Source organism: Marmota flaviventris, chromosome 2 (assembly GCF_047511675.1).
Source record: "Marmota flaviventris isolate mMarFla1 chromosome 2, mMarFla1.hap1, whole genome shotgun sequence".
Classification (NCBI taxonomy): Eukaryota; Metazoa; Chordata; class Mammalia; order Rodentia; family Sciuridae; genus Marmota; species Marmota flaviventris.
Window position 1 is genome coordinate 89,223,366 of NC_092499.1, and position 119,507 is coordinate 89,342,872.

General features: G+C 46.6%; 5 protein-coding genes across 8 annotated transcripts; 4 read left to right on the top strand and 1 right to left on the bottom strand.

Moving 5' to 3' along the window:
• Nucleotides 1–5,370: 5,370 nt before the first annotated feature.
• Inafm2 (InaF motif containing 2) lies at nt 5,371–8,559 on the top strand. Its single transcript, XM_027925869.2, has one exon. It carries the CDS (start codon nt 5,903–5,905, stop codon nt 6,362–6,364), a length of 462 nt encoding a protein of 153 aa, XP_027781670.1. The 5' UTR covers nt 5,371–5,902; the 3' UTR covers nt 6,365–8,559.
• Nucleotides 8,560–13,465: 4,906 nt separating this feature from the next.
• On the bottom strand, nt 13,466–22,427 carry Ccdc9b (coiled-coil domain containing 9B). Of its 3 annotated transcripts, XM_027923597.2 has the most exons (11): nt 22,294–22,427; nt 21,389–21,502; nt 20,983–21,090; nt 20,261–20,410; nt 20,045–20,170; nt 19,251–19,450; nt 18,902–18,960; nt 18,304–18,357; nt 18,117–18,207; nt 17,510–17,552; nt 13,466–17,426 (listed from the first exon to the last, which is right to left on the bottom strand). In XM_027923597.2, exons 1-11 carry the CDS (start codon nt 22,303–22,305, stop codon nt 16,884–16,886), a joined length of 1,500 nt encoding a protein of 499 aa, XP_027779398.2. In that variant the 5' UTR covers nt 22,306–22,427; the 3' UTR covers nt 13,466–16,883. The 3 variants fall into 3 exon arrangements, with proteins under 3 accessions (XP_027779398.2, XP_071464189.1, XP_071464190.1); XM_071608088.1 differs by lacking the exon at nt 18,902–18,960 and having other exon boundaries at nt 19,294–19,450; XM_071608089.1 differs by lacking the exon at nt 22,294–22,427 and having other exon boundaries at nt 21,400–21,486.
• A 16,158-nt stretch (nt 22,428–38,585) lies between these two features.
• Nucleotides 38,586–51,399, top strand: Disp2 (dispatched RND transporter family member 2). The gene is made up of 8 exons (XM_027923067.2): nt 38,586–38,701; nt 44,702–45,031; nt 45,299–45,328; nt 45,498–45,621; nt 45,893–46,008; nt 46,198–46,325; nt 46,663–46,760; nt 48,154–51,399. Exons 1-8 carry the CDS (start codon nt 38,586–38,588, stop codon nt 51,397–51,399), a joined length of 4,188 nt encoding a protein of 1,395 aa, XP_027778868.2.
• Nucleotides 51,400–55,843: 4,444 nt separating this feature from the next.
• Knstrn (kinetochore localized astrin (SPAG5) binding protein) lies at nt 55,844–66,778 on the top strand. The gene is made up of 9 exons (XM_027925880.2): nt 55,844–56,052; nt 56,231–56,325; nt 59,378–59,510; nt 60,180–60,227; nt 61,000–61,105; nt 61,278–61,371; nt 62,652–62,707; nt 63,448–63,522; nt 64,934–66,778. Exons 1-9 carry the CDS (start codon nt 55,844–55,846, stop codon nt 65,063–65,065), a joined length of 948 nt encoding a protein of 315 aa, XP_027781681.2. The 3' UTR covers nt 65,066–66,778.
• A 20,550-nt stretch (nt 66,779–87,328) lies between these two features.
• Ivd (isovaleryl-CoA dehydrogenase) lies at nt 87,329–103,479 on the top strand. Of its 2 annotated transcripts, XM_027925728.3 has the most exons (13): nt 87,329–87,521; nt 89,043–89,132; nt 89,311–89,362; nt 92,599–92,768; nt 93,950–94,043; nt 94,222–94,358; nt 95,747–95,843; nt 97,519–97,612; nt 98,132–98,213; nt 98,796–98,900; nt 99,002–99,074; nt 102,887–102,924; nt 103,027–103,479. In XM_027925728.3, exons 1-12 carry the CDS (start codon nt 87,369–87,371, stop codon nt 102,907–102,909), a joined length of 1,170 nt encoding a protein of 389 aa, XP_027781529.2. In that variant the 5' UTR covers nt 87,329–87,368; the 3' UTR covers nt 102,910–102,924; nt 103,027–103,479. The 2 variants fall into 2 exon arrangements, with proteins under 2 accessions (XP_027781529.2, XP_027781528.2); XM_027925727.3 differs by lacking the exons at nt 102,887–102,924; nt 103,027–103,479 and adding an exon at nt 100,235–101,194.
• Nucleotides 103,480–119,507: the final 16,028 nt, after the last annotated feature.

Here is a 119,507-nt window from a genome sequence, read left to right on the forward strand (position 1 = left end):
CTACATTTTCTTTACTTTCAACTAGTCCCTCTGCTGATCTAAGGGACTCACTTGGTAGGGCCACTTATCTCCTAATCCCCATGCCCTTTCAAACTATACTGCAGAATGTGTCCATTTTCCATCAAAATTGCACAAGTGTACATGGAGAGAGACCCCAGTGGACGCCCTGGGTGCCAAACATAGTCTTTCCTGACCCTATTATGTAATAGCAGCCCTGTCTCTTCCAAAGAACCAGGATCAATTACCCCTGTCAGGAAGTTTTTCCTTTTCTTGCATGCTGGTCTCTTGGCACAAGGAGTCTGAGGAACAGAAAGCAGCCATACCTCAATTTTTTAAAATTTGTTCTTTTTATATGTGACAGTAGAATATATTTTAACATATCGTACATCCATGGCATATAACTTACCAATTGTGTGGTTGTACATGATATGGAGTTACACTGGTTGTGTATTCACATATGAACATAGGAAAGTTATGTCCAATTCATTCTACTGTCTTTCCCATTCCCATCACCCCATGAGGTTCTTGTTGGGTGTGGTGGTGCATGTCTAAAAGCCATTTGGGAAGTTGAGACAAGAGGAATGCAAGTTTGAGCCTAGCCTGGACAACTTATCAGTTGTCTCAAAATAAATGTTTAAAAAAAAAAAAAAAAAAAAGAACTGAGGGTATAGCTCAGTGGTAGAGTGCCCTTGGATTAAATCATCCCTAGTACTCCCTCCACACACACAGATTATTGCACCTGTGCTACTCATCCTTACTTGAACTGGTATATACTATGGCTATGATCTTTTCTTTTCTTTTCAAAGGTCACTCTATGGGGGCTTAAAGAGTGTTTGACTCACTGACATGGGATCTCACATAACAATGCATAAGACTAAGAGTTTGGGGCTGGGGCTGAAGTTCAGTGGCAAAGTGCTTGCCTAGCATGTGTGAGGTACTGGGTTCCATCCTTAGCACCACATAAAATAAACAAAATAAAGGCATGCTCTCCATCTGCATCTACAAAAAAAAAAAAAAAGACTAAGAGTCTTACTTTATAGCAAAGAGTAGGTGTATGTATGATCAGGATCTTCAGGGCCTACTGTGTACTTGACCACCAAAAGCCACAGCTGAATGGAGCTGTAATAGAACAGCCTTTCAGGGGTGCAGCTGAAGCAACTTTCAGAGATGATGTGATAACAGGCTCCAGGATGAAGTATGCATCCTAATTAATTATTATATGATGTTGTGTCCCAACATGTGGAATACTGAGGTCCAGGAAACCAGAGGTGGAAATAGAAAGGACTTCACTTACCATCACTGCCTGCGTTTCTATAGTTCCAGGCCCTCTAGGTTCAGAGAGTCTGATTCTCAGAAGGAACACTTCCACCAGGGAGCAGAACAAGAACCTCATAGTCTGTGTGCTATTTTTTAAATTTTATAACATATACATTTTTATAAAAACATGTTATCTATTAACATGTAATGAGATTATCATTTTAAATGGATTAATATTTTACAAATTTCTCTCTTATTTTGAATATGGCAAGTATTGATAGGTATAATCCCCCTAAACAAAACTCATTGTAGACCTCAATTTTTGTTTGTTTTTTAGATGGGGTCTTGCTGGCTTGCTCAGGCTAGTCTCAAACTCCAGGGCTGATGTGATACTTCCATCTCAATCTCCCAAGTTGTCTGGGACCACAGAGGTGCAACTTCATGACTGGTTCTGGAGACTTCAATTTTTTTCCACCAAATGAAGACAAATAGTAACTACCTGATAAATTGCTATGAGACCATGAAATAATTTTTTTAATTGTTGATACACCTTTATTTTATTTATTTATTCATATGTGTTGCCTCACACATGCTCTAACACTAAGCCACAACCCCAGCCCGAGACCTCAATTTTTAAGAGTGTAAAGTGATCCTAAAAGCAAGATGTTTGAGAAACCAGGTTATAGGTTGAGCAATACCATTACCAGCTGCCCATAGAGCTTGCTCCAGAGATGCTAGGCTATTAGTCATCTCCATAGTTCTACCATTCAAGACCCCCCAAAGCCACTCCAACTTGCTGCTCATTACAATAGCTATGTAAACATCCAGCTTCTATTATTTCATGGTCCTATCATTCCCACTGCTATCAGGAAGCCAGTTCTGAAAGGGCTTCTTACTGGCCCACAGAGGACAGTCCAAGGAGCTGCTCAGTGATTCTGGTATCCCTCTCATAGTCATTCCTTGTTGCTTGATACCATAGTATTCACTGGGCTCTCCTGCAGGACTTAAGTGATTTCTCACTGTACACAGAATACCCACCATAGCATGACTGCTCTCTGAGCTTTCCAAGCTCTTCTTCTATCTTCTGTCATCATGTTTCTGGCATTTCCACTGCACTTTGGTAGGCCATTGCCTTTCTCCTGTCTCCAAGGATCCTTATCAGGGTATTAAATCCTGCCTCACAGGAGTGTTCTCTCATAGAAGAAAAGTCTCCCTAACTCAACTTAATGTTCAGCCCACACTCTACATCCTCTCCTGGCTCCTGCTACTCCATGTTAGCTACTTTAGGACATAGCCTTTTTCATTCCCAGCAGGACCCTGCACATTTCCAGTAGGGTTTTGTTATAATTTGGCTCTATTTATTAGTCTTAGAAATCAAGAGAAAAAGACAAATCCTTTGATGCTTAAGGGAAAGTTCCAGGGACAGTCTCAGCTATGAGCCATCAGTAGCTGACACTGCTGGCAGCTGGGGAAATGAGTGTCTCCATGCTGAGGGTAACCTAGGTGGTGGTACCCCATAACATCCACTACAGAGACAAAGTTCAGCTGTGCTTATGAGACAGAGTAGAGCAGGGATCAAAAACCTAATGCCCTAGAATTAGAAAGACTTAAATTTTCTGTAATCTTGGGTAAGTTCCTAAGCCTTTTTGAAAAAGTTTCTTCTACCAAATGAAGACAAATAGTAACTACCTGATAAATTGCTATGAGACCATGAAACAAGGAATGCAGGTCTTGGTATAGTGCCTAGCACATTCTAAGGGATGGTTCTTGTTGCTGTTGTAATTGGTCAGAACTTTCCAAGGCCTGAAACAGTTGCCTCAGGGAGCAGACAACAAGGTACACCATCATAGATGGTCATTTAGCCAATTCTGGAGGGTGCTCTATGGGGATATTGTGGATAAGGCTCTAGGGTCCGTGTGGGTAGTCACAAAAATGGCCTTTTGGGCCCAGTCTGTCCCCAAGTTGCCTTGATTCTCTTGATTTGTGCCTATCCTTCATGGGGGAGAGGCACTTAGAGAAGCATATTCACTTTCAGTCCACTAGGGGGCCATTTAGTTGCTTGCAACAGGAATCCACTAATGGTTTCTTAATGGCTCAGGCACCAGGGAGATCAGGCTCAATTATATCTGAAAGCATTCTGAGTTCCAAGGGTAAAAGACACTATGTAAATCCAGATAATAAATAGGGCTTATTGATGACATGTTAAAGAATCTGGCACTGTTTAGTTTGGAGAAGAATAGGGTAAGAGGAATTGAATAAGAGCTTCAAGTATATTATTCTTTAGTATAGTAGAGTTACATGCTGTTTTCTTACTTTGCTGGGAACCAAGCAAGAAAAATGAAGTTTAATTTATACCCAAAATATGGTGAAGCAATATGGAGTGTATTCCAGAAAGGGGATCAAAGGAAACTTTGTATTGACTATTCCTGGAATCTTTAAAAATAATTCACCTTGGGATAGTTGTATGATCCGTTCTGCCAGGAAAGCCAGAGATCAGGGGGAAACAAGAGAGGACAACTTTCAGAGATAATTAATGTATTTTAACTTAGGAATTTTTAATTGCACAGGCTGCCTTCAAGACCACCTTAGGCTGACCTGGGAGCAGGTTGGGAAAGGAGTGGGTTATTTCCTCCTTATCAGCCCACAGAAGGCAATAAACACTTCTAGTTCCCATTGGCCTTGAAATTTCTTAGAAAGTATAAAGAAAGGTTTTTCCTTGAAATAGCACCCAGCTGTCCATTGCTAGTGGTAGAACTACCCTCCATTAGCACTCACCAAGTGGCCCAGATAGAGGCTCAGATCACCAGCACACTCAACTCTGGTAGCTGTTTGACTTCTGTGGGAGGAGGTGGTAGGGCAGTAATAATAGAGAGAAACTCAGGGGTCTGGAAGTCAAAGGCTCCTGGAGAGGATGGGAAGTGGGAAGGAAAGAGGGGACCCCACAAGGTCAGAAATCAGGTCAGACTCTCACTTGCAGGGGCTATAGTGAGGGTTCTCTACAGACCCCCTTCAGGACCACAGTCCTTTTTCACATACACACTCTCACAGACACAGTCTCCTTCATATATTCAGATATCCAGGAGGCAGTCCATACAGCCAGTTCTGGGAACACAGGAAATAGGATTCAAGGAGGAGGGAACCTGAAATTCTAGAAAGTCTCACAGAGAGGGAACAAGGATGGGGAAGGAAAAGACACAAGCAGGTGGAAGGATAGAGGGAAGCACAAAGAAAGTGGCTAATGAGAGTCCCAACTAGGAGAAGGGTTGTCAGCACTCAAGGGGTCCAAAGAACAAGCACGAACCCCACTGCCTGGCCCCTGGCCTGGAGCCAGGGAAGACAAATCTCACATTGGAAGGGGACAAGGAAAAGGGAGGACAACCACCCAGGCTCTGAGGCCAAAAGAGGATTACGGAGGGGAAAATCTGGAAGCCACACTCCATCAGTTCAGTGAAGCCCCTTGGGTTCAAATCAAGTCTGGAAGTCTAAAACCCAAAAAGCAGGACTTGGGACTTGTAGTGAACTTCAAGACTAGGGTGGCAGGAGAATCTGGAAAACAAACTCAGTCCTGGAGGCCTGGGGAAGTCTGGGCAACTTGGCTTGAGGCATCTGAGAGGACAGGGAATTGGGAAGATGCCAACAGGATCCCCAAGCCCAGTCTGACCCTAGGAGAAGGAACGCGACCAGAGGTGGCCTCAGTGAACGCTCCAGGTTCCTTGGCTGCCTATCCCAGGCGTGAATCCTGCTCTTTAGGTGTGAAGGGGCCTGGGAAACCAGTTCGGAGATACGTGGAGCCATGCGCGAGCAGAGAGCACGAAAGTGGTATGACCCGCGCGTCGCAGGAATAAACTGAGGCCTGGGGTCCCGAAACCCGGGCTGCTATTCCACCTGTCACTTCGGAGCCTGGGGCGGAGCGGGGAGGTGCTAGAGTTGACAGTTCAGCGCTCCGACCGCCCCTCCCCGCCCCTCTTCCAGTCCCTCACTCCGCCCCAAACAGCGTCGTTCCCCTTTTAAAGAGGCGCTACGGTCTTGGGTCCTCCCAGCACCAGCCCGCGCGGGGCGGCCGCGACATCGCTGCTTTAAGAACCAGCCTCCCTTAATTCTCTCTTAACTGGGCGTCCAGGCGGGGGGGGGGATCGTTGCGCCCGACCTCAGCCCGCCTCCCTGAGCAGCGTTTCCGGACCCCAGCGTCGCCCTTTTAAGAGGCAGCCCCCAGCAGCGCTCTCCCCCGCCCCTGTAGCCGGCGCGCGAGGCGGGGGAGCCGGGTTGGAGCCGAGCGCGCTGTCCGCGCGGCCACTGGAGACCGGGCGGCCGGCGGCCGGGCAGGCGGCGGTGGCGGAGCGCGCGGCGGCGGCGGATGGGGACGCGGAGCCTTGCGGTTGTGGCGGCTGTGGCTGTGGCGGCGGCGGGGAAGCAGCTGACGGGCCGGCGGCGGCGGCGGCGCTGGCGGCGGTGACTGGCCCAGGCCCCGGCGGCGGCTGCAGCGACGCGGTGGCGGGCTGCGGGCGGGCGGCGTGAGGAGCGGCGGCGGAGCGCGGAGCCGCCGGGAACCGAGGGCGCCGGGCCGCCCCCTGTCCAGTCCTCGCAGGCCGCCAGGCCCCCTCCAGCCGGGGCCGTGGAGCACCGGGGCAAAGGCCGGGGCCCCCCCATGAAGGAGCGCGACGCGGCCCCGGCCGAGCGGGGCAAGCCGGCCACCTACACCGGGGACAAGAAGGCGAAGATGGCGGCCAAGACCAACAAGAAGTGGGTCCGGCTCGCCACCGTGTTCGCCTACGTGCTCTCCGTGTCGCTGGCCGCCATCGTGCTCGCCGTCTACTACAGCCTCATCTGGCAGCCGGTGGGCGCCGGGACCTCGGGGGGAGCAGCCGGCCAGCCTCCGGGCGGCTCCAACGCCACCGGCCCGTCCGGGACTTCGGGGGCGGCGGCTGCAGGGCCCAACAATACCAGGTCGTCCCGCCGCGAGGCGCCTCGCGACGCGCCCCCGCTGCAGGCGGCGCGGCTCGCACCCCCGGACCCCACTGCTGACAGCCCCCTGGCCCGGCCGCTCGAGCGGCCGCGGGGGCCTGACGAGGATGAGGAGGAATCTGCAGCAGCGGCCGGGAGTCGTTGAACCTCTCAGCGCCGGGGGCGGTGGGGAACCATCCTCCCCAAGCCCAGAGGCTGGACTTTGCAGCAGGTCAGGGCGGAGAGCCCTCGGGAGTGACCCCTACGGGAGCGAACGCCCCCCTTCATCCAGATGATCTCCTGCTCGCCTCGGGAATGGGTGGCCCGCAGCCAATGGACCACGATTTGCCGATTCGCCGATTCGCCGGGACTCGGGGTTTGATCTTCCCAGGACCCCGTGCTGCGCCAGGGCCCTGAGCCATAAGGGGGATGGGGGAGGGTGGGGAGATCCTAGTACTGAACCCTTCTGTGCCGCTAGCTCTGGTGTATCCTACATGCAGGGTTACTCGGGCTTCCCCACACCCCTAGAAGGAGGGAGCTGTAGGGGCTCTTTTTTGATAAGCCGAAGCTCTCAAAAGGGAAGAGGGCACCAAAAGTAGTGGAGCTCAGGTACGTCGTCAACCTAGTTGCAGTGGCCAGACATGCATTTAATTTATAGATCCCTGTACATAGTTGTTGACATATGCACTAGAAACTATAATCACATAGAATTCTATGTATCCTCCCACACCCTGGGTAGCTACTGACTGATGGGGTCCTGCAAGGGCTATTTGCTGGCCCCCAAAGTGCACCTAGCCAGAAAGGCACAAATAGCTTTTTTCATCACCCACTCTTTCCCTGTTGCCCTCCTATTTCAGAAAGATAGGTTTATGGCGTTCTTACACAAGAGTATAATCATTCTTAGACCGTTGACATGACAAAAAAACCTTAGAAGTGGAAGCAGTTTAGGGAGGGTGAAGAATGTACTGATCCCCTCCTCTTTCCACCCTAGTGCCCCCACCAAAGTGGCTTCCTGTTGCAGCTCTGAGTATCTGGATGTGTGCCAGAGACAATGGAAGGGAAAGAGCAGTGCCATTGTGCTTTAATCCTGAACTTCCCCTCCCCTTCTTTTTGAAAGAACAAGTTGTTGTAAGTAGAATGTCAGGAGTTTTATTTAATTATTTATTTTTTTCCCTGCTCCTCAAGATCTTGTCTTGTTCACCTTTGCCTTCCCTCTTTCCTGAGCCTGTAGCAACAGAGCTGCTCCAAAGTTGGGACAAAATCTTGTAAAACCAGAGCTTTGATCATGTTCTCTGGTTTTGAGTTAGACTGCAGAATCAGAAAGGTAGGCTTCAAACTCAGGATTGTGCTTACTTACTGTGTTTAAGGATTGTGTTTTGATAGCCAGCTAAGAGACCAGCTATGGGAAGGTTGAATTAGTTTACCTTTCCTGATAAGCCCCATTTAAATGCAGCCTATAATTTTATAGAGGAGGTGACAAACATCCAGAGAAATGACACATGTATAGCTCTGGGGCAGCAAGAATTATACTTCCTCAATTTGGATTCCGTTTCCTTCTGCCACTTGCTTTTAGGCAATTGAGAGTGGGTAGTGACAAGATATCAAACCCCTTAGCGTTTCCTTTTTGGGAAATGAGGCACTTTAGAAAAGAAAACTTATCCACCTGAGTCCTGAAACAGTTTGTCTTTCCATTTTTCTGGCCTACACTCTAGTTAGCGCTGATCCAAGTTTACAGGACAATAGCTTTGCTTTAAGCCATGTCCTGTTGTGGGCAAGAAAATAGCAACTGAGCTGTTGCAGCCTACTGGCAGGCTGGTAACTCCCTGCTGGTAACAGCCTGGGCTTAGAGGAGGTTTCTTAGCAGCCAACTAAGACTTCAGTCATTAGGAAGCCTATGAGGCTTTTTTAAATTTTTGGTGAGAGACTGGGGTAAGAAACATAAAATGCCACTTTATAACTTCAATAATAGCCTGTAATTTATATTTACTGTGTGAATTTTTAGTCCTATATTTTAATAATTTGTAAATTGATCTCTTATTCCCAAGAACCTTTTGGACTCTCAGAAGAACATCTGGAGTCTAGTCCCCTGTCCCCCTAACCCTGCTTTCTGGACTGTTTAAATTCACTTTGGGATGGATCAGAGAGTCCAGTGAGACCACTCGTGGGTCCAGCTGGCCTCCTGACTCTTTAAAGCCTTCACTGGAATTGGGACATTTGCTCCAGCCCTAGCTGTGAACATGACCAGAGACGTTATTTATAATTCAGCCATTCAAAATATACCTGTACTCAAAAAGTCCTGTATATTTTTTAAAAGTTTTATTTTTCAGGTGAACAAAAATACATTCTAAGAACTCTGCCTAAGCCTGTGTAAATCGATCATTTTTCTTATCGACTTTGTGGGAAAGAGCGGAGGTGATCTGAGATGTGGCAGATGAGTGGTGATAAATAGGTTTAGGATAGGAGAAAAAAGCAATTGTCTTACTGTGCTCAATGCCCAATGGCTTGACCGAATTGATTCATGAAGGGTGGCAGAATCCATCTTAGTCAAGAAGCAATCATGGGGTCAGAAGAACAGTGGTATCTAGCTCAACCACCTTTTGTTAACCTTAAAAAGGATGAAAAGATTTTTCTTTAAAAGGACTCTGAGCTGATGCCTATCTGACAAAGCTAAAGGACCAGTAAGCATGGATATTAAAATTTATTGCAAACATTTTTTTGGACACAGTACTGAGATGAGGATAAGCTGCCTGATGGCATCACTGTTCTCACTGGTAAACCTCTAGCCCCTAGGTAACTCAGGCAGGAAGTGTTAACACTAGGAAAGACAAACTGATGCTGCTTCACTACTTGGTCAGAGCTTTGTCTACCGCTGAGCCCAGTGGCTGAGAGGTATAGGTTGCTTCAAAGGTAAGAATTTCCTCCCCTTAAAAGCAAACAAAAAAGACATGTGGGTGAAAAGCACAAATATAAGGGATTAGTTATGCTGCAAAATACATGGTAAGCAATTGAGCTCAGCTCATTATTAGACAATGCTACCCAGTACAAATCCGGAGTGAGAAGCCAGTGTTGGTGGGGCCCCCTGAGGCCTGTACTTCACCAGAGCTGTTGGGGGGTAGCCACTGTGCTTTTACATCACCTTGTAGTCTGCAGGGAGGCATGGAAAAAGTCCGCCCTTCCTTTATTTCCCTCTTCAGCCTACACAATGGCTTTCTGTGAGAGGGCTTGGTAAGGCAGAGCAGAAGGGGAGTGAAAGAGTTTCCAGGCTCTTTTGAGTCAGCCCCTCCTTTCTGCAGATGGTGACATGTGGTTTCTGCAGCTGCACATGGCTTCACACATTGGGCACAGAGAGCAGTAGGTACAGCAGGAGTCTACTGACAGATTAGGACAGGGCCTGGTTGGCTGGGAGCAGTGGTCAGAACAGCTTTTGTTTTGCAAGAGTTAGAAATGAGCTACAAAATCGTTCATTAGGTTTTAAGCCAAGGAAAGATCTGTGCAAACGGGGTTATTTTCCTTCTATTCCTTTGCACTAGTGCTACTAGGACCATTTCTAGGTATTTGCTTATGTGCACTTATTTCCTGGCAGCCTAAATTTGAAAGAAGAGAGAATCCTTTTTTGAAAAGGAAGTTCTAGAAGGTATAGGATCAAAGAACCCTTTGGGCAGATCTTGTGAGAGTACCTTTTTTTCCTCTATCAGTATTCAGGTGCAAAAAAAGTTTCTCTGAAGTGTTAAGTATAAGAAATATTTGTTTTCCTAGTAGCTGAAGATTTCTACATGGTATAAGACCATGGTTTTGAAAGATTTTTTGTCTACCTTGTTTTTCAGTTTTCACTGGGGAATTCTAAGTGTATTTTTTAGTTGAGTATTTATATCCTGTTTTGAAATGCTGAATGCAGAGCATCTACTTGTTCCTACATGTTTCTTTAAGGAGAACTAAAAGGTCAGGTCCCAAGTTTTAGGGCTACCACAGCTATTTAAAAGGGTAATAATTGTCCTCCCCTTCCTGTCTACAGAGAATGGAGATATTTCTGGAATTGCAATTCAGTAACAAAAGGGCCACAGTTGTACATTTTGTTTTCCTCCTCCCTTGGTGGAAGAAGGAACTATAATGGCTTTGCTCGTTTATTATTACTAGTACTTAGTTCCAAGCACAAAACAGTAGGTACTCAGAGTTTATTGAACACCTGGTTGATCACTCTGTTGGATGGTATTGGCCCTAAGGTCATTGTGGCATCCCTGGCATAATCCACTTGGGTATGTGTAACCAACCACAGCCCTGGTGCAAGAGGACCCCTGCAAATTTTAGCCTCACTGACCTCTCTGGCCTCAGTTTATTTTCAAGTCAATGGACTCAGGCTTGGGTTTCCTATACTATCCTGGTGCCAGAAGTCTACTGCTATATTCTATGTGGTGCTTAATGGACACAATATAGGCTATGTGACCTATTCATTGTTTCCTCTGTCCCAGCCCTAATGATGAGTTCTAAAAATAGCTGCTCTGTTAACAGTTTTTTGTTTGTTTGGGGTCACATCTGTTTCACTACATAGCCTGTGGTTTAAGGTTGCCAGAAAGCCTATGTTGTGCTTTTTGTTCCCTCCATAGCTAATTAAACAGAAGCTTCCCTTTGCCACATACCCAGACTCTACAAGGCTGTCCATTCTCTGTCAGAAATAGTCCTGGCTCCATGTGGTACACTGTGCATGTCAACCCCCTCTGGTCAGTGAGGAACACTCTACCCAAGCCAGATTTCCTATGCCTCATTCAGTTCTAAAAATGTTGGTTAAGGTACAAGATAGGTCAAGAAAATTACCACACAGTTTATAATCATGTTCACAAGTGTCTTCCCTTGCTAAACTGTCCTGTTTTCTTAATTTAATCTGTTTTTGCAATAGTTTTCAGTTAAATAACAATAAGATTCCAACTAATATCTATCTTAAGAGATATTTTTCATAAACCACTATTATCAAAACAAGAACTATTTATTAGTTTATACATTTGCCAAGTCAGCCACAAAAGTCCTGAAAAGAAAAAAAAAATTGGGGCTCAATAAAAGCAATCGTGTTAATTACCAAGGATTTCCTTTTAAATTTACCTTTCTCTGCTCCCTCAATGTTCATATTGATTAGTTAATGTCTCTCTGACTTGTGACCTGGAGGCCACCAGCCCTCTAAGCTCACTGCTGGTGTCCTGAGCAGTGTTTAGTCAGAGTAGCCAATCTCTTGAGCAGGCAGCTCATGGCATCACTAGGACCTGAGTGGGGAAGCAGTGTGTTCTTGGATGGGACCCCTGAACTGCAAGATAGGAAACCTGGGGACTCAACAGTGGCATTTGTCAAGACCCCTTGACTTCTCTTTTCTGCCAGCCAAAGGGAACCTCATGAGAGCAAAAGGAAGTCAGAAATGTAAAAGGGCTTTGACATCTTGGAATAAAAAAAATAGTGTATACACATGATGTAATAGTTTTCAAAGGAATGTCTGGCCCTCTGGGCAGAGGAAAATTGATGCATGGAAATAAATATGAAGGGGTATGTAGTAAACATGACACCAGTGCTGAGACCAACAACATCACCTGAGAACTTGGTAGAACCATGACACCTCAGGTCCTATCCCAGACTAACTGAATGAGCAACTCAGGAAGTAGATCCCAGCCTTCTGGTGTTTTGGATTTTATTTGTTTTGGTACTAGAGATTGAAGCCAGGGGCACTTTACCACTGAGCTGCATCCCCAACCCTTTAGATATTTTTCATTTTCAGGCAGGGTCTCACTTTTTACCCTGGCTGGTCTCAAACTTGTGATCCTCCTGCCTCAGCCTTCCAAGTCACTGGGATTATAGATATGTGCCACACTGCACCTGGCCAGTCTTCTGTTTTAAGCAGCCTTCCAGGTGTTTCTGATGCACACTGAAGTTGGAGAACTGCTAGCCCAGTCTTTTCCTCTGAGTCTGTAGCTTAGGATTAGGATATTTCTATTTTGACAGCTGTTCATCAGTATGACTTATGACCTTTTGCTTTGTTGAAGCCAGTTGCCCTGCTGGGGGAAGAGGAAATATTGTGTCCCTGGAGTTTGTAAGGAAAGGGAAAAGAGCCTACACTTTCCATTATTTTTTGACAGTTGCAGGAGAACTTGCCCTGGAGAGCTTGTTAAGAAGGAGGCAGAGTCCTCCTCCCTCTCCCTCAAAGGTACTGATGTGTTTGCCTCACCTCCTGCTCTGGGGCCTGCCGCTTTTCGAGCCAGTCCTTAAAAGGAGCAGTGGGTGCCACATTTGTCCTTTCTGTGCCAGGTCTGTGCTATTTCACTTCCCTGGCGTCAAGTGGATGCTTAATGAGCGCTGTGACGTAGGCCGAGCAGACTTGTTGAGAGAAAGCAGCTTCGCCCCATGCTTTCTGCTGGCTCCTCTCATTGCCTTTCCCAGCCCTGAGTTCACCCCTGCAGGGAGGAGTGGTCATCCATCAGCCTTTCCTCATAAACCCTGATAACTAACCCTGGTGCAGAAAGAGATGCTGGCAGAATCTGTAGACACTGATAAATGACATAAGAGACAGAAGTAAATGGTGTCTTTAGTTTTTCCTATTACCTTGCCCCCCAACCCCCACCTCCAATTTAATCTACAAAAGAAAAAAAAAAAAAAAACAGCCATGTGGAGATTTTGCCATTTCCTTATTTTTATTGTTATTGTTTTAATGGGGTCTAGTATCATCTTTCCTCCTGTTCCTGACCCTGAGGACACAGTCAGGTGTGGAGTTGACAGGTGATCTGACCTCCCAGACTTGCATCTTGTTAGATAGCTGGGAATCTCCTGCTTCCAAGGTTCCCCAATTACCTGTTCCTTGACCATAAGAAAATAAAGCCATACTGCTCCTTTGGGTGGCGAGTTTTAACTCTGTGAGGCACAGAACACACTCCCCAAGGGGGTTAGTTTCTGGGGAAAATATTAAATAAATAAAAACTGTGATATGAATTTATGAAGTTGTTCCTAATATAAACAGCAGAGGAACTACTGTAGGCCAGAGAGCTTATGTGCAGAGTTAAGTGGGGAACAGATAGAGCCAGTCCATGAGGACAAAGGACTCTGTAAAAGCAGGGACTTTTGGTGAGGCTTTTAACTCCACCAGACAACCCAGGGGATTTAAAAAAAAAAAAAAAGCTGTCCTGGAGGACTGGATAAATGTTACAAACCATGCCTCATTTGCCTGAGAATCCATTGGTTCCCAGTGAGGAGGAAGGTAAAAGAGAAAGTTAAAGGAAAGAGAGAACAAATTAGACAGAGATTACACCAAATAGCCATTTTGTTTATTCAGCAAATTCACTGCGTGTCTCCTATGTGCCAGGCCACTGCTACTTGAGTAGCTCCTGCATGCCAGGTATATTTTGCATGCTCTTATCTTTAATTTTCTCAACAATCCTTCAAGGTGGGTATTACTAGTCTCATTTTTCAGATAAGGAGACTGAGGCTTTTAGAAGTTACAATTGGCCAAGGTCACCCATCTGACAGATGTCAGGCCTAGGGTTCAGATTCAGTCTATTGCAGGGAAGGCCTGTGTTTGTTCCACTCCACCACACTGCTTGTCATCAAAACATGTACCTTTCTCAAAGTCTGGTCTATTGTGTTCCCCTTTTGTCAAAGTGAGATGGGCCCCAGACAAAAAGGCCTTGGCCTCTCCTCCTCTCCTTGTTTTGAGAACTCTCCCTGCTGGCTCCTTCTCACTTCTGTGTGTCCTCCAGCGCTATACCCCTGGGTTCCTGATAACCTTTTTTCTTTCTTGTAGTGCTGGAGGTTGAATCCATGGCCTCAAGCATGCTAAGCAAGCACTCTTATCACTGAGCCACACCCCTAGACTCTGATGGACTTTCACTTTTGAAGAGTAGTCTTGTCTGGTGGTTGGAGAGGAAAAGGGCATCCCAAACGAAGGCTCCATCAGCCAAGCCTTTAAACAAAGGAGCTAGGAAAGGATACTGTCAGCTCTCCAAGGCCTTGAGGGCTATGGCGGGCTGCCTAACTACACTTCTCTCCTGCCTAACTACACTTCCCTCCTGCTCCATAGCTGGTTCTATCCTAGAGCAGGAGGGGTAGCTGCCATAACTGTCGCTTCCTTTGTCACAAAGAAGAGAATTCCCGTTTCAGGAAAAGTTCAGTGATTTTTACCTGTACTACCTACCATCTTCTAGATGAAGATATCCTACACTAGTCTCTATTTTCTCTTACCCTTAGGACATTCTTCCTCCTAACAGCTTTCTGGACATTACCCTGTGGAGAGAATTCTGCCTCATGTCCTCATAGCCCATCTGCCCAGCTTTCTCTCCTGTTTAGGAACCTTTATAAGACTGAACCAGAGCTCTGCCCAATTTCAACATCCTCACCCCATGGTCAAACATGCTTTGGTCTATAACCTGAACTGAAGGCATATCTGTACAAGTATTGGTGCTTGGGAACAAATTGTGATTCTTAGAATTCAAATTCTCTTTCTTGAATTCTCTCTCTCTCTCTGTTGTGTTGGGGATTGAACACAGGGTTCTATGTATGTTAAACATACACTCTACCCCTGATCTACAGCCTCAGTCCAGAAATCAAATTCTTGATTGCAGTAGTTTTCAGACATCTGAAATCAAGGGCTCTGCCTAAACCTCCTCTACCCAAGTCCCATTCTCTGGGAGTCATGGGCTCCACACTCCAAAGTCATGTAATTGTGACTAGGAAAGCAAGAGGAAAACTTGAGTTTGAATACATCACCCTTGGCCCAGGTACACCCCACATGCATAGGAATGTTTCCAAGCCTTTTTAAACTTCCATTGATCAACCCCACACCAATGCTTTCACCAGCTTCATCCCATCACATTCCTGACCAGCTGCTTCTTGGTGTACCAGGGAGTTGACACTGCCCTCTAAAGCATCTTCCCAGGAGCCTCTGCTTCCCACTGTACTCTGAAGCCAGGAAGCCCCCTCCACCTGGTAAGTGTAGCATTCGTCCAATCCCTACAAAGCCAGTAACCCATTCTTAGAATCTAGAGGTGGCCTTGGCCCCCAGTCCTCAACATATTTTATAGTCCAGACCCTTGCCACTTAAAAGGTGCGGTTCAGGAGCCAACAGCAGAGGCCTCACCTGGGGCCTATGAGAGGTGCAAGCGCTCAGGTTTTCCCCAGACCTGACATTAGAATCTGCATGACTCTTCACATGAGAGTGTGAGAAGAGTTTTCTAAACAGTCAGGAAGAGATACCCCTTTCTGAGTAGGCGGGCTGGGAGTGAAGCCAAGAGCTAGTGAGGAAGCCTGAGCTAGGACCCCCCAGTTCAGGCCTCACATATAATGGTGGAGTCACTCCTGATCACAGGAGTCTCCCTAGCGCCTCAGAAGGCAATGAGAGGCCCACAACCCTCCAGAAAGGAATAACCATGTAGGGTCAGAGGGGAAGGAAGCTGAAGGGGCCACGGTGAGATCCAGGCACGAACTCAGGAATAAATGGCACGTGTCACATAAAAAAGAGAGGAACACCTGCCTCGGCCAAGCATAGATGCAATGGTTCTCTTTGGGCTCCTACCACCATTCTGCCCCCAGCACTGTCAGGCACCTACAGCCAAGAACAGCTCCCGCTGTTCAGCCTAGAGCTGCCGGATGACTGAGTTGCAGAGTCACTGTCGCCCACCGGGTAGATTACTGGTAGAGGGTGCTCAGGAAATGTTCACTGAATTGAAAGGAAGCCACAGCTTGTGCAGAGCCTGGATAATTCACCAGACGTGGGCCTCCAGGGAGGGGCAGGAATGGAGATTAAGTCAGAAAGACAAGTCCTAATGTCCGTACTTAGCTGGAATTGTGTTCTTCTGTCTTTCAAGTCTCTGTCTGAATCCATGGCCTTGGTGTGGAGAGGTGGGGGAAGAGAAAAAGAAAGAGAAGGCAGGAAAGGACCCCAAGGTGCAGGGCCAGACCCTTGCCTCCATTCAGAGTGCATGGGATGTCTGACCTGGGTGTTGAAGAGGGGCATGCCTGCTAGTGAGCTCTCCCACCTGCTGTGGGCACAGGAGGTGGTCCCCTGCCCAGCCCATTTCACTGCAGAGGGAAGACCTTTTCAGACACCTTCCTTTCTCTTCCCAGTCCAATCCCTGTCAGCTGCAAGACCTCCCTCTTTCTGGATCTCATTCTCCTTTCCAGGAGAAACAGGAGGCTGGCAAGAGATTCCCTTGGTTTGGCCATCCCAGGGGTCTGGGACTTGGGTCACCTGGGTGAAAGGCAGGGGTATGGGAAAGGGCTTGAGCCTGAGTTGGCCGTGACAGCTTTGAGGCTACCTGGACCTGAGGAGACAAAAGCCTGCAGCTGGAGAGAGCAGCCAGGTGCCAGGGGAGTCCATTGCTGGGTGCTACTAAGCTTTGCTGTCTTGCAAAGGTAGGAAAGACTTGTGGCTTGGGCAGCAGTAGGCCCAGGTCAGTGATACCAGCTTTAGACACCAGGCACCAGCTTAGGAATACACCAGGGGTTGTGCCTGTACATGAAAACTGCACAGAGATGTGTACATCCTGTGCAGGGAGGAGGCAACTCCTTGCCCTCACAAGATGGCCCTGCCACAGAGTTTGCCACACTGCTCAGTCAGACTGGCACAAGCTCACTGGCAATCAGATGCCCATCATGCAGAAGTCTCTCATCTGAGTTCTTCCCTCCTCTTCTCCCCAACCTGGCTCCCCATCTCCCATGCACTATGCTCAGCATCTTCCTGAAGGGCCAGGACCTCCTGTCCTACTCCTCACACCTGAGCCTCTTCCCCTTTGACCTGTTCCTCTGGGGGCCCTGCTTCTTGATACCAGTCTCTGTTGGGCCCCTACCTTGCTAGACTTGTCCTCTCTGGGCTCTAAAACCCCGGTTCCTTTTTGTGGCTCAGAGCAAGTCTGGACATCTAGCCCAGACTGCTGGGCATTCCATCCCAGGGACTGCTTCTCAGAGCCATCTGGCCAGGACACAGAACTCTCCTGGGCCTCAGGCCTTGGACTGAGCATACAAATGCTCTCTCCAGGCCCAGGACTGCTGGCTCCTCCTAGAGAGAGGTCAAGGGGAGCCAAGTCAGTTTCTTCTGGAGAGCAAGGGACTGAACTGGCTGTGGAGGCTGCTGTGTCCCCTTGTGGCCCCTCTGGGGATGACAGGGTTGAGCTAGTTGCAGGAATCCTTTCTAGTCGGCCTGGCTCTGTCTCGCTCTGCTTCTGTTCACGCTCCTCCTCTGCACTGGATGTCTTTCTGGGGCTCTGGCTTCCCTGAAACAAGAGAATAGCCTGGCTGGCTGGCAAACTCAGGGATCATGTCCCCAGCCCACCCCATCCAATCTCCAAGTACCCACTTCATGACTCTGCAGCTCCTCTTTATCTTCCTTCATGTCCCACCTGTAGGAACAGAGCATGTGGCAGGCCCTAAGCCTACCCTTACCCCATTTCACATCACCCCAGCCAGTGCCCATGTCCCCCCAGGGAGAAGCTAAAGCCCAGGGTTCCCAGAGAAAAATCAGACCCAGAATAAGATTCCAGAATGCTTCCCTCCCAGTTTGGCTTTGTTCCCCAACTCCAACCATTTCCCCTGAATGCTACCCACCTTGGCCCCATCCTGGGTCCCCAGCTGCTGTTTATGGCCAAGCCTGCTGTACCTTAGTTGCACACCTTGAGTTCCTATGGGGACTCCAGGCATGTCCCTGCCTGCACTGCCTGAGAAAGGCACTCCTCACTTCCCAGGGGAAGGGAGCTGCTGTAATTACTGTGGCCTCCCTGAACGCCAGGCTCTGTTCCTGCTGCCTCTGCTGCTGGTCTCTCCTGGTATCTCATTAACCTGCAGCAACAGCAGCCAGCAAGGAGGCAGGGGCCCAGGGGACAGAGCAGGCACCTGGATCCAGCCCTGTCCAAGAAGTCAGGACAAATAGATGCCTGCTTTGATTTTTGTCCCCTGCTACCTATTACCTTCGGGCTCTGCCAGTCAGCCTTTCTGTTCCTCGGGCTTTGCTGACTGTGGCTATCGCCACCGAGGGTCTGCCAAGCTGTCCACCCTGACCTGCAGGATATGGTCCACAAATTAAGGAAAGAAGAAGGCTGAGGCAGTTGGTATCTCACCAGCTGATGGGATCCTGCTTCTTCTCCCCCAACTCACCTTTTCCATCAGGTGGCAATGGTGGGGGCTGTATCTTCCAGTGGGTCCTGGGTCCTAAAGAGGGACAAAGGAAATGAGGAAAGGGTGGGGTGATTAATGATCAAAAGCAGAAACACCAATTCTTCTAGTACCAGGAAGTCACCAGTCCTGATCCAGTTGTGGGTTTTCTACTTCCCCAGAAAAGCCCCCACCTGGCCTCCTGTGCTAGTTTTGCCACTTTCTGGCTAGATGACCTGATTGGCCTTTTGGGGCCCCAGCCTCCTTGTACATAGCATGAGGGCACCAGAAACCCACAGGCTGTTTCTGCAATAGGCCAGGGGAGGACCAGTTGGACTTTCACCCAGTATAGACTGAGGCCTTGAAAGACCCCAGTGGAGGCAAGCTTCCACGAAACCTCCTCCAGGGGCCTTTTGGGGCCAGAACCAGCAAGAGCTGTGGACTCAGAGGACAGTCGAGGAGGTCTGATGGTGCAAGAGAGGAGGAAGATATCCTCCCATGCTTCCTTTCAGCTCTGAAAAGAAGTAGGAAACCAAGAAACAGAGAAAAGGAGGAGAGTGAGAAATGCCAAGGTGCAGGGGATGAGGTGGGGTTGGCTCACCCCTTCTGCCTCCCGCCCTGGCCGAGCCCTCGTCCCTAGGCTTGCTGTAGTCCTGTAGCCTGTGTAGACAGAGGAGGGAGTCAGGTTGCTGGTGGCTGGGTGGACAGAAGTTGCTTCAGGCTCCGTACTAACACAGCCTCCCCCAGCCCCAGCCCCAGAACTGAAGGCAGCAGGGAGATGATGGGCCAAAGAGAGAGGTGGGGGCACCCAGTGCCCACATAAGCCCTGAGCCCAGGGCCTTACCAGAGGGCCCAAGTAGGATCTCTCCCTCCAAGCAGCACCCACACGTAGCCCTACCCCAGATCCATTAGCATGTCAGCCCAGCAAGATTTGCAGCCCTGCCACCCACGTGGGCTTGGTCTTGTCCAGGTCCCACGGGCGGCGCCAGTCACCCTGTGCATCTCTGTGCCGGGCAAGGCGCGCCAGGTCAATCTGCTCCCGCTCCTGCTTCCACTGTGCATAGTCCCAGCCCACCTCTGGGGGCTCCCCCATTGGCCTTCTGGGAGCTAGGCCTGGGACCACGCCGGGACTCCGGGGTTCACGAGCACCCTGAAAGGAGAAGACACTCAGCCCCAGTAGTGGGGAGGGGAAGAAGCAGGAAAAAGATTGAAGTTGTCTGGAGGGTCCACTAACCCACTCTTTTCTCAAGGTTTCCACGTTCCCATGTAAAAATTAGATCTGTTCCATCTCTACTAATGTGCCGTGGCCATGATTTCCATCCACTTGTTAGATGTGAGTTTGGGGAAAGTAACTAAACCTCTCTGTGTATCATATCCTCATCTACAAAATGAGGCTAACAACAGCACCCATACACAGGGTCCTTGCAGAGGTGTGTAGAGTGGCCCAGGGTGGGAGGGACATCCAGAGGCTCTGAGCAAGAACGAGGACTAGGGGCTGCTGCCACCTAGAGGTCACGGCTGGCACATGGCCAGTCTTCCACACTCTCCCCACAGGCTGCCACCAGCCAGGCTAGATAGGGAGGGGGCTGGATCTCTGGCTTCAACTGTCTCTCCCCCAAAATCCACCCAAAGTAGAAACTGGCCACAGAAAGGATGGAGGGGCAGAAATTCTCACAGGTGCTACCTAGGTCATATCCTGCTGACGAGAGTCTGACTCAGCTTCTCTACCTTTTTGAAAATGTACCTTCCGTGAAGAATCTGAGCTGGTGGCTATCTGCATGGAGGGGCTGTGGCCCTGGCTTGCTCCAAGTGGCTGATCTGTCCCCTGGTTCCTTGCTCTGGCAGGCTTTTCACTTACGATCCGTTTGGCCTGGGGAAGGTGAAGATGGACAGCATGGCAGGGCCAGGGACAGGAGACTGCCCCTACTCTGAGGTCTAGATGCTCCCCACACCTGCTCACCTTGGCTTTATTTTCCATGGTCACGGCCAGCTCCACTCGTTCCCCCAAACAGAAAGTTTGGTCCCCATCATCTTCATCCTCAAGCATCTCATGGGCCACTCCAGGTTTGAGGGGGCTCCTTGCCCAGTTTCTGCTGACCACCCGCTTTTCCTGCAGAATTAGGTGTCCATGCCTTCAGGCCACATGAGCAGTGCTGGGCAGGACCTGGGTGCTGGGTTCTTTAGGTATTTCTTAGGCCTGAGTTCTAGCCTGGGCCCTCCCTGGAATGCCCAGAGAAGTTGGTTCTATGGGGAGTTCACATGCCAACAGCATTAGGTTATCCAGGGCCCAGGGCCACCCAAGGCTCAAGATGCCACAATGGCCCGTCATCTTTGAGCTGGGAAATCCAGAGCTCTCAGACAATGCAGCTTTGTCCTTTAGACACTGTTCCTGGCTTTCATCCCCAACTTCTCTGTCCCCCACTTCCTGCAGGGTTTTTAGACCTGGCTCTGGGGATTAGCAGAAGCCTGTGCTTAAGGCAAAGATGCAGGCTGTGGGGCTGGGAAAGGCTATAGGGAGACTTCTATTAGGTGGCCTTTTAGCTTTGACCTGGACTGCATGAGGAGTTAATGGGTGAATCCAGAATGGTAAATAGGAGACGAGGGCCAGAGGCAGTTGTCCTCCCCTGACATGGGCTGGACTTCCTTCCTTGCCATCCCGCCCTATCTCCAGGGTGAGCTTACACCAGGAATCTGGCTGATGGTGACAGTGAGGCCATCAGGTCGGAGGAGCTCTGGCGTGGTCACAGCCATACCCCCCTGCTCAGCCTGCCGACGGTCTTCCTGGATTTCCTGTGGGAGGGCCGGGGGTCAACACAGGCCACGGCCCCCCAGATGCACAGAGACACAGATGCTGACAGGCCTACATGAAGAGACACCAGGGGGACACCAGGAGGCAGAGACACCACATCACAAGTGCCCGAGATCCTGACCAAGCTTCTGAGAGGGAACATGTTCACCCCAACCCTAGTCCTGGGCCTAGAGACACATTCCAGCCTGCAGGGAGAGCCCATCATGCAGGTAGCCACCTTTTGGTCAGCCAGGGGCACCAGCCAAGTTGGTCCTCTCAGCCCTGTTGCAGCCCACTCACCTGGTACCTACGCAATAAGGCTTGATTCTTCTTGCGCAGGGCAACTATCCTGCGATCCAGCTCAGCATCCTTCTCTTCTTGCTTGCTCATCAGGGATTCAGCTCTGTGAGGTCCCTACAGAGGGCAGGGAACCCATGCTCCTGCCTGCTGGACCTACCCCACCTTTACCCCACCTTTCACATTTACCCAATCAGCCTTATTCTAACGACCTGGGAACCAGGCCCCAGACTCATAGTTCAGGCCACACAAGAGGGTTGGAGTTAGGAAGATGGTCCATAGAAGTCCCCAAGCCTCCATCCCAGTTCCTCCAGGGTACAGGTGAGGGTCTAATACTCATGACCACAGTGCCCAGCAGCAGCTGCCCCTCCCCCGGCTCTCCAGGGAGCTCACTGCCGAGCAGCGCCTGGAATAGGAGTTATAAATGGCTCTGGCAGTGGAACCTGCCGTGACTGGGAAGCTGCCAGGAGATTTGGAAGGTCGAGGGGGGAGCTGTTTGCCTTCCAATCCAAAACCACAGATAAAAAGGGTCTTCCAGCTTGGTCCTGGGCTCTCAGGCCCTGGACCCCACTCTCTGGACCTAACCCCAATCCGCAGGAAAGAACCGCTCCCACGGGCCCAGCCCTCCAGGCCTGAGCCACTGGCAAACAAGGCAAAAAGGGGTATCTATGTTTTAGTCTCAGCCAGGGAGCCCTCCAGGGCAAACCATGTCCCTGCATCGAGATCCTGGGTCCCTCCTTGCCTGGCTGTGGGGTCTCTGTTGTAGCCAGTGCCCCTGGCCAGCCCTCTACCCGCCTCAATTCAGTCCTCTTCCTCCCAGGCCCAGCTGTCCCTGGAATGTAGCTACCTGGTATCTCAGCCCTCCCCAGCCCCAAGAAGCCCCCCGCTAAAGGCAAGGTGCCACTCACAGCTGAGTGCATGGCAACAGCGAGCACCAAGAGAATTCCAGAACAGCCCCGGGGGAACCAGAGCAGGAGGGAAGCTGGAGCCACCGGAGCCGGGCCTCTGCCGGCCTCTCCCTGCCGGCTTCGCTGCTCAGCACACGAGATCATGTTGTGATTACAAAAGACTCCTCTGGGCTCCCAGCCAGGAACACTGCAGCCGCCACCCCCACCCTTCCACTCTCAGAGGGCGAGGACCAGGGCACTGGCAGCCAGCTGGTCCTGCCCAGCACCTCTCCCCGCCCTGCCCCAGTGTCCCCAGACAGACTGGCGGAGACTTCTTCCTGGTGGGTCAAGCCCACACAGGAGGCCTTGTCCCCCAAGGTCCTTCACCCAAGGTCCTATGCTTCAACAGGACCCCATCCTAGACCCCCTGTGGACAAGACAGGTAGATAGCAGAGGCCTTTGTGCCTCACATTAATAAAAGAGGCCTACGGGACACAGCCCAGTCCATCCAGCTCTGTGGTCTGAGCCCCCCCCGCCCCCCCCCCCTTTAGGGTGCCTCCCTTGGCTCTCATCACTCAAAATGATCAAGCCTCCTAGGCCAACACGTACTACACATACCTAAAATGCTACCACTAGTCATTGGTCCCTTTAGGTTGAACATTGTCTTCTCTGTATTTCCCAAAAAAGCTACTCATGGCAAACTTCGGTATGAAAAGCCAAGCCTTTCTCCAGGGCCCTTAGCCTTCCTTTCTCCATTCCTCACACTGGGTCCTTCCTGGCCTTGCTCTCTGATGCTGACCATTTCAGCCTCTCTAACTCTAAAGGAGAACAAAGGCCTTCTGAGGAAAACCTCTCCTAAATCATCCTCATACGCCTAAGCCAGTGTCTCTGCCCAGGGACCAGCCTGATGAGCAGTCCCATCCTGGGACCTCAGAGGCCCAAGGCTTGAGGTGCTGGGGAGAGGGGTGGATGCTCTCTCTGTCTTAGGAGTGCCTGGCATCTCATTCAGTATCAGTAGTTACAAGGCACTAATACCCAGGCCCTGGAGTGAGTGTCAGAAACCTCAGCATTCCCCACATTCCTGATTGACCAGGCCTCAGTTTCCCTAACCTCTCACCACAACTTGTCCCTTCTGTGACTGGATCAAAAAGCACCATTGCCTTCTTTCTCCTCCCAGATCAGCCCAGGCAGCTAGAGGCCCACCTCTCCTCCCCTGGAACCACACTTTCAGCCCACCCCCTTCTCCATCACGCTCAGCCCCTTTCCTGTTCAGGCCTTCACCCCTGGCCCCACCCCATCCCTGCAGCCCCAGAGTTCCCATCCTGCTTGCAAATGCCACTGTGCTCTCTCCTTCTTTCCTGCCGGATGTTCCCACTGAGTCAGACTCAGCTACTTTCCCAGCAACACTGACGCACCCAGACTCCTCACCCTAGTGTGTGTGTGTGTGTGTGTCACACACACACACACACACACACACAAACTTGCTGCTTCTCCCACCCTTTCTATGTTCTGCCTCACACAGGCTGAGTTCCAGCCCAGCCTCAGAAGCCTCCAGAAGCCTCAACTTCCCATTATCTGCCCCACAATGTGTTGTTGGAGCAGGGAGGCCTCCAGAGCTTGGCCTGGGAGGGAGACCTAATGCTCTCCACACTCTCTGGAATACAGGGCCCCAGAGCAGGGTTGGGGAGGAGAGATTTGGACAGAGGAGGATGCAGGCAAGGTCTTGATTCCCTGCTGCATCCATTCCCAGCTAGAGTGGGCAGGCACAGGAAGAAATCCAGTTGTCCTACTAGGAAGGGTGACCTTGCAGGGAGAGAAACCCCTACCCTAGAGGCAAAGGCTTAGTAGCCTATCAGGCTGGAGACCCATGTGTCCAGGCAAACCCACAGTCAGACAGGGACCTACTGTTGCTGGCCACGTGCTTCCAAGTGTTACTCATACAATATATCATGCCTCTGCGCATCCCCCACATTCTACCACTTTCTCTAGAACCTGCAGTTTTCCCTGTCTGCTATCCAATTGGACAGAGGTTGTCTGAGGGCAAGAATAATGTGCCAAGTCCTCAGGATCCCCAGGGCCTGGCACAGTGCCCCCTGCATGCTGCAGAGTCTCCATCAGCTCCTGCAGAGTGAACTAACCTGTACTGTCCCAAGCATTGCTGTGCATAGATTATGATGGTCTTTCTGTCCACCCAGAATGCACACAGCCCTGAGAGCCAGTGACTGTCAAAGCCTACTAAGAATGCTCTCCCTCTGTCCTGGGGAGAAGTCCACAGGAAGCAGGGAAAGGCAGAGGAAATGACCAGTGTGATGTTCCCACGAGACCAGGTCTGTTACTCTCTGCCACCACTAGGGGGAAGCAGCATTACAAAGCCTGGCTTTGGATGAGGGAAACGCATGTCCTCCCCTGTTTCTCCCCAGCACCTCTTAAGTCTCACTCACCACCCCACCTCACAACTCCATCAGACTAGAGAGGCCACACAGTTGTAGAAGTCACATTTTATTTATGATAAAATAGGCCCAGAGAGGTGAAGCCATCTGCCTGGGCCTCCATGCCTGTTTTTATTGCAGATGAGCCTGGAAGTCAGGGCTGGTGCCTCCCTGCCCAGGGCTCCTTTCCCTGATGGCCCTGCAATGCTGTTTTGGCTGAGACCCTGCTTTTTGTTCTCCCTCTCTCCGTGGGGCTGGGCCAGTCATCCCAGCATCCCAGGGCATGGCACAGGTCTCTGGATCACAGCTCTTTCCTGGTGGGTTCCCCACCTCCCAGACCACCGGCCAGCTCAGGCGACAGCCCCACCCCTGTGGCAGAGGGCATCTGGACCTGATTCATGGTGATTAGAACATAGACATAGAGCCAACCTGGAGACAAGATGGTTGTGAGACACCTTTTCTCTGAGGAGAAAAGGGAAGAAAGGCCTACTGGGGAAGAAAGACCTAACAGACCTGGGAGCACAGGTCTGGCAGGGGACAGGGCTACTCAGGCCATATTCATCCAGAATGTCTGTCCCTGTGAATAGGTGAACAATAAAATATCAGCACTCTAGTCCTTGCCCTTCTTATCCTTGTCCTAGAATGAGGCAGGCTGGCATGGAGTTCAATCCCTTCCCTCCTTACTGACACTGTCTCTTATCTCTCTGATTTTCCTCTATAAATTGGAGTGCACATTTCTCATTGAGTCATTTGGAGACAAAATGAAATAACATAATGACATCTATACCTGGAACAACGTGTGACTCATAGCCAGGCTCAAAGTCGTTTTTTTCTGGCTTCAGGTAACTTCATGGTAGCCAACCCTTAGCATTCATCAAGGGGACCCAAAGGCTGCCTCCCCCAGCCCTTGGGGCCTGAGCACACTGGGGACTTCTGGGTTATGGGGATCATTTGAGACCTTGGAGGGCAGGCCCTGAGGTACCCCCTCAGTGTCTTCTCTGTGCCTTCCTTCATGTCTTCTGCACAAATCCTGCAAGCCCAGGCTCCTGCACCCTCCATCCCTCCAGGATGTCCTCCCTGTCTACTACCTTCCTCATACTCTGTTCCCTTTCAAGTCCCAGATTCTGACTGTCATCTCTTCCAATAAGCACTGGTGCTCCTGGAAGCAGTCTCTGTGTTTCACCTGCCTCTGAACCCCTCTGGCTGTTCCAGATTCACATCTTAGTACTCAGGAACCATCTTCTTGGCTGGGGGCTAAATCCTTAGTGATCCCTAGTGTCTCTTGCCAGCTCTTGGTGGGTGGGTGAATGTTGAAGAAGAGGATGGACAAGCTGGAGAGCCCAGTTACTGCCGCAGTCTGGCTGGGCACAAAATCACGAGCCACTCACAGCCTTGTAGATTCAAACAGCAATTCTTTATTCTCAAAACCACACCAGACTGCGGCAAGTTACCACACTACCTCCTAACGGGAGGGCAAGAGGGGGGCTTAAAGTACCTTTTCTACATACCCACTCCTCTCCCTATGCCTTATTAGGGATATTCCTGTCTCAAGAAACAGTCTTGACTAGTGGTCTGTGTGTCAAACCAGGCCTGGCCCTGGGTGGGAAGACCTAGAGTGCATGAGGTACGGCTAGAGGGACCCGCCCTGGGAGGCTCCAGCTGCCAGGACAAAGTCTGGGCCCCGCCTTTCCAAGAACACACATGCCAGAGTAGGGTGGCATCTGAAGGCAGGAGACAGGTTGAACTGGGAGCCACTCCATTTTGTTCTGCAGGATACACCCAGGGCTGGACCACCATGTGCTCTCTAGCCCTTGACTCAGTGGTAAGAGGTGTACCCTGGTGTGAAACTGAACCCCTTAGGGTTTCCCTTGTTCAGGCCTCTATTATCTATGCAAAGAGAGCTCACAGTATTTTTCCAGAACCCCACATTATGACCCATCTCAGAGTTGCTACCAAAGATTAAATGCTGTGCCTGTCAGGCCTTGCCTGCCACATTCCATTAGCAGGGCACCTACCGTGTGCTTTGCATGACCTGCACAAGAGAGAACTAACTACATGGGAAGAGGCAGGGAAATGGTGGTGGCTTTTCTAAAAAGAGGACATCAGGTTAGAAAGTGTAGACCAGACTAAGGAGGTCACTGAAGGGCAGACTGACAATAAAGTAGTCCAGGGGCTCACTGACAGCTCCACAACAGGGGCTGATGAGGTCATGTGGCAGTTTAGGAAGCTGAAGCCAGAAAGGTTCAGTCAAGAATTTGTGGGGACAGGTGTGAGTGATGTTCAGACACTGTAGGGAGCTACCTGGGCCAGGCAGGGCAAGGAAGGTCCAGGGAAGGAGTGAGCAGGAGAGTGTTCAGAACCTTAGCATGGCTGTAGGTGGGCATAGAACCAAATGGCACTAAGGTCTCAGTCCTAGGGGTCATTCTGGAAGCAGGGAGCACAAAGGGCTGGGTGCATGTCCCCAGAATGCTCCTCCTTCTAGGCCTGGAGGAAGACGTGTGATAGGGGCAGGCAAGGACTAGTAAGCTAGCCTGGGACAGACAGGCTTTATCCCTGCCCTGTCACATGGACATAGGTGTGGGTCAGGTCACACCCTGTAGGAGAGAAAGGTTTGGCACAGTTTTGAGAGATGGAGAAATGGCAGAAGCCACTAGAAGATTGAGGAATGGCAGGAAGCTGAGAAGGGGGCCTTTGAAAGTGGCTGAAAGGGCGCGTTTGGGAGCTTTCTCCTGGTATAGATGCTTCTAGGCAGAAGAGGGTAATCAGGGCTGAGACAACAAAGGCCAAAATGCCAGGTCTGGGACACAGTGGTCACCCTGGTCACTGTGGAAGAGAGGAGGCAGCCTGAGAGTGGGGAGTGAAGCAGAGTGACCAGCTGTCCCAGTTTGCTTGGAACTGTCCCTGTTTTAGCTCCAAAATGCCTATGCTGGAAACACAGTTCTAGGGACACAAGGATGTTGTGGGAAAGGAGGATGTTGAGGGAGGGTGGGCCCTGGAGGGCATGTCTCAGGAGCCCATCATGAAATGCTGGTGGATATCAGAGGCCAAAGATAGTGACATATCCAGAAGGCATATGCCCGGTTCAGAGCAAGGGAAGGAATGATGGGGCCAGAGAGTCAAACAGGTCACCGGTGCTTACACAGGCCCGAATCACACCTTGCACTCACAGCTAACATTGGCAAAGCCCTCACGCCTGTGATATCATTTGATCTCTTCTAGCTCTGGTGTTATTGGCTTCTCTATGGAGATCAGGGTCAGCAACCTGTCCAGGGGTCTCTGTGGGTGCACTGTGCCCTGCTGCACCTGAATCATTAACAAGAATGCGCTGCAGCACGGTCTCCCGCCCAGACCCAGGGCAGCCACCTTTGCCCTCATGCCATCAGAAACCTGTCTACCAAACCAGGCAAAGGCACCTGGCTATTTGGCCTCTTCCCTGCTCTGCAGGACAGCTGGGGAGGCAGGGTAGTCTTGTTGGCTCTGCTGACAGGTCACAGAGAAGATCAATATCCTGCCTTTGGACCTTCACTGCATATCCTCACCCTCCCAAGACCCCCACCCACTGCCTCCACTGTCCAGGAGACCTTCAATCTCTTCCTGTCCTCCTCTCTCCTCTCCCTGATCCCAGCTCCTCACCCCTCAAATGGTTCCTCTTATTCCACCCAGTTCCCTTCTTCTCCACTCTGTGACTTTCTGGCAGGAAGGTGCCACCTCTCTCTGCCAGGGAATAAGTCCAAGCACATGCTGAGCACTTACTATCTGTAAAGCACAGTGTCAAAGGGTAGAGGGGACACACACATGGCTAAGGATCTGCTAGCCCTCAAAATTTAGGGTTGGGGAGGGGAACAAGGCCATGAATGTACACATCTGTTATAGACTGACTCTGATGTGCCCACCACTGCTCTGGCATCCTCCTCTCCTCTCTGGGGCCTCCTGGCCCTTAGGCCAAACTTCCCTGTCTTCTCTGCATGCAAGGCAGGGCTTGTCTCCTCCACCTAAGGCCTCAGTACCTCCACTGCTCACCCCTCATGACCTGGGCTAGGGCTCAAGTCCTGACTCCAGAGGTGACAAGAACTGGAGTCTGAGGTCTTGATCATCCCCCCACCACACACACCTTTTTCTTTTAGGCCCATGAGAACATAGGCCTCTCTTTTCAGCTTCCTGCCAGAGGCTGGGGGTGGGAGATCACAGTGTCAAGGTCCCTGAAGGGGAAACCAAAGAATCCCTGAAAAGGAGGGCTTGGAGCACTGGTGAGGGTTGCGTGTGGGAAGACATGAGAAGTGCCCCCCCACGCCCCAGCAGGGGCTGGGAGCCTGGAGGACACCACCACACCTTTGAAAATTTCCCCTGGGACTCTGTACCTCTCCAGCAGCCCACCAGCTGTCCCTGTCCTTGCTCCCATCAAAATAGCAATGAATTATGCCAAATGGAGTAATAGAACCCCACCTAATCATAAACCAAAGTCCTCTGCCTAGGATGTTACCAAGGCAGGCTGGAGTTTTTCAGAAGAGAGTTCCTAGAAGGGGAGATAAGTTAATGTGAAGAAGAGCCCAGGGTCTAGATTCACACAGTCCCTGACTGGAGCTAACTACACAATGACTGAGTCACCTCAAGTGTCTTACCATCTTTGAACCATATATATATATATATATATATATATATATATATATATATATATATATATCAAAGAGGAAAAGATCATATATATATATATATATATATATATATATATATATATATATATATATATATATAATCATAAACCCTCCAAGAGCTGATCTGAGATCACTGATACTATAGAAGAGCTTGGCATGCAGATACTTTCCTTCCCACCATGGAGAAAAAGAATCACTCTTTGTTCCTCTCTATCTTCCAAGTTGTTTTCTGATGAAGGTTATGGTACTTTTGATTTACAGCGCTAATTTAAGTCAAATTGACAGGCCATAAACTGCACATATTTAAAAGGTGCAGTTTGATGTTTTGCCATATGAATGCTCCTTGAAACCATCAACAGGCAAGATAATGAATATTTCTACCAACTCCAAAGTTTCTTCATGTTCCTTTCTAATGTCTCCTTCCGCTCCCTCCCCCTCTACCCTCTTCCTAGGCAAACATTTGTTTGCTGTCACTGTCAGTGAGTTTACATTTTCTAGAATTTTATAGACAAATGTATGCAATATATATTCCTCATGTCTGGTTTCTTTTGCTCAGCATTATTATTTTGAGATTTCATCATATTTTAGCCTGAATCAATAGCTTATCCTTTCCTATTATTGAACAGTATTCCATTGAATGAATGTGCCATGATTTGTTTATTCATTCCCTTAGTGATGAACATTTGAGAAGTTCTCAGTCTTCAGCCATTCCAAAAGCTTCTATGAATATTCAGTACAACTCTTTATGAGAATCTATGTTTTCATTTTCTGGGTATGTGTTACTTGTTTGTTTGTTTGTTTCAGTACTGGGGATCAAACCCAGGGCCACATACATGCTAGGCAAGCATTCTACCATTGAGCTACATCCTCAGCTTTTTTAAAAAAATTAATCTAGCTAGACATGGTGACTCATGACTGTAATCCCAGCAACTGGGAGGCTGAAGCAGGAGGATTGCAAGTTAAAGGCCAGCTTCAGCAACTTGGTGAGGCCCTAAGCAACTTAGTGAGACTTTGTCTCAAAATAAAAAATAAAAGAAAGCTGGGGATGTAGCATAAGGGCAAAGTGTCCCAGGGTCCAATCCCCAGTACAACAAACAAATAATCTAATGCACTGACATGCAGCTAGCTCATGAGGCTCTTTATAGCAAACCTGGAAACAATTACTTCTTTAACTTGCTGCTTCTGATTTCACATGGCTTCTGTCCTCTTTGATTGAAACAGGGGGCCAGCCAAGACCCTTTGCCTTGCTAAGGATGGAGTCTTTGATGTTCTCTGTTTTGTACAACATTGTGAGATAGGGAAGGGCACTTCCTTCTTCTTGCAGAAAAAGAAAATTAAATATGCAAATAAAAGAGAAAAAATAAACACAAATATAAAGCACAGAAAAGGAAACCAGCCATTACCCAGCAATAACTAACTCCAACCCCTCGTGTAACTACCAAATATTTATTGAGCATCTGCTAATGCCAGGAGAATTGCTAAAGGTTAATCCCTAGGAATACAAAGGTGACTAAGAGAGCCACCACTGTCCCTGCGTTTGAAGAGCATAGAGGCCAGTGGAAACAAGATACCTTAGAAGAAAGGATCCAGGGAGACAGGAGACCTTGTAGCAGGGGCCACTGGTCTGTCTTCCAGAGCACACTGAGCAAGGGGTTGTGGCACATAGCCAATGCCACAAGGGTCAATGGAATGGCTCCCATGAGGGGCTTGCAGAATGCAGAGAAAGCTGACTGCCTGGGTTCCAAAATCCTGGGTCCCTTCTCAATTTGTCTAGATTCCATCCTGAAAGTCTCCTTTTCTGTGTGTGACTTCTATTCCTAGGTTAATACCCTGGCTTGAGCAGCACATTTGAGAACTTGGGCTTGGGACTAAGTACCCGGGGCAAGAATTCCACCAGGCCCTCCACTCGGGTCACTATATCCCCTCGACCTGCTGGAGGGAGATACTCATCCTGTCTCGTTTGTAGGAGCTAACTGTGGAGTGTGAAGCACTCACATATGGCCTGACATTTAGTGGGAGCTCCACAAATATTTAGAGCCAGTACTGGGTGCTGAATGTCTTTGCCAGGGTTGGGAACCCCTCCCTTGGTTCTATGGCATCTCATTAACAGACCAATCTCATAATGGGTTGTCCCTCATTCTCCCCATCTGTTCCCCCCTCCCCTGCCCACACATCCTGCTTCCAGCTGCTCTTTGCCCAGAGTAGCTCATCCCTTCTCATTCACTTACCCTCTGCCCATGACTCTCTCAGTGCACCTGATCCATGCCAGCCCCTCCCTATCCAATATAAATACACTGAGCACAGACAGAGTCTCAGGCTTCCTGCTCTTGCTCTGCACTCTTGGGTAAGAACCTGGTTTTGTTTGCTGGGGTGGGGGTAGGGGTGGGGGTTCTTTGTGAGAGTGCTTCATGTGCCTGTTTGTTTGTGCTCTATCTGGGTAAATGTGTTTGATCATTGTTGTTGTACATCTGTGTGTGCTCTCTGTCTCTCATGTGTGCAACATGTGTCTGTGTGCTGTGTGGCTGCTGTTAAGCCCTCATATCTACCCGTCTGCCTTGTCCCACTCCTGGGCTGAGCTCTTGCACTTCCACTCTGTACTTGAATTTTGACTTATAGCCTCTGCCATGACTTATAGAGGGGCTTAGCTAAGAGTCAAAGGGATTGCATTAGGTCCCTTCCAGAGCTGCCAACTCAAATAGCCAGACCTGAATTTGTGAGATATATTCTAAGGACTATCTTTTCTCCTTTTTCTAACCCAGATCCTAACTGGCCCTAAGGTTTTTGTAACTTCTCCCTCCCACAAGTCCAGCTTCCTGGGTCTCTTCCAGCATCATCATTAACTAAGCAAAAGTTGAGGGAGTAAATAGAACCATGGGCAGCTCAACAGAGTCGAGGGTAGCTCAGTAGTAGAGCACTTGCTTTGCATGTGTAAGTAATCCCCACACACACACACAGTGGCTCAAAAAATGCAGGAGGCTGTCCTACAAGGGGCCAGCACTGTTATATTAGGGGTGTGTGTGTGTGTGTGTGTGTGTGACAATTTGCTCAAAATATAACAAATATTCTCAGCAACCATATGAGTATCAGAGAGCCCTGATGACAAGTATTTGATCCTTAAGTGCACTGGGTCCATCCTGGAGTTGTCCATTGTGACTTGCATGCCAGACTCAAATAAGCAGAGGCCAAACCTCAGCATTTCCATCCAGTGACAGCATAGCTTGTTGGTGAATGACAAATTGGCTCAGAACTCAAAGTTCCCACTGCCTTCCAATTCTGGAGGGAGGAAACAGAAATAAGCAGCTAGGACCCAGGAAAGCTTTTCACTCACTTGTGTTATAGGGCATGGATCATAGGATCCTCTGGGTCCCCCAAAGGTCCCTATCCACCAACCCATCCTTCCCTTCCCTGCTCTTCCAACCCCTATGCTCAGGGACCTCTAGGGACAGGAGTACTGTGACCTGGCGTATAGCAGGCACTCAACATGATCAAAGGCGATCCAAGTGGAATTGAACTAACACATCATTATGAGTCTGGGTGTGGATCTTGGGGGTTCAGGGAGGTGTAAGAGTGTGGATCCAAGGAAACAGTACATCTCTTGTCTCTCTTCTCTCTCCATGTGGATAGACCCCCTCCAAACAATCAATGCCTGTATTGACACCCAGAGTGACATCTCCACATTGAGTGCTATGCTAGGCCAGGTGGAGTAGTCTTACCCTTTCATCCTTTAGAGGGGCTTTGTGTGTGCATCCCTGAGAAGAAGGAAAGGGTTTAAGATATAGATCACCATAAACTAAAACTTTATCTGTCAAACCACAGGTATTTCTTGTGTCACTCCCTGCTCTTGCCCCATAAAGATGGATCCAGGTAAGCAACATGGGTGGGAAGCTATGGGGTGAAAGAAGGAAGGAGAGTGGTGAAGGCAGGGCCAATCAGACAGACATATCTACTGCTTGCCAAAAAAAAAAAAAAAAAGTGCGTGTGTGTGTGTGTGTGTGTGTGTAGGTGGCAGTAGGGTTCCAAAATGCAAACAAGCCCTTATATTCTGTAGAGCACTTCACAGTTTAAGAAACATGTTCACACATCCTTCATCTCACTAGATCTTCAACCTCAGGAGGAAACAGACAAGTGCTTTACACATGAGGCCAAGGGAAATTAAGGGTCTTGCTTGGGGTGAGACCACAGAACGATCAGTCTGGAGTCCAGAACACAGCTCTCAGTAGCTGTGCCACTGGCTCTCCTAAAAGGCACAAAGTAATAGTACTTTGATTCCTTCCAAAGGAGGGCTTCAGAGCACTGGAGACCATTCAGGTGACTATTGCTGAATGAGCCCACTGGACCTACAAAGTAGATTTCCTGCAGGAAAACAAGGCAGAGTTGAGCTAGAGAGATTTCCAAATAGCAGGAGGCATAAATAAGCAAAGGTCCAGATGTGAGTTATAAGGAGGAGCCAACAAATAGCTCTGAGGGGCTACGCAGAGACTGGGTGAGATAAATGAGATGTGAGGGAACTAAGGTGGGGGCCCTTGCAGAAGCAGAAGAGGATGAATCAGAGTTTGCCACAGTGGAGCATTTCTCTAATGCCAGGATGTTTGACCAAGGCGAGGGGGACAAATAGCTGACAGAGTGTGGACACGAACCCACGCTTCTTCATTGGCCCTGTGCCACCTGGGAGGACTCTGCCAGTCTGGGGCACACAGGGACTCACAATGGAACTTTGTATTGACTTTCAATATGAATCTGTGGTTGAGTGGATGAATGGAGGAATGATTGTCAGGCAAAAGACCAAGTCTGAAGAGCCTTGTTGGGGGAGGGGAACAGATCAGTGCCAGGGAGAAGACAGGGTTTTTAACTGCAGAACCAAATGACCCAAGTTGCTCCTTTTTTTTTTCCTCTTCTCCTCCCACAGGTCCAAAGGTAAGAAAGTTCCCCAATCCTCTCCCTGTTTTCTTCCCCACTACCAACTACCATGCCCTCCAGACCTTCCTTCCTAGATCCCCTTTCCAGAAATGAAAGTCAGGAGCAGGATTGGGCAGCAGTCCCATAGGGTGAGGCATTGCCGCATTCACCCAGCCCCTGCTGCTACAGCCTCCTTCCTTGGCATTCTCTCTGTTTTCCCATCTGTCTCCTCCTTTCCTCACTTCCCCTCCCTGCCCCAGCAGCCCATCCTCTCTCCTGCTGCTTCCCCACCTGTTCTACCCTGCTCTGCTTTCCTGGCTACCCCCACAGCCTTGCTGGATGGATGGCTTGCTCCCAAGCCCCAGCCACACTGCAGATCCCCCAAGACAGGCTTCTGCCAAGAAAGGAAGTTGGTCTGCCCTCACCCTCTTCTCCTACATCAGCTACCACAGCAGACCAGTTCCCTGGTGTGGATTTGTGGCCCCACCACAAAAAAAGAGCCATAGAAGGAAAAGCAGGTGGAGTAGGAAGTGGCTGTTTCCAGGCATCACTGAGCCTGGATGGAGCAGGAGCTGCTCTAACATAGTCACAGGAAAGCCCTGGAGCCTTGATCTTCCGAACTTTTACCATGCCCTAAGAAACAGAAGCCCTGGAAAGGGGCATAGCTTCACCCCTGCTCCATAGGGGCCCAGACCCTCAGTGTCTAGCATAGAAGCAAGATGGTGTCTCTCTCTCCTTCCCTGGGCCTGTGGTAAGAAACAAAGAAATTCCCTTCATCTTAGGGCCTCATAGGTAGTTGTAGTCAAGACAGAAGTTTAAACCACACTTTTTTCCAGTCGTCTTCTGGCTAAGGAGTAAAACATTTTTTATTTTTATTTATTTATTTTTAAAAATTTATATATGATACAGAATGCATTACAGTTCTTATTACACATATAGAGCACTATTTTTCATATCTCTGGTTGTATACATAGTATATTCACAGCACTTCGTGTCTTCATACCTGTACTTTGGAGGAGTAAAACTTTGACGTTATTTTTTAGTCTTCCTGATATCTTGGGCTCGCACCCTGCTCAGGGATGCCATAGGCTCACACATACACCCATTCTCATGAACACACAACCATATACTCCATGCATGCATCTATGTGCACAGCAGGCAAGTATATGCACTCACTTATATACATGTACCCAAACACAGTTATATGTATGTCAATGCAGCATACGTCCTGTTCATATACAAGGACCCACTACCTATGTAGAGAACATGCACATCTTCATCTTCCTTTCTTCTCTTGGTCTACTGCCCCTCCTCCAGCTGCTTTTCTCCTTCTCCTCAGCTCCTATCTCTCCCTAGCCCTCAGCTCCTCTACAGCCTCCCTGAGCTTCACCCTTGCTCCTAAGTACAATAAGCCTGCAGTTCTAGCTTGGAAAAGCTTCTAGAATCACTCTGCAAGGGTCCCTCAGGGAAGATGAGATAATTTTGCTTCTTAGTTACACATAAAATAAACCAAAGTCCAAGAAGTGGAATCATAGCTCAGGTCAAGAATGGAAACCAATAAATTTAGGTCCCTCCCCTCTTGTCTGCTCAGTATTCAAGGGGCTTCATCAAGGCTATCCCTACCACCCAGTCCTCCTCTACAGCTCCTTGCTAGTGCCCAGGAATCCAGAATCCCTGGGGAAGTAGAAAGAAGAGGAGTTGATTATAGGAGAGATTGGCACTGACCTCAGATTCTGACATTGGTCATTTGGCTTTCCACAGGGGCACTGCCATGGCGGCCATCCTCCAGGACCTGGTGGTCACCCACCTGGCCATGGTCCAGGGCACTGTCCTGGGGGAGGCCACCCCCCAGGACCTGGTGGGCACCCCCCTGGTCATGGTCCAGGGCACTGTCCTGGGGGAGGCCACCCCCCAGGACCTGGTGGGCACCCCCCTGGTCATGGTCCAGGGCACTGTCCTGGGGGAGGCCACCCCCCAGGACCTGGTGGGCACCCCCCTGGTCATGGTCCAGGGCACTGTCCTGGGGGAGGCCACCCCCCAGGACCTGGTGGGCACCCCCCTGGTCATGGTCCAGGGCACTGTCCTGGGGGAGGCCACCCCCCAGGACCTGGTGGGCACCCCCCTGGTCATGGTCCAGGGCACTGTCCTGGGGGAGGCCATCCCCCAGGACCTGGTGGGCACCCCCCTGGTCATGGTCCAGGGCATCCCCCTGGTCCACACCACTGAAGAAACAAGAAAAAAAGACACAAGATGAGGAACCTGAGAAGGTTGCCTTCCTGACCTGGCACTAGACATGGACCAGAATCTTCTCTTCCTAATAAACAGCCTCCTGGAGGCCAAGTTTTATTCTTTAAGAGTCTGTCTTTCTTCTCATCTGTTATGGTTTGAATACGAGTCATCTCCCAATCAACTCATGTAACAGATAAAGCAGGAATTCTCAAAGATGAAATGATTAGATTATGAGAGCTGTAACCTAATCGGTGGACTAATCCATTTGATGGGTTAATAATTTGAATGGATTACTGGGTAGTAACTGTAAGCAGTTAAGGCGTGGCTGGAGGAAGCTGGTCACTGGGAACATGCCCTTGGGGATTATACGGCTTTTCTCTGGCTCCTCTCTCTGCTTCCCAGCTGCCATGAGCTGAACAGCTTTACTCCACCACGCTCTTCTGCCATGATGTTCTGCCTCACGTCATTGAGATGGTCAACCATAGCCTGCACCTCTGAAATCATGAGCCCAAAGAAAACTTTTCCTCCTCCAAGTTGTTCTTGTTGGTATTTTGGCCACTGTGATGAAAATCTAACACAACATTCAAACTGGCACTCAAAGGGTCTAGTTGTTTCTGGGTTTCCCTGTTGTGAAAACAGAATAACCAGTCTGGTATTCTCTAGAACTTGGCTCAGTGATACCCATAGCAGGTGGTTGTATAAGGTCAACTTCCTTTGTGTTCTTTCTCAACTCTTCTCCCTACCATAAAGGGTCCTGCATGTGGCCCATCACCTCTATCCTGTCCCATACACCCAAATATTGTGGGCATTCCAGCTTGCACACCTCATTCTACACAGCTAAAGCCTTCAAAAGCTCCCTATTAACCAGGTGAATTTCTCACAATTCCCTGAAAATATACAGTTTTCCAACCTCATGAATTTTGCAGTTCTCTGTCTGGGTCAGACATCCCAGGTCAGGGATGCCCTCCCTGTCTCGTACCTCCACATTTTCAGAGCCTTCCAAGCCAGTAGAAACCCACCATCTCCAGGAAGTTTTCCCTAAGGCCTATTAGGAAGAAGGTCTTCCCTCCTCTGCACACCGCCCCTTCTCTATCACAAGCTGCAAAGAAGAGATGGCATCAATCATCTCATGGGCCTGACCACAAGGGTTCTGACTCTCTGAGCCCCATGCTTTCAGCACCAGAGCCAGGCACTGGACAGCTTGCTTGCTGTGAAACCCTTTCTGTCTATCCAAATCCCACGCCCAGGACCCTCTCCACTCCCCAGCCTCCAGGCTTTTCATATTGCTAATATCCTAGTTCTGTTACATCCCTCCAGCCAGGCCTGTCTCAGGTCCATTACCTCCAAATGTGCTCTTCTGTCTATCCCTCAGAGCTATTCCCCTATGGGTTACAGGCAAGTGCCCAGGAGTGAGTGGCTAACTGGTCCCTCCCAGGCTGAGGTGGGAAGTAGTGGTGACTGTAAGAAAAGGGAGCTGAGCATTCTGGGCGTTTCTCATTTCCCTCCCCCCTCCCCGTATTGCGCACTTCAATAACCGAGTCCAGGTTCCATAGCTGAGGGGCACAGCCCCAGGTCCAGGTCCAAACCGACAAGAAGGAAGACCCAAATTAAGCAGACCCTTAGCCCCACTGGGGAGGAAAAGAGGGAGAAGAGTGGATCCAAGAGGAATGCGGACTAGTCGCTCGACCTCTCTACCACTCAGCGTTCTGCGCCAGAATGCCGTGAAACGCGGGCGTGGAAACCTGCGTTTCAAATTGTGGGGATCTCTGCACGGGTCGCGCTCCTTAGTTCCTTATGAGAAGTCCGAGGTCCCCAGAAAGGGCCAGACCGCCGGACCCCTAAAATCACGTAGACCTGGCCTGCGTAGATGGGCCTACACCCTAGCCCCACGGCCATTCTGCTAGACAACCGCCCCCCCTTGGGTCCCCATTGCGGCGTCGCAGCTGGCAGCCTCCATCCCTGCACCCCCCACCAGCCCCGCGCCCATTGGCTGGGCTCTTTCTCGGCCCCGCCCAGCGACTGGTCTGCGGGCGCTGACGCATGCGCACCAGCCTGCCGCTGCCGCTGCTTCAGCACTAGCTCTCGGACAGCGGCGCCGCCCACGGGCATGGAAGGTGGCAGCAGCCGCAGCAGCTGCAGCAGTCGGTCTCCCAGCCCGTGTCCGAAAAAGGAGCAGAGGCCCGAAGGGGATTCCGTATCCCCGAACGGCAGCTCCTCGGACAGGTAGGGAGGAACAGCTCCTCAGATCCGGCTCGAAGATCTTCTCAGCATCTCTGCTCCAGGTATCTTCATTAGTCGCCATTTGTCGCCCCATTCATTGCCCATACCTTCCTTTTGCCCCTTCTGGGGAGGGGGGAAGGTTCGATATGCCCTCATCCTGCCAGGTAAATTTACTCGCTCTTTGACATCCCCCAGTGCCATCTCCCATCACCTTCACTGTCTGGGGGACCTGCCCCACCCACTGTCCTTACCTTTCCCCTAAAGCCACGGTTTCCCCCTTTGCCCTGGCCTCCCGAGCCCCTCCCTTTAGGCTTTGCCTCTGCGTCTTCTTCGCAGAAGGCCTCAAGTCCGCAGCAACGTCAGCCTGGGCTCCAGCTGCGTGTCAGTGTGCATGGGGGTGCGCACGTACCGTGGACAACAGGCTCGCCAAGGCTAGTTTCCTGGGGAGAGCAGACATTCGGCAGCTACGTCAGTGACTGTCTTTGTCTGTCACCGTCATTTGCTTGCCTGTTTGTCAATGTCAGTTGCTTGCCTGCCCTGCATGGTCCCCAGCTGTGCACATATCTGTTTGAGTCCTTGCCTGTAGCAGCCACTGGCGTTCACTGGAGCCGCTAAGGCTCTCAGACGCAGACTCAGGTGGTGGTCTGAATGACCACTGAAGCAGCCCCAGACTAGTGGGACAGGAAGGACCCTTTCTTGCTGAGAATCTGTCCCCAGATCTGGATGCCTCTCCTCTGCCTTCCTCCGACATATGTGTGATGGAACAGCCCAGACAGGTAGCAAGATGGCGCAATTTCTGTGCCCTGTCTGGCTCTGCTGCCCCCAGAAACTCTCCACTGACGTGGCACTGCCTCTCTCTCCTGCCTGAAATAAAAAAATAAATAAAAAAAAAATATTCTTTGGGAGCAAAAAGCAGACAGACACATTGTCTCCAGACTGCACCAGTTAAAATTCACATTCTGTATCTCAGAGGGAAGAGAAAGCCCCACAAGTGGAAACAAACATTTTTCCCTCTTAATATATCAGTCCAGAAGGCACAGAACCTTCCTCAAAAGGGTGAGACACAGGTTGGATGTGTTTCCAGGATCAGGGACCTGCCTTAGCTCTGGCCTAACCAAAAGATAAGAAAAGGCAGTGACAGGACAGAATAGGGGCCTAGAGCCAGAAGGAGCAGGAGAGACATTTGCTGTCTGGTATATTTTACCAAGGGCCAGTCAGCCCTGTCTGGTGCACTCATCTCCCCCCCCCCCCCCATAAAAATCACTTGCTCTCTTCCAGCAATTGCTGGAGACCTCTGACCCCCCTCTGCATTTCCCTGAGACCACAGATACTATGCAGGCAGAGAGACTCAGTTCAATTCAATTCAATAAATACAAATATGATGGTGCAGTGGTGCAGAGCTGTAATCCCAGCAACTCAGAAGACTGAGGCAGAAGGATCGCAATGGCCTGAGAGACCCTTTCTCAAAATGAAAAATATAAAATAAAGGGCTAGGGATAGATCTCAGGGATAAAGCACCCTGGGTTCAATCCCCAGTACTGCAAAAAAAAAAAAAAAAAGGAAGAAGAAGAAATATAAATATGTTCCTGCTGAGCTAAGTAGAACCCGGAGATGGACACATGATGACTCAGAGACACACACACAGCACACACACATAGATACGCATGCGTACACACACACACACACACACACACACACACAAACACACAGAGACAGCACAAATTTTTTTTTAAGCTTCCCACATACCAAATACTATATCTCTAGCCCCTCTCCTGATTTTTTTTTTAAGATGGGATCTTGCTTTTTTGCACAGGCTGTCATGGAACTACTGGGCTCAAGGGATCCTCCTTCTTTAGCCTCCCCAATAAATTAAATTACAGGTGTGTGCTACTTCACCCACAGTTTTGGGGGTTTTGGTTTTTTGGTTTTTTTGTTTTTGTTTTTTTGTTTTGTTTTGTTTTGGTTTTTTGCAATGCTAGGGATAGAACCCAGGGCCTTGTACATGCAACACAAGCACTCTACCACTGAGCCACTCTCCCAGCCACACCTCACAGTTTTTAACCCATTGACTATAGAAAATTTTGAAATAATTTTTTGTGTTTTTAAAATTGCATGTTTAGCTAGGTGTGGTGGCACGTGACTATAATCCCAGCAATTTGGGAGACTGAGACAGGAGAATCACAAGTTTGAGGCCAGTCCTGGCCATTTAGAGAGATCTTGTCTCAAAATAAAATAAAAAGGGTCAGAGATGTAGCTCAATGGTAAAGCATTCCTGGGTTCAATCCCCAGTACCACAAAAATTAATAATAAGCAACTTAATGAGACCTTATCTCAAAATAAAAAAATAAAAAGGGCTGGAAATGTTGCTCAGAGGTTAAGCACCCCTGGGTTCAATCCCCAGTACCTAATAATAATAATAATAATAATAAAATTACCTTTTCATTTCCTAGTGGTGTGAGCTGCTCCCTCATCTGTCCTGGCCACTCTGTGGGATCACATGGATGTCCAGGTGGCTGTGTTCCGAGGGCTTGAGAATGAGGTTAATGCACACATACCTATGTTCCTTATAGGGCGCCCAAATTGGGGCTTTGTATCTAGGGCCCTGTCAGCAAGGCCCTGATTGCTGTGATGTTGGACCTCCTAAGTGGAGTGAATATCAATATTTTCTATTCCCCTCCCTGCCTGCTTGTCTCAGTCATTTAGGGAGCTTAGGCAGGCCCCCTGCCAGGAGGTTACACATCCCAGTCAGGGTCTCAGAACTGAGAAGGTGAGAATGAAAATCCCCTGGGGATGCAAGGACAAGAGTGCTTAACTCTTATAAGATCACTATATCTCCTGAGAGCAGTGGACAGCAGGCACTGGCAGAAGAAAGACTTCATTTTGAGTGGAGTTTGACTCTTTTCATGGGGAGTCCTGAGACAATGGTGCAGCTCTACAGCACTTAGAATGTGGAGGATTTCAAATTCTGGCACAATGACAATGGTGGACACAATTGAGAAGGATATGATTGGGAGCAGCTGATCCTAGGTCCCTGGAAAAGAATAGAAGGTGTTGAAGGGAGGGAGCTGGGGCCAGAAAGACCCCAGTGGAAGCAAACTGAGGAAGGAGCCTAGATTCCCCCCTGAACAGGAACCAATTAAGAAAGGGCATAAGTTTAGGAGGTTTGACAGGAAGGGGGATTCCATTCTCCTCCAGCACCTCTAGTATGCTGGCATCCTCTAATGTAAAAATACTGACACTCTAAGTGGGGAACTGGCTCCTAGAAGAAGCCCAGTGCTTAGTGCTCTACAGGGTGTGTAGCTGAAACAAGTCCCTCACATCTATACTGCTGTCCCACTCTCCTTACCTCTTGAAAGCAGGCCCTGCTCTGGAGAGGGAAATCAAGGCTAATGGATCATCTTCATGCCTTCAGGATCCAAGCACAGAGCTGAGCACGACAAGTGCTCAAAACAAAAGGCCATAGAATTAAAAATCTTTAATTAATAAATATCCCCACTTATAACGGAGGCCATTTATCCAGCTTCTCTTTGTCCCACAGGAATTGGCCTATAGGGTCTTTTATCTGCACTGATAAAAGATTGCTGATGTAAACACTGGTTGTTTACATCATTAATTTCATGGAGTCATCCAAGTTCTTGCTTTAAAACAACTTTAGTCAAATTCTTATTCTTGCCTAGCATGGTGGCCCTTGCCTGTAATCCCAGTGGCTTGGGAGGCTGAGACAGAAGGATTGTGGGTTCAAAGCCAGCCTCAGCAACTTAGTGAGGTCCTAAGCAATTTAGTGAGACCCTATCTCTAAATAAAATATATTAAAAAAAAAGGACTGGGGGATGTGGCTCAGTGGTTAAATGCCCCTAGGTTCAATACCAGGTACAAAAAAAGAATCTTATTTTTCTAAATGCTGAGCTACTAAAAAATAAGTACTAATGATTTAAATCATGAGATCAAATTTCAATGCAGCTTTTGGATAACAAAGAAGAAAGTGTTTATAATTGCATATGAAATTCTCAAGGTGTGAGAAGTTCTGAAGTGGAAATGTATTATATGTGATGATAAAAGAGGACAAATTAAATATAAACATAGTTCTTAAAGCACGTGCTCCCTGCAATACTGAGTGTGGGAAAGGGCAAGAAAGTAAATGCATTTTCTAACATTCTAAACTCTATGCCAGGCACCTCACATGTATTATATTACACATCAAAATTGAAAGGTGGATGTTCTTATCATATCCTCAACAGTCAAGGATGCCAGTGCTCCAGGACTGATAGCATTTCCTGAAGCCACAGAGCTCAGGAAAGCAGTGGGAAATAGACCCAGGAGCCTGCCTCCACTACTCTCCCATTTTACCCTTAGCATAAGGGTCACTATCTCCCAGACTGCCCAGCAGCCAGTCATCCTGGAAGAAGAAGCAGTGCTTGCTTATTTTTTCCAATTCCTCCACTTGGCCTCCATGGGCAATGTCCACCTGCCACTGTGGCCAGGACTCTGGTTCATTGCCTCTTCAAAGTGCAGCAGGTAGGACTTGAAGCCAAGATTGGCTCAGCATAGACCTGGCTCTCCCATGGGAACCATACAAGCTCTGGCAGGCTGAGAAGCCAGGCAGGATAGGCTCTGTCAAAGTGCCAAACCCTGAACCCCCTGGGAACTATCATGGCCTTCAAGTAGTTTGTTCTTTGGCCATCTTTCCCTGTCCTAGGTCTAGCAGTACTGCCACTGGGGAGGGACTCGATCTCCCCTGAACCAAGGAATAGGGGTAAATCCATGCAGAGAACATTGCCTGATAAGTAATTTTGGAAGAAGAATCTATTACAGATTCCCTGCCTCATTCCTTAGGGGCTCCCAATTTCCTTTTCCAACTGTGCACACCCTTGCAGAGCAAACCTTCTGGTTTCTGCATGGCCCATGACAGAGTTTTCCCTTCTCACACAAACCAACATGTCCGACTATTGGCATCTCACTACTGTGAATGCCTAGAGTAAGGGCTGGGATTTATTCATCCTAGCACCACTCTTAGCAGCCAGGCACCTTCTGTGTGCAAGACACTGTTTAAGGCACTAGGGATATGGAGATGAGCCAATGCACCAGGTTCCTATTTTCCTAGCCCTCCCATTACATATGAGAGACAGGCAAGAAATACAACTCTATAATAGCCAATTGCAGTGAATGCTATGAAGAAATATCAAGCAGGGTAATAGAACAGAGAGCTGGTAAGTAGTCAAGAAAGACTTTCTGAGGAGGTAACAGTTGAACAGAGATCAGAATTTTTTAAAAAAGGATGAGGTCACACATACACATACACACACACACACACACAAACACACACACACACAGAGCCCAGGCAATTGGTGGGAGGGGCAATATAACAGAAGGAATAGAAGGTTCAAAGGCTCTAAGATGGGAACAAGAGTGCTAGGTACTCAACAGATGTCTATCAAGTGAATGAGCAGACAAGTACCATAGGAAGAATACAGGGCTACAAGTCAGAAGAAGTGGCTTCAAGTTCCAGATCTTCAACTCTCATGGAATCTGCTTTCAAATCTACAAAAGAAAATGCTTCCCTTATGGGATTTTTGTAAAGAGAAAATAAGATCATGTATATAAATTGGGCACAGTCATGTGCACTTGTGATCCCAGCTACTTAGGAGAATGAGACAGAAGGATGTAGTGTTTGAGGCCAACCTTAGCTACACAGCAGGACCTCATGTCAAAAAATACATATCATATATGTAACAGCACATTCAGTGTTGAGCACAGTGTCTGGAAGGTTGCCAACAGTGTCTTTAGAATTCATGGATGGTGAGTGAATGAGAGAACAGACCCCAAGAAGAAGCCTGGGGATACAGACTTTGAGCCTCCACCCTTCTCACTTTTCCCCAGGATTAGTAAATAAAACAACCCTGAGCTCTGTCTCCTTATCTTCCCTTAACTGAATAATTCTTACTGAGTATGAAATGACCCACTACCATCCTCTACCCCTATCTTTCCTGCCTGCTGTCTCCCCAGGTCCCAAACCAAGGCCATGGCGCCTGAGGCTAGCCCAGAGAGGAGCTGCTCCCTCCACAGCTGTCCCCTTGAGGACCCTTCCAGCTCTTCTGGACCCCCACCACCAACTTCCACTCTTCAGGCTCTAGACCCGACGGGTGCCTTAGCCCCTGGTCATTTTACCTATTCGCGGCAACCGCAAGAATATCAAGAAGGCAGTTCTCTATTAGGGCCTGGAGACCAGGCAGCTTTATGCTCCCATAGCTCCAACATCAATACTTCTCCAATCTCCTCACAGCGTGATGGGGTCTGGAAGCCACCTTCTGTGCAACAGCATGTGGTCAGCGTCAGGTAAGGAGGGGTCCAGCAGCCTGTCAGCTGCCACTGAAAGGTAGGACAGGGCTCAAAAATGGAACAGATTGCTGGGGGTCTGGATGTCCACTGCCTCTGATGGAGTAGAAGGAAAAAGTTAGAGCTTGGGGGTGGGAAAGCTCTAAAATGCCATCTTCCTTTACACCCCATCCTCTATTCTTCCACACCCTCCCCCCCCCACCTCTCTCCACACATACTCCACATAAAGACTCAGGTAAACAAGTGTCTTTTCTTCTTTTCCCACAGGCAGGAACGGACCTTCCGGATGCCAAAGAGGTAGGCCTGGGCCTCCCCCAGATTCCTAGGGGTGACCAGGCTGGTGTCCAGTTTAACCCTGCTCCATGTGCTTTCTGTTCTACCACCCCTTTTCAGTGGATTCTAAGCTCACCAGCCTCTTATTACCACACCTAACACCAACTCATGTGGTTCCTTCCCTCTTTCCCAGCTATTCCCAGCTGATTGCTGAGTGGCCAGTGGTCGTGCTGCTGGTGTGTTTAGCTGTCATCCTCCTCTGCACCCTGGCTGGACTACTGGGAAGCCAGCTGCCTGACTTCTCGAACCCTTTACTGGTGAGAGGTCAAAAGGAGGGAGGGGGCCCCAGGCCTGGCCACTGAAGCTCAGTCTGGGGCTGAGTTGACCCAGTTGGGGTAGGGAAGGAATGGTGAGCTCTTGACCTCCAGAGAGAGCTACAAATAGTATAGAGGTCATACATCTACAATCCGCACAGGCAGGCTGGCCGGCCCTCCCTGCTCCAGAAAACCAAAGGGGCAGAGCTGGGGACATCCCAGATAGAGAGCTCCTCCTCTGCCTACCCACTGTTCTCTGCCCTCCTCCCTGCAGGGCTTTGAGCCTCGGGATACAGACGTTGGGCGAAAGCTGGAGGTGTGGAAAGCACTGCAGGCCCTCACAGGCCCCAGGAACCTACTTTCCCTTTCCCCAGACCTTGATCTGAACAGGTAACAGATCCCCATTTTCCCACTGAGGGTGGGAAAGGGAGGAAGAACTTGGTCTCTAGGGAGGGAACATTGAGTGACCTCCAAAAGGCAGGTCAGAGGTGCTTGCTGGGGCTCCCTGGGGAGTGATCTCTGGCCTCCGTGAGCTTCCACTCCCAATGGTACCTAGTACAGAAATTCTCTCTACTTCAGCTTGAACTCCCACAGCACTTTGAATCCTGTACACTGGGATAAGGCTCAGGAGAGTGTGGTCCGGGCCCGGAGAATGGTGGAGCCCCCTGAGGACAGAGGGCAGGAGAACTTCTTCTGTGGCCCCCCTGGTAAGCAATAGGCGGGCCAGCCCTGGCATCCATGGTGGTCCCTGCCCTACATAGTAGAATGGGCAGACCCAGAACAAATGTGGGCAGACAGAAAGTGAAGGCAGCCAGCTGGCCACATTCAAGTCAGCTGGGAGAAGGAAGCAGATCCCAGATATTCTAAGCCAGTGGGGTCAAGCTGGGTGGGGGGTAGGGTACAGGGGCAGGATCAAATAGCCAGGCATGGGTTTCAGGCTCCTGGGAATCTTATCCTTCAGTGGCCCTGGGTGAGCATCTTCCCTTTGGTGGTGGGCCCAAAACCTGGGCCCCAAGGGCTGAGCTTCAAGTGGGTGTGTTACAGAGAAGAGCAACGCAAAGCTGGTGTTCATGTCCACCACAGTGGGCAGTCTATGGAACCTGCATGCCATCCATTCTATGTGTCGCATGGAACAGGAGCAGGTAAGCTGGCTGGGGAGGTGCCAGGGGTATTTGGGGGAACTAAGGACATGAGGGGCCTGATCCCAAGGATGAGCTAAGCCAGGACTGCCGTAGTTGAGTAGGGAAGAGCATTCCCTGTTTAGAAAATTATTCTAACCCTGCAGAGAGGCTCCAGTTTGAGGTGGGTAAGGAAGAACTGACTGCTTTTAGAAAAGCCAAACTACAGTTGCCACAAGAAAACCTGAGCAAAGCCTGGGGATTTTCAAAATTTCCTGAAAAAGCACCTTAAGCACTGTAGAGGAGACCCTGGCCTAGGGGACTGAGACTGTGAGCTTTAAGGCCTCAGCCCTCATCAACTCAAGCAGTGCCAATCCAATTATGCTAACTGGGGATCATATATGATAACATCTGTAGGAGGGTTTGCTTCTAAAAACAGTGTGAAAACCACTCAGGAGCCTATGTCCCCTGCCTCACATCAGGATATCTAGAGTACCAAAAGACAATGGTTAAGAACATATGTTCTGGAGTTAGTTTCCTGAGTTTAAGATAGTTTCCTGAGTTTAAGATGAGCTCCAAGGCTTCCTTGCTGCATGACTTAACCTCTCAGTGCCTCAGTCTCCATATATGTTGTTGTTTTCTTTTTGTGGTGCTAGGGCTCAACCCCAGGGCCTCATACCTGCTAAGCACATATTCTATTATGGAGCTACACTCTCAGCCCTCATATATGTTAAATATGGATAATAACAGTACTTCCTTCATAAGGATATTGGGACAATTAAACAAAATAGAATCTGGGAAACTATAGCATAATGACTGGCAATAGAAATTGCTCCGCAAACATGTCATCACCATGACAGTGGCAGAGTAGGATCTCTGACTCCCAGGCTGGAACTGGCTGTACTGTACCAACTGCTGTGATGTTAATTACAGGGTGGAAGAGGTAAGGAGGCATAAAAAAAGAAACAGCTCTGACCCTAAGAGGATTTAAGCAGCCCAGGGAGAGAGGTAGGGGCTAGGGTTTGGCAGTACCCCTGATGCTGGAATGTTCAGGCCCCTACTTTTTCAATTGCTTGCTTCCAGCTTCCTGGCCCCTTGGTCCTATTCCATAATGTGGATGCTACCTCCATTCCTACTCTTGGCCCAGGCAGTGCAGAGTTGGAGTGTGTGACTTATTGGGGTCCTTAGGGAAAGGCCTCTCAAGCTGAGGCCTCAGGCAGCATCCCTGAGGCTCCCCTTTGATAAAGCCAAGATGCCAGTAGCTAAAAGCAATTCTTGAGACAAGCAAATTCTGTTGGGCTGTCAAGCTATTTCTTTGTCTGCCCAGTAAACTGAAAGGTGAGAGGACTAGGACAGGGCTGGAGAAACCTGGGTCCCTGGACTGCCCCTGAGCTCTCGTCTGCTGTGTGCCCTACAGATCCGCTCCCATCCCAGCTTTGGGGCTCTATGTCAGCGTACAGCAACCAACCAGTGCTGTCCCAGCTGGTCACTGGGCAACTATCTTGCTATGCTCTCCAACCGCTCCTCCTGCCTGGACACTACCCAAGCTGATGCAGCACGCATACTGGCCCTGCTACGGGCCTGTGCCCCCTATTACCATCGTGGTATCCTGGAGCCCTCTTGTCTGGGACCTGAGCATGACAAATCCCCACACTGTGCCCAGATTCCCACCAAGTGCTCCCAGAGCAGTGCCATTTACCAGCTCCTTCACTTTCTGCTAGATAGGGATTTTCTGAGTCCCCAGACTGCTGACTACCAGGTTCCCTCCCTCAAGTATAGCCTGCTCTTCCTGCCCATCCTAAAGGGTGCCTCCATGATGGACATTTACCTAGATGGCCTAGTCAACCCCATGGATGTCTCTGACAACTATACCTCCATTACTGGCATGGACCTGGGCATCAAGCAGGAGCTGCTGAAGCACTATCTGGCCCTGGATACGGTGTACCCCTTGCTGGCCCTGGTTGCCATCTTCTTCAGCATTGCCCTCTACCTGCGCTCACTCTTCATCACGCTCATGGTTATGCTGGGGGTGCTGGGCTCCCTACTGGTGGCCTTCTTTCTATATCATGTGGCCTTCCGCATGGCCTACTTCCCTTTTGTCAATCTGGCAGCCCTCATCCTGCTTAGCGGTGTCTGCGTCAACCACACACTCATCTTCTTCGACCTATGGCGCCTCAGCAAAAGCCAGGTGCCCTCTGGGGGTCTGGCGCAGCGAGTGGGCCGCACGATGCACCACTTCGGCTACCTGCTGCTGGTCTCGGGCCTCACCACCAGCGCGGCTTTCTATGGCAGCTACCTGAGCCGCTTGCCGGCGGTGCGCTGCTTCGCCCTCTTCATGGGCACCGCTGTGCTAGTGCACATGGCGCTCACACTGGTCTGGCTGCCTGCCTCTGCGGTACTCCATGAGCGCTACCTGGCGCGCGGCTGTGTGCCTCGGGCGCAAGGCCCGAGGGGCGGTAGTGACCCCTGGCGGCTGTTGCTAGCGTTGCACCGGCGGTTCCGTGGCTTTCGGAGGGCCATTGCCATCCTCTCGCGCCTGCTCTTTCAGCGTCTGCTGCCCTGTGGCGTCATCAAGTTCCGCTACATCTGGATCTGCTGGTTCGCGGCGCTGGCTGCAGGGGGCGCCTACATTGGCGGCGTAAGTCCCCGCCTGCAGCTCCCCATTCTGCTGCCAGCTGGAGGTCAGGTGTTCAGGCCTAGTCACCCCTTCGAGCGCTTTGACGCAGAGTATCAGCAGCAGTTTCTGTTTGAACACCTGCCTCCGGAAGAGGGCGGACAATTGCCCGTGGTTTTGGTGTGGGGAATCCTGCCGGTGGACACTAGCGACCCCTTGGACCCTCGCAGCAACAGCTCATTAGTGACCGACCCTGACTTCTCAGCCAGCAGCCCAGAAGCCCAGCGCTGGCTTCTGGCACTCTGTCACCGAGTCCGCAATCAGAGCTTCTTTGGTATCCAGCCAGAGGGCTGGCCCACGCTGTGTTTCATGGAGGCCCTCCAGCACTGGGTAGAGAGCCCGGCTTGTGCCCGCCTAGGGCCTAATGTCTGCTGTGGCCAGTCAGACTTTCCCTGGGCCCCTCAGCTTTTCTTGCACTGCCTCAAGATGATGGCTCAGGAGCAAAGCCCCGATGGCACCCGTGACCTGGGACTCCGTTTTGACGCCCATGGCAACCTGGCTGCCCTGGTCCTGCAGTTCCAGAGCAACTTCCCGTACAGTCCAGACTACAACCAGGTCCACCACTTCTACACTGAGATCAGCCGCTGGCTGGCAGCAGAGCTGGGCAGGGCACCTTCTGGCCTGCGCCGTGGTTGGTTCACCAGCCGCCTAGAGCTGTACAGCCTGCAGCACAGTCTGAGCACTGAGCCTGCTGTGGTGCTGGGCCTGGCTCTGGCACTGGCCTTTGCCACACTGTTGCTGGGCACCTGGAATGTTCCACTTAGCCTGTTCTCCGTGGCAGCTGTGGCAGGCACTGTTCTACTCACGGTAGGACTTCTGGTTCTACTTGAGTGGCAGCTCAACACTGCTGAGTCCCTCTTTCTCTCTGCCTCTGTGGGTCTCTCAGTAGACTTCACTATCAACTATTGCATCTCCTATCACCTGTGCCCACACCCTGACCGCTTGAGCCGCGTGGCCTTCTCACTGCGCCAGACCAGCCGTGCCACAGCAGTGGGAACTGCAGCCCTGTTTGCATCTGGCGTGCTCATGTTACCTGCCACAGTGCTGCTCTATCGTAAGCTGGGCATCATCATCATGATGGTCAAGTTCGTCAGCTGTGGCTTTGCCAGCTTCTTCTTCCAATCTCTGTGCTGCTTCTTTGGGCCAGAGAAGAACTGTGGACAGATCCTCTGGCCCTGTGCCCACCTGCCATGGGACGCTGGAAGTGGGGACCCTGATGAGGAAAAGACACGACCAATAGGAGGGATACCTGGATCCTGCTCTGAGCATTATGAGCTTCAACCCCTGGCACGGCGCCGGAGCCCCAGCTTTGACACTAGCACAGCCACCAGCAAGCTATCCCACCGGCCCTCGGTACTCTCAGAGGATCTGCAGCTTCATGACGGCAACTGCTGCTCTGGAATTCCACTAGACCCTGGCTCTCCGAGGGATCTGCTGCTGGACCACCAGGCAGTCTTCAGTCAGTGCCCAGCCCTGCAGACCTCCTCCCCCTATAAACAAGCTGGCTCCAGCCCCAAAATTGGGGCCAGGCAGGATTCCCAAGGGCAGAAGGTTGAGCCCCTGCAGGCCTCACTGGAAACCCCGGCTCACTCCCCAAGGCTCAAGGCTGAAGATCTTCCTGATGGCTTTTGCTCCTCAACCAGCACCCTAGAGGGGCTAAGCGTCTCAGATGACACCTGCCTAAGCACCTCTGAGCCCAGTGCCCGTGTACCAGATTCCATGGGTATCTCTCCAGAAGACCTAGATGACATTGACCAGCCAATACTTGAGCGGGGCCAGCTGAATGGGAAGCGTGACACTCTGTGGCTGGCACTGAAGGAGACGGTGTATGACCCATCACTGCCCAACTCCTACCAGAGCAGCTCCTCCTGGAAGGGCCGCGGTGGGCCAGGGGATGGCAGCCCTGTGATGCTGCCCAACAGCCAGCCAGATCTGCCAGATGTTTGGCTCCGCAGGCCCAGTACCCACACTTCAGGCTACAGCAGCTAAGGAAGACCAAAGGAAGCCAGACCTGAGTGCAGAACCTTGTCAGGCAGGGGCAGCACCAGGCTGCAACGTGAAAGTATTCTCCAAATCAACATGGATTTTAAACCCTGCCAGATATTTCAGCCTTGATCTGTCTGTGACTTGCCCCCTATATCTGGAGGATTCAACAGGGAGTGCCTTTGGAAGGGAATACAGGCTCTCCTTGTCACCTGCTGAGGGCTCATCTGCTCCCACAGTGCCAACAATGACCTCCTCCTCTGGAAAGGGGAGAGGCCAAGTGTGCAGTTCTGAGTATCAGGGGAGGCTGACCTGACCCCCCTCCCAACAGTGACACTATGGTACCTTGTCTTTGGGATCCTTTTGGGGTACCTAACTGACCAGAAGAGCCCTTGGGAACCTCCATAACCTCCTAGGTTTCACCCCTCTCATTGACTCTTCATCAGGACACTTCTCACTTTGGGGGGAGCTTCTCTGGGCCAGAATTAGGCTGAGGCCTCTATCCTAAACTACCTTGCTCTGCTCACATTCACAGTTTAACCAGAAAGTTCTCCAAAGTTGGGCAGAGATGGCTGTTGGGAGTGAAGCAGGAGAAGGTGGGATGATCAGTCTTGGAGCATTATCAAATTGTAAGACTCCCTCTTTGGAAGCAGGCTCCAGTGCTCTCCCCTATTTAAAAAAAAAAAAAACAATAATAATCCTTTCCATTTCCACACCTGTTAGTCTCCTTGGACTCTCACTACTTTACCACAGCATGATCTGCAGTTGATTAGGGTCTTACCCCTAATTTGCAGGTAAAGACATTGAGACTAAGTAAGGTTGGTCATGTCACTGTCAATGGCAGAGCAGTATCCTGACTCATTCTACATAACTCCAAGTCTCCATCCAGCTACCTGCTTCAGAGACATTGGCCCCTTGGCTGTCTTGATCCTTCGCTTCTAGCACATTCCTCCAACCTGCCTTCTTAGATGTCTTTGTGGAAACCCTGCCTCCCCTTTGAGCCTCCATCTGCAGAGAAAGCTGTACTCTGAACAGATCCTAGGGTTCCTCCTTGTCTCCTTTGTGCTTCCCTCTGAAATCCTCTGAGATGTCTTTCAGGCTTGTGGCATCATGACTGATCTGATTCTGAGGCTCCGGAGGCATGTCTCTTCCATGGTCATAGTGTGCAGAGTGGCCTCGCCAGGAAAGGTACTGAAGGTAGATGAGGTTGAGAATCCAGTTAATCCAGGAATTCAGACTTGCCCTTTTTTTTTTTTTTTTTTTTTTTTTTTTTTGGAGGGGAAGGGTGAATCTGAAGGTGCTCCCCAGGTCAGGTCCCATGCTTCTTAAGAATGAGTCTAGGGCAGACCAAATCCTGGCTCTCCCTACCCAAAGCAGAGTCTGTCCTGAGGTTTCATTCCCTGTAAGAACTCATAACACTAGGGGACATCAGCATGTTTATGGAACACTTGTTTTGTATATGATATTACAAAGAACTAGGCCGTTTTACAAATGAGTATCAGAAATACGAAGGGATTTTTCCACATCCAAACAGACAATCTGTGACAGAACTGAAGGCAAATCAGAGGGTGTTTTGTTTAATTTTGTTGTGTTCTTGTGTTAGTTATTAAGACCTACCTCCCATCCCAAATAGCTCATGACAAGTGGAGCAGAAATTCAAATGAGATGTAAGAGTTATGGAAGACAGAGAAGACAGTACAGTTGTCCCTTAGTACCCACCCTCAGTATCCATGGAGAATACCAAAATCCAAGGATGCTCAAGTCCCTTATGTAATGGTGTAGTATCTGCATATAATCTGCGTATATCCTCTCATATACTTTAAATTGTCTCTAGATTACTTATAATATCTAATACAATGTATATGCTGTGTAAGTCGTTGTTACACTGTGTTGAAAAAAAGAGAAAAGTCTGTATGTGTTCAGTTCTGATGTGATTTTTTTTCATGCGGAATATTTTCAGTCTGAGGTTGATTGAATGCACAAATGCAGAACCCACAAATATGGAGGGCTGACCACATAAGTTGTCTTTTTGCAAAATAAATAAATCAAGATGACTCCTGACAAGGAACAGTGGCACATCTGTTCCAGCTACTCAGGAAGCTGAGACATGAAGATCACCTGAGCCCAATTCAAGGCCAGCCTGGGCAACATAGCAAGACCCTGTCTAAAAAAAAGAAGACAAGGATGAAGAAGAAAAAGAAAGTAACTCCTGCCATAGGAAGAGGGGGCAATGACTAGCACTTAATTTGGATCTGTCCATCTAAGGGACTTCTCTCTATATGTCCAAGTAGCATTCAGCCTCTCTACCCTACATCTGCTCATCAGGGTTCTTTCTAGCTTCTCTGCACCATGGACTGGGTCTCTCTGTTATCACACAGCCAGACCAGGACATCCCTGATCTTATCTGGGATAATAGGGCACAGGAAAGAGATGATGATCCATCTTCATAAGCACAAACACATGAGCAGAAGTTCTGCCTTGGGCTGGGGGTGTAGCTCAGTGTTACAGCACACATATAGCATGTATGAAGCCCTGGGTTCAATTTCTACGCGCACACACACACGTACATCAAAAAAACAGGAAAGAAAAAAGTGGCTTTAAATACATCCATATACTAATAATTCCCAAAAGTACAGTCATTCCTTGGTATCCCAAGGGTTTTGGGTTCCAGGAACCCCAGGTTACTAAAATCCAAAGATGCTCAAGTCCTTTATTAAAAATGGCTTAGTACTTACATATAACCTACACAATCCTCCCATACGCATTACATTATCTCTAGATTACTTATAATATCTAATACAATGTAAATGCTATTAAATCACTCTTAGGTTATATTGTTTAGGGAACAGGGGAAAATGACAAGGAAAAAAGCATATATATGTGTGTGTGTGTGTGTGTATACACATATGCAGTACAGATGAAATTTCTTTCTCCAAATAATGTATATATATGGAATTCAAGGATGAAGGGCTTACTGTATATCTACAACCCAGAATCTCCTCTGGGCTCAAAGCTTGTATTTCCAGCTGCCTATCTGAACACTCTAGTGAAATGTCTCAAAGGTATTTAGGGTTTTCCATGTTCAAAACTAAACTCTCAAATCCTTCCCACATGCCTCCACAAAATAGTGACTCTATCCACACAATTAATTATTGAAGCCTAGGAGTTATCCTCAACATCTTCCTCTTTTCTCCCTCCCTTCCCTAAATCCCATCTAGCCTGAGACTCTGCCTCCCAAAATTGCTGCACATGTATCTGCTCCATCTCCACCACCATGGCCCAGGGGCCATCATCTCTAACTTGAACACAGCAATATCCTCCCAACCTCCCAACTATCTTTAGTCCATTCTCCAGAATGAATTCCATTAAAAGCCAGAGTAAGCTTTGTTTTTAGAATATATTTTTTAATATTTATTTTTTAGTTGTAGTTGGACTTTATTTATTTATCTATCTATCTATCTATCTATTTATTTATATGTGGTGATGAGGATCAACCCAGGGTCTCACACATGCTAGGCGAGCGCTCTACCTATCTATCTATTTATTTATTTATATGTGGTGACGAGGATCAACCCAGGGACTCACACATGCTAGGCGAGCGCTCTACCGCTGAGCCAGGATCCCAGCCCCAGAGTAAGTTTTTAAAAATATAATTTGATATTAAATAAGAGTAAGCTTCAGCTAGGCACAGTGACGCACACCTGTAATCCCAGCGGCTGGGGAGGCTTAAGCAGGAGGATTGTGAGTTCAAAGCCAGCCTCAGCAAAAGTGGCATTAAGCAACTCAGTGAGATCCTAAATAAAACACAAAATAGGGCTGGGGATGTGGATCAGTGGTTGAGTGTTCCTGAGTTCAATCCCTAGTACAAAAAAAAAAAACTTCATTAGCTTTTCTTCCCATTCCCCCATGTTCATGTAATTAACTCCCTCTCATTCTTCCTGAGTCAAACACCACCTGAATCTTCCCTGATCCCCAAATTTGAACTAAGCTTCCCTGCTTTTCTCTCATAAAATTTTATACTTTTCTTTCATAGTTTAATCACAATTAAACTCCAGAAGGGCAAAGTCAAGCTCAGTCCTGATGCTCAGTGAACATTCGTCGAATAAAATGAATGTACGTCAGAGAACTCTACCCTGTTTAATAGGAGTGGTTTTCAATCTCCATTTAAATAAGGATGTTATTACATTTAGGAGTCCAAATAGGTGCTTTAGGTATTGCAGCCCACTGAGCCTTCAGTTTTCATCCCAATAACCTATGCTCTTAGCAGTAACCCTAACGTCCACAGACCAAATAAACAGCTTTGTGACTTGGACATTAAACGTAGTCACGTTTTCGCCTCCTGCCCGGAATGACACCGTAGTTCATTAGCTCCATTCAGGCCTGCCAAGTGCGCCCCCTTCCCCTCCTAGATCCGGGGCTCCCACACCTGTGCTCGAACCTTCCGTACAGCATGGCGGCTCCCAAAGTCGCGGCGCGGGACAGACTCTTCCGCACATCAGGGCCGCCTACGGAAAGCGACTTGCAACCCCGCCCGCCCAGCTCCCGGAAGTTTCCATTTGAAACCGAGGCGGCAGACCGGGCCGGCTGCTTGGCCGTTGCTGCTGAGCCTCTTCTGAACAACAGCGACAAGGACTGCGAGCGGGAGCGGCTAGCGTCTGAGTTCGTCTCTCCCGGGGCGAGGGACTGGGCTGGGTGTGGGGGCGGATGGGGTGGCGCCGGGTGGAGGCGCTTCTTCCCAGATCCCGAGCCTGGGCTGGCGGGGTCAAGCTTTCCCCCTGCCCTCCACCTGCTCGGGCTGGGGCCCGGCGCTGCAAAACATTCACCTTGCACCTTCCAGGGCCCAGCCGTGCTGCCTCCTTACGATGACCAGTGTGGTTAAGACAGTGTGCAGCGTGCAGCCCCCGTCTGTGCTGAGCGGCGGCCTGTCGGCAGGTGGGTGTACACACCATCCCCAACCCGGGTACTGTGGTCCCGCCGTAGAAGTCAAGCCGAGAGTAAAGGATCTGATCGATGGTTGGGAATGTGGGGCGCGCGGAACCTGGAGGCCCTTCGGTGGGCTAGCCCCTTAGATCCCGGTTGTCTAAGTTTATGATGGGAGCTAGGGGAAGAACCACGTGGTAGGAACGGTAACACCCCATCCCCACCTTTGCCGCTTTCACCAATTATTTTGAAGTTGCTGATTGTGGTACAACATTATTAAACTAGGATTTTTTTTTTTTTTTAAGGAATATCCATTTTATTTCCAAACTTGGTGTCTCTTGTCTGGGAGGAGACTCATTTGAGGAGTGGGACGTTTGTCGGGAGAGAGCTAGGGTACCTTATTTACATTAATATCTGCACGGTGTCTTTCATTAGCCCATTTTCAATAAATGTTGAGTGAAATGAGAGGGGTCAGGCCTAGCCAAAGTATTTGAGAACTTTGGGAAAAGAGAAAGACATGACTAAAAACATAATCTTAATTGCTTTCCTGCCTTACTTTGTGTTGTTTTGCTTGTGGTTGAAAGTTATGTCATAGGGTCTTCAGTGGTTGAGCTGCCTAATCCAAAAATTATAGCATAGAATAAACTCCAGACACCTGAAAACTGTTGTGGGAGATTATGGAGTAGCTATTTATGATCCCTTCCCAGATGATTCCATGAAGCTGGTTGATAAGCAGTGGCAAGATTGATGTCTGAAGTAAATAGGCTTTTCTCCAAGCTTTAAAGGGTTGTTGTCTTTGTCTTGGCTGCTTCAACACCTGGATGGTAATCCTGGCGTCATCAGGGGCTGCACTTAGCTGGAGAACTGGTCTCTCACCACAGCCCTGCTGTCTTTCTCATGGGGTGCTGCAGTCACTGGCCATCTCCCAGTCAAGATGCAAATAATTCATTGCTTTCTCTTCCTGTTTAATGAGATAGATTTGTTATTGTTTCTAACTTTAAAAAAAAAAAACACATTTATTTTTTAGAAGTAGTTGGACACAATACCTTTATTTTATTTATTTTTATGTGGTGCCGAGGATCGAACCCAGCGCCTCACACTTGCTAGATGAGTGCTCTACTGCTGAGCCACAATCCCAGCTCATGTTTCTAACTTTTTAAATACTTGAGATAGGATAAAATAAATATTGCCTCAAGGTTACTTTTTACTTCAGATACCTCAAAAAAAGTATTTGTTTTGGGTTATGAGTATCAAAAATAGAGCTGGAAAAGTTTTTAAAAATATAAAAACAATAATATAGATCTGGGCATAGTGGCACATGTCTGTAATCCCAGCTAGAAGGATCATAAGTTCAAGGGCAGCCTGGGCAATTTTGAGAGACCCTGTCTCAAAATAAAAAATAAAAAAAGGCTGTGTATGTAGTTCATCAGTAGGGCACCCTTGAATTCAAAAGCACCTTTGGGTTTGATCTTCAGTACCACAGGGAAAAAAGAAAACTGAAATGAAGGTTAGGTGCCCATAAAAATATACCCTTAAATAAAATAATGTGTTAACCTGAGAGACAGGCAATAGTTTAGAGGTAAAGGGCTATGAAATAGCCCATGAAACTGAAGTATTTCACTTATTCCAACAGTATACTTGGACTTTTTTTCATACGTGAGATGCTCTACTAGGCTCAGAGGACACACAGATGACTTTTAGGGTGGTTAGGAAGACATTTTGATAAGTGAACTGTTAGGCAGCCAAAGTTATTCAGATAAAATCTTGTTGTATACAAATAAAAAATTTTCTAATCTCTGCAGTCTAGCACTTTGTACTTCATTTCTTCAACCTGATGTAATTGTTATGGCTCTTAACTTAGGTCAAGTTTAAAGGGGCCATTTTACAGTGAACAAAATGAAGTTAGTATAATTTAGAAAAGACAGGGCTGGGGGCTGAGATTGTGGCTCAGTAGTAGAGCTCTTGCCTAGCATGTATGAGGCACTGGGTTCAATCCTCAACACCACATATAAATAAACAAATAAAATAAAGGTATTGTGTCCATCTACAACTAAAAAAAATTAAAAAAAAAAAAAGACAGGGCTGGGATAGTGATAGAGTGCTTGCCCAGCATGTGCAAGGCTCTAGGTTCATTCCCCAACACCTAAAAAGAAGGCGTGGGGGAGAAGAAGAAGGAAAGCCTGTGTGTATTTGTTGTGTGGGCGGCAGGGGGTGGTGTCTTAATTCCTGAATAAGTTAGTTGAATTTGCTATGAAATATAAATTATAGAAAATGTGTGGTGAAGGGCTGGCTTAAGGCTAGGGGGGATGTGCTCCCCTTTAGGAACCAAGTGTCTCATGGCAGGACCATATCATGGTTATCTGGCCATAGCCCAGCAAGATCAAAAAGAATCCAAATAGGGAACCTCTAAACTTAATAAAGGATCAATAAAGTAAAAGAGCTGGTGATAGAGGCCTCAGAAAAAAGAGGAAAGAAGACAGGCAATAGTTCAGAGGTGAAGGGCTATGAAACAGCCCATGAAACTGAAGTATTTCATTTATTTCAGCAGTAGTACTTGGACTTTTTTTCATATGTGAGATGCTCTACTAGGCTCAGAGGACACACAGGTGACTTTTAGGGTGGTTAGGAAGAAATTTGACGAAAACAGACAAAAATTGAATGAAAAGCCACTGGAGTTTTGCCGTAGGATAATGTGCTGAGTGCTCTGGGAACTTAACAATATGGGATAACTGCATAGGTGTTTGATGATTTCCTGCTGGGGTTTTGCCCTGCTAACTCTGCCTTTCATTTAACCCATTACTTGTATCAGTCTCCACATTCATATTTATTTCCTCCAGCATTTCAGTTTGATGTGTTAAGTACACTAAATTATCACATTTAAAGAATTTTGGTTTCTATTGACAACTAGTCCAGAAGTCTTACTCTTTGAAATTAGTCTTCACAAACTGAGATTGGCCAGTATGAAAATAAAGGCTTATACACTTGGGATGGAATTGTATGTTATAGGGTTGCAGCTGATGGGTCATAAAGCTTTGGTTTCTCTCTCTCTCGTTTTTCCTTGCAGATACACAAACTCGAGCTACTACCAAGAGTCTGTTACCTATTAAGTCCAAAGAAGTCGATGTTTCCAGACATCTTTATTCAGGAGGTTCAGATAATGATATTACAAAAATCACCAAACCAAAGCGAGAGAATGGGTGAGAACAGATCATTGGTATCCAGGTAGAGCCCTTGCCTAGTATGCACAAGGCCCCAGTTCAATCCCCAGCACCACAAAAGACAAAACAAAAAACCGTCTTGTTAGAAATTGCTCAGTACTAAGAATTAAAAACTAGGGGTTCAGGAGCACCAGGCTCCTAAATGATAGCCTGTGGCACCACTGACCTGTTTGTCAGGGTTCTCTGTGTTAATCTGTTCTGAAGGGAGACAGCAAGGATTATGAAAAGATGTATTCTTTCCTCTCTCACACTTGCTTTGAGTATGTAAATGGTATTGCGAGGGCCTAGCTGTTAGCCTAGGTTGCTGATCTGAGCAAAGTCCAGCCCCAGTTAGGATATATGCTTGTCCCCTAGCCAGTGTTCTTTTCCCAGGTGAGTTTAGTTAGCATGGGATGGCCACACTATCTGGAGCATGAGCAGGTCTGTCAGGTTGTTGAGATAATCAGGAAGGCAACCCTTTCCCTAATGATAAAACTTTCTCAGTGTGAAACCAAAGAGCATAGGCATTTAGGCTCTTAAGCCTGTACTGTTTGCCTTGTACCTAATCTCTGATTCTTTCTTCAGAAGTTCAAGCTCTTAGTTCTGCCTTGTTTACAACACAGTGCAACATAGTATGATTCCCGGATTAATTTGTTTTTGCTTCTCTAGGCAGATGAAGGCTGCAGAGACTGCCATCAAGAGGAACATGAAGAAGAGGTGAGCTACAGGGTAAATAAACCTGGCCACCATTTTAGGGTAATTCATGTTCCCAGTTGTGTGTCACTCATGGGACTTGTTTAATATATTATGGTCTGGGTACCTGAGTGGAATTTTCAGGGATAAGGCAGAGCCAGCAGTGAGAACCATTGTCAGTACAAGAATCAGTGGTGCCACCATCTTGAGCCTCAGACAAGAGCTTTCTGTGCTGCATGCCAGGACCACTGCTGATGGCCCACCAACAGGAGTTTGGAATAGGCGTGGTTAGTGACAGTGAAATAAATGTTCCAGTGGTGGAGGTGGACATGGTAAACTCCTGGACCCATCTCTGTTTCAGGATAGTTTGAAAGTTTTACAGTCTTGAAACAGATAATGAGAAACTGAAAAGCCTATGCGCCTAGGTTCTATTCCAAATCTATTAGGTGGGCATGTCTTAAAAGTTTTGAAGACAAAATGCTAGTAAAAAAGAATTTCAAAATGAAGGATTAATATTGATGACGACGACAGTGGCTATTTATTAAATGTTTATCGTGTGTTAGTATCTGGCCTAAACACTATATATGGGTTTTCTTTTATTCTTCACAATAATAGTATGAAATGTGAGTGTGATCTTCACTCTAGAAATGAGTACCCAGAGCCTCAGCGAGGTTATGCAATTCACTGAGTCATATACCACTATATAATGAAAACAGGGTTCATACCTGTTTGAGTAACTCCTTAACCCATATTCATCCCCTCTGCATCTTCATGTAAAGTACAACTTTTTTTGCAGCTACAAACCATTGAGTAAGCAAAAATCAGAGGAAGAGCTCAAGGATAAAAATCAGCTATTAGAGGCTGTCAACAAGCAGCTGCACCAGAAGTTGACTGAGACTCAGGTAAGAGACCCACCAGACCTGTGTCATCAGCTGTCACTGGGCTACACATGATGGGTGGGAGCAAGCTGCTGAAGGGCAGAAGGAGAAGAAGCCAGGTTCATGCTGTCTTGTCCACGAGCTCAGGCAAAGACCTACCAGAGGACAGCTCCTGATCTATGTGACACTCCAACAGGGAGAGCTGAAGGACCTGACTCAGAAGGTGGAGCTGCTGGAGAAGTTTCAGGACAATTGTTTAGCGATTTTAGAGAGCAAGGGCCTCAACCCAGGTAAGAGAATGGACTTTGGCAGCATAGCTTCAGGTGGCCCAGCTGGTCAGGAGTTGCTTAGCAAAGGCCTAAAGATTCGTGAAAGCTTCTATTATTATCTGATGTTGATTTTTGCCTGACCAATAGAATTTCGCAGGACTGTAGAGAGAAGTTTACTTCTACTATCTGAATACTCTCTGCTATTCATTTGGTGCCAACAGGTATGACCTCACAAATAGACTGAAAAATCGTGTTTCTTTGAAGAGAAGTAGAACTTAACTAATGCCTTTCTCAGGAGAGAAGCAGGAGAGAGAAAGAGAGACTACTACTCTAGGGTTCCTAAATCTGGCTAATCAGCAATATCATGGTGACTAACGTGATCATGGCTTGGAGATATAGCACAGTAATAGAGCACATGCTTAGGATGTAGGAAGCCTTGGGTTCAATCCCAGTACCCCCCAAAAAAGTGACTCCTATTCAGACCCTGTCCCTTGAGTAGCAAAGAAAAGACCAGACTCTGTAGCAAAGAAGAGAATGAAAGAAGGAATTGCCCAAAGACTATAAGATGACCAGCCACAATAATAGTACATGCCTGTAATCCCAGCTACTCAAGAAGCTATTTTTAATAATAAAAAAAATAATAATAAAAATTTAAAAAGAAGACTGTAAGACAGCCTCAGGCTGAGTTGAGGAACCAGAGAATACCAGGGAAAGAGCCTTAGTCCTTGCACTAAGAAAGGCTAACTTTGAATGGGACTGGATAAGTTTAACCTGGGGGTAGCTGTTTTGTTTGGGTGCTGAGGATGGAACCAAGAGCCTAGGGATTGCCAAGCACATGCTCTACCACTGAGCTACACTCCCAGCTCCAGTTTAGATAATCTTTATCATTACCATAAACATTTTTGTATATATCTAATATGTGAATGAACTATTACCAAAAATCATTATTTTTAAGACTTGAAAGACTTTTAAGAATAATTTTTGTGTTGTAAACAAAGCAGAAATCCAACCTATACATTCCTCTGAACAAATTTTTCCACTGAGCTAAGAAGAACAGAATGAATTTTTGGCTTTTTTCTTTATGCAGACCTAAAGAGAACAGAGGTAAAATACAGCTCTGAAGAGCAGGCATGAGTGACTCTTTCCAGGTGAAAACTCAGAGCAGAAAGTATAGAAATAGACACTTGGAGAAAGTTCCCTTGGAAATATTCTGATACTTGTCCATGGAGGGAGTTTTATTTTGTTCTGGTAAGGTGCAGTTCCCAGAATGAGGCTGACTTTGTTGAATACATTTCTTTTAGGCAGTGAGACCCTGGCATCACAGCCGGAACCTACTCTGGATCACACAGACTCTATGGTGAGGGCGTGAGTGTGAATGGGCAGGGCTGTATGACTTTGGGGCCCTGTAGATCTCAGAGGGTCTCTGATATATGCCCAACAAACCCCAAAAAGCAGCCTTTGGTTATCCACAATAATAGAAGAGCAAATAGGATGTGTATTCAATTGCATATTTTACCTGAAAGGTAGCTTTGTGCTTACAAACATAAGAAAGTCTGAATTGAAAAGGTACCACTTAAAAACACATGATAGGTTGAACTCATATAGAGAGCTTTCTGATCTCTCCAATCTATACTTTACCAAATTTCACCCCACTAGTCCTTTATTGAGAACTGTGTGATACAGAGTTTCAGCCTGTTAAATTTGAATTTGCAGGGTTTATTTGGTTCCTTCCTTGCAAAAGGAAGGTAATACATTTGGACTTCAAAAGCCTCTCATACATGCATGATCTTTCACTTGGAAGATTAGTTGTCATCTTACTCATCATCTTAGTCATAGAATATTAGCTGCAGAACCTTCCTTGGCTCCCTCAGGCTATTAGTCAGCCCTTCTGTGGTTGCCATATTTTGTTGCTAAGGCCTATGTATCACAGAGCACATCCTGTTGGGGAAATTTGTATGGTGGGCTGAGTTCATCGGAACGCCCATTAGAGAGCCAGGCCAAGTGCATTCAGTGCTTAGCAATTGACAAATGAATGGAACATTAGCCACCATCTAATTCATATGAAGATTTGTTTATTACATTGTACTTTCCTCTTAGTTGCTGTTAGAAACTTTGCAAGATGAATTGAAGCTTTTTAATGAAACTGCCAAGAAGCAGATGGAGGAGTTACAGGTGAGGGCAAACATCACCTGAAACAGGTGTAGATTGTGTTTTTGTGGTATGGGGATTGAACCCAGGGGCACTCTTATCACTGGGCTATATTCCCAGTCCCTTTTTAATTTCATCTTGAGATAGGGTCTCACTGAGCTGCCCAGGCTAACTTCAAACTTGTGATCCTCCTGCCTCAGCCTCCCAAATCCCTGAGATTGCAGATGTGCACCACTGCCTGTCTTTATTTTTTTTTTTTTTCAATATTTATTTTTTTGTTGTAGTTGTCAATACCTTTTTTTTAACCTTCATTTTATTTGTTTTTATGTGATGCTGAGGATCTTTATTTTTTAATTTATTTTTTTATGGGGTACTGAGGATTAAACCCAAGGCCTCGCATGTGCTAGGTGAGCACTCTACCGTTGAGCCACAACCCCAGCCCCTGTCTTTATTTTAATAAACTATTTTGAAATATTTTAGATTTTCAGAAAAGTTGAAAAGATATTTTGGAAAACTCAATTTCCCTAATAATAATAGTAACAGCTTACATCATCATTGTACATTTGTCAAAACTAAAAAACCAGCATTGATAATTCCAGCTATTCAGGAAGCTAATCCAGGAGGATCACAAATTCTAGACCAGCCTCTGCAACCTAGTACAAACCTGTCTCAAAATGAAGGCAGGAAAAAAGGGCTAGAGTGTAGCTCACAGGTAGAACACTACTGGGTTCAATGCCTGATATGGGCGGTGGGGTGGAGGACAGAAAAAGAAACCAGCACTGGTGAATTATTGTTAACTACATTCCAAGACTTCATTTCGACTTCCCATTTTTTTCCCCACTAACTTTCTTTTTCTGTTCCTGTGGACGCTTAGAAATATTCACATCTCCGGGCCATGAGGCAGTGGGCAGCACAGTAGGTTGTTCAAAGTTGACAGTTGAGACCTATGTGAAATCCATGCTATGAAAGTTTGATATCTCAAGAAAGAAACTGGTAGTAAGAAATCCAGATTCTTGGCTGGGGTTGTGGCTCAGCGGTAGAGCACTCGCCCAGCACATGTGAGGTGCTGGGTTCGAGCCTCAGCACTACATTAAAAAATAAGTAAATAAATAAAATAAAGGTATTGTGTCCAACTAAAAAAAATGTATAAAAAAGAAAACCTTGGGTCTGAACTGCTTCAGATTGCTTGAATGAATCATTGGTGATATTTCATGGAAAGTAGAGAATTTCATTGCTCTGTTTATATGCAGGAGTCTGTAATACAGAGAACAGTTGCTAAAACCAGCACAGATAAAGAAAATCTGAGATAGAAAATGCAATGTTTGTTGGTCTTCTTCAGTGGAATAGAAGTATAATGTTCTGGTGTGGGTATTGTGTTTCCTGTGAGTCAAGAGTTTTAAGTGTGTTTATTCTTTTGAAATGCCTTTCCTTACAGGCCTTAAAGGTAAAGTTGAAGATGAAAGAAGAAGAAAGGGTTCGATTTCTAGAACAGCAAACCTTATGTAATGGTCAAGTCAATGATTTTAAAACAGCCCTGGAGGAAATGGAGCAGCTATTAGAAATGTAATAAAAGACAAGTGGCCAGATGGCTCCCTATTGGGGATAAAATTCTCAGAGGAAGTCACTTAAGACATCTTCGTGGCCATGATCTTCTAAGACTTATAATCCCCAGAGTGAAAACAGTTTCTGCAGTAGGATTAAGGGCAGATTATGCTGGAATGGAGGTTCTTCCTTTAAACAGCTTTCCCCACCTTCAGATTGGTCAACTCTCCTGAGCATCACATGTAGATAATGGAGGCCTATAAGAATGGACCTGGAAGCTTGACTCAACCTTGTAGGCAACAAAGCAGCACACCATTAGAATCAGGAGACTAAAGCAGCCACAACCAGAGACTCTAGAAGGTCACATTCAGGTTTACAGGAAGAAATCCTTATTTTTACAGTAGAGCACAGGAGCTCCCTGAGGCATCACTGATGAGCTGTGCTGTTCTCTCTTAGAACACACACTGTTCCATCCTGGTTGGGCTTTTATACATCATTGTTAATTTGTGAACTTGAAGTTTTTGGCTTAACAAATGGGGTGATGGTATAGATAGGAATAACACCTACCTGAAACAATACATCTTGGAGCTTTTAATCTAAATCACATCTGTTTTTTTGTTTTTTTTTAAGTACTACTTTGGAAATAAATATTTATATAAATATTCTGACTATATATTCTGAGGAATGAAAATAGCTTTAACCTAAACATGTCAACTGAACATTATTATAATAAGTTCAAGATTTTTAAAAAAAATTTTTCAATTATAGATGAACAGAATGCCTTTATTTTATTTGTTTTTTATGTGGTGCTGAGGATTGAACCCAGTGCCTCACATGTGCTAGGCAAGTGCTCTATTGCTGAACTACAACCTCAGCCCAAGTTTGGGATATTTTGATTTACCCAGAATATTTTTCTTCCACTCACTGAGCACTCACTCTAGCCCTCTGCCTTCAGGACCAATGAGTGGTTCCCCCATTTGTACCAAGGGTGATAGGCTCCATTGACCTGGCTTGTGCCAGTGTTCTCCCTGTACACCTGCTGCTTGCCTGGCACAGCTAACCCTGAGCCCAGTCCCTGTCCCACAGATCATACAGTTTGTTGCCCAAAGTCCACAATAGACTCCCCTCAAGTTTATCAAAGGCACAGCCAAATTTCCTGCTTAGTCAAAGTAGACAGACTTTTTTCAGCCATCTCCCATTCTTTCTGCACCTCCTAATTTCATCCCCCAAATCCCCTACACTTAAGCATCTTTAAGTCGTCCCAGAGCCCTCCAGTAAAGCCAAGTAACAAGTCACCCTAGCTTAAAGAGCTACAATTATTTGCCCTCGCATAATTGTTTATGTCTCATATTTTGAGGAGTGGACCTCATCAATGAGAAAGGCTAAAAATTTCCTTCTACCCACTTTCAGGATATTTATAATTTAAAAGATTATTTACCCAAATTTATAATTGGTATTTCTTTTTTTGTGGGGGGCGGGGGAGGAGTTACCAGGGCTTGACCTCAGGGGCACTCAACCACTGAGCCACATCCCCAGCCCTGTTTTGTATTTTTTTATTTAGAGACAGGGTCTCACTCAGTTGCTTCATGCCTTGCCATTGCTGAGGCTGGCTTTGAACTTGGGATCCTCCTGCCTCGCCAACCCCACCCCCACCCCCTTCACTGGGACTAAAGGCATATGCCACTGCACCAGGCTGTAATTGGTATTTCTGACAAAAATAAAAGCATGGTTGGAAGGAGAGAGTGGGACACTTTCTTATGCTATCCTCACTTCTTGCTAGGCCTTGCTAGTTCACTCCTAGGAATTTAATTACCTGTGTGCTTATCCTGACAAATACATCCTTTCCAACATAGAGACCCTGTCTCATGACCTGATCTCACAAGGGACCTTGATCCGAGGCTTCCACTTAGCACTGCTGGCCAGCATTTGTGCCTTCTTTCCTTTTTTTTTGGGTGTGTGTGTGTGTGTTTTCCCTTTGGTCTCGACAAAAGAGTTGTTCTGAGTGCTTAATCTACTCTGGAGCCCATATTTTATACATTATATAAATTTGGCATTTTATTTTGGTGGTACTGGGGATTGAAACCAGGGCCTTCCACATTCTAGACAAGTGCTCCACCACTGACTATATCCCCAGCCCCCAATTCAGCAAATATTGATCTGTACTTTTTACTGTGTTAGATGCGTTAGGAAACAAAGGTAGCATCACGGTCCTAACCTCAAGGATGCTTACAGTTGTCTATTTGGGGAAACAAAATGTGCAGGTGATGCCAGCTACATTACAAAAGGCAATACTTAACTATGGACTTGTGGTGGTATGGAGTCTGATGGTAGTTAACTATGGGCTAGTTTAGAAAGACTAAATGGAGGAGGTGGACTGTGGCTCAACAGAGAAAAAATAACATTTGTAGACCAGAAAATTGAGGGGATATTCAGGTTAGTCTTGGGAAACTGGGCAAGAATACAGATTGGGCTTGTTTCAAATAAGAGAGAATTATGTCTACCACTTAATTGAGCACTTGCTACATATGGTACTTGTGTATATTCTTTATGTAATAATACTCATTATGCCATATAAGCTAAGTGCTGTTAGTTTTTTTGTTTTGTTTTTTCCCCTTCAGTTGACAAATAGGCTAAGAGAATTGCCCAGGGTCAACCAACAAGTAGGAGAAATGGATTTGAGTACCAGCAGTAGCACACACCTGTAATCTCAGTGGTTCAAGTGTCTGAGGCAGGAGGATCCAAGTTCAAAGGTAGCCTCAGCAAGTTAGCAAGGTCCTGTCTCAAAAATAAAGGCCTGGGAATGTGGCTCAGTGATTAAACGCCCCTGGGTTCATTTCCTGGTTAAAAAAAAAAAAAAATGAGCCAGGGAATATTGGGGATGGGAAGTATGTGTTTGTGCCAGCAGTTTTGAAGACCCTTGAATGCCAGGCTAAGAAGTGTGAATTTTTATCATCTAGGCCAGAGGTTTCCAAACTTTTTAAATCATGGTGCCTTCAGTATCTCCATGATTTTTTACTTTTATATATTATTTATTTTTTTGCAGTACTAGGGATTGAACTCAGCCTCACACATGCTAGGCACGTACTGAGCTACATCTTCATACCCAAATTTTGAGACAGGGTCTCGCTAAATTGCCCAGATTAGGCTCAAATTTGTGATTCTCCTGCCTCAGCCTTCTGAGTTCATTGGGATTGCACCACTTGTTGGGTATACACCAATCACTGTGCCTGGCTGAGTCTATTCTCTTATTCCTGCTATCCTCCACCTTTAACATCAAGGCCAGATTCATGTTTCTAAAATACTCATGGTATTTGCCTGGTTAAGACATGAGTAAAGCTTGTTGCTTATATCTGTGGTTCCCAGACCATGAGCCAAGGCACCCTTGGAACATGGCTGCATATTCACAGAATGCCACGGGATATTCTAATGTTAGGGTACTCACAGGGATACTTGACATGTTAGGCCCCTGTGAACTATCAAAGTAGGTCAGTAACAACATAATAGACCAGGCTCAATTCCTTTGAACACCAGTTAGGAAATGAAGGTGGCAGTGTCCATCCAGCTAGATTCCAAAGTTTGAGAAGTTGAGAGTGCCCAACGTCTGACTAGTAAATGATTATATAGTTGTTTTAAAATGGAAATATACATTTTCTTTAGATTTAGGTGTATTACATTTTCAAACTACTACTAAGTTGTTAGGACATAAATACTATTTGACCCAATCACTTAAACACAACTAGTCCAGGCCTAGTAAAAAAAAAAAGTAGTAGAGATGTAGCTCGAGCGCCCCTGGAGTCAATCCCTAGTACAAAAAAAAAAAAAAAAAAAAAAAAAAAAACAGGAAATAAGTATGTAGGGCCATGACTACAAAGGTGTAAAGTAAGTTGAAACAAAAACTATAGGAATTAATTGGTGGCTTGAGAGGTTGAGGAAATTGAGTCATTATAGAAGTGTTTTTTTTGGTGATGATGGTGGTGGTGGTGGTTTTCCTGATACTTGAGGTTGAAACCAGGGACACTCAACTACTGAGCAACATCTCCAGCCTTTTTTAAAAAATTTGAGACAATCTTGCTAAGTTGCTTAGGACCTGGCTAAATTGCTGAGTCTGGCTTTGAACTTGCAGTCGTCCTGCTTAGCTTCCCAAATCACCAGGATTACAGGCATGTGCCACTGTGTTCAGCTATATAGAAGTTTTGAGTCAGGGTGATAGTAAGAATTGGTTATAAAAATTAGGATGTTTTTGCCAGACATGGTGATGCGAATCTGTAATCCCAGCTACTCAAGGGGATCACAAGTTTAAAGCTAACCTGGCTGACTGCGACTGTCTCAAAAATAAAAAGACCTGGGGATGTATTCATTAGTAGGGTGCCATTGGGTTCAATATCCAATGCCAAAAAAAAAGATTTTCAGCTTGCAGCCCATTCCCAACAATTGAAATCCCAGCCTACCTTCTGAACTGTCCTTCGGCAAATCTTTTCTCTCAGTCTTAATCAGAAACTATAGTAAAACAGAGAATATCTGTCTTGCTGGTTTGTATGTATCCAAGGCCTGGCAAAGGTTCTGGTGGTGATACTATTCAAATTGAGAGCTTAATCTTGGCAAAAGATTCGTTCCTTTTGCAATCATGTTCTCAAATTTCCCAACATCCCTTCTCACTCCAAACATACTGCTTCTCATTTTGACCACACCACTGCAGCCATTCAATTTCCCTCTGAACTGGAAACTATCAACTTTGACTCTTAGGCTCAAATTACAGCCATCTTTAAGACAGACATGAAGCCTGGCAAGGTGGCTCATGCCTGTATTCCCTACTTTAGGAGGCTGAGGCAGGAGGATCACAAGTTTGAGGCCAGCCTGGACAACTTAGACCTTGTCTCACAATAAATGGCTGGAGCTAAGCATGGTTGCGCGTTCCTGTAATCCCAGCAACTCAGGAGACTGAGGCAGGATTGTGAGTTCAAAGCCAGCCTCAGCAAAAGCAAGGCACTAAGCACTCAGGCTGTCTCAAAATAGGGCTGGGGGTGTGGCTCAGTGGTTGAGTGCCCCTGAGTTTAATCCCCAGTACTCCCCACCCCACCCCCGCCCCACCTCCCCACCAAAAAATGGCTGGAGATATAACTCAATAGTAGAGTACCTCTGGGTTCAATCCCCAGTACCACAGCCGGTGCCTTGCCCCACCCCCGACCCACCCCACCAAAAAAAAATTACCTTTGGTCTGGCTCAGCCTGCACAGGTGATGGAAGCTGGATCCCCCTGCATGGAGTGGGCTGGCCAAGGAATAAGGTGAAAAAATCACACAACACAGAAAATAGTTTTAAAGAGTAGGGGCAGGATAGCTCTTCAACCTTAAGGGTCGAGCTTCCATGCTAGAAAGAGCAAGAGCCCACGTTTGCTTTCTTTATTTGGGAGAACTTCAGACGCTTTCTACAGAATGTTCTTAGCCAATTAAGGTAGGAGGTGGGCTGCCCAGTTCCCACTGGGTCACGCTCAACTCTATAGCTAGGAGATCAATCTTCCTGGCCTAGTGAAGACAGAGGTCCTGTACATTGCCCAATCCATTAAGTGGGAGGAGCCACAAAATAGCTTGCAATGCCAAACCAAAATCTCTTTGGCTCCAAGGCCCAGTGAAGATGCTCAAATAACTCAGGAGTGGCTCCCCACACTTTGGATTTGGCAGTGTAACTCAGCAACAGAGCACTTGCTGAGCTTGTTAGAGATCCTGGGTTGATCCACAGCACTGGGAGAAAAAAGTTACAATGCCCCAATTTTTTTTTTCCTTGTACTGGGAATTGAACCCTGGGATACTGTGCCACTGATTCTGAGAAAAGGTTTCACTAAATTGCTGAGGCTGCTCTTGAACTTGCAGTCCTCTTGCTTCAGCCTCCCAAATTACTGGGATTACATACATGCCACAGTACCTAGTCAATGGCACATTTTATATATTATTACAGGTTTTTAAAAGAAAAGACCAGGTGCAGTGGTGCATACTTATAATCCCAACACTCAGGAAACTGAGGCTGGAAGATCACTTGATCCAAGAGTTCAGGGGCAGCTGGGGTAACAGAATAAGACTTTCTAAAAGAAAGAAAGAAATGTATTGTACTTAACAAAGTGCACCAACCTTAAGTATACAGATTGCCAATTACTGCTGTGATAGTCAAGCCAAAGTTACTCCATTTTGTTTAGTAACTCCATTTTGTAAAACAATCATGCCAAGTAGAAGGGTCATGACCAGGACAAGATGTTCTTTTCCTTTTGCTGTAGAAACCTTTAAAAACACGGAACTACCTAATGGGGCATTGTCTCTGTAACTAGGTAATGGGGCTCTGTTTCTGTAACTGGGATGACTGGGCTAATTGTGGTTGGCTAAGCATCCCGCCACCTGACTGTACTCTCCTGCTTCTGTAACCTGGCTTGTTTGCATTGGCTGGACCCCCAAACATCCCTCTTGCAGTTTTCAGGCTTATAAGGAGCACCCTTGCAATTGTTTGGGGCTGATCAGGGGAACAGCTTTATGTTCTGGTCAGTCACCACTGGTGTGCTTCAATAAAGGCTTGATTTGATTATACATGAGTGGTCTGGAAGTCAATTTATGAAACCCCAGGACGAAGCTTTATAACACTGCCCTTGCTCTAGAAACAATCACTGTTCTGACAAATCATTATCCGTTAGTTTTGCCTTACTGACATTTTGAGCAAGCAGCCACCACGTTAAGTGGTTAGGCAATTAACTTAAAAAAGGTTAATATTTTGGCTTATGGTTCTGGAGGTTCCAGTCCAACATTATATGGCTCCTTCACTTTGGGCCTCTGGAGAATAATGTAACATGACAGGAGTGAATGGCACAGCAAAGAGCTCACCTTGTGAGCCAAAAGGAAGTAAAAAAGAAAGATCATGAAACCTGGATCCCATAATCCCTATTGAAAGCACATCCACAGTGACCTAAGTATCTTCTGTAAACCCCCATTTCCTGGGCTGGGGTTGTGGCTCAGTAGTAGAGTTCTTGCTTAGCATGTATGAGGCACTGGGTTTGATCCCCAGCACCACATAAAAAACTAAATAAATAAGGTAAAGGTATTGTGTCCATCTACAGCTAAAAATATTAAACAAAAAAAGCCCTCATTTCCTAAAGGTCGACAGCACTTCCCAATAATGGCACACTGGGATACTCTGGACCTTTCAAGGTCACTCTTCCAACCTGTAGCATCATAAATGGACTCATACAGTGGATACTGGTGTTTGATTTCTTTAATTCAACATGTCTGACTGACTAATCCATTCATATTGAATGGATAAGTATCTGTTCTCCAGCTGGTAGATTAATAATGATGTGTCTGAGTTTCAGCTGCCTTGGTTTCTCTTGAAACCAAACATGAGCAGAACTGCTGAATCATAATGTAGGTTAACTCATGACAGTTCCAAAACAAATTACTTTTACACTACCCCATCAATGTATGACAGTTGAAGATTTCATAGGTAGATGATTGATAGATAGATAGGGATAAATATATGAAAAAAAAATGTTTCCCCTAATGTAACATCTTATATTACTACGGTATTTTTGTCAAGACGAAAAATCCCATGGCACATACCTATAATCCCAGCTATTCAGGAGACTGAAGGAGGATTGCAAGTTCAAAGCTAGCCTCAGCATTTTAGGATTTAGGGAGACCCTGTCTGCCTAAGTGTGAAGAAAAAAGGAAAAAATACAGTGAGATCACTGGGGCATACTAATTTCCAGAACTAATAGACTGAGTCACTTGATCTATGATAGGCTCCATTTACAACTGGGAAATGGAAAATTTTTTTAAAAATTCTTTCAGTGCTGGGGTCCTCACACATACTAGATAAGTATTCTACTATTGAGCCATATCCCCAGTCCCTGGTTCCTTAGTTGTGTTTTGTTGTTGTTGTTTTAGTTCTTGTCCCTGATGCCACTCTAATAATGAAGACAAGGTTTTGAGAAGGAAAAAGAAGTTTTATTGCTTTGCTAGCAAAGGAGAAACAGTGAAATCTTGTCCCAGAGGCAGTGGGCTTTTAAAGAGGGGATACAAAGGCTACACTCCAAATGTGCCCTGTTCAGGAGTCATTCATTCATTTGTAGCTTTGAGAGAGAGCCATTTCTTGCATCTGCAGGTGCCAGCCCTGAAGTCTGGATCCTTCATTCTTGTGGTCTCTGGGCTGGAGGACAGATAACTGGGCTTGGAATGGAAGAAAGTTAAATCTTGCTTCCCCTGTGGTTAGGGAGAGGAGGAGGAGAAAGAGGAGGAGAAGGAGGAGGGAGAAGAAAAAAAAATGTCAGTTTTAAATGAAATCATAGTGGCAGAGCAGCAAGAGTTATATTCAAACATTCAAAGTGGACCAGTTATACTTTTTTTTTTTTTTTTTTTTTGTAGTACTGAAGATTAAACCCTGGACCTTGTACTCACACATGCTAGCAACATTCTACCACTGAGCTACACTCCCAGCCCTTTTATAATATTTTATTTTGAGACAGGGTCTCACTAAATTGCTCAGGCTGGCCTCAAACTTGAGATTCTCCTGCCTCATTTTTCCAAGTAACTAGGTTTACAGGTGTTTGCTACCAAACACAGCTTAAAAAGTTTTTGTTTTTATTTTTATTTTTGTTTTTGTTTTGGTACCAGGGATTTCACCTAGGGACACTTAGCCACTGAACCACATCCCCAATCCTTTTTTTAAAAACATTTATTTATTTATTTTGGTACTAGGGATTGAACTCAGGGGCACTCAAACACTGAGCCACATTCCTGGCCCTATTTTGTATTTTATTTAGAGACAGGGTCTCACTGAGTTGCTTAGTGTCTCATCATTGCTGAGGTTGGCTTTGAACTCACAATCCTCCTGCCTCAGCCTCCCGAGCCGCTGGGTTTACAGGCATGTGCCATCTGCTTGGCTCTTTTTATTTTTTATTTTGAGATAGGGTCTCACTAAATTGCTTAGGGCTTTTCTAAATTGCTGAGGCTGGTCTCAAACTTGCAATCCTCCTGCCTCAGCCTCCTTAGTTGCATCTTAATTCTTTTTTTTTGGGGGGGGGCGGGGGCGGGGATTGAGTCCAGGGGCACTTAACTACCGAGCCACATCCCCAACCTTTTTATATTTTATTTTGAGACAGAGTCTTGCTAAGTTGCTTAGGACCTCACTAAACGGCTGAGATTGGCTTTGAACTTGCGATTCTCCTGCCTCAGCCTCCTGAGTTGCTGAGATTACAGATGTGTACCACTGAACCTGGCTGTGCCTTAATTCTTAAACAAAAGAAGTAACATTAAAATAGCCTGAGGTTGGGCTGGGGCTGTAACTCAGTGGTAGAGCACTTGTCTAGCACATGTGAGGCCCTGGGTTCAATCCTCAGCACCACATAAAAATAAGTAAAAAAAAGGTTAAAAAAAATGTAAAAACAATTTTTTAAAAAATAGCCTGGGGGCTGGGGAATTAGCTCACTCAGTAGAGTGCTTGCCTCACATGAACAAGGCCCTAGGTTCAACCCCAACGCCACCAAAAAAAAAAAAAAAAATAGCCTAAGGTTAGTTAATCAATTATTTCCCTACAGGTCTGTTTCCCTATCCCAACCTTCCTTCCAAGAAAAATAACTAAAATACCCAATCTGCTTTTTGTTTCTGGATTTTTCAAGCCTTTCTCTGATCATGAAACCAATCTCCCTGGCTCTACCATTAGACAAATATTCTATTTTATGGGATGAAACAGTGCCCAATTATAGAATTGAAAACAAAATTAATATCTATAAACTAAGTTGTAATTTTGCCCTTGGATGGTCAAATGTTAGAGTGTATTTAGCATGCACAAGGCCTTGAGTTAAATCCCTAGCACCAAATAAATAAGTAAACAAGTCACAGATACTAAAATATTGATCATTAAGCATAAATTTAAAGTTTATATACTTTATTCCGGGAGTGTAGCTCAGTGGTAAAGCACATACCTAGCATGTACAAGGCCCTGGGCTTGATCCCCTGTACCACACACATGCAAAAGGTTATCTACTTTTTTTTTTTTTTTTTTTGGTACCAGGGATTGAACTCAGGGGCAGTTGACCACTGGGCCACATCCCCAGCCCTTTTTTGTATTTTATTTAAAGACAGGGTTTCACTGAGTTGCTTAGTGCCTTGCCATTGCTGAGGCTGGCTTTGAACTTGCGATCCTCCTGCTTCAGCCTCCCAAGTCTCTGGGATTACAGGCGTGCACCACCAAGCCCAGCTCTGGCATCTTATTTTTATATGGTTTAAGAAGTTAAATTTATTTGGATCTGTTAGTGAACATGAAAAATTCACTTTGAGGAAGCATATATTTTTAGAAAGGATGAAATGGTATTCCTCTACAGACTGCTGGTTCACAATTGCTAAGGAATAAAATTCTAATACATTGTAACTAAAACAAGAAATAAGAAAGGAAACAACTTTGTATGAGAGAAAAGTAAGGTATGTTTTATGAGGAAGACTGTGGAATATGAGGATATGTATCTTTTTCTTTTTCTTTTTTAATGGGGTGGGGGTATGGGGGACTGAACTCAGGGGCACTCAACCACTGAGCCACATCCCCAGCCCTACTTTGTATTGTATTTAGAGATAGGGTCTCACTTAGTTGCTTAACACCTCACTTTTGCTGAGGCTGGCTTTGAAATTTCGATCCTCCTGTCTGTGCCTCCTGGCTGCTGGGATTACATGAGAGGGAGGAAAATGTAGGGCCAGTGATTAAAGGCCATGGAAGGTTGTAGAAGGTTTGTGGAGGATGAGTCTTGTGAAAGAAATCGTATGTGGGATGAAGTTAACTGAAATTAGAAGGGAATTACTAATAAATTTTTCTAAAATGTTCATCTGCTCTTAAAAAGCAAGACTTTTTTTCTTCACCTTCTAGGTAACAGGTCTAGAAAACAAATGATTCTGTAATTTCTTGTGCTTGGTGCCCTTGAGATCATTTATCACCTTGGTTTTATTTCATAATGATCTTTGATCCTATTTAATTGTTTTGAGCCTTTTGATTTTTGTTTTAAATATTTATCCCTTAGTTATAGGTAGGCACAATAAGCCTTTTGATATTTTTGACAAACTTCCCAAAATCAAATTCTAAAATTAAGTCTTTATTTATTTATTTATTTATTTTTGGATGCTAGGGATCAAACCCAGGGCCTCACACATGCTAGGCAAGCACTCTATTACTGAGCTACATTCCCAGCCCATAAAATTGAATATTTTTGACCTTGAATAAACTTTAGGATTTTCAGAGGGTTTTTGGAAGTCTGAAAGAGAGTTTTATTTTCATTTGTTAAATGAATTGGGAAGCATTGTCAAATAAAAATATATTGTTTAACCTTCTTTGAGTTCTATTTATATGGATATGCTTGTTAATATGTAATCCAAAAATCATATGAGATCCTAGGAATCTGACATATTTTGGAGTGGTATTACTAGTCATGACTCTTCAGTTATTATGGTAAGTTATTGTATGTTGTTGGAGTCCAGCTCCAACAGGGGGTCTCAGGAGACGAACAGATGGTGAGGAGTTGGCGAAAAGGGGGGTGGAGAAACAACACAGACACCAAAGTGAAGGTGCTGATCCCAATCTTTACTTGTGAAGTTGATCATGTATACTTTTCATTTTGGCAGGCTCACAGAACTTTGTGGTTACAAAACAGGAATAATTATTCAAAGAAACAAAATATTACCTAGCTACAATTAGAATAGAAGAATGTCTCTTGGTTTAGGCATAAGCAAGCATTTTTACTTTCAGTTCACGTTTTGTTTTGAGCTGTTTCTGCTTAGTTAACTTTTAATAATAGTTAGAAATGTCCCAAACTATTGGCCTATACCTTGACTATTCTTTCTTGACTTACTGACTGGAACCGGTGCCATGGTTACAGCAAGTGGTTAACTTGTTATTAATTTTAATCAAACAAGAGTAAGAGCACAAACCATTGTGCACAGGAACAAGAACAAGTTGCCCAGTACTAGGCACTAATCTGTCTTCTTAACATTAATTCTTCTTCTCTAGATTTTAATTTAATTTCTCAAAAACTTCCTTGACGGGAATACAGGGAGTTTTTCATTAAACATTAACAAATTTACCCTCCACAGCTGAATCATTGCATTTAGAGCAAACAGATCTATTCTTTAGAAGTTGTTGCATTAATTGGGAAAGTCATGTTTTTTTCCTTCATACTTAATGGTCATATGAGAAGTTGCAACTATACTTATTAAAGGAATACAAAAACAAACCAGCCCATTCCCAGAAATATGCTGCGCTCCTCCAGAGGATGGACGCCTTGCGCCATCCACCTCAGTAGGGCCTTGCCATTGCCTGAGTCAGGGGAGGGGCACAGCAGTATGTCACAAATAACAATTTTTATGTTTTCTTTTTAAATTTTTTAGTTGTAGTTGGACACAAGACCTTTATTTTATTTATTTATTTTTATATGGTGCTGAGGATCGAACCCAGGGCCTTGCACATGCTAGGCGAGTGCTCTACCGATGAGCCACAACACCAGCCCCATAACAATTTTTCACCAGCTCTTTTGTGTGTACACATGCACTCAAAACCTCATGAATGCCAAAGCATATACTCTACCTGAGCCAGAGTACCAGCCCTCACCAGATCTTTAATCATAACTATTAAGTCTTTTTGTTCTGATACATTTCTGGAGGCTATGCAACTATAATCCTAAAGTGTTTGTCTTTAGGGAGGTCATGGATGGGAAGGATGGGAAGGGGAGGCTCTGACAAATACAGGTTTCTAATAACTTTGAACTGGGTAAGAAGTCTCCAAAACTCTTGGGACAAAAGTGGTTGTTTTATAAATGTTTGTCTTATCTATAAGCCCAGTTTTGCCAGGGCATCAGGGGTAGGTTGCAAACAGGTCAAAACAAAGTGCCCAGAGTCAGTGCGCAAGACTTATGATTTATTGGGGAAAGTTTACAAGAGATCAGAGACTGCTCCAAGAGTTCAGGGGAAACAGGCTGAACAGATAGCACCTCCATCCCTCAGGGTGCTTCAACAAGCACAGCCTCTGTCCAGAGGTATCTGATTGCAGGAGTCACAGGTATCCTTTCCAGAGTACCCTCAATTTTATGCTTGTATCCACTCACAGAAGAGTTTTCTATTTAGGCTGCAGAAGCAGTGACATAATCAACATTAGCTTGCTTGTATGACCAACATCCCAAGGAGCAATTGTCCTGATATAAATGCAAGAAAGTAGCTTTCTACAGAATATACTAACTTGCCTTAGTTTCTAGTGTGCATAAGAGAAAGCCAGTGTCCTTTAAGATAATAAGTATCTGGACTTTCCAGCCCAGGCTTGCTCTCTTAACTTAGCTAAGTTATTTTTGGGAACAGAAAGGAAGCATTCAGACATGGTGTTTTACTGTCCCCCTTTTCTTTGGGGATGATACAATGTCTAACCAAGATCAGGCAAAACAAGAATTAGTTACATGATGCTGAAGGAACTGATGAAAATAGTTATGGATTGTTATGTCTTTTTATTTGAAACATTGCTGATTTTTTAATGTTTTGGGTTTTTTGTTTGTTTTTGTGGTACTGAGTATTGAACCCAGGGGAACTCTACTCTTGAGCTACATCCTAGCCCTTTTTTATTTTGAGACAAGGTCTCACTAAGTTGCTGAGGTTGCCCTGGAACTTGTAATCCTCCTGTCTTAGCTTCCTGAATCACTGGGATTATAGGCCTGTCACCAAGCCCAACTAATGTTTTTGTTTTTTATTTTAGCAGTGCTGGAAATCAAACCCAGTGCTTCATGCATACTAAGCTAGCACTCTAACACTTAGGTACATCCCCAGCCTCCATTTAATGTTTGTTTTCCAGTCTTAAGGAAATATTTTTATTTTAAGTTTGCTGGGTTTCTGTTCTCATGACTAAAAGGCTCAGGAGTAACTCCAATTAAACTGGGCTAACTGGGCTGCACGAAATAAAACCACATAAGAGACACAAATACCTTTTTCTTTGGGGTCGCTGTGACGGCCCCTCTGACCTTAAGGGTCCGCAGGAAGAGAGAGAGAGAGCACGCGCTGACCCCTTTTATTGAGGAGAAGTTATTTAAATGAGGCAAGGGGTCAGGTTGCAGGGGGCTGAGTCTATCTTCATGATGTCCACTGTCAGCAGGTTGACTGTCACCTGGGTAGGCCACACCCAAGGGCAGAGTAAGAGAAGGGGACACACACAAGGCACTTCCATGGAAGATTCTATCCTAAACAGGGCAAGGGGTTATATTACAAAGTAACAGGTGAGAATAGCTTCACTCATGGGGCTGTAGCAAGACACATCCATGAACGAGACACTGACCCTCGGACCCAAGAAGGGTGGGGAAAGCTCTTCCACATTTCTTCGACTGAGCGCCTCAGCACCCAGCTGGGGAATGTGACTCAGTCACGTGTAAGGTTGGTCTCCCACATAAGTTATCTATATTTATAGCAATCTAGTAAAGTATATTTTGTAAACAAAAATTGAAACACTTTTCTTCCTACCTGGTACCTCTAGAATTTGGAAGCTATGTGAATATTCTAATTTTTGTGGTTATTACTTTATTTGCATAAATTCAATAAGAAAGATATAATTGGAAACATTGGGTGTATATATTACCAAGGCTTTGACTGGAATGTTGCTGCAGTCTGGCTGGGCACAAATCACCGAGCCGCCACAAAGCACTTGTATGTTCAAACAGGAAACTTTATTGCCCGAACTCCACCAGCACTCCACGCACACTTCCCGGGGAACTCTCCCAGCTCTCCACCGGGCTCCGCCCCCACTCTTTTGGAACCTGAGAGAACTCAACGGGGAACTCCAAAGTAGCAGGCACCCGAGTTGGACAGCAGGGGTCTATATACAATTGAATACACAACCTGTTTCAATCCAGCATCATCTTAATGGTTCACCTCGCAACCATTACTTCTGGCAAAATGCTAGGGGCCATTCTGACTCGGCTGTGGCTCTCAACAGAATGTTATCTGAAGTCAGCCTCAGTTTGACTTCCTAGCTTTGAGATTTTATAAAAGGCCAATCTGAGATTCCTTGTCAAACTTCCAACAAAACAAATTTGAAAAGAGCCTGTGTAGTTATTATGGCTACACTTATGCAAATAATCAGGAGACTAGACCTATTTTGCAAACAAATTGATCTTACAACAATTATCTTGATGGAAATGGAAGTGATTATAGAGAGAAAAATCACATTGCAGAAGAAAATTGTAGTATACCTGTTATTATATTGTAACCCTGATCATTGCTTTTGAGTTTCTATGATGTACCTGTAGACTGGATTGGATTCTGAATTCTAGTTTTCTATAACATCTGATTACAACTCTCCAACTAAAAATAAAAACTCAATAAGACAAAACTGGACAATTTCATGTAAATTTCAAGAGAAATTACAGACAGCCTTGATATGGTTTGGATATATGGTATCCCCCCAAAAAAATCTCCTCTTAATGAAAGAACATTCAAAGATGAAATGATTCGATTATGAGAGCTGTAATATTCTACCCTAGTTTGAATGGATGGACTGGGTGGTAACTGTAGGCAGGTGGGGTGTGCCTGGAGGACATGGGTCTTGGGGGCATGCCTAGAAGGGTGCAACTTCCCTGGAGTCCCTTCTTCCTTCCTTTTCCCTGATCCTTCCCTGACCTGAGCAGCTTTCCTTCACTGGGCCCTTCCTCCATAATGTGCTACATCACCTTAGGCCTAGAGCAATGAAATTGCTAAACCATGAATCCTGTAATGGTTAGTTTGAATTATCAACTTGATCGGATTAAGAGATAACAAGGATTAAGAGCCTCATGGGTGTGTTGATGAGGGTGCCTCTAGGAATGATTGGCATGTGGGATAGCCAACTGAAATGGAGACCCGCCCTAAGCATGGGCAGCACTGTCCAATAGGATGATGGTTTGGATGGAATTAAAATTGGAAGAAATAGGCAGCAGCAGCAGATGCAAGTTAATTCTTCTTGGACAGGTTCTTGATTGCTGCTGCTATCATCTGAGGATATCAGACTCTTGCCTCTTCACTCTTCCAAAGCAGCCTCTGAGAGCAATTCTCCAGAAGCCTTCTGTCTTGGACTGGGGTAGCCATTGCTTCATCCTCTTGGACTGCATAGGTACTGGTTCTTCCAGTGCTCCAGCCTGCAGATGGCCATTGTGGACTATCCATCGTTGGTTCTGTAAACCAACCTAATAAATCCCCTTTTTATAATTATGCTTCCTGTTGATTCTGTTCTCATAGGAGAATCCTGACTTATAAAGTCTTAAATAAAATTTCCCTTCTCTAAGTGCTTGTCTCGGTCACAGAAACAAAAAAGCTAACTAAAACAAGCCTTGTCTGATATGATCACCAGAACAACCAATGCCACAACCAGAAACAGACTGAAAGTCAAAACCAGAAGTTATCTTCACACTGTGTGCAGCTTTTCCCACCCAAGATTTTCATAGTAAGACTCCCGTTCTCGAAACAAGATTCTAGCACCCCTTGTAATAAGATTTTTGTTTATGCTTCCTTCTTGCACTTGACAGGATAATACTGTGACCAGAATTTCACAAACAATAACTTCTGTGGCTCACTTAACTGTGTTAACTATGTGTCAAACTCAAATATTTATAGGCCCTAAGAGATCTCTTAGTCTAGCTAGTACATGACTTTAGCAACATCCCTGCTGCAACTGTTCAAATTGTGCTAGTGTTTTTTTTTAATACTTTTAGTTGTAGATAGCACGATACCTTTATTTTATTTATTTATTTATATTTATGTGGTGCTGAGGATCGAACCCAGTGCCTCACACATACTAGGCAAATGCTCTACCACTGAGCCACAACCCCAGCCCCACTAGTGTTTTTTTTTTTTAACCACTAAATTTAATCCAGTCCTTCAATATTAGATGATATTTACTTGTCACCTAAACTAGGGGAATTTGGTAGTTGCTGGTACTTCTTTTTGCACATAAATAAATACAATGGGTTTGGTGAAGATGCATGTAAAATTAATGGACAGGTTACTTATTAAAACAGGCAGACTCCTTATCTGTTTTATTTCCTGATCTACTTGATTTTAGTTGGTTAGATTCACGGCCACCAAGGAACTGTGTAAGTCAGTTTTTTGCTATTACTATAAAAAATATTTGAGATAATAATTTAAAGGAAACTTACTTTGACTCATGGTTTGAGAAGCTTTAGTCCATGTTTTATTGGCCCTGTTGCTTTGGGCTGGTGGCAATACAGCCCATCATAGCAGGATTGTGTTTGTGGCAGAAAAGTCCTGTTCACTTCATGACATTTAACACATGGGCCTTTGGAAAATTTTCAAGATCCAAACTATAGCAAGAGCATGCTCCATACTCTTGGTATCATCCTGTGACAGTCACAATTAGTACTCTTCTTGGTATGCTGTTACCTCTCAAAAAGTTTTAAATGTTTGCATACAGCCATCTGTTAAAGTAAAATGATCTCTCTTTAGTGGGAATGACAAAAACTCAAAGGAATACATGATTATGAGCATACTATAATCCATAAATGATGTGTTGAGACAAGAAGCCCAAAATGATGGTAACTGAGAGTAGTGCTAATGCCCTAAGTCAGGAAATTCTTTTTTTATTTTTTGTGGTGCTGGGGATTGAACCCAGGGCCTTGTGCATGTGAGGCAAGCACTCTACCAACTGAGTACCCTCTTTTTTTAAAATGTATATATATTTTTTTTAAAAGTCACTTCTATATATACATATATATATATATATATATATATATATATATATATATATATATATATTTCATTATAGAATGAACACAATACCTTTATTTATTTATTTTTATGTGGTGCTGAGGATCAAACCCAGTGCCTCATACATGCCAGGAAAGTGCTCTACCACTGAGCCCTAGCCCAGCCCAAGGAATTCTTAAATAAAAATTATAGGGCCAGCCAGGCATGGTGGCGCATGCCTGTAATTCCAGTGGCTCAGGAGGCTAAGGCAGGAGGACTGCAAATTCAAAGCCAGCCTCAGCAACTTAGTGAGGTCTTAAGCAATTCAGTGAGACCCTGTCTCTAAATAAAATACAAAAAAGGGCTGGGGATGTGGCTCAGTGGTTAAGTGCCCCAGTACTAAAAAAAAAAAAAAAAAAACCACACACACAATAGGGCCAAATTTGGTGGTGCACCCCAATAGTCCAAGCTACTTGGGAAACTGAGGCAGGAGGATCACAAGTTGGAGCATGGACAACTTAGTGAGGCCCTCACTAACTTAGTGAGACTCTCAAGATTTTTTTTTAAAAAAGGCTGGGAAGTAGCTCAATGGTAGGTGTCATGGTTTCAATATAACTGGCCTTTTTATTGGTTTTTTTTTTTTTTTTTTTTTTTTTTTGCAGTTGTTAACTGATTAACTAATATCTCTTCCTCTTCTACCCTCTGGCCTTTGAAATTAAATTTTTGACATCTCAGAGTTTTTTCTTTTGTTAGGGCAGACTGCATTTTTTTTATAACACTGGATTTACTTTTCTAATTATTTTTTACTACTTTTGTGTTTATGAGAAATACCAACATGCATTTTTTTTTCTTGTAATGTTTCTTGTCAGAGGTATTATTGACCTCATAAAATGAGTTGGTAATATTTCTTCTTTAATTATTTGGAAGAATTTATTAGCTACCCAGGCCTGGAGTTTCATGGTCTTTTTGTTCGTTTGCTTATTTTGGTTTTGATACCAGGGATTGAACCCAGGGGAACTTAACCACTGAGTCACATCCCCAGCCTTTTTTATTTTGGACAGAGTCTTACTAAGTCTCACTAAGTTACTTACAGCCTCACTAATTTGTTGAGGCTGGTTTCAAACTTGCAATACTCCTGCCTCAGCCTCCTGAGTCACTCGATTGCAGACATGCACCACTCCACCCTGCCGCAGGAGTTTTCTTTGAGGGGAGGTTTTTAATTGTGAATTTTAACTTCTTTAGCAGATATAGGACTATTCAGATTTTCTTATTGTGTCAGTTTTTGGTCTTGTTTGGTACTGGAGATTGAACCCAGGTCCATTCTTATCATTAAGTCACATTTCCAGTCCTTTTTATTTTTTATTTTAAGACAGGTTTTCATTAAGTTGCCCAGATTGGCCTTAAACTTGTAATCCTCCAGCCTCAGTCCTCCAAATCAGTGAGATTACAAATGTGTACCACCACTCCTGGCTTTATGTCAGTTTTTGATAACCTATTTTTAGAGGATCTGTCCATTTCATCTACATTGTCATATTTATTGGCATATTTTGCTCAAATATCTTTGTTATCTTTTTCATATCATAGGATCTGAGAGCTGTCCCCCTTTTCAATTCTGTGTGTGTGTGTGTGGGGGGTACCACGGCTCTAACCCAGGGCTTTGCACATGCTAGGCAAGCATTCTACCACTGCTCTACATCCCTAGTCCCCACTTTTCATTCTTGATATCAATAATTTGCAATTCTAATTTATTTTTCTTTATCACTTTTGGCAGTGATTCATCAATTTTAGTAATTTTTAAACAATTTTTTGTTTTATTTATTTTCTATTTCATAATTTCAACTCTTAGATTTCTTCCTCTCTTTTTCTGCATGCTAGGGACTGAGCCTGGGGCCTCTTGCATACTAAGTTTATGCTTTACTACTGAGCTATATCTCAGCCTATTTTATTTTATTTATTTTTTTGTTTTGAGAAAGAGTCTTAGCTGGACTTGTCTTTTCTTTTTTCTTTCTTTTTAAAAAATATTTATTTTTTAGATATAATTGGATACAATAACTTTATTTATTTATTTATTTATTTATTTTTATATGGTCCTGAGGATCAAACCCAGGACCTCCCACATGTGAAGTTCTACCGCTGAGCCATAACGCCAGCCCTCTTACAGCTTTTTTTTTTTTTTTTAGAGAGAGAGAGAGAGAGAGAGAGAGAGAGAGAGAGAGAATTTTAATATTTATTTTTTAGTTTTCGGCAGACACAACATCTTTGTTTGTATGTGGTGCTGAGGATCGAACCGGGCCGCCGCATGCCAGGCGAGCGCGCTACCACTTGAGCCACATCGCAGCCCCCTCTTACAGCTTTTTGAGCACATGAATGATTGTCACTTTTTAAAAATAAAAATTGAGCCAGCCACTCGGGGCGGGGGCTGAGACAGAAGGATTGTGAGTTCAAAGCCAGCCTCAGCAAAATCGAGGCGCTAAACAATGCAGTGAGACCCTGTCTCTAAATAAAATACAAAAAAGGGCTGGGGATGTGGCTCAGTAGTCGAGTGCCCCTCAGTTCAATCTCTGGTACAAAAAAAAAAAAAAAAATTGAATAGACTGGTGTGGAAGCTATTTAATTGGGGTGTTTGTCTAGATTCTCACCTTTTTTTTTTTTTTTGGTGGTACTAGGGATTGAACCCAGGGCTTTGTGCAAGTGAGGCAAGCACTCTACCATTTTAGCTAAATCCCCAGCCCCATGTATTGCCATCTTTTACTAGCAATATTCATAGATGTTTGAGCTTCTCATCCCTATTTCCTACAAAATGATGCCAACATTGTGCAGGGATTAATGGTGAAGACTCAAGGTTTGCTCATTTTGTGAGTGAGGGTGTTTTTGTTTTCTTGTTTTGTTTCCTTTGAACTGGGGATTAAACCCAGGGGTACTTAACTACTGAGTCATATCCCCAGCCTTTTTTTTAAATTTTGAGACAGGGTCTCACTGACTTGCTTAGAGCCTCCCTAAATTGCCGAAGCTGGCTTTGAACTTGCAATCCCCCTGCCGTGGCCTCCCAAACCACTGGGATTACAGGTGCTCCCCCACCACACCCAGCTGGTTTGCTCATTTTAGCAGAGGGAAGTCTTCGAAAAAGCCACCAAATAGCCAGGTGTGGTGGTATATGTCTGTAATACCTCTACTCTGGAAGCTGAGACAGGAGGATCACAAATTCAAGACTAGCCTGGGTAATGTAATGAAACCCTGTCTTGAAAAATAAAAATAAAAAGGCCTGAGAATGGGGATGCAGTTCAGTGGTAGAGTTTCCCTAGGTTCAATGACCCCCTCCACACACACAGAAAAGCTACCAATACGCTTAGCTTTATAATCATAACCTTTATACACATACTCCCTGAGCTCTCTAGCATTAAGGACAAACTTAAAACACCTAAATGATTAATTTCAATCAGAATTTGAGAAAAGGAGATGCAATGCTGTGTGCTTGGTCATTTTGGTCACTGACATCTCACTATGAAGTCCCAGAATGTAGGGTAAGTTGGAAGTGGGGAAACGGAAGTGGGAGAAGTGGGAGAAGTCAGGTGTGGTAAAAATGACTAAAAATGAGAACAATGTGCTAAGTAATAGGCTGAATAATTGAGTATGCAACCTTATTTATTTTCTGTGCTGGGGAATGAACCCAGGGCCTCATGCATATTAAGCACATGCTTTATCCCTGAACTACACTCCCAGCCCAAGAATGCAATCTCTTATTCTTCATAATAGCTTGGAAGTTGGTGGTATTGTTTTTATTTTACAGATGATTAGAGACTGAAAAGATCCAAGAAAATTGCCCAAAGTCCCACAGCTAGGTAACCGGACTGTAAAGCCCCATTCCTGAACTAAGGGTGCTACACCACCTGAGATGAGCTGTTTAAGGGCATTGACCCAACACGTAGGAGGAAAAGCTGCAAAAGGGGAAAGAGGATAAGAGGCTGAAATTCCTTCCTTCCCACCCTTTACCCTCCCACCGGCATTTAAAAAAAAAATTCTGACTGACGTTCTTACAGCACATTCATTATGTAATTTGGAGGAAACAGGAATCAAAAGCAACAAATCCTCATATATAAGAAAGCAAATTTTACCGAGTTAACGTGCACACTAGAACATGCGCTACTTTAAAAATCTTAACTATCCCAGATTTGCTTTACCAATTTATTCCCAAATATTGAGCATTTGGGAAGTTTTCTGTTTTAATGCTTTGCTTTCCCACAGAGATTTCCTGCAGTTAGGGGTTGCTATTTCAATGAAAGGAGACCAACTCAAAAGAAAAGGCAATTTCCTTGCTCTGTCTACCCGCCTCCCCTAACACACACACACACACACACACACACACACACACACACACTAACCCAGGGAGGACGCTAGCAACAGATCCCTCTTGCTCACTCGTGGGGCGGTGGAGGGCTGGCCACAGAATGTCAGGGCTCATTGGCCACCAAAGGAGAGCGCGGCCTTCAGCGGACGGGTGAGGGTGATTGGCTGCTGGAGACCCACCCCCTCGCCGATTGGATGGGGCGGTGAAGCCCGATTGGTAGAGCCGGAAGAGATTCTTCAGTTGCAGTTCTGGATCTCGGTTCTGGAAGAGATGGCGACTGCGACTCGGCTGCTGGGACGGCGTGTGCGGAGCTGGAGGCTGCGGCCGCAGCTGTCGCCCCTGGCCGGCCTCGTTACCCAGCGCGCCCATTCTCTGTTGCCTGTGGACGATGTGATCAACGGGCTAAGCGAAGAGCAGAAGCAGGTAGAGAGACAGACTCCCTTCCCGGCTGCAAGGCCTTCTGTTTAGCACCCGCTCAGCAGCGGCTTGTGCTCTTTGGACGATGAGAACGTCACTTGGGAGCGAGGGCGGGAAACTGGCCCTCTCCTTTTGGGCCCTGTCCTTTAGTCTCATCTTCACCTCTCTGGAGAGAAGATTTGAGACACCAAAGCAGGGCAGCCAGAGGGATGCAAAGGAAGAAAGCTCCTGGGAGAATGGTGGTGTTTTGGTGGATTGACTGGGACTACCGCTTGTGGCAAAAGGGTCCTGCATCTACATGTAGTTCCTGGTTGATCATCATAATCACCAGGGATTCTCTTTGGATAAACAAGGCATTTTGAAGTGCCGGTGAGGTTTGCTATCATTTTTCAGCTTATTAGATCCAAAGCACAAAGAAAGAACTCAAAAAAAAAAAAAATGTGATTACAAATGGGACTAGACCAGAGCCTTTCTTGCAGGAAGGAGGCTGTGATCACTTGGAGGTAGATGGAGTGCAAGGGAATGTGATTCTCCAAGGGCCCTAGGTGGTTTAGGGCTTCTCTGAAGACTTCAGTCCTAGGTGTCAAACCTTTCTACCAAGAGGAATTTCTGATTCCTTTCAGTAATCTCTTTTGGCCAAAGGCTCAGGGGCAGTAAAAAGCCTGACACAAGCCAAGAACTGAAGTGGGTATGGCTGGAGCACAGTGAGTGGGGGATAGAAAAGTATTGGGGAAGGTTGGAAGGCCAGCTGGTACAGTTTATGCAGGACCTGTAGGCCTAGGAAAGGAGCCTGTGCTTTATTCTGAGTGTAATACAAAGGCATGGAACGATTTTATGTAGGGGAGCAGCATTTTTTTTTTTTTTTATCTTCAATCTTGGTGCAGTGGTGCATATTGTAAATCCCAGCGGCTCTGAAGGTTGAGGCAGGAGGATCATAAGCTCAAAGGCAGCCTTAGCAACTTAGCAAGTTCCTGTCTCAAAATAAAATATAAAAAAGGGCTGGGGATGTGGCTCAGTGGTTATACATCTGCAATACTTGGGAAGCTGAGGTAGGTAGATCACTTGAACCCAGAAGTTCAAGGCCAGTGTGGGCAACATAGCAAACCCAGTCTCAGAAATAAATTAAAAAGCCCAGGTATGGTGGTACATGCCTGCAATCCCAGCTAACCCCTGGGGGTGTAACTCAGTAACAAAGTGCTTGCCTAGCATGTGCAAAGCCCAATGTTTGACCTCCAGTACCACACACATACATACACAAAAAATAATAGCATAAATAAAGTGAAAGAAAGTAAGATAATACAAGCTAAAAATCATCTTCAAGCTATCTAAACTGAGGATCTTAAGAAAAAGTTGAAGATCATCTCTGAGGAAACATTAACTAGTGAGGCTTCTAAGTTTCAATCTAATGCTATTTGGTGAGGTTACTATTGGCTTGGCTCTCAGAATGTGCTCTCAGTACTGGAGATGCTGCTTTCAATGCAATAATATTTTGGTTTCAGCTGCATCTGTCCGCTTTTCTCCCTCTAGCTTCGACAGACCATGGCTAAGTTCCTTCAGGAGCATCTGGCTCCCAAGGCCCAGGAAATTGATCATAGCAACGAGTTCAAGAACCTGCGAGTGAGTCAGAAGGTTGGGACAGGGGGCAGTTGGGAGCTAGGCTGAGTTGCACTGCTGCCTGGAAGGGCTCACATTATCTCTTGGTAAAAAGAAGCCTCCCTAAGAAGCATTTGGTCTTATTGCAGCCACAGGTAGCTGGCTGCCTTCTCACAATTCCTCTACTCCCTTCTGTTGATAGGAGTTTTGGAAACAGCTGGGGAGCCTGGGAGTATTGGGCATCACAGTCCCTGGTAAGTATAGCTTCTTTCCCTAAAGATAACTTTCCTTGTGTGCGTACTTACACAATTCCCAAAGGAAGCAGAAAGGAAGGGGAAGATTGTGCCCAAAGACACCGACAACATTTTTTTTTTTCAAAATTCTGTGGGTCAGCTGGGTATGGTGGTGCACACCTGTAATCCCAGAAGGAGGCTGAGGCAGGAGGATCACAAGTTCAAAGCCAGCCTCAGCAAAAGCCAGGCAACTCAGTGAGACCCTGTCTCTAAATAAAATACAAAATAGGGGTGAGGATGTGGCTCAGTGGTTGAGTGCCCCTAAGTTAAATCCCTGGTACCCCCAAATAAAAATTCTCTGGGTCAAACAGTTGTCCTAGTGTATCTATTTTACTATCATAATTTCTAAGTTCTATTCAAAGAACTGCTTCTAGACAGGAACAGTCAGGGCAGGTATATCCCTAGAAGGACTGCCTGAGTCTTTTCCCTGGAAATCATTGGGATGAGAGGGATGTCTGTTTGGGCCTTCAGGTAAAGTGGCCAGAGGATATGTTTAATAGGTTCTCTATGGTCTGCCCATTGCCCACTGTGGGTCTTACTACTTGTTTTTAGGGGGAGAGGACAGGGAGCTGGTGGCCTCTGGTTCAAGTATTGGCTTCTAAGGAGAGGCCCAGCCTGGCTTGCTGTGCTCTGTAAAGAACTGAGCCTTTGACCACCTCAACCAAGCCTGGAGAGCCCACCATACTCAGGCCTATATTTACTGTGGATATGAGAGTAAGGGTGGAACACAATATAGTCAACTTTTTCTTCTCATTAGTCCCTACACAATAAAGAATAGCAACTATTTATATAATAAGTAATATATTTACTTATATAATAATTTATATAATAAGTAATCTAGAGATGATTTAAAGGATATGGGAGGATGTGCTTCAGTTTTAGGCAATGTGACAACATTTTACATAAGATACTTAAACATCCTTGGATTTGGATATCTATGACAGGTCCTGAACCAATGCCCTGATATTGAGGGTCAACTGTATATTTCACCTTGTCTCCTCTTCAGTACTCAGAGTAGGTTAATTTCTTGATTTTGAGCTGATTATAGAAAGTTAGATATTTACAACATGGTCTGGGCACGGTGGTGCACACCTGAACCCAGCGGCTCAGGAGTCTGAGGCAGGAGGGTTGCAAGTTCAAAACTGGCTTCAGCAACTTAGTGAGGCCCTAAGTGACTTAGTGAGAGACCCTGTCTCTAAATAGAATATAAAAAGGCTGGGACTGTGGCTCAGTGGTTAAGTACCCCTGGGTTCAATTCCCGGTAACAAATAAATAAAGTTATAACATGAATAATGATAAAATGAAACCATTTAAAGATTTAGATCATCTTAATGTAAAATAACTGGGGGGAAGGTTGCTAGGGGCTTCTAAACCAGACTCTTCCATTATATTTTGGGAATTTATGAACCCTACTCACCTACTCCAAGAATATGTGAATCAGAATGTATCTTAAAGGAAAAAAGAGGCAATTAGAAACCATGAGCTGGGGGTGTAGCTCAGTGGTAGAGTGTGTGTTTAACATTTATGAGGCTCTGGGCTTGATCCCTAGGACCACATTTAAAAGGAAAGAAAGGACAGGCACGATGGCTGACTCTTATAATCCTAGAGACTGAGACAGGAGGATCATAAAAAAGTCTAGAGAAATAGCTCAGGGATGAAGTACCCCTGGGTTCAATCCCCGTTACCAAAAAAGAAAGAAAGAAGGAAAGAAAGAAAAAAAGAATGGCTGGGTTTGTGGCTCATTAGTAGAGCACTCGCTTAGCATGTATGAGGCACCGGGTTCAAACCATCCTCAGCACCACATAAAAATAAATGAACAAAATAGAAGTATTCTTTAAAAATCATAAAAGAAAGAAATCAGATAAAATCCTTTGTGGGGAAGTATTTATTTATTTATTTATTTATTTATTTATTTATTTATATTACCAGAGATTGAACCCAGTGAATCCAGTGGCACTCTACCACTGAGATTTATCCACAGCCCTTTTCAATTTTTTATTTTAAGACAGGGTCTCACTAAGTTGCCAAGGCTGGTTTTGAATTTGCTATCCTCCTACCTCAGCATCTGACTCAGGCATGTACTACCACGCCCACCTTCAAGGGAAAACTTTTAAAAGAAAGCCAGGGGGCTGGGGTTGTTGGCTCAGCGGTAGAGCTCTTGCCTAGCATGCATGAGGCTCTGGGTTCAATCCCCAGCACCACATAAAAAAACTAAATAAACAAAATAAAGATATTGTGTCCATATACAACTAAAAATATTAAAAAAAAAAAAAAAAAAAAGGAAAAGAGAAGAAAAAGCTAGGGCTGGGGCTATAGGTCAGTGGTACAGCACTTACTAGCCTGCATAAGGCTCTGGGGTTCAATGCCCAGTCCCACAAAATTTAAAAATCTCCATATGAATCCTGTTCCTACATGATAGTCCTGGTGGCTGTTTCTAACGTCCCCTTCCTTTTTGCTTTCCTTCATGGAGTTGTGATCAGGCCAAGCTTTCCCTAGAGCCTTTCCCTGGTTTCCTAGTCATAGTGAACATGTGCGCAGAGCTTTGCCAGGCTTTACCTAAACAGTGGGATAGGGGATAGTACTAGATGACCTTGCCTCTTTGATTTGGGATTTTCTATCAAAGACAAACACCATTTTTATGGAGAGTTCTGAAATGTCCTGCTAGTATCTCTTCTGCCCTTTGCCGTACAGCTTACCTCTAGAGTTCCTCTCAGGCTCTGGCTGTCCTGGCTGTTACCAGCCCTACTTCTTTGGGTCCAAAGCCACACCATTAAATATTACTTTCTTAAGGCTGTTAAACAGACAGACTTGGATTTATATCTGGTTTTGGTGCTTTAGACACAGTCCTGTGCTCATTTTTGTGTTCATCAGACTGGCTCTCTTTCTTCATCTGCCTCTGTCTTTCTGTAACTTTTGTAATAGTTAGTGGGTGCTTGGGGTTTTTGCTTGTCTCCACGTAAGTGTCTGAAATAAAGACAGATTTGGCAATGATTGACTTCTGAACTGCAGCTCAGCCATCCAGCAAGAGCAAATTAACAAGTTCTGTTAGTCCTTGATATCAACCTGATAACACTGTTAGGGGAACTTAGAATAGATGCTACAAGGGTGTCTCTTTTCTGCCAATTAATTTAAGATTCTGTCAATATCTCAATTTTATCTGACTGCCTTTCTCCTCTCCTGCACTGTCCCTCTTGCAGTTCAGTATGGTGGCTCTGGCTTGGGTTACCTGGAACATGTGCTGGTGATGGAGGAGATATCCCGAGCTTCTGGAGCAGTGGGTCTCAGCTATGGTGCCCACTCCAACCTGTGCATCAACCAGATTGTGCGCAATGGGAATGAGACCCAGAAGGAGAAATACCTCCCCAAAGTAAGGAAATGGGAATGAAGAAAGCCATTCTGCAACCACCCACAACAGGGGGCTCTTTTCCATTGGTAGGGGCCAGTCAGACTTGGTTTCTGTACTTTGCTGCCACAAATACAGTTAGGAAGGATCCCATGGTTGTTTTAAAACATTTGAGTCAAAAATTGAAAATAGGGCTAGATACAGTGGTGCACACCTATAATCCCAGCGACCTGGGGGATTGAGGTAGGAGAATTGTGAGTTCAAAGCCAGCCTCGGCAACTTATTGAGCCACTTAGCAACTCAGCGAGATCCTGTCTCTAAATAAAATACAAAAAAAGAACTGGGGATGTGCCTTAGTGGTTAAGTGACCCCGTGTTCAAACGCTAGTATCTGGGGGAAAAAAATGAAAATAGGGCCAGAATTCCTGATTGGATAAAAGACAGCATTTGAGGGGCTGGGGTTGTGGCTCAGTGGTAGAGCACTCACCTGGCACATGTAAGGCACTGGGTTCGATTCTCAGCACCACATTAAAAAAAATAAATTAAATAAAGGTATTGTATCCATCTACAACTATATCTATATATCTCTTTGTGTGTGTGTGTGTGTGTGTGTGTGTACAGATATATATCAGCATTTGAAGAACACTTTAAGAAACAGAAAACCAGTATCATGGTGGCATATGCCTGGGGTACCAGCTGCACAGGAGGTAGAGGCAGGAGGCTCATTTGAACCCAGGCATTTGATATCAGCCTTGGAAAAATGGTGAGACCCCCATCTCAGAGAGAGAGAGAGAGAGAACTTCTGTAGTGCACACTTGCAATCCAGCTACTGGGGAAGCTGAGACTGAAGCAGAAGGATGGCAAGTTGGAGGCCAGCCTGGACAGCATAGTGAGACCCTGTCTCAAAATTAAAATAAAAAGGGCTAAGGATGTTGCTCAGTGGTAAAGTACTTGCTGAACATGCACAAGGCCCTGGGTTCCATCCCCAGCACTGCAGAAAAAGAAAAGACTGAAATAAGGAAGAAAGGGAAATAGAAGAAACACTTTCAGTTTTATGGATATTGAGCTTCCCTTCTAGGACTTTACCAATACCCTGCTCTAAAAAAGCAGTTTGAAAGGGCATAATGTGAACAGGAAGAGGCAGATCAGTGAGCTGTTATAGGTTGCTTCTGAAGTCATAAAAAGGCCTATTGGTTTTCCTTGCAGCTGATCAGCGGTGAGTACATTGGAGCCCTGGCCATGAGTGAGCCCAATGCTGGCTCTGATGTTGTCTCCATGAAGCTAAAGGCAGAAAAGAAAGGTGAGATCATTCTCAATTATGGAGCTTAAATGCGCAGAGGGACAAACCTTACCAGAATGAGGGAGCAAGAGCTGGGAGTGGCTCCAGAATTATTTCTCAACTGCTCATTAGTTCTGTGGACTGACAAGATAAGAAAGGCCAAGCCAGCCTAAGCAAGAACGTAATATCCTGCCCTTAGGAGATTACTACATCCTGAATGGCAACAAGTTCTGGATCACCAATGGCCCCGATGCTGATGTTCTCATTGTCTACGCCAAGACAGATCTAACTGCTGTGCCAGCTTCTCGGGGCATCACGGCCTTCATTGTGGAGAAGGTGAGGGTAGTGAGTGTGTAGTTGGGGAGGCTTTAGTCTCTTGACAGTGGCCAGAGGCTGCTTCCTTCAGCTGATCATGTATGCTCTGCTTCCAGGGGTTGGGGGAGATAGAGAGGAAACTGAAGGAGACTGACAGGAGGGTGGCCAAAGAGTCGAGTCCAGGGAGGATGGGTCAAGTCTGAAGACAGTGAAGCCATGCACAGAGCCTGACCATACAAAGAGGTTCAGGAAGAGGAAGACTGAAAGGAGGCCACTAGATCTGACAGTTAGGATGTCCTTGGTGAGCTGGGCAAGAACAGTAGGGGAGGCTGAGGTATAGCTGGGAATACAAGTGGAGAAGATTTCACCTCCACAGTCTTGACACAGAAGCAAAAGGGAGTTAGATCAGGAGCATGAATTAAAACTTCGGAGTTTGGCTTTGGTTTTAAAAATGAGGGGCGGGGGCTGGGTTGTCGCTCAGTGGTAGAGGGCTTGCCTAGCATGTGTGAGGCCCTGGGTTCAATTCTCAGCATACAAAATAGCTAAATAAAATAAAGATCCATCAACAACTAAAAAAAAACGAACAACAAGGGATGACTGGTATGTAGCTCAAAGTGGGGAGATTGACCAAAATTTTTAGTAAGGAGAAAGGACAATTGGAGAGGCAGAAATTGAAGTGTAGGGTAAGTGAGCAAAACACAATGGCTTGTTGGGTAGAAGGAAGGATGGGTTACAGGTGATGATGGATGAACCATCTGCCTGATAACTGTAGGAAGCCAGGTGCATGTGGGGCACCTGTAAGGGCTGGAGATCACAGCTGTGGGGGAGATGGTAGAAAATTTAACAAATGAGACTTGCAAAGGTTTACAGTAGCCCTCATAGGGAAAGTAGCTATTAGAATTCGAGCGAATAGGGCCTGACAAAGATTGGAAACCTCCAGGTTGTAAAATACCCTCTCATGAGCCAGGAGGAGAGTGGACTAGGACTTTACCAATACTGGGCACTTGCCAGTACATACGCAACTGAGTAGTCGAGGTCAAAGCACACAGCTGGGTGCATTCATCCCAGGTGGAACTCTCTTAGGGACAAATAGCAGAAGAACAAAGGAATTGAGTGGGCTGTTGAGAGTACCTTGAGAATGATGTCCCCTGGGGGAAGGGACGCACAGCCAGAGAGAGTCCGGAGGGTTCAGGACTGAACATTTCACCAGGAAAGAACTGCTCTCATGAGAACATAGCTGGCAACAGTAGAGACTGGGAACAGGGTAGGGTGTCAGGGTGTAACAGTCGAACATGAGTGGGGTGCTGGAATGCCAGGCAGGTACAGGGACCTGATGTTAAGGTGGGTCTTCCCTTTACCAGCCCCCTTGTGCCAATTTTAACCAGAGCCTTCTCTTGTTTCCTGTAAAGGGTATGCCTGGCTTTAGCACCTCCAAGAAGTTGGACAAGCTGGGCATGAGGGGCTCTAACACCTGTGAGCTCATCTTTGAAGACTGTAAGGTTCCTGGTAAGAGTCTCCTGTCCTGACCCCCCCACAAGTTGATCTGGCTGTTCCCAAGCTGAGAAAGCCCATCCCTTGGCTAGAGAGACTCACCATTATTAGCTCCTTGATGACATGCAGTTAGACTGTGGGCCTGGGGCTGCTGGACAGCTGTCCCTCCTGGCCACATCCCCTGCATCTGTATGCCTGACTGGCTGAGGTGAAGGGTGGTGCTTCCTCTGTGGATAATTCTGCCTGGGCTTTGTTTCCAGTAGCTGAAAGAGAAAGATAAGACATCCCCTAGCTTGCTGTTGTCCTTCAGATATCCTGTACATTTGCCTGGATAACCTGTGTGAGTTACTTATTAAAAATGCTAATAAAGAATTGCTGGGCATGGTGGCGCACTCCTGTAATCCCAGCAACTTAAAAGGTTGAGACAGGAGGATCACAAGTTCAAAGTCGGCCTCAGCAACGGCAAGGTGCTAAGCAACTTAGTGAGACCCTGTCTCTAATAAAATACAAAATTGGGCTGAGGATGTGGCTCAGTGGTTGAGTGCCCCTGAGTTCAATCCCTGGTACCCACCCCCACCAAAAAAAAAAAAAAAAAAGCCAACTAAATAAACTGTTGGAAGCCAGATTCAATGAAGAGGAAGTGATTTGGTTTCAGTAGAAGTATTTTCTCCCCTGAGCTGCAGCTGAAAATGTGACACCATGCATCACTCAGGGAGAACCAGCACCTCTATCATGTGCTGATAGGACCAAAGGCATAGATCTGCTCAACAATTAGGCTGTCTCTGTGCCTCAGCCACAAACCATCCCTCTCCCCCCAAATCTGCTATCCCAGAAAAGTATGATGTGGTTAGAAGGAGCATCTAGGGAGGGGGATTTATGCTGATCCTTCTTTGTGCAGAAGAAAAAAAATCAGCCAGGCACGGTGGCACTTGTCTATAATCTAGCAACTAGGGAACTGAAGCAGGAGGATCACAAGTTTGAGACCAGCCTTAGCAGCTTAGTGAGGCCCTAAGCAACTTACCAAGACCCTGATTCAAACTAAAAAATAAAAAGGGCTGAGGATGTGACTCAGTGGTAAAGCACCCCTGGGTTCAATCCCTGCTTGAAAAAAAAAAAAATTCAGTCAGCATTAAAGGCAGATCATTGGTGTCAAATTTCTATATTCAGTTTCCTGCCTGCTCATCCCAAGGCTATCCATAGCCCTAGCTTACCTGAAGGACAAGGCTTAGCAGCTTCTCTCACTAGCACTGAATGGCCCATCTCCTGGACAAAGCAGCTTTCATGGACCCAATGCAAGGAGGTGACACTAGACTAGAGCAGACAAGCTGGGAGAGAGAAATTCTCTGGTTCCTATATAGGTACAGGTGTGGGAAGAACCAGGCAGAGGTAGGTGACTTGTAGATAGACCAATTAACTTCTTCTTTCCCATCCAAGTGGGTCCAGAGAGAGAAGGGAAACAGCCAATAACTCAAGGCTTTGTGTCCAGTGGATGGTGTGGGGGTCCTAGAAGCTCAACTTCTGACTGGAAATGGTAAATCCAGTCCTTTTCTCTCACCTGGAACCTTAGTTGAACCTCAAGGAACATATTTTAGTGCCTTGTGTGAGAGCATGTTATCAACCTCGTACCCTTTATGAAAAGTTAAGAGGCTGTAGACAGCCCTCTCCCTCTGACCAGCATTTATCCTGGCAGCTGCCAACATCCTGGGTCATGAGAGCAAGGGTGTCTACGTCCTGATGAGTGGGCTGGACCTGGAGCGCCTGGTGCTAGCTGGCGGGCCCCTTGGGTAAGTATGAGGCTCCTGGGGACCTGCGCTCTTTTAGCCTCTGGGTGGCAGATGGAACTATCCTAAGCAGCAGCAGCCTTCCCGCAGGAGGGCCAAAGGGAGCTGATTCCTGGCCCCTGCAATCTCTCTTAGAGACAATAAGAACTTACTCCTCCTGCATTCAGTTTTTTCACACAGAAGGAAAATGTCATTAGGTGGATAGATGGAGGCCTGAGGAGCAACTCAGAAATGCTTGGGTGGTATGGATATGAAATGAGAGGCCCTGGCTCTGGTGCCTGTCTACTGCAAAGGTGCAGCCACTCCCACCTCTGGCTTTAGAGGAGGGACACAAGGGCTATACAGTTGGTGCTGTAACTGCCTCTGGATGACAAGAGCTTCTCAAGCTCTTTTCCCTCCTATCTGGGGTTCCAGATCCTTATCTTGCCAAGCTTTCCTCAAGGTCTTTCCCTCTGTCATTCTACCGCTCCTCTTGGCAGGGGTGGGACTATGAGACACCTCTGTCTTTCTCCTTTCTGGCAGGCTCATGCAGGCAGTCCTTGATCACACCATTCCCTACCTGCACGTGAGGGAAGCCTTTGGCCAGAAAATTGGCCACTTCCAGGTGAGTGGAATATTTTGCTGAAATGTACTTTTATTGGGTTCATGTTTTCTGTGATGAATGAGGAAGCAGACCATGCACTGTGGGATGTTGACTATCATCTAGCAAAATGAGCTTGAATGCTTGGAATGCGGGCTGCTTTAGCATGCAGCCTGGCTTCAGAAATTTTTAGTAAATTTAGCACATTCTCCCATCCATTTCTTTTGGAGATGAATGAACTCGAGACTTCATGCAACTGGAGGGTGAAGCTTGCAGGTGGTGGGAAGCTTGGGAAAAGGAAGGGCATTTCTAGTCCGCCTTTCTGGTTTAAAGAAGCTGTGGGAGGTTGATGAAGGTTGTGGCTGGCAGTATCTGGGGAACACTGCCTTTCAGACATAGCAAGGGCCATTTCAGGGTACAATGTCCAAGAGCAGCTCTCTTACCCCCCAGATCTACTTCCATCTCTGTCATTCTAGAGAACTCCCATCTCTTCTCTGTGCCTTTGCTTCCTCATTCCTGCTGTCAGGTTGCCATTGAGGCTGATCTGCTTTTGATGACTAGAAAGAGTGTCCCAGCATGTTGACAATGACCTCTCTTTGTGCTCAGTTGATGCAGGGGAAGATGGCAGACATGTACACCCGCCTCATGGCATGTCGGCAGTATGTCTACAACGTTGCCAAGGCCTGTGATGAGGGCCATTGCACTGCTAAGGTGAGGGACAGCTCCTGAGCAGGGAGTAAGCAATGGGTCATCTGCTAGGACTGGCTCCTGCATGCCTAGCAGGGCCCTGCTGACAGAACCTCCTCCCACAGGACTGTGCCGGTGTGATTCTTTACGCAGCTGAGTGCGCCACACAGGTAGCCCTGGATGGCATTCAGTGTTTCGGTGAGTGGCCCCCACCACCCCCTCCTTCCTAGAGCCTGGTGCCAACTGGAAAGGTTTCCTCTCCACTTCCCACTTTGTGCTTAAGCTAGCCACAATTGAGCTACCACCTCCTGGCTCTGCCCCCTTTAGGAGGAAGTGGAAAAGTAGATGAGAAAGTGCTAGAGACCACTAATTGCTACTGCCTTCAACAGTGCCCCCTCTCAACCACCCCCCTGCTCTCGTGGATACTAGAAAATGGGAAGAGAGATGCATTTCAGTATTACCCCCAGATTGAGGGCATAGACTTGAGCCTCATGCTTAGGTTTGAATCCCAGTTCAGCCGTGCCAGTCTCTTCTTGCCCACTCCCATTCTTTTTTGGGGGGGTGGGGGGATACTAGGGGTTGGACCCAGAGCCTCTTAACCATTGAGCCACATCTCAATCCCTTTTTATATTTTATTTAGAGACAGGGTCTTGCTGAGTTGTTTAGGCCCTCACTAAGTTGCTGAGGCTGGCTTTGAACTCTAGATCCTCCTGCCTCAGCCTCCTGAGCCCCTGGGATTACAGGCATGGGCCACCACATCCTACTCTTGTCTCCATTTTGCCATGTCTGCCAGTGATTCTCCACTTTCTTTGCCTGGTGCCATCAGCACTCTGAGTGGCCTTCCAGCTCTATCCCTTTGCCCACCCTGCTACCACCAAGGTACTCTCCAAGCCCTCCCCTCTCACTACCTTTTGCTGCTTCTCTTTAATCAGACCCTCCCATAGCTTATTTCTCTATACAGTCTGCACTCAATATTCATGGATTCCAACCAAATTCAGATAGAAAATATTCAGAAAAAAATATTGCTTCTATATTAAGCATAGACTTCTTGCTGTTATTCCATAAATAATACAGTGTAACAACCATCTAAATGGCATTTATATTGCATTAGATAGTGTAAGTAACATAGAAATGATTTAAAATATATGGGAGAATATGCTTAGGTTATATGAAAATACTTTGTCATTTTGTATAAAGGATTTGAGCATCAATAATTTTGGTAGCCATAAGAAGTCCAGAAACCAATCCCCACAGATACTGAGGGATGATTGCACTTGGCCTTCTGTTTGTTTTCCTTGCTTTGCTACACTGCCCATTGCTTCTGTTGTCCTTTCTTCTCTTCTCAAACCCTGTTGCAGGTGGCAATGGCTATATAAATGACTTTCCCATGGGCCGCTTTCTTCGAGATGCTAAGCTGTATGAGATCGGGGCTGGGACCAGTGAGGTGAGACGGTTGGTCATTGGCAGAGCCTTCAACGCAGATTTCCACTAGCCCCAAGATCCACCACCCCTTTCTCCCAGCACCTAGAGGCCTTTCTTTGGAAGCACAGACATGGTAGCCTCCTGGCTGCCCGAAGCAGGCCCTGCTGCTCCGCTTCCCTTCTGGCTACAGCTCTCAAGCCTCTGCTGGACGGGGAGTCTTCTACACTGGTTGCCAAGCACTGTGGGCCAACCAGCCAGGGAAAGCCTAAAATGGACTCAGCAGGAAGCATATTATCTTTTCTGAGAGCTTTAGGAGGGCTTTGGTGACTCTGTGCCCTTGCTCTCTGCTCTTCAACTTCAAAGCCTGATGCTCCCACCTCCTAAGGTAGCCTGGAGGTATGTAGGTACCCACCCCTTCTTTTAGGTGAGCCTGTGGCAGGGAGCCCTCTCTGTTCAAGTACAGCAGAATCATTGCCCCCTTCATTTACTCAAACTTGTTGGTCTCTTTTCTGGGGAAAAAGAAAAGCCAAAAATCCATCCTTGTTTGCTGGCTTCTTGAGTCATCAGCTCCCAACCATTTGGGAACACCTGTGCTACAGAGTCTGCCTGGGGAACAAAAGAGAATTGTGGAGAATTAGCTCATGCTGGCCCCTTTGGCAGCACCTCTGAGCTGTTCTGTGCTGCTCTGTCACAGAGACCAGTGAGATCTGGTAAAGTAAACTTCCTCATCTACTGGGCAGCAGGTGAAGGCCTTGCCTGCCCAAGCAGGCCTGGGTTGTCTGGCTCAACTCCAGGAGGGGTTGCCTGTATACATTTCTTGAGACACCCTATGGATAATTTTGTTACAACTGCACAGTGGCTGCTGCCATTTTGTATTAAACATATTGTGAAACAAACCCATCCGCTCCTAAATGGTGTTTTGGAGGAAAAACAATTACTGCTCCTGACTTCTTTCTGGATACAGCACATGTCCTTGGAGAATGGATGGCCCAAGTCCTATTCCTTCCCTCCAACCTGCTCCCAGTGCTTTGGTTTTGTGTGTGTGCATGTGTGTGTTTGTTTTGTTTGTGATGCTAGGGATTGAACCCCTGCAAGGCAAGTGCTCTACCACTAAGCTACTATCCCAACACTTCAGTGACTTTTTTTTTTTTTTTAAAGAAAGGAGGGACCCCAGAGTAGTAGGATCCTGGAACTGTATCTTATAAATTTCTGAAAACCATCCTTGAGGTATTTTGTTTTGGGGTTTGTTTCTTTGTTTTGTTTTTAAGATCAAGATAATTTAACTTTTTCAAGGTCAGAACTAGAGCTAAGATCCAGATTGCTAGCAGCAACAATGGGAGTGTTCTGAGAATTCCAGCCTGGGGCCCTTCTACACAGCATCCTAGATGGAACCTGGTCTGAGAGGAATAGGTCTATGTTATTCTACCCCCTCTAAGTTCCCAAAAGAGGAACTGATTTTCTTGGCCCCCAGCCTGGCAGCACCTGTCCCTGGTATTTGGTTCTAACCTCCAGAAAAGTGCTGCTTCCAGCCTGGGGCTTGAGAGTGGGTTTAGCAACCCCAGTCTAATCTTAACTTGAGGGGAAAATCCAGGGCTTGTGGCTGTCCCTTAACTTCTGTGTCCTGTATTGATGAATTCAGCTAAAATGGTTAATGGTCATCTAAAAACAGGTAGCTATAATAACCAGCCTGAAGACATTCAAAATGGCAGAATGTCATGTGTATTCCAGTCAGTGTTGGGTAGAGCCCTGCCAAGTTGGGTGAGTCCCCCAAATTAGAACCTTAATCCCAAAGTCACATGTCAATTGTATCTAGAGGTGGGACCCTCATTGGCATTAGTGGCTTTATAAGAGGGAGCCCCATACTAGCATACTTGATGTCTCATGTGAGAACCTCCACCATGTTTCAATGCAGCAAGAAGGCCCTCACCAGATGTCAGTGCCATGCTCTTGGACTTCTGGCCTCCAGAACAGTGAGCTAGATAAAGCTCTATAAATTACCCCATCAGTGGCATACAGTTACAGCATCAGAAAACCAAGACAGAAAGAATGCAATTGTTCTCCTGATCCTTTATGCGAAACAAGAGGAATGTTTAAAAATAAAAAACAAAACAAACAGCATAGCCTGACACAAAAATAGATCAGCGGGCACTTTGGTTCTGGTGGGACTTTCAGGTTCTCTCCACACACTGCACAGCTCTACCTCATCGGTTAACAGGCACCTTTCCTTCCCGAGGCTGCCTCCAAGTGGATTCCAGTTTTAGGCCACCACACTATCAGGGCAGCACCTCCTCCACATTGCCTGTCCTGTGGGAGGTTAACAGAAGGTAACAGAATGTTTAAGTGTGATCTGGGCACACCCATATCAGAATTTGGCAACCTGTAAACTAACAGCCCCCCTGCATCTCTCCCCAGACCTAGTCACATCTCTGGGAAGTAGCAAACTTTTATAGGAACCCATCAGGATTGGGGGGGGGGGACTTCCCTAGAGAACTGAGCCCTAATCCTTAGCCCCATAATCCAAGGATAATTACCCTTACGTATGTAACTCTCAATTTCGTTTCATATATCGGTTTCCATGGGTGCGGAAGACAAGGTTGCACAGCCACCCTAGCAAATGGCCAGCAACGTGAGTCGCCTGGGGGTCGCTGGGGAGCCGGCCACGCCCAGACGCTAGAGACGCGGGGTGGAGCCAGAGCTGGTGTAAAGCGGTGGTGTCCTTGCTGTGCAGGGGCGCCGACCCAGGGCTTGCCTGGTGGAAGCTGAAATACAGGATTCCAGTAGCAGTTGTTGGACTCGCAACCTAGGTCAGGTCCAGGGTCTTCCCTGTGTGTCCCTCCGCCGAGGCACCTGGCGCCACCGAGCGCTGCACTGACTCGTCGGACCAGCTCGGATGCAGCGTAGAGCTCGCCTGACCCCTGCCGGCTGCACGCGGAGTCGCAGTCGCGCAGGGCCCGCGGCACTCCGCCCTTCACTGGAGTGCCTTGGATGCACGGATTCCAGTCAGAAATTACACGACTCAGGGATCAACGATATTTTATTTTATTAAAAGAGGACATTAAAGAGGAGATAAGTGGCTGTCATCTAGCACCATTTTATACAAGAAGGGCCACATGTAACAAAAAGAAAAAACATAAACTCAGAACAAAGGCCAGGGTTGTATTAAATTTTCGTATGTGCTTTCTGTGTATGGTTTCAAAATATTGTAGTCTGAAAAGGATTTTTTTTTTTTTTTTAAAGATTGTCTCCTTTCTCTCCCTACCACCCCCATTGCCATTCCTAGGACAAAATCACTTTGAGTCTTTAGGGGGTTTCTTTTGGTAATTCATACCTCTAAGTGATAGGCTTATTGATTGATTGATTTAATTGGATATACTTGTAAGGATAGTTCTTTAAAGTTCTCACATTTGATTTCTGACAATCTCACTATATGCTCTTCCACCACCACCACCCCCACTTCCGGGGACCAGCCCTGTTGATTTGGCAAGCATTTGGAAGCCCTGGGATCAGGTGGTACAGAGCCCTGTCCATATTCTTGGCTGGCCCCTGCTCCTGCCGAGACCCCAGAGCCACACTAGTGCAGGGTGAGGCCTTTCACCTTCCATGCTCCACCTGGTTATTCTATCAAGAAGCCATTCTGAAATTTGGCCTCTCCTGCATTCACCTCTCTCCTCCCCTGACAGAAGCTAGCCTGATATCTCTTAAATATTGCTTGGATCCACAACAATCTGCCAACTTTCCTGCCTACTTCTAGTCTACACCCTCAATCTAGTTCTATACTGATCCAGTGGGGTCTATCAAGCTCACCCATATATCCTTCAGCAGCTCCCAGCACCTTTAAGAGCTAAGATTTTAAGCTGGGCATAGTGACATGTGCCTGTAATCCTAGGTACTCAAGAAACTGAGCACGGAGAATTGCTTGAGACCAAGAGTTCAAGGACAGCTTGGGCAATACAGCAAGACCCAGTCTCAAAAAAAAAAAAAAAACCTAAGGTTTTGCAAGGCAAATATGGCTCTGACCTCCCCCTCCTGTTAACTTCCCTCCCTCCCTACTGAGTGCCTGTGTTCTTGTTGAAAGTTCTCCTTGCTGTATTTTCTTAGCTTGTGCCCTAACTGATCCTTCAGCCAAGAAATCCTTTCTGCTCTTTCCTATGCTCTTGCTTCCTTGTCCTTAAAGCCTCAATCCAGGGCCTGCCTCCTCCAGGAAGACCTCTGTTCCCCAGCCTTTCCCCAATCCTGTCCCCACCTCACCCATCCCCCCTCAGCATATCTGCATCATTGAGCTTGCCATGCAGTTGTACTTATTTTATGTGTGTCTGTTTCCCCTGCATTAGGCTATGAACTTGGGGAACGGGTCTGATTTCACCATCCAGTACAGTTCTTGGCATATAATAGATGCTCAAATGTTTATTGAAAGAGTAGATAGGTAGTCATGTAACAATTAGCTCACATTTTGCTGGTACCATAGGTACTTGGGTGTGTGGTCACCTCTAGTGTTATTTAGGATTTTTGAGGTCAAAGACCATCTCCCACTTCTCCGAATCCTTCAACAGCACCCAGTGCTTTCAGTGAGTACTCAGTTGCTATGTTCATGCTGAATGAGTGAAACAACAGGTGGGCCAGAGCCCTGGCCTAATCCCAGAGTTGGCACAAACAGCAGGGCCAGCCGGCTTTGCCTGGCGGTGCTCTCCTCAGGCCTTCCCACCCTGCCTGGAGTAGTTAGGGCCCAGCTGCAGAAGAGAGGCCCTCACCCCCCATATCCTCTGACCCACTCAGAAACTGAAGAAAGGAGCTGTTATAAGGTACTCTGACTCCTCCTCTGCCAGCTGGGGACAGAATGGGGGCTGAATGGAAAAGGGGGGCAGAGTAGGGCTATTGTGTAAAATGTATAGTATATGGAAGAGTATGTAACATGCATATAGGCAGGGTAAAATATAAAGTACCAGTACCCAGGCCAATAAAGAAAAAATATTCCAAGTATCTTTGAAGTCCATGTATCATGTGCCCTCCCTTTTTTTTTTTTTTTTTTTTGGCACTGGGGATAGAACCCAAGGCCTTATACATGCTAGGCAAGCACTCTACCACTGAGTTACACTCCCAGCTCCCAATTTTTTGTTGTTGTTTGTTTGAGACAGGGTCTCAATATGTTGCTCAGGCTGGTCTTGAACTCCTGGACTCAAGTGATTCCTCTGCCTCAGCCTCCCAAGTAGCTGGGACAATAGGTGTGCCGCTGTACCTGGCATATCCCCTTACTTTTCTTTATGGCTTCCTACCTTTATATGTGTCCCTAAACAATATTGTTTAAGTTGCCTGTTTTTAAATATTCTACAGTTGGGCTCATACTATATATATATTCTTGCTTGCTATATGTGTCTAGCTTCTTTGGTTCATCATTGTATAGTTTTTAAGAAATGCATTCCAGTTAAAGAGCATAACTATAATTTGTTTAATTTTTACTTGTATAGTTCTCCGTTATATGGAAATACTACAATTTAATTTTTATTCTACTACTGATGAACATTTGACTGGTTTCCAGTTTGGGGCTACCCTTGAATGCTCCTACAGGTACCCTCTGGTAGATGTGTACAAAAATTTCTCTAGATACATTCCAAGGATCGGGATTTCTCTGTTGTAGGGTATGTACCTGACCAACTTAAGGAGGAAATTCAAAACTGTTTCCCAGAGTAGTGATGTGTCTATTTTTTAGAATGATGCCACCAGAAATGACTCAGGGCAAAGGTCCCCAAGGTCGACCCCTTGAGTTTATGAGTGTGCATCACTGCTTCCCTGGTCAAGCCTTGCCACACCTTCAATAAACCTTTATAAACAAGTAACTAAGAGCCAGACACTGGGCTAAGGGCTGGGGGACAGTGAATAGTTAGTTCAGACCAACCCCAGAGAGGGACAGTTATGTTTCCACATATTCTGCCAGTCTGCCTGACACTTCAGCTTTGCCCTGGAAGACATGGGGGAGAGTAAGGACGGGATGGACATATGGGAATTTTCTTGAAAAGAAGAAATCTATTCTAGGCTAAGGGATGTCTTAGCACAGGCCATAGTTAGCTCCCTCCTGGAAAGTGGACTATGTATCAGTGGAGGAAGTATGGAGGTCTGCCCTTTGCCAGCAGTAGAGGGAGGATTGGAAGAAAAAAGACAAGATGAAGTCTACACCGGTGCCAACAGTGATGGACACAACTGCAGATCCATCCAAGCATACTTGTGCCTGTCCAGGAGCAGCCACGGGTGAGCACACACATGGACATGCATTTACCACTGCATATACTGAGAGAAGCTGTCAGACACACTGCAGGAGCAGAGGCAAGGAGCATGACGCTCAGCTGCCAGTGGGAGATAACCCCAGGACAGGGGGGCACCTGCCTGACCTGCCTGGAGAGTCACCTAGTGCATCTGCCTGGGCTCCTAAGAGGCAATCTCTGCAAAGCTCTGGGTTTTCAGGATAACCTGGCTACCTCCCCTGGCCCCAAGTGCTTATTTTGTTTCCAAAAATGGGATAGCAAAGTCTCATAATTCAATTTGGATCCTGGGCTGATGCTGCCATGTTAGGCAGGATTGGGTATACAGTAGGTTCCTTCAGTTGTTGAATTAAAATTATTTAATGAAATATTCTATAAGGTGAATTAAGATTTAAAAGAAGGGGAAGGAGGACTCTAAACCAAGAAGAGGGTAGTGAGGGAGACTTGATGTCTTTCAGAATCAGCCTGTAGCCTGCCCAGCCCCTCTTTTCTTTCCAGACTCCTCCCATCCCTGGCCCAGAGTAGAAGGGTAGGAGTCGGGACTGTTGCAAGGTTGCTAGTTAAGACTGGACATATGTCAATTTTATATGGCTGCATCTGTTTGGGAAAGCTGGGATCTGCTCCCCAATTCTAAGACTATTTCCAAGACCTTAATCTGTCATAGTTCAAGAATCACATAGACAATCAGACCCAGCTTCTCTTAGCATCCTTCACCTCCCAAATGTCCCGGGGCAGAATACATCCTGTGGCCCTTTTAAGCTGGACAAGAATGGTAAGCAGGCTGGCCTTTGGTCTCCAGCTCCTCAAGGAGGGCTGCCTGGTTCCAGAGAAAGACAGTAAAGTCTTCACTGGAAAGTGAGTGAGGCCCTCCTTGGTCTTCTGCTATGACCAAGATGTGCAGATGCTAGCTAGAACTCTGCCCGTCATCCCTTTGGCCTATTCACTGACCTGAAGATTATTAGAGATCTTCAGGTTTTTCTGCTTTCCCCCATCTGGTCACCCATGCCTCCAAGGGCTCTGGATCCTCCTGTTCTGGACTCCCAAGTCTGGGGAGAGTCCATGGGTGTGCAGCAAGAGTCTTGGACATGCCTCAAGAGTATGGAGCTTGGCCAGGCACGATGGCACACACCTATGATCCCAGAGGCTCAGGAGGCTGAGACAGAAGGACCAGGAGTTCAAAGCCAGCCTCAGCAACAGTGAGGTGCTAAGAAACTCAGTGAGTCCCTGTCTCTAAATAAAATACAACAATTAGGCTGGGGGTGTGATTCAGTGGTTGCATGCTCCTGAGTTCAATCCCTGGTACCCGCCCCTGCCCACCCCCCAAAAAAAAAGAACACAGGTTCTTAGCCCTGCCTGGGACATCTATAGTTGCCCTGAGAGTTACCATTATATAAATCCCAATAGCATTTCCCTCACAGCTTTCCCCTTCCCTATCCCATGCTCTGCATTCTCAAGAAAACTTCCACATTCCCTTCTTCCCCAAGGCTAGAACCCCAGTGGTTACTCTGGTGGGCTCAGTCATCTTAAGCTTCCCCCAAGGCCCAACAGGAAGCCCACTCTCACCAGGAACAGCCACCCAGTTCATTTCACTGAACCTCAGAAAATCTGCTGTGCTCCCTGTGCCCCTACCCCATCCCATCCAGATGCCAGTAGAAGCACCTACTTGGACAGTCTCTTGCCTCATACACCCTGCCCTCCCACACACATGCAGATTCAGCCCACTTGAGTGATCTGTCCCAACCGCCACCAATCCTCTGCCCAATTAAGAACAACTGGCATTTGCTGAGTGGCCACTATGTGCCAGGGATTCAAAGACAAGTAACAGTTATAGGGTCAACAGAGCTTAGAAGTTAAGGAGAGAACGATATAAAAAAAAAACAGATCATTTCAACCACCCCAATCTATTTCATTTTATTTTTTGCAGTACTGGGAATTGAATCCGGAACCTTGGTACATGCTAAGCAAACACTTTACCACTGAGAGCTATATCCCAGCATTTTAATTTTTTATTTTGAGACAGGGTCTCTCACTAAATTGCTGAGGCTGGTTTTGAACTTTGAATCCTTCTGCCTCAGCCTCTTGAGTTGCTGGGATTAAAGGCGATCATCACGGATGCCGAGTTTGTTATCCATTTTAAAAAAATATTTTTAGTTGTGGATGAACACAATGCCTTTATTTTATTTATTTATTTTTATGTGGTACTGAGGATCAAACCCAGTGCCTCATACGTGTGAGGCAAGCGTTCCACCACTAAGCTATAACCCCAGCCCTTGTTATTCACTCTTTTTTTTAAATTTTTTTTGGGGGGGGTCATAGGTGGACACAATACTTTTATTGTACTTGTTTATTTTTATGTGGTGCTGAGGAGCGAACCCAGTGACTCACACATGCCAGGTGAGCATTCTACCCCTGAGCTACAACTCCAGCCCTTTTTATTCATTCTTTAAGACCCAACATGAACCTGGCGTGATGGTGTATACCTATAACTCAGGAGATTTAGGAAGCTGAAGCCACAACTTAGCAAGATCCTGTCTCAAAAATAAAAAATGAAAAAAGGCTGGGGGTATAGCTCAGTGGTTGAGCACTCTGGGTTTAATCCTAGTGCAAGAAAAACAAAACCAGCATGAGCATTATTCCAAACACCCATATGTCCAGTTTACTGTTGTATCCCCAGCACCTGGCACCTGGCTTAATAAAGGTGCCTACCCAATAAATTCTTGCATAATGAATGCCTGCCCTAGGGGTCTGTGAGAGGACCACTTCTCTTCCTGCTGGTCTTCCACAGAGCTTATCTAAATGAAATCAGATTGGACTGAAACATCAAGGGTAGCCTTGAAACGGGGAGGGGTGGGTAAGCTGGGGGAAATCTCAAGGCTTTGCCTTGAACTAAATTCTCCCATCTTTTCAGTAGCAGCTAAAAGAATAGAGTCCTGGAACTAAAGCCCCTAACTTGGGAAAGCTATCTGGACTGAAAGAATCAGATCTATAACCCCAGGGCCTCAAGCATGCTAAGCACATGTTCTACCATTGAGCTAAATCCCAGCCCCCAAAACCATAACTTTTATGCCTTCAGTTTTCAATGACTCTACCTTGTCCAACCCATAACATTGCAATCCAGTCACCGAGTAAAACAAGTCAGTAAACTTTATAGCAGAAATATGCACGAATCAGAAAAAGTACCAATGCTGGAGATGCAGAGGCTAAAATAATTTCTGCTGAAAACAGGCAAACTGGTTTAGGAGGAGTGAGTTGAAGGACAGTGGGCAGGGCCTGACATACAGTGTGGCTGTACAAGGTAGTTACTAAGCTAATACAAAAGTTCAGTGTTGTGGCCTCCTAGCTGAGCAGTCTGACTGCACAGGCAGAAGCTTGGTTTCTCTGCTAGTTATTTACCACTGAGTAACTTACTAGTTACCCATCGTGCTCAGGTGCCCTACAGGCTGAGGAAAAATAGCAGACAACATCCTCACCCTCGCTTAGGTGAGGAGACAGGTGGCACCCAGAAGCCAGGGCTAGTATGGTTTGTGGGGAGGGAGCATCATAGATTTAGGAGTGTAGCTGAGCCCAGGGATGAGATCAGACAGTGTCCCGCTGGGGAACCATGGGATCAGCTCCAGAGATTTGGATCTGTTATCCTATTATCCTGAGAATGAACGGGAACCACTGAAGGGTTTAAGCAGAGATGATGGGGTCTGTTTTGGGTCTGTTTTGGAAAGATCCTCCTGATTAAGATTCCTCTTAACTAAGACAGAGGGAATGGAGGCCAGGACTGTGGTTAGTCACCGGAGTGGAGGGAAGGAGGCGCAACTGACTCATGGGGTATAGATATGAGTATCAGCTGGTGAAGAGAAGGAGGAGCCAAGGATAACTGGAAGGTTTTTTACTTTCAAATCTGGGTGAGACTCAATCAACAAGTCCTCATTCTCTCTCAGAGACTGAGGTATGGTTTGGGCAAAGCATTGACCCCAGATGCAATGTTACACTGAATTGTGTGAACATAAGACTAAATTCTATGAGAGCGGGAAATAGATTTCAAGCCCTCAGCACAGTATCTGGCACAAAATAGATATTTAATTAACCATGCATTAAGTGCATGGTGATCACTGGCATCAGCGAATGAGAAAAATTCATGTTAACCATTTTTTCCATGTTCAGGACATGGGCAAACTGTCTTGTGGCTTGATGCACATCAATATGGGAGGGGAGGCATGTGCAACTGGCTCAATAAGACTGTGTTTTTCAAAATTATTGGGCTGGGGATGTGGCTCAAGCGGTAACGCGCTCGCCTGGCATGCGCGGGGCGCTGAGTTTGATCTTCAGCACCACATAAAAATAAAGATGTTGGGTCCACTGAAACCTGAAAAATAAATATTAAAAAAAATTCTCTCTCTCTCTCTCTCTCTCTCTCTCTCTCTCTCTCTCTCTCTCTCTCCTCTCTCTTTCTCTTTCTTTAAAAAAAAACTGTTTTTCAAAATTAAAAAAAAAAAAAAAAAGCTGGGTGAGATATGGTGCCTTCCCCCAAATCAAAACAGCAGGAGTCATGCACAAGGCCCTGGATTCAATCCCCCCCGCAGCACATTAAAAAAAAAAAAATGAAAGAAAGAAAACAGAAACCAGCAAGAGTGTACCAGTGTGCCTGCAGTTGGAAGTTGGTTGAAGCATATCTGATGCTCCTGAAAGAGTCAGTGTCAAAAAGTGCAGAGGGTAAGGAAAGGGTACTTACTTTTGATGAGGCACTGCCCAAGGAATATTTTTTGATAAAGAAATATGATAATTCACTTGTAACATTGTGCCCCCAATCTGATAATAAGATGAATATTGCTCACAGAAACTTCATTTGAAAAAGATAAGAATAGAGAATTGTTTGGGGAAGCTAAAATTTAGGAACAAATGATGGAGGAATAATTAAAAATGAGAAGCCTGGGTCTGAACTTTGGCTCCACTACTTATTAGCTGTGTGACTTTGGGCAAGTTGCAAACCCCTTTATGACTCAGTTTCCTCATCAGTAAAATAGGAAAAATAATTATCTACTTCATAAAACTGGTTGAGGATTTCAAAAGAGTGTATAAAGATCCTAACACAGTGCTTCCCTCACAGATCCAGAGATGTTTCCTGTCACTACAGAATACCTTGATATAGATAAATAACAAAGGACTTCTAGCTTCCTCACAATGTTTTTTAATAAAGAAGAGGTGGAGCCAGGTGCCATTGCACACAACTATAATCCCAACAGCTGGGGAGCCTGAGGCAGGAGGATCTGGAGTTCAAAGCCAGCCTGAGCAGTTTAGCAAGGCTTAGTGAGACCCTGTCTCTAAATAAAATATTTTTAAAAAGCTGGGGATGTGACTCAGTGATTAAGTGCCTCTGGGTTCCATCTTCTATACCAAAAAAGGAGAAGGAGAAGGAGAAGGAGAAGGAGAAGGGGAGAAGGGGAGAAGGGGGAGGAGAAGGAGAGGAAGAGAAGGTGAGACAAGAAATATAGCTCAATGTATTGGTAAAGCCCTAACCTACCATGCTTGAGAACATGGGTTCAATCCTTAGCACCAAAAATAAAAAAATAAAAGAAAGAAGAACAGAAGAGTTGTTGCCTACATAAATATAACTTGGATTTTCACAAATGCTTTTGTAAGTTTTTAAAAAGTAAAATAATATTCACAAATCAGGAAGAAAGTTTGTCAAATCTCTTGTTCAAGTCTCATGTTACTTGTTTATCTATTTATTGTTTGGCCCAGTCTTGTCTGGAACATATGCTTTTTAACGAGTTCTTGAGTTTCTAGAAGTTTCTTTTCTGCTGGACGGAGTGGAGCTTCCCAAAGTCAGAAGCAGTGCTGTCTGCATGGCCTCCCAGGTCTCCTTTGTGCATAAACAGTGCTGAACAGGATTGGCACCATGTGTGATTAGCACCATACTTATGACACAGACTGAAGTGTCTCCACTGGAAAGGGCTGGTCCTGGCACTTGCTGTAGTTTTATTGAAGTTGAGGGAAGATGGCAAAAAAGCCACAGGTAACTCTCCTTCCCTTGGGTTTTGGAGAACTAGGGAGGTTAGTAGCTATGTCAGGACATCTGTAGGAGATAGAGCCACTTTGCTTTGGGGAATGTGATAAGGGATACCACCAAAAATCTTCTCAAATGTAGAGGAAGATGTCTGAGGCCAGAGAGATAGCCCTGGTGTTGGAGGGTGGAGTAGACAGGGGGGCTAGCATCTTTCCCAGACCCAGCAAAGGAAGTCATCCAGCCTGACTAAAGCCAAAATAGGACATGTTGCAGCTGAGTGAACAGAAGACAGCTACAGATACCATGTAGTTCAGGATCCATGGGAGAAAGGGAATGCAAACAAGGTCTCAGGAATAGATTCTATGAAAGCAGGGCAGGCTTCAGGCATGTCTAGATTGGGGCATGACAAAGTAGATTCATAATTGCTAATGCTTCAGGAGCACTTGGCACTTGGATCAGGCACTGTTCTAAGTAACTTTAATGTTTTAAGAAGCTGAAGAGCCAGGACTCCCATTCAGAAAGTCTGGTTTTAGAGCTTGCGTTTTTAACCACCACACTGTATGAAATGTAGAAAGAATAGAAGTTTTAGACCTACAAAGGGTTAGACCTCTGCTTAACCTTTGTATTAAATGCCATATCACAAAAAGCAAAAATTCCGGAACCACTCCAAGCCCGTGTGATCTTGAGTACTTACTAGACTCTCTAGGTTTCAGTTTCCACACTCATTCGTTAATTTGAGAATAATACTTGCCTACCAGGATTGTTGAGGATATGAAACCTATTCAGTGCTTGTCTATGCCTTCTGGAGGATTCCTTCTGGAGGATTCCTTCCTTCCTTCCTTCCTTCCTTCCTTCCTGGATTGAACTCAGGGGCACTACCCTACTGGCTACTGAGCCACATCCCCAGCCCTATTTATTTATTTATTGGTTATGTGCTATATTCATTTATTTTGTGGGGCAGGGGTATCGGGGATTGAACTCAGGAGCACTCGGCCAGTGAGCCACATCCCTAGCCCTATTTTATATTTTATTAGGGACAAGGTCTCACTGAGTTGCTTAGCATTTTGTTAAACTGTTGAGGCTGACTTTGAACATGCAGTCCTCCTGCCTCAGCCTCAGGAGCCACTGTGATTATAGGCATGTGCCACCGCATCTAATCATCCTAGGACTGGACTCACAGGACCACAGGTGGTGCACCCAGGGCTTCCATTGACAGTTTCTGGCCCGGAGGAAGTCCCACTTTATCTACTCCACTGTGATACCTGAGCAGACAAGTGTCCTGGTAACAGTGAAGGAGCAGACCCTGAGGAGGCTGAGATCCCAAGCAACACATACCTAGATCATCACAGACATTTCATGTTTCTTGGAATAGCCCTCCCCCTCCATGAATTTATTAATTGTGTTGCTATTTACCAATCACTGACTATTCAGTTCACCCAACATTATTAGGCACCTACTATTTTCCAGGTCACCCAGAAGCACTCACAAACCCTGATTATGTTTAATTTCCCTTTTCATCTCCTGCCTGGGTCTTGGAGGGAGCAAACACATGCTCCTGGGGTGATAATGAAGGTACTATTAGAGATGGGCATGAAAAAGCACAAGGCTCTCCAAGTAGAACCAAGGGATGTGGATATTTCAAATGCCTAAACCATGATAGTCATCCATGACTCTGTGGCCACAATGCAGGATGAGGATCATAAGCTTGAAAAACTTCAGGGCTCAAGAAGGTCTCATAAGTGCCCCAAGTGGGGAAGGTGGGACCATGGCAAACTAGAGCATGCCTATCCCATAAAGATAGCATTTCCTCCTTGGCACCAGCCTATGGCTGCAAGTGAAAATGTGGGCCAAAGGTAGCAGATCCTATGATTTCTCAAGAGAAACTGGAACTCTGAATTTTCATATAAAATCTCCCAAAATTTCAGCATTGGCTCCTAAGCTTAACCTTTTTTCTTTCTTTCTTTTTTTTTTTTTTTAAGTCTTATGAGGGCCAAATAGAACTTATTTGCCTGCTGAGTTGAGCTTAGAGGCTGCCATTCAGGGATCCCCAGGTGAGTCTGTGGAAGAAAACATGGAGGGCTGTCAGATAGGAATAGTATCTAAGGATCTGAAATGTCATCCTTCCTTGGAGCCAGGACTGTGGTAGTCTACAGGAAACCACAAAGAGGATATAGAGCCATAGTCCTGCGCTCCAGGGGTTTGTAGTCACATTAGAGAGATCTAGGCAAAGCAGCAGATGACCAGGAAGGCAGGAGCAGAAGACAGTGTGGAGCCCCAAGAGCTCAGGGCAACATGAGCTCAAGGTGAGCCTCAGGAGTTTTTTCAGAAAGTTAGGTTTAATTCTGAGGATGATGGTTCCAGAGGCATAGAGTCCTGGGAGTTCTGGGAACAAAGATGAATAGGCATGACCTATGAAGGAGACCCCAAAGAAAAGCCTCAGAAAAATTGCTTCCATGTGTCATGGGGAAAGACCCACTGGAAAGGCAGGGCAATATAGAATGAAGCTTCATGGATGCCCTGACACCCTGTCCCATTGGATCTGGCAACTCCAGACTGAGGGTGAAGCAGTGCATGGCCCTCCCAGCTCAAAGAAGGCAGTTCTGCCTGCTGGGGTGAGTGACATGATTCTATTTGGAGGCTGAGTCCTGATCTGGGAGTCAAGCAGGTTGGGGTATAAATCCCCCTGGATCACTAGGGATAGGTATTAATTACTCTGAGCCTCAATTTCCCAATCTGTGAAACAGGACAGTAATTGTGCATGACAGCTGGGATTAGGTGACAACAACAACAACAACTCCTGAAGTCATTTGCCAGCATTTCTGTATGGTTTTTCATCAGCAGTGTCCACTGCCTGGGAGTTTTAGCCTTAAGTCAAGTGGAGAAAAAGCACATGCAGGATGAAGCTTGTCCTCACATTTGCGGGCATCTTTCTTGTGGCTGCTCCAGGAAATATAGGTTTGGGGTGGGCAGGGCTGCCTTCAGCTGGGAAAGCTAAAGTTGTAGACTTTGGACCCTCCTCATCCCTTCCCCAGTGGGGGTGGGGAGAAGAAGATAGAATCCCTGCTTGGTGGAGAGCAGGAGTTGCTAGAGCTGCGGCAGCGCTGAGAGGATTCTTTACCCCAGGATGATCCCTTTCCGCTCAATTCCCTCCTGAGTGGAAGGGTGAGATCTAAGGTTGAACATCGTGGACTGAGCTGGGAGGAAACATCCCTCCTCTCCTGCACAAACGCACATCCCGCCGCTCCCTCAATCTGTCCTTGAGGATTTCAGAACAAGAGTTTCCTTCTCTTAAAATCCTCCCCAAATGCTCTACCTCCGGGTTACAGCTCCAGCCTCAAATCCTACTTCAACACCTAACCGATTCAAAGCTCTGTGCCTTTGCTAAAGCCGGTATCCCTACAGGAGGTGCCCCATCTTTCCCCTATCTGAAGGTCTGCCTGAAGAAGAATGCCTGCTCCCTCAGAAAGTCTGACCACCACTCGACGGGTCTCTGAACGCTCCGCACCTAACCCCAGCCCCACACCCGGGCAAACTCTGGCAGCCTTATTCCCCTCCCCAGCAGCCATTACGCGGTGCTGTCATAAAGTGATCATACATTTTCTGTCTCCTTGTCCCTTTACCCACAACCCATTCTAACCCCCGACTGGAAGCTTCTTGAAAGTAGGAAGTCTGGTTCGTAGTGGGAATCCTAGGGCGAGCCCTCAGCCTGGGGCACTCTGGTCACCCCGCCAAAGATGGAGAGTGGGGCGGGGGCGCCGGCGAGTGCGAGGCTGGAGGGCAGAACTAGAGCGGCGGATGGGGCTGCTTTTCCAGAACCTCGGGGGTGGGGTTAGTACTGCTCTCTCTGCTGCAGGCTCCGGCCGAAACCAGCCCACCCGGCTCAGCTCCCACTCCCTGAGCCGTGCCCACCCCGCCAGGTGATCTCGAACCTTCTCCCTCTCACACCCCAACAACAAACAACCCTCCGCGCTCTCCCAGTGGAGAAAGGAGGTGGAGCCTGACCTCAGCCGGAGGCTGCCGCAGCTGCCGGTGGGAGGGCTCGTTGCTCTAGTCCTGGGGGACTCTCTCCTTCAGGGAGTGGCAGGGAGGGGGCCTTAGTGGTTCCCTAGAACCAGGGAAGCCCTCCCACTGCGGCCTTGACCCTCCACCGGCGAAGGGAGGAGGTACAGCTGGGGTGGCTTTAGTGAGTGGCTCGCTTTCGACTTTGTCCCTCTCCCAGGCTGGAGTGCCCTCGGACCCCTCCCCTCCATTTATACCCACTCCCTCCACGAACCCTGCAGCTCCTAGGACACGGTGAGACTAGGTGCCTATTAAGGGGCGGGGAGAGGATGCTACTCTGCTGGATTCTTGGGAACCGAGGTGTGCCCATCCCCCAATCCCTTGACGGCTTGGGGGAGGGGGATATACTGTTGGACGGGTGAGACCCTAGAGAGTGGGCACTAGGGCAGGAAGTAGACTGAAATGGGTGTAGTCAGCAGTAGGTGGGGTTGCAGTGGAAGGAACTTAGGTGTGGGGTAGAGCTTGCACCCTAAGGGGAAGGCTTGGGGCTCCAAAGAGGGCATCAGAGGGAGGGAAGGAGAAAGCAGAAACAGTCTTTGCTTGGAGAGGCAGACTGCAGACTTCCCCTGGCCAGCAATATGGACAGATGGGGTTTTGAACACAGCACTATGACATGCATTCCCCAAAGTCTGACTGCCTGCAGACCCCTTGTAGCTTTTTGTTGTAGAGACTGAGTCCAACACAAATCCCCACCTCACCTTGATTCCCCAGCCCCAGCCTGTGGCAGTGTGAGCCCTTATTGGAGGGAGAGGTCCAGTTCTGGACACTCATGCGCTGGCTCTTTGGTGGAGGAGGGGACCTTGTTCCTCCCGCTGAGTCAGAGGGGGAGCACTTCTTCCTCCCCTATCCCTAGGGAAGGGGGCCCAGCAGGTGAAGAACAGACTTCCACACTTGGATTTGCCTGGGGGCAAATAATTTCTAGAGATCCCTTTAAGGAGGGGTGATCTGATCCCTTTAAGAGGGAGTAGGTCACAAAAAAGGACTATAAAAGTCCAGCTTTCTTTATTTCCCCACCGCTGGGGGCTTCCTATGATGGGGGAGGGGGCAAATGCTGCAACCAAATTTAATTGGTGGCCTGGTGTCCCTCCCCTAGAGAACTGTGCCCTTCAGCTAGTCCTGTAAGGTTGAGGGGCCAAGGTGGCTCAGTGAGTGTTCCTGGGACCTAGAATTCAGGCGCTCAGAGGTGGGAAGTAGGGGAGAAGCTGCCTATTCCCCCGGAAAGAAGGTGGGACTTTGCCATAGAATGGGGAAAGAGAATGGTCACTGCCACCACCACGGGAACTGCGCTGCCCGCTGGGGTGTCCTGCCTGGTGCCAGGTGGCTGATTCTGAGGGCAGGCGGTCTGCAGGGACTGCGGCGGGCAGTGGGGGGAGGTGCCTGGCGGCTGGACTGAGGATGACGGAGCAGCCAGTCTGTCCCCGCTGTCGGTCTGGTTGTACGTGGTGGGGGAGGGGTGTGCAGCGTGTTCTCTCTGGCCCTGGATGTTTTCCTCTCGGCATCGCCCTCTCTCTGCTCTCCTGCTCCAAGCCAGTTAACCCTTCCTGATGGGTCTGAAGGTGCCTGGGAAGAGCCAGCCCCTGCCTGGCTGCAGTGAGGGGTGACCCTGGAGACTGATAGATCCTTTCCTCTTTCCAGACCAAGCAGCAAACCCTTTTCAGTGGGGGATCTCAAGGCTGTTGGACCACCTGGAAGAGGAGAGGTGGTGGGCCCCAGGGACTGGCATTGCTGCTCAGTGGAGTGGAGTGGGGGCAGCATCCACTCAGGAAGGGCTGGAGGAGCTGAGGGAAGCAGGAAGAGGTGGAGCCCTTTCCATATGTGAAGGGCTCTGGACTGGGAAGGAAGGAGGCCCAGGTGCAAGAGGTCCCTGGAAGTGAGGTGAAGGAGGACAGAAGAGGCTAAAAGGTCCCTTTGAGGGACAGGCAAGCTTTGTAGCCCCTGGTGTCTTGTATGCTGGTTTGCTGACCAGACTTAAAAACAACATGAAGAGAAAGCTGGGCCTAGGGGTAGATGAGTTGGCTGACATAGGAGGAACACCAAGTGCCTTTCACCAGCCAGTGTCCCCGAAACATAGCCCACTGAACCAAAGCCTCCTGGGGCAAAGGAGACAGCCACCCACATGGGAGGCTCTGAGGGTAGAGTTCCTCTGGTTGCTGAGCAGGCTGGGTGGCTAGAGTGGGCTCTGTCTCCTCTCAAGTCAGGATTCCCACCCCCACGTTTGCATCCCAAGTAACACCCTCTTTTCCTCCTGCCCCAGGACCACTGGATCTTTACCTCCAGATGTCATAGAGAAGTCCACTTTTGCAAGCTTACCCTGCCCTTTCCCAAGCTGAGCATGTGCTTTCCGACACTTGCATCTCCTTCACTGTGACCAGGTATATTTCTCAAAGCTGGTCCCTTGTCAGGGATGAAGCAGCTATCAAGGTCAAAGGCTGGATTACTGATAGGAGCCAGTTTCCCTCCTCTGCCTTGGCCTATGGCATGGCTTAGCTCCAGTGAGTGGCCTCTGCTGTTACCCTCTACCACCAATCTCTGAGATATAGGTGCTACCACAGGACATGGTGATAGACATGAGAAGGTGAATTTTATGAGGAGGTGAATAGGGCTGGCCTGTTTTATGTGCTGGGAGAGGTGGGTGCTGGAAATCTTTGTCCTGGGAGGCTCAGAAATAGAAGAAAACCTTTAGTGTTCTCCTTTCATAGGTTTGAGGATTGTGCTTTTAAGGATAGGAGATGGAAGTAAGGGCAGTTGTCCTAGGAGAACCTGGCCCTTTGAGAAGTTTCGTGCCACAGTTTTAATAGGCCCTTACTTTAAACATGCCCCCCTAAACACCTAATGCCATTTGGGTCCCCTTGACACTCTGGGAACAGATAGGAACTGTTTTGGGGGGATTTCTCTGCCACA

Excerpts from the sequence above, each read along its gene's own strand:
- Ccdc9b (XM_027923597.2), bottom strand. Across the intron at positions 18,208-18,303 it reads ATTGCCACCTGATGGAAAAG|GTCAGGGTGGACAGCTTGGC; the intron begins GTGAGTTGGGGG and ends CATATCCTGCAG. Across the intron at positions 17,427-17,509 it reads AGGAGCTGCAGAGTCATGAA|GGAAGCCAGAGCCCCAGAAA; the intron begins GTGGGTACTTGG and ends CTCTTGTTTCAG.
- Disp2 (XM_027923067.2), top strand. The coding sequence starts at position 38,586 with ATGGAAGGTGGCAGCAGCCGCAGCAGCTGCAGCAGTCGGTCTCCCAGC. Across the intron at positions 45,622-45,892 it reads ACTTCTCGAACCCTTTACTG|GGCTTTGAGCCTCGGGATAC; the intron begins GTGAGAGGTCAA and ends TCCTCCCTGCAG. Across the intron at positions 46,761-48,153 it reads GTCGCATGGAACAGGAGCAG|ATCCGCTCCCATCCCAGCTT; the intron begins GTAAGCTGGCTG and ends TGTGCCCTACAG.
- Knstrn (XM_027925880.2), top strand. The coding sequence starts at position 55,844 with ATGGCGGCTCCCAAAGTCGCGGCGCGGGACAGACTCTTCCGCACATCA. Across the intron at positions 56,326-59,377 it reads GAGCGGCGGCCTGTCGGCAG|ATACACAAACTCGAGCTACT; the intron begins GTGGGTGTACAC and ends TTTTCCTTGCAG. Across the intron at positions 59,511-60,179 it reads AAACCAAAGCGAGAGAATGG|GCAGATGAAGGCTGCAGAGA; the intron begins GTGAGAACAGAT and ends TTGCTTCTCTAG.
- Ivd (XM_027925727.3), top strand. The coding sequence starts at position 87,369 with ATGGCGACTGCGACTCGGCTGCTGGGACGGCGTGTGCGGAGCTGGAGG. Across the intron at positions 94,044-94,221 it reads GCTAAAGGCAGAAAAGAAAG|GAGATTACTACATCCTGAAT; the intron begins GTGAGATCATTC and ends TCCTGCCCTTAG. Across the intron at positions 98,214-98,795 it reads AGAAAATTGGCCACTTCCAG|TTGATGCAGGGGAAGATGGC; the intron begins GTGAGTGGAATA and ends CTTTGTGCTCAG.
- Inafm2 (XM_027925869.2), top strand. The coding sequence starts at position 5,903 with ATGAAGGAGCGCGACGCGGCCCCGGCCGAGCGGGGCAAGCCGGCCACC.